Source organism: Pararge aegeria, chromosome 7, assembly GCF_905163445.1.
Source record: "Pararge aegeria chromosome 7, ilParAegt1.1, whole genome shotgun sequence".
Classification (NCBI taxonomy): domain Eukaryota; kingdom Metazoa; phylum Arthropoda; class Insecta; order Lepidoptera; family Nymphalidae; genus Pararge; species Pararge aegeria.
In genome coordinates, this window is record NC_053186.1 from 17,908,736 (window position 1) to 18,052,914 (window position 144,179).

Below are 144,179 nucleotides of genomic sequence, written 5' to 3' on the forward strand. Positions count from 1 at the left end.
CTGTTGTAGTGACTCTACCACGAAGAAGAAGCCGGCAAGAAACTCAGCAGTTGTTTTTTACCAACATTAACAATTGCCGGTAATTCCTTGTTTGCGGTGCGTATTAAAACGAGAAAGCCAAACGTTTCGTAAGTACCCATGGTAGATTCAATACCAATAGATATGTATAATTTAAAAAAAATTAATTCTTTCTAAATACACAATAACACTTATATAAACGAGCACGGATTGTATAACTTCCAAAAGCACAACGAAATAGCGACATTTTATCATTAATTTTAAAATAAAATAATCCATAACGGAAACTACCGTTTAAAGGCAATTAAAAAAAATACATTAAAATTAAAAACAATTATGCTATACTATATAATATATGTGTATAAAATATACAAAAATGCGTATATAATAAGTAATTTATTTTCACAAGTCATTTGAATACTGCATAAGTGTCACATATATATTTATTATCCTACTATAACATTATTATTATAAATGTGTGAGATTGTATGTTTGGATGTGTGTTACTTCCTCACGCTACAACTTGGCTGAAATTTGAAATGGAGATATTTTAAACTATGAAATAACAGATATTTTATTCAGAAAATTTAATATTTCAGACGACGACAGAAGCTGGACCGTAGTTTAATATTTATGAAAAATGCTTGACTGCCATCTCACTTGACTTTATTAAGATGGAAACCATCTGAAATGGGTTGTAAGCCCACCATCTCGCGTAATCGTTTTTTATCATATCAACGTAATTAGTCGCTTGGCGATACTGCTTTACTCATGCCATGTAAGAACATAAGTCATTACTTATTACTTACATTAATTACATTTTTTTTTTTTAAATATTTTTATACATGATATGAGTAATCGAAATTTTGAGTAATTAATAAGTTTCAGTTCCAGTTTAGTTAGTTCCAGTAGAAGAGCTTTTTGTTATTTCTGCCGCTAAGCAGCATTGCAATGCTGTGTTCCGGTCTGAAGGGCGCGGTTGCTGGTGTCATTACTGGCTCATGAGGCTTAACGCCTTCTCCTCAGGTTGATGGACATGGTCCTTGCATGCCTTGCGAAGTATGCTGTTTATAGGCGATTGTTTCTCCTGTGCGCTATCTGTTTAGTAATTCAATAATTACTATGACAAAAACAATTTAATGAATTGTTGCAGTCAAGGGCTAAATTTTAGTGAATTAAAAAAAAATTATAACTCGTCTATAGCAGATCTAGACATTGCTATTCGTCTCTTGATATTGTCAATATCAATTTGATTTAGTTACATCCCTACCGACAGAGTCATGCCGCTAAGCGATATAGCGTTCCGGTACGATCTCGCGTCGAAACCGATCGAACCGGTAGGTATATGGGTTTAATATAACTGTCTGACTTCCTAAACAGTCTAGCTTGTTACCATCTTGGACTGCATCATCACTTACCACCTTTTACCACCAGGTGAGATTACAGTCAAGGGCTAAGTTGTAGTGGAATGAAAAAAAAATCTTATTAATGATATCCTACACGTATTAAAATGTGCAACTTATATTAAAATTTGCTAATATTAAAAATTCATAGTGAAGTGTACGAATAAATTAAATATTTATTTAAACTTTAAAAAGTTATTTTTAGTAAAGGCCTTATAAATAAACATGAAATAATTTCGAGATAGTTTTATCACGCTCTGACTTTAGAAAGGTGGTCTAAGTGTAAAAGTGACAAAACATTTTATATTCTGAAGACATACCAAGTTTATTTGCAAGGCCGAAAAAATTTTAAAAATGAAAGAAGAGAGGGGCAGGCATAATTGTTACCTTTTCCCCTCTCTTGTTAATTTTTGTTCTGTACCGTCATACTTATTATCACTAGCATGTGTGATAACATTCGTTAAATCCCGCCAACCCGCTTTGGAGCACCGTGGTGGGTCAATGCTCTAATTACCTCTTTCGTATAAGAGATATGTTCCCAATACTGGGCCATTGGCAGGAGTGGAGAATGAAAAAAGTATTTTGGCTCTCAAATATAAGAAATCACAGCTCCATAATACAAAAACTACCAATGGACGTTCCTTTTTTAAAAATTATAATTTTCTCCTAACATACAGAAAAATATAAAAAGAAAAAAATAAATGGCAACTTCTTAGAACCAACATTTCCAACGACCCTGTTCCATGTTTAAATTTTTTAATTCTTTCTTTAAATTTGTTCATTCCAGCTTTAAATATGTTTATTATGATAAATACAGATAAAACGTGGTAAATGCTAAGAATAATTATTTGATAAATAGAAGAAATCACAGCTTCAAAGTAGAAATACTTCTAACGACCACATTCCATCTCTTAATAATTTTCTCATTATGCTATAAAAAAACATGCCAAATGCTGTGTTAGAAATAATATTTTTTGTTGTCTCTGGAATAAAATAAATCACAGCTTCATAGTAAAAATAATTCTAACGATCCAATTTCATCTCTAAAAAATAAAAAATAAAACATGCAATTTTTTTTTTTTTAAATAACAATAACAAAATTCAGGTAAAAATGCGAAATGCAGTGTTACAATAATTAACAAATAATATAATATACAGGAAGATTGTTTTTTTTTATTTTTATTAATGACCACACAGGATTCATGCGGGAGAGATTTAACTGAGACAATATACGCCGATGATACGAGTAGATAAATATTAAGTAAGATAATCAAAATATACTTAAAAGCTAGTACCGTTTTTAAAATTGGCGATATTAGAACCTTTATATTATACGACTCGATTACTCCTGTATTAATACAATAAGCATTTATTTTTAAGTCTCACATCGCTTTCTTTTGCGTCGATTAATTTCATCCAATCAGATTATTTAATTTTAAATGATTGATTATTTAACGTAACACGATTGATTATTGAATAGGTTCTTTACCATAGATAAAAACATCCTTATCCGAAATATAATGCTTTCTTCGTCCGCGTTTGTACGGCCACAAATCCTGTGGGAAGTTTGTTTTCCCGGGATAAAATATCTTATAGCCTATATTAGTAGCCAAAAATGTAATTGAACTAGTTAGGGCGGGAAAAGTACAATCCGTAATAAACGCGGACTTAGAAAATAGATTTCCGATAAATTAATGATAAATACAGTACCACGCAAACAATGTGGGACTTAAAAACAATGTTTCTTTCATGGGATACACTTTGTAGGGTTGATATAATGTACTGGCAGAAGGTCTACTCCGACATTTGCAGCAAGGAGTTGATGGTAGCGTCTTTGTTGCCGCGGTTGGCTTCCAGCACCGATTTGATCACCTCTTTGTCGATGCTTGGGAACATTTCCTCCAGCTGAAATAAAAGATTTATATAACATCACCATCCTTTAAGTTACTCTTGTCCGAGCGAAAATGTCGCATGCCCATGCGAACCGAACAGTAGGAAAATGTCTCTTGAACATTCCGGCCGAAAAGAGGGATATTGTTTCTTGACCATGCTAGCCAAACAGGAGGGAATATGTTTCTTGACCATGCTAGCCAAACAGTGCGAAAATGTCTCTTGACCATGCTAGCCGAACAGAGGGAAAATATCTCTTGACCATGCTAGCCGAACAGAAAGGAAAATGTCTCCTGCCCACTTAACATATCTCCTGCCCATGCTAGCTGTGCTGGGGGAAAAGTCACTCTCACCTGTTGCAGCTGTTCCGCCGTGACGGGCTGAACGGGTTGCGGCTGCTGCGGTTGCTGCGGGTGTTGCGGTTGCGGTTGCGGGTAGGCCTGCATCGGCTGCTGCATGGGCGCGGGGTACATCGACATGGTGGTGTAGCCGCCGATGCCCGCGCTGGGCACCACTATCATGGGCGGGTATGCGGTCACCGCGGCCGGACCCACCTAAATGAGTAGCACGAGGACCGCTTAGTTCATCGCCTTATGATCTTGAATGCTTTCCACACTCACAATTTTTTCTAAATTACTACAGTGGACCCCCTATAATTCGCCCCCTGGTTTATCCGTAAATCCCTGTAATCCGGCTATTATTATTAAATATTTTTATATTAACATGAATCCTAATATTTTATCTTATATCTTTAAACAAGCAATTCTTGTATATATATATAATTGTAATCTCGGAATCGGCTCCAACGATTTTCATGAAATTTAGTATACAGGGGGTTTCGGGGGCGATAAATCGATCTAGCCAGGATTCATTTTTAGAAAATGTCATTTTATTCGTGTTTTCCGGTAATAACCGATTTGGTGCAGACGAAGTTGCACGGGTCAGCTAGTATATATATATAATTGTGGATGTTTGTTACGTGACTCGTAACAATCATCCGTTCATACGTTCCATACGTTTTTTGCGTAACTCTATCACGCAAAAACAGCTGAACGGATTTGGATGAAATTTGGCATGCATACAGCCTTCGACACGGACAAGAACATAGACTGGCAGGCAATGTGAAATGGTGATAACAAAAAAAAACACCCGGCTAAGTTTTTTGTGGGCTTCTCTGGTCTCTTCTTAGACCAGGACGCGTTTGGAACCCTCGTAGTTTTAGTTTTAAGTTTATGATTATGGTTATCGCCATCATCTCACTACCAAGTAATTCTCGTGTCACGTAAGCATCAAAAGTGCCACCTATTGCCTACTTGAATAAAGACTTTTGACTTTGACTTTGGCCACCGTTTTTCCCGATTCCTGAAGTAGTTCCCGAGGGAAAATTGATAATTGTGTATGAGCAGGGCAGACAGCTTTGAAATTTTGCATGCATGTCACCTATGCTATGCTTTGGAAAGTGACATGTAGGTACTTTCTATGCCGGGGCGAAGATTATAAATTGTTAACGAGCGAAGCATTAGGCCCAAGTCCATGCAGACGAAGTCGCGGGCAGAAGCTACTATTATAATATTTATTTGACAATCTTCGCTAATTTAGAATCTGTAATTTTGGATTGAAAGCTACTACTTTGTTAAGAATTCCGGATATAGAGTCTTAGGTTGTATTCTATTCTATTCTTCTGTCTGTTTACTGGGGGTCCACTGTATTTCCAATCTTTTTATTACTAAGTGCAATTTTTCTTAAGTGTGGTTTTGTTTGTTTGTACACTTTATTGCACACACATTAAATAACACAGAAAAAAAGAAAACATAAATATCAGAAAAAAAACTTATACTTGAACATTTTACGTGCAAATGGCGTAAACGCAACCTTTGGCGAGATTAAATACGACAGAATTGAAATTTTCGTTTATGTTCTCATTCATTTGTGTGGCGTGTACTCTATATCTTGATTCTGTAGTTTTTTTTCTCCATTAAAAGATTTATTATTATTTTTAATTATTATTATAAAGTATTTTTATTTTTTCTTAATAATTTAAAATGAACGTCATAATATTTTTTTTTAAATTATTAATAAAGTGTATTATTAATAATAATTATTATTATTATTGTGTAGTGCGTAGTGATGGGTCATAGATATCAAATAAATAAATAAATAAATACATACCGAGTAGCTAAGAACGAGGTTGATCATTCCCTCGACGCCGTCTCCTTGTTTGCCGTTCAACGGATACCAGTCTTCGTGAGTCTCTCCCTGCGAACAGAACAGATTTTTTAGTAGTACTTAGTAGAGCTTCTAGATACTACCACGCATTCGCATGCCCTGCGAAGTCTTGCTGTGTGTCGGCGATGGTTTCCCACTTCCTATCAGGTGGGCCAAAGGCTTGGTCTGTCAATAATTACAAAAAAAGAAACCAAATCTTTGTCCGGTGAGGGCTTTGGCCGTGGCTAGTTACCACCCTAACGACAAAGGCGTGCCGCTAAGCGATATAGTGTTCCGGTGCGATGTTGCGTAAATACCGATTAGGGGTATGACTACTCCCTAACAGGTTAAACCGCTACCATCAGTGGCGTGCACTGGGTTTCTTGCCAGGGTATGCATGAAGCAGGAAAATTGCATAAAACGGCAAAAATCCTCATTTTATACCAGTTATATATAAATTTTAGGGTAGGCAGTGCTTTTGTGCATGTATGACGTGCACGCCAATGGCTACCATCTTAGAAGTTACAATGCATCATCACTTTCCAACAAAAAAAGTGTAAGTAAAGTCAGTAATTAAAGCAAAGCACCTAATTTATGTTAGTGCGTACGTAAAAAACCTCGCTAACACATAACTGCATACTGTCTAGCATTGTCCAGTATTGTCATAAATATGTCAAAAAACTGATTGTTTTTTTTACAATGGAATTATTTATCAACTGCTACTGGAATTTGGGTTTTTTGCTACACATTAGTAGCCGACATGGCTCAGCAAGTCGCAAAGCTGAAGTGGAAATGGGCGGGGCACATAGCTCTGAGAACCGATGGACGTTGGGGTTCCAAGGTGCTGGAATGGAACAGGTAAACGCAGCGTTGGTCGGCCCATACAAGGCGGACAGACGACACAATCGAGTCGCTGGGAGCCGCTGGAAACAAGCGTCCTAGGACCGCGGATTTTAGAACTCCCTACAAAAGACCTATGTCCAGCAGTGGACTTCAATAGGTTGAAGTGATATGGTCGCCTAATCTTGTATTTTTTTTAATTCACTGTAAAACTGTTAAATGAAATTAACTTATTATTATTATTATACTTTTTGAACTATCATTTATTGATTTTCTTTATTTTTTTGAATTCTTAACAAAGCTTATAAAAATAAAAAAAAAACACTATTAAAAATTAATAAGAAAAAACATCCATCCTCCGCTTGCGGGGCTTTTGAATGCCCAAGCAACCGGCGGTCACGGCTCCAGAGTGAGGAACCTCCTCACAATACGCGCCGTTTCAAGGACTACTGCCTTCTGTATCCGACCCTTGATCCAACAACCAAGCGAAAGCTTCTTAAGATGTTGGTCGAATTATTATTATTAAATTTGCATACTAGTGTTAGCAGTGGCGTGCACAGAGTTTCTGACCAGGGTATGCATAACGAAGGAAGATGCCAAAAAAGGGAAAAATCCTTCGCATTTATGAGTTATACAAAAATATTAGGGTAGGCAGAGCTTTTGCGCATGTATGAAGTGCACGCCGCTGAGTGTTAGGGAGAAACAGATCTTACATTAAGCACAGCCTGCGGTATGGTTATATGTGTCCATGCTATAAGTTCGTCCATAGTGAAGGAGCATTCGTCGAAAATCTCCAGGTATATTGAATTCACTCCGGGCGGCAGCAAACTATAACAAAAGTAAAGTGAATATATATATATATACATACACATATTATATATTTTTATATATCTTTATATATATATTTCTTGTGTGCGTGTGTATGTCACTGAACTCCTCCTAAACGGCTGGACCGATTTGAATGATTTTTTTAGTATGCGTTTGGGTGGCACCCTGGATGGTTTAGATTCACAAATCAGCCCGACAGATGGCGCTGGGGTCCGCTAGTTACATATATAATTGTAGTTACTTATTTATTTATTTGTCTTTACAAATATTGTTTCTTATATATTATATGTATATATTTAAGTAATAAAATATTTATTTTATGGGTATAAAGTCAAAAGTCAAAGTCAAAAATATCTTTATTCAAGTAGGCCCACAGGTGGCACTTTTGATGCGTACATAAGAATTACACGGTAGTGAGATGATGGCGATAACCACATTCGTCAACTTAAAACTAAAGCTACGAGGGTTCCAAACGCGTCCCGGTCTAAGAAGAAGCCCACAACAAACTTAGCCGGGTGTTTTTTTTTTTTTTTTTTTTGTTATATGTATATATGCACCACCTAACTATTTTCTGTACCTGTTTTTTATCTTCGCCATTGGTTGCCTGGAGGAAATCGCTATGGAGCGATAAGGCCGCCAAATTGTATACGTTGTTTTGTTATACTTTTCTTTTTTTTCTACATACCCTCTGAGATGTTTACTTAACAATTATTCATTGTATCGTCAACAACTTCTGAAGATGCTCCGGTTTCGGTGCGAATAATGGAATAATACAATACAGTTAATTGAACCTACCTGAGCTTCGTTTGTTTACCTGAACGCAATGAGATCAGAAAGTAACACCACTGAAGAATGATTTAAAATCGAGTTTTTTTTTTTCTTTTGAGAGCTTCCGCTGCGTACGCTGCCTCAACGGATAGTTTCGATAAAATCACGTATCGTAGATGTAACGGAGAAAACTGATAAGTTGGGTAGTCAAAAAAGTAAGCCTACAATAATTTAGACTTGTCCTACTGTCCTTAAGTAGACTGTGTCACATATGAAACATACTTAATAAGGAATTTTTCATACTTTGCGGGAAAACATTGCAAGTAAATGTTTCATGGTTTTTTTTTCAGTGATAAGTGAAGTAAAGTAGAAGTTAATTGCATAAATTTCGTTGCGTGACGAAATATGCAGGAAGTTTAACATATTTTCGCATACATAAAACGCTATTTCAACTAAGAAACATTTCATTATATTTTTCCTGAAAATATTTTTCATTATTATTTGTGCCTGAAAGTAAATAGCATTTTTAGGTACTTTATCTTTACCTAACCTAAATGAGAAGCCAAACAACTTGACTTTTGACTTGATAAAGTCATTCGAAGATCGCAAAGTAAAACAGGAATACTTCTAATACCAGTAAAAAACGGTTTCCATAGGATTTGTGTGTGAGTGTGTGTCTGAGTGTGTGTCTATGTGTGTTGTTTGTTTGTGTGATTTTGGAAAAGAGCAAGAAACTCAGCATGGGTTTCTTGTCGGAAAAATCTGTCTACCGAACCGGTAGTCATAACAAACAGACAAACTAGACGTATCAAGCGTGCTTATGACCTACATGAAAATATTAATATTTGTATTAGAATTTTGAAAAAAATTGAATTTGTGTCTGTAACAACTATCAAGCTTATATTGTGATTACTAGTTGCCCGTGAATTTGTCCACGTCTGTTTCGTTTTGACGAAACCGTTTTGTTATGGATTAAAAAGTATACAACGTGTAACCGAATCACGAAATAATGTTGAAGGATTCATACGTATATTTGATTTCATAAGGAATCAACCTGTAAAAATATTAAATCAAAACGAAGCATATTTATTTTTCCATACAAACGAATTGAAAACAAAGTGTTCACTTATGACAACCCTATTGAAGATAAAACACCAACACATGCATAGTACCTGCGCGAAGCATATTTAATAAAGTGACAGGATTTTAATTTGCATGTGATGCTTTAGGGTTGTATCTGATTTTGCTTTCAGTAATAAATATGGCAGTGGTTTACTCAAAAAAGTGATAGGGTTTTAATTTTGCATGTGCTGTATTGGGGCTGTATCTGATTGCTTTCTGTAAAAGATATGGCAGTGGTTTACTCAAAAACTTTTAGGTTTTTGCGCGTACGCCTAATAAAGTGACAGGGTTTTAATTTTGCATGTGCTGTATTTGGGCTGTATCTGATTGCTTTCAGTAAAAATTATGGCAGTGGTTTACTCAAAAACTATTAGGTTTCACAGATAAGTGTCAGAGACAGTACATAATGTACCGTTATTACAGGTTAAAATACAGTGGTCACCACACCTCCTCTTTCCGCGAATGTCGTACGAGGCGACTAAGAGAATATACCGAAGAACGGGCAGCAGTGTCCTCCGTTCTACAACTACCACCTACTGCCCAGCGTGGTGACCGTCAAGTCTTCCCTTCGGAGAGTCCTTTAGTCCAGCAGTGGGCTGTTATTGTCTATGGATAATATCAAAACTCACCAATGTATGACCTTATTCCATCTAGGCGTCTTCCCACCGCTGGGATCCGTGTGGGTCTCGTATATGCAGTGACCCACTCGCAGGCGAACGTAGGGGTCCATGCGGGTCAGACCTGATAAAAGATTACTAGTTATGGTAGGGGCACTGGATTTGGGAGTCAACCCACAATGAGATGGGTTTATGGCCCGGTACGGATTGGTGGGCTTCACACGCCTTTGAGAACATTATGGGGAACTCTCAGGCATGCAGGTTTCTTCACCATGTTTTCCTTTACTACTTAAAACAAACACAACTTAGAAAAGTTAGATGTGCGTGCTGAGAATTGAACTCTGCCCCCCTTAAGTGTAGCTGAAGACCGAAGTCCTTACCACAGACCAATGACCGCTTACTTAATTAATTTATTATTTAACTATACAAAATCAATTGATTAATTAAATGAATCATTCAATCTCAACTTGTCGGATGTAAATAATAAGCAACGGATTCGGAACTTCCATTTCCTATACGGTTAAGAAACAATGTTAAGTGTATATATTATGTAATATTGAAATAATGAATCAATTTTTAAAGAGTTTAAAAATTGCGAGTTATCGTGAAGTCGCTTTTGTCTATACAATATACAGTAAGCAATAATCAAAATAATTTAAGTATACTAAATCATTCATAAAAAGTAAAAAAAAAATCCGCATTTAGAAATTCAGAAGCAGTTGATCAATGAAGTACCTATCCGAATATTTACTTTCTGCTGCATGAAACAACACAATACAATTTTTTTATTTTTTAAATATATTTTACAGATGCTAGAGATTTATGTTCTCGTTCAATATATACGTATCAATTATATGTCCTGAATAATAAGCAGTGGGTGGATATACCGTTCATATATATTTCGTAACGAAGGAAACGGAGAAAAAGGAAATACTGAGCACGCGAATTCGCAGGTAATTACTAATGTTTTGTGTACCTTGTAGCATTTATAAGACTTCATGGGCTTAGAAATGCGATCCATGAGTATACATCAACTGTTATTTTTTGATGACCTCGTTTTTTAAGGTTCCATTTAGTTAAAACTAATCTTCTCCCGCAATCAGAAGGGTTCAGGCCATAGTCCACCACGTTGGCCCAGTGCGGATTGGTGGACTCCACATACCTTCGAGAACATTATGTAGAACTCTCAGGCATGCCGGTTTCCTCACGATGTTTTCCTTTACCGTCGAAGCAAGTGATATTTTTAATTACTTAATACGCACATAACACAGTTAGAGGTGCGTGCTGGAATTCGAACTCGGCCCCGCGAAAGTGAAGTCGAGCTGCTACCCACTGCGCTATCACAGCTTTATACCACCACGCTTGCCAAATGCAAAATAGTGAACTTCAAACGCCTTTGAGAAGATCATGGATACCTCTCTCAGGCATGCAGATTTCCTAACGATATTTTCCTTCACCGTTAAGTTAAAGCATGTGACATTTAATTGCTTTAAACGAACACAATAGCGCGCACGAAAACTTGTGTGTAAATCAAATTCAAATTCAAATTCAAAATTTGTTTATTTATGTAGGCCGATCACAGGCACTTGTGACAGCGCGGCGTTCATACATATAATATCCCTACTAATATTATAAATGTGAATGTAAGTTTGTTTGTTACGCTGAACCGAGCTTCATGAAACTTAATATACATATTCTTGAAGGTATTAGGAATAACATAGTAAACTTTTCATTGAAAAAAAAATTACGTAAGATAAAAAAATGTTTGTGAAAGAATATCAAAATCTCATATATGACTATAGGTGTAGATTATGTAGCAGTATGCTGCCTCCCAAAATTCCGCGGGCGAAGCCGCAGGGCACATCTAGTGTTTACACATGCACTTAATGGTAAGGATATGGTGATAACTTCGTTCGCCAACTTAAACCTAAAGCTACGAGGGTTCCAAACGCGCCCTAGTCTAAGAAGAGTCCACAACAATGTTATTAGCGGTAATTATATATAGCCGGGTACAAAGCCGGGTAATTTTTTTTGTTATCACAATCCCACAGTAAATTTATATTAAGCTATGAAGTTAGAGCAATTGGATACATACCATAATTTTTAACTAGTTTCGCCTGTGCAATCGTCACGCTGAGCCTGGCAGTTAGCGGCGGTCCAGCAGCTGGCATCTAATCAACAAATAATACAGCATTCAGTCAATTTGACGATTTTATAATTCTATATGAAATTTGGTTTGACGCATTGGCGCAGTGGGCAGCGAACCTGCTTTCCGAGTCCAAGGCCGTGGGTTCGATTCTCACAACTGGAAAATGTTTGTGTGATGAACATGAATGTTTTTCAGTGCTTTTGTGTTTATCTGTATATTATAAGTATTTATGTGTATTATTCATCAAAATATTCATCAGTCATCTTAGAACCTAAAACACAAGCTACACTTACTTTGGGGCTAGATGGCGATGTGTGTATTGTCGTAGTATGTTCATTTTATTCTTTTTTATCATTATGAAGGTAATAATTACCGTAGCACCACACAACTGCTGCTGCAAAGCCAGCGCTGCTTGATAGTCTGCATCAAGAGTGTCTGTCGTTCCATCTGCTCTCAGGAATCCAGAAGGCAATGGCCCCAGCAACACCTACGAAAAGTTCAACTTTACCTTGCTTAACTGAACTAAGAACATCAAAAAAAGCATATTACATACTCTGATGCATCATTAACAGCAATTTTTGTTCAGCAGGTAACAACCTGAGCCGAATTACATTGCTGAGCTAAAATATTACTATAAATTAGTGATAATGACAAAACTTGATGCTTTTTAATCTTTTAGTGCCACTTGTTACCTAAATATTATCAAAGCTGTACAAAGTAGTTTAATTTTATAGCAATCTTTTTTTGTTATTTTTTAGACTAAAGAATGTTCAAAAACAAAATAATGAAAAAAATCTTTTTTTTAATTATTGTTTATACCTAAAAATTTAAATTAATTGTTTAAAATATAAAGTACTGGGTAGAGGAGATTAAGAGTAGTAACTATAGTATAGAAAAGAAAAAACTTTATTGCAACAAAACACAAGAGGAAAAACATAAAAAAAACAGTAATAGTACTTAGTGCTAGAGTGCAAAGGCAGCCTTTTCAATAATAGTGATCTTTTAAAGGCAACCTGAGTGTGTGAAGCCAATATAATAGTGAAAACTGGATGGTGAATAAAATAAAAAAAAAAAACTTACATTAACATACATACTATCTGAATGTATTATAAAAATACAGATATAAATGTATATACATTAGAATAGATATATAAAATAAATACTATAAAACTATAGTGTATTAATTCACAGAAACACTTATTATGTTGTGAAGATTTGATTAGCATATTATGTTATGGAGATTAATTCATCTTACAAGCATGAATAAATTTTATAGTAAGGGATACGTCCCTAGTTCTACAGAGACAAGACCAAACACACTGTTCCAATGCAGATAGGAAGGCTTAGGTTAACAGAACTTATCATCATTATATATAAAAACATTTCTAAATTTAAGAAAAAATGTGTGCAATAATTTAAACATTAGAAAAAAAAAAACACCCGGCTAAGTTTGTTGTGGACTTATTAATATTAACTGGTAGCAGTGACAGCCAGATGACCACCCCATACTCGTTTTTGATGGGACTCAGTTAAATTGTTGGCACTAACCTCTAACTTTTCAGAGATATGTGTTTTAAAAATCCCTTCAATGAATGATAAATGAAAACAAGTTGAAGTAACATGCATAGCCAAGAGTTCTCCATAATGTTCTCAAAGGTGTAGAAGTCTACCAATCTGCACTTGGCCAGCTAGCTGGCTAGCTGTACTGTATCTAATGGCATTGAGTGTAATAGGAAAGGTTAAACGACTAACATAGCTCAACCACTTAACCGCAACTAGAAACTACCACCAATGCGACATTACAAAAATATATACAATCAAATTCAAAACGAGAAAAAAATTTATCATAAATACTTATTCATGTTAATCTCTTATGTCGAAAACAAGGAACCGGTTCAAAGACCGAGGCACCTGTCCCATAATGTATTTATCAATAAAGTGAAGATAAGAACATCGCAATATCGTGAATCATACGAATCAGGTGGAAATATTTGTTTTTATTGTGCAAAGTCGAGCTCACCCTGCGACGACGCTCCTCGTTCCTGTCCTTTGGCAATGTCGAGGTCATTGCAGTAATTTGCCTCAATATGTGAAACAGTGTTAAACAGCAAAAACACCACAGCAAAACACTTCGATTCTTAAAAGTAGAAATCGACTATGAACGGTGAATTTTTTTGCACAAATGTCAAAATGACATTGGCAATAACCATCAATGACAAGACATTGACAAATGAAATGACATTAACCTTTTTTTTTTTATTGTCTTCATAGTTTCGGACTGAGATTCAAGTCAAATGTAATGTCCAATGTTGCCATTGCAATAATTGCACTATCATCAAAGTCAAAGTCAAAGTCAAATATATCTTTATTCAAATAGGCACATAGATGGCACTTTTGATGCGTTATTATATACAAAATGTGTACATAGCAGTGAGTAGTGATGGCGATAACTACAATCGTAAACTTAAAACTAAAGCTACGAGGGTTCCAATCGCGCCCTGGTCTAAGAAGAAGCCCACAACAAACTTAGCCGGGTGTTCTTTTTGTTATCACCATCTCACAAAATATTTAAGAAGCAACCTGGTTAGAGCAATTGTTTACACCCAAGCTTTTTTATCGTTTACGTAATCCTTTATACTATAATAGGACTTTTCTATAAGCTTTCGCTTAATACAAACTTTGAACTTCTTTAGTGACATCCCCAAGATATCAACCGGTAATTTATTGTAAAATTGTATACAATTTCCTTTAAATGAATTGCTTATTTTGTGTAGTCTAGTGTACTGCACTGCAAGTTTATTTTTGCTTCTAACGTTCAAATTATTGCAGTCACATTTTCTTTTAAATTTTGATATATTTTTGTGAACATACATTAAATTTTCAAATATGTATTGGCTATAGAGTGTCATTATTTTAACATCTTTAAATTTATCTTTCAATGACTCTCTCGGACCCATTTTATAGATCGCACGAACAGCCTTCTTCTGCAGCACGAAAATAGTGCCAATATCAGCAGCATTACCCCATAGTAAAATTCCATATGACATAATGCTGTGAAAGTAACTAAAATAGACTAGCCTAGCAGTTTCTATGTCTGTCAGGTGGCGTATCTTCTTCGGCTTTACTGCATAGGCAGCAGAACTAAGCCTGTTCGATAAATTATTTACATGAGGGCCCCATTGAAGTTTAGCATCTAACGTTATTCCTAGAAATACTGTTGTATCCACCGGATTCAATTCCTCATTATTAAGTAGTATAGTGGTTTTTACATGTTTAACATTTGGTAATGTGAATTTTATGCACTTAGTTTTATTTTCATTTAAAACCAAATTATTAGCTTCAAACCATTGTACTACTTTAGCGAGATAGTTGTTTACATCGTCTAAAGCTAATTCACGTCTCTTAATTTTGAACATAAGTGATGTATCATCAGCAAACAATACTATCCCGTGATTGTCCTTAACAAGGTGAGGCAGGTCATTAATGTAAATAAGGAATAAAAAAGAAATTAAATTTTTTAACTCGGCATACTTCAATTCATCTACGATTGCTACATTCATACCATACCCTGTGCATCCACCAGCGCCATTGTGGAGGATTTTTGAACTGTTATTTAGCGCAACAACTGGACACTTTTTCAACTTTTCTCCCATATAAGATGACTCTCCTTACCTCTACCCTCCATAATATAGGGACAAGTGTGTGATTAAGCGTGACTTAGACATTTTTCATGACAGTTACATTGAATTTAGACGAAAAGTAATAGATATTTGTTCTACTAAAACCTGACTTACACTTTAGTTAGTTAAGTTTAAGTTAATTTTATTTATTATTTTTAAGACATCATTTTAATCCAATTTAATTCATTTTTGTTTTGTTTCCTAATAATTGATTAAGTTAAATTTTTCATTGTAACTTAGCTTTAAGTATTTATACTTTTAAAGGTTTATATTAACAGACTAATAATTAATTGTAAATAATTTATAAGAATGACTTTTTACGTTTTAATGCATGCTGTGTTAACTTAACGCGTGAGTTATTGGTGTAGTTGCTTCTGCAATTTTTTCTAGTCGGTATCCTGTTCTAAGTATGATTGATTAATTATTTAATTAATCTGAATGTTAAGTAGAATGAACATCCAATAGCTGGGCCCGTGATAATTGATCTTAGCTAAAGGGTAACATAATATTAAATCAAAGTTTCGATATTAACTTATTAAATAAATTATGGTTCTTATAAGAAAATACACCGATGAGTCAATAATTGTTAACGTATTAATCAGCCGAAACTCTCAATAACTACTACAAAATTAGACATAGTCTGTGGGTGTGAACAACTAAATGTACACGAAATGTATTATGTAAATTATTACGAGTCTGTGTGCACTATTTATGTCTCAGATACAGGTGATCTATGTACCTATATATCTTCTCTGTGGTATTTATTATCAATTTTTGCACAGTGAATAATAAATATGTAAAAACTTTACACATAAAACAGTCGGTGATCAATTTATTTTCTATTGACTTTTGATAGAGACACTTACTGTTTCTGTGAAGTGTGTGGAACTGTAGTGTAATAGTAATTGCCATGTTTAAATAAGGTTACCTGCTTTATTGATTGTCATCAGTTTCCAGCTATGGATATCATCAAAACTCCTAAGGTAAGTGGTTTGTACCATAATCTTATCTAGCAAAGCCCATGTGAGCCCAATGGCCTAGCTGGAATAATTCACTCCTCAATTATTATTGTTCTGAATATAAACTTTTATATCTACCCACTTCGTACCGGAAGAATAGTACCTATCATTTATTCGAAGTTAAACTGTTTTAAAGAAGTTTTAAATTACACTGATTTGCTGTGCTATCTACATACTGCCTGTTGCCAGAGACTTCGTCCACGGTTTTTCGGTGTATTAAAAGTCCCGCCAGAACCATTTGTTCCCCCTTATCTGCCTTGAAGAAACACTGTGCTATATTTCGATAAGAACGATCAGATGTAGATATGTAACACAGACATATTTTTCAACTCTCTAACACAGCTAGCATGGGCAGGAGAAAATTTATCTTCTCCCACAGCTTTATCAACTCTCAGAGCATTGGTGCACCAGTAGAAATAATATCAAAATAGTATATGTGTAACAACACTTGTGTGTAGTACACTTCTCCTATTCCATGTTCTTGTGCTGTAGAAGGTGGACACGTTTATCATATCCCCTGTAGGGGATATAATTTTGGTCTCCGGCCTGCATGCCCTGCTGGGAATGTTTTTCTAATATTGGGACTTGTATCCAATATGGGATGCTAGCTATATATCTCTAAATTTAATGAAGGGTGGTGCTGTACTCTGTAACAAATAAATAAAAATGAAGAATTGTGGGTCATAAAAAGTTTTTTTCCGATAATTAAAATGTAATCTACTGTCAATGATAGTGTACAAATCTTTTCTGATAATACTGAACAATATTCAGTTAACGATAATTCTAAAAAATAAATGTAATATCTCATAATTACAAAGAAAATTTCTTAGTTCACTTACCCTGCAATATGTTTTTAAAGTGTATGAAAACAATGGAAAATCTTATCTACAATTTATTATGTTTAACTTATTGAGTGATATTATTAGTATGTATATACGTTTAAGAGTTGTAATTATTTGTAAACAGTCATCAATGGATATGTTATGAAGAGGGATTTGACACCAGAACTATTATATTGTGTACATGACATATTGTTGCACACAGGAGCTTTTGTGTCATGTTGGAATTGCACAATTTGATGGCTATGTTTGGCATAAGAGGATGTGCAATGTGACCCATTTGGCAACCTTGGGTGAACACATTTGGCAACCTAGAATGGATCTATTTTTCCAAATAGGTCACACCATGTTCTTTGTTATTTGTTTCAAAGTTTTTCTCTTTGATTTTGTAACATAAATTGTTATTAGGCGTCATCTGCAGCCTCATCTGTATTGTTTCAGTGTCATAAAAACTGTATTACCATTTTCCTAGGTTTAAAAGTTTGCTACATCAATCTCCAGGATATATCTCTATCTCTACGAAACTGAGTAGAAGTAAGGAAGGGTATTTTTGAAATCCGGCAGGAGTTTCAAAATACGGTCCTCCAACCAGTTGTTGGGTATGCTATTTTTCCGCTTCTAAATGGTAAAACTTGGCATGTTGAGCACCCATCCGGGTGGCTCAGACGGTAATTTGCATTTTAAAGTGCGGTTTTAATTCAAGCAATCTCATTATCACTTGCTTTAATGGTGAAAGTAAACATTGTGTGGAAACCAGCACACCTGAGAGATTTCTACCAAGCCATCCTTGGCTAATGAGTTGGTCTACAGCCTAAATCTCATTGGTAATGAGTTGATGAGAATAATGAGATAATCATAAACATGTTTCTGTTGCACTTTTTCTTTTGCAGTGTGCTGTACACAATAATTCATTCAAACATTTCAAATTAATTTACTAATGGCAATGCAAATAGCATAAATATGCCATCTCTTTCTAAGTATGCGAAAATTGATAAAGCCATTCTTATTATTCAAAGATCGTCCCGTAACTATGTCGGAACGTGGCGACGGACGATTTGTTGGGACATCCGTAGATATCTACGAGCGTATGGGAAAATTATTGCCGCCCCCTTTTCTCGCGCATGCTCTGTCATTTGACCTCTGGTATTGAAAACTGGATTCTGTGCCACCGTTATAACGGCCTTTATGGATTTGTACGACGATATCACATTTTGTACCGAATATATTTGGAGGATAAAACATCGGGAGAGTTGTCAATTTTTGTTTAGTACCTCCCGTGACGTCATAGCGTGAAGACGTTCGCCCGATGCGCGTAATTTATGTACTCGAGAAATGCATTTAAATTAAATATGAGTTGCTTTGGTAATTTTAGTCGTGAATTCGTAATTATATAGGTCTAATAAAATTAAAAAATTATATTTTAACTAAATAATTGAAAAAAAAAACAAAGGTATCAGAAGGATACTGAAAAAATATTTTTAAACTAAAGCAGCGTTAACATCGGTCTGTTTTGCCACGAAAATAGTGGTGCATGATAGCGAAAAAAAAAAACTTAGGCTACACGTATATTTAAAATAAGAACATTTGCGATTTTGAATTTTTAACAACATAAAATGGCATTTAGTCTGACTCCGTCACACATGTTCGGTGAACTTGGTCGGTTGGCCAGTTGGTTCAAAGGCGACTGTATTGCACCTGAAGATTTCAGCGGCCTAGCTGTTACTGAAAAGGTAAGTAGATAGTTTTTAATAAAAACTCGTTTTCTTTAAAGTCTCATTTGTAATTATTATTCAATTAACTCTTTATTTGTACACCACTATAAAGTTAGGGAAATAAAAGAAGAATAGAAATACAAAGACGGAAGTGGAATACAAAAGGCGGCCTTATCGCAAATTAGCGAACCTTAGGATTAGGACAACTTGAGTGAGAGCGAACAGGTGGTGGTGGTATTATAAACCTACATTCAAATAGCTAAATACAAATACATAAACAAAGTTATGTTATCGTAATGCTTTATGCGAAAAATTGTCGTATGAATGTTTACTATACGCGGTTTCTTCTTATTTCTCTTAGAATGGTAATTAAGTTTTAGTAAAAGTATTTATTGAAAATAAATAAAAATAATTAAGATAATTGCAATTACTAATATTTCGAAATAATAATGTTGGTACCGTGTGAGTAAATTTGTCGACCTCGGCGCAGCAATGAGTCCTTTGGTCTTGTATGTAAAATATGTGGGAGGTTTTGGATTCGATCACCGACAAGGATCATTGGCAATGTATAATTTCTGATTTTCTTCTGGTCTAGTCCGCTTCATCCGTGGCTAGCTACCACTCCATCGACAAAGACGTGCTACCAAGCCATTTATGTCTCGTACAAACCGATTAGGGGTTTGTGTTTAATATAACTGCCACAAACGTAACATGCAGGCCAGTTACCATGATATAATAAAAAAAAAAGAGATTCAAACATTATTTTTATGGAATCTATATAATAGATTAGAACGAAAGAGCATGTTTTTGTGACGATGGCTGTAATGCCACCAATAATGTTGTTGGTATAACCCCAGTAATAGATCTCCATAAAAAATACCTCTCCTACCGTGGCGCGAAACTGATCTCTTGGTCTTCCAACCGAGACGTTATAAAGGTCCCCAAAAACCCAAAAGAAAAGGATCTCCCAATATCAACAAGCCTAAATACTCCCCTCTGTCACTGCTCCAGTGTAAACGGACCTTTAGGCAGGTTCCAATATTACTAGATTAAGTCCGTTGCATGAGAGATGATAGCTACTTTTTTTCATAGTATTAAATTGTTTTTTGTATCACATTTATTACTGACATATTTACTACCTCGTTGGTTAAAAAGTCAAATATTTCTTCATTCAAATAGGCACATAGATGGCACTTTTGATGCGTTATTATATACAGTTTAGTTAGTTATATACATTATGTGGTTAGCATGTACGACTACAGATTGAGAGGTTCTAGGTTTGATTCCCGGGTCGGATCAAAAATTGATGAATAGATACAATCTTATTGTCCACCGCAGGATTAAAATATAAAAAAAACCTGTGTGTACTTATGTACACTATATGTATGTGGGATAGACGTTATACTTCTTTGGCGTAACAGGATAAAAATCGTTTCAAAAATTGTATCTATCGCCTTATTCTTCGGTTGTAGAAAAAACTACTCTGACAATAGAAAATGGTATTTAATATATTATAAGATTTATTTGATAATTGTGTTATAACGCATTATCTAGTTATCTCATTGTCGGAAAAGAAAGTTTCACCATTAAAATTTGAGTTTTTTGTTTGTACACAATTATCAATTAAATCACCGGAATGAGCCCGCAGACTTTGACAATTCAAAGTCTAGTGTAAACTTTAGGGTGTCGGTTTTTCGTGACGGTGTGCGCGTTCAAAAAGGTTGGTTGTTTTTTTTGGAAATTATCAGTTTTCTCAGACTTTGGCGAATTACGTATAGAGAGATAGTTTGCATAAAAACCGGGAGTTCTCACAATATTACAAAAAAAAAAAACAAAACCAATCCCTGACTAAGTCGCAGGCAATAACTAGTTTATTATAATACGTTGCTTTAAAAGAAAATAAATCAGAATTTCAAAGTAGGTCTCGATTGGATTTACAAGATGAAAATTTGCTATTCAAATAATCATGAAAATTCGCTGACGAACGAAGTTTTTACGGCGGAATAAAAGTGAGCCCTTTTGCAATCAAAACGGTTTCCTTAGGCTAAGCGATCGTCAATAAAATCCTTTGAGAAATATCTTGAGCTTAATTAGTTTAAAACTGAGCATTTGCGGATTTAAATAATGTATTTTAAACCTGCTGTTTGTAAATTAGAAGAATTTTATTAAATATTATCGGTTTTTAAAGATCCCGCAGGAATTAACAATTATTAATAATAGTTCTACCGGTATAAATATGTTACACGATGCAAGTGGATACCTGTGTGTACAAAATTTTGCATTAATTTTAAAAAGTCAGTAAGTAATAAAACATTTGATAAATGTAAATTCACATTTACCAGATATTGTATTAAATTAACTATAATTTGATTACTAAATAGTTTTCAAGAAACAAATATGTTCAGATGCCAACACACACACACACACACACACACACACACACACACACACACACACACACACACACACACAAGCACGCAAAACACCCCCCCCCACAGTGATTATGTGTACAGGAGGATAAAACGAAAAATCACCACTAGCGAAGCGCGAATAACAGTATGAATTGAAATATTTTGAGTTGAACTGCTGATTTTTGTTTGTATCAGTATAACGAGATCGTCAATCCCGTAAGATATGAAGTAGCGCACACAGTTATTTTATATTTGTTCGAATGAAAAAATTGATCATCCGCGTTTCCAATATCCTACGGATTCAGTTTGTTATCTCAAAGCGTAAAGCTTTACCTAGAGCAAACAGCAGCTGAGCTTCGTCGTTATATTACTGAACACATTTCCTGCTATCTGGAATTAGAAAAAATCCGATACTCCTTTGAGCATTTCTCCTGTAATTTACTTCGGTCTTTAGTTGCGAGTATGTTATTTCTCGTGTAAAAATGAACCTTTTTAACACTTTACCTGTATATCCTCGTAACACCCAAGATTTATTTACCCTTTGGCAAAGTAGTGACGAATTCACATTTGAGTTTGCTTTGCCGTTTTTTTTCTTATTGTATGCTCCCACAGGCGCATGCAGCATAATACTATGCTGGCACCTTTTTTCTACGTTGGGCCACACATAACATACGTGGTAATATTGTAATATGTAAAAAAAAAAAATTTGGGTGGCGCAATGAAAAAAGAAAAATTTTTCTTTCTTTTTCTTTCCAATTAAAGCAGGGAAGTGACAGACCATTGATTTATAATCATCATATCACACCATTACCCACTACTGGGCACCGGTTTCCTCCCACAATGAGAAGTGTTTAAGCCGTAGTCCACCACGCTGGCTCAATGCGGATTGGTGGACTTTAAGAAATCGTGGGCATGCATGTTTGCTCACGATATTATTCTATACAGTCGAAGCAAATGATATTTGAATTGCTTGAAACGCACATTACTTAGAAAAGTTGAGTGCGTCCTGGGATTCGAAATTGGCCACCTGAAAGTGAAGCGGAAGTTCTGACCACTGGGCTATCAATGCTTCCTAACCATTCTGACCATTGATTATAAGCTAAGAATTGGGGCACACATTAAATAAAACATATATAAATATTATCAAAATTAAGCTTAATTTGCTATACTCCGCGAAAAGCAGGAGAATCTGTGTGGTGTAATTTATAATTTCTTCAATCCTTATACCCCACACCAAACAGATCTTCGGCAATATACCCTCTACGCACATTTCGCTCCGAAACCGGAGCATCATCAGGAGATGTTGACATTACAATGAATAATTGTTAACAATTATTTACCTTACAATGAATAATTGTTAACAATTATTTACTTTACAATGAATAATTGTTAACAATTATTTACTTTACAATCAACATCTCCTGATGATGCTCCGGTTTCGGAGCGAAACGTGCGTAGAGGGTATATTGCCGAAGATCTGTTTGGTGTGGGGTATAAGGATTGAAGAAAATATAAATTACACCACACAGATTCTCCTGCTTTTCGCGGAGTATAGCAAATTAAGCTTAATTTTGATAATATATCATGGATTTCCGCAAAGTAACGCCTGCTTCTATCCAATACATATATAAATTATAGTGTTTGTATATTTTTTTAATATACACGATGCATTCCGACTTCACAGTTTCTAAGTCAACCTTATTTTTAAACGACTTACTAAAAAGGAGGTGGTCCTCAATTCGTTTGAATGTTTTTTTTAATGTTATTAGGATTAAGAGTACGTTTTCTTCCCCTTTGTTTTATGATAATTTTGGTTCTAAGTCATCAACAGCTTCATTCTTAGAGCTACTTTTACTAGATGAACTACTGGAAGTGGAGTAACTACTGGGGTTTCAGTAAATTTTCGAAGTAAGTAAAAAATATATCTTTGTTACGGCACCGCAACATGTTGAACATCTTCGATTCTAGATAGCGCGTCTGCAACAGGTTTTTCTTTACCCTTGATGAAATTGATGTTCGTACAAAATTGGCTAATTAAATGCAATTGACGTTCCCGTCGGGGAGTATCGCTGCTGCTTGCTGGTCTGCCCAGTGCAAAGGAGAGGTGCTTGGGATCGGTATAAACTGTATCTTCACAACCGTCTTTAATCTTCGGAAGTGTTGGACAGCTGTGTATATCATTAGTTTCGCTCAGGCTTTTTGAAAAGAATGCCAGTGGTTTCCACAGCGGTTTTCTACCTTCTGTTGTAGGACTGCAACCAAACTTTGTTCCGAAGCTTCAGATGGCTATTACAATTTTCCCCAGGGGACAATAGCTTCTGTAATGCTTTGACGGCATCTTGCAAGACCCTATTTGCTGTAGGCGTCCACTCAATCGATGTTTTGTCGTTCTTTTTCTTACCGTGGAGAAACTTGTTCACATTCAACACATTCACATTTGACATTCGCAATAGTAGTTAAGCATCTCCGAAAATCGACGATAGTATTTGGTTTTGGATACGAAGATATGGCGTTGACTTGTTGCTTCGGTGGTTTGTTGCAATTTTCAGGGACTTCATACCCCAGAAATTTATTATTTCGTGGCCGAACTCGCAGTTTTCGACGTCAAGTCGCTTCAAAATGAAAGTTTTCTACTGAGGACGAAAGGAGAAAACCGGAGCATCCGCAAGAGGTGTTGACTTTACAATGAATAATTTGTTCAGGAGTTTACTCATTGTAAAGTACACACGTCCGGAGGATGCTTCGGTTACAGAGCGAAACGTGCGTAGAGGTTACGTTGCCGAAGATCTGTTTGATGTGGAGTATAAGGATTGAAGAAATTATAAATTACAACATACAGATTCTCCTTCTTTTCGTGTAGTTTAGCAAATTAAGCTTAATTTTCATGATATCTAAACATGTAATTTTAATAACATTTTAAAACAAAATTAGAAAACTATAATCATAAACATCCATTGAAGTGGCAAACTCATTGTTGTATAATCACATTCTAGTTACAATGACCGGGACCGCCGGTTTTACGTTCTCTCCTTTGGTCGGGAATACAGAAACGGAGGATAGGAAATCATTACTTGCACACCAGTGATCTAGAGCATATACAGAAGACAAAACTATTTTTGTTCAAAAACCAGATAAAAACACTAATGTTTCACAAATCACGACATAAATATCCATTCCAAGGTCAAAATTAAATGTTTTATGTATTAGATTGATCTGTCAATATGCTTTATCACTGTCCTCATAAATGAGAGAGATTTCAATCTTTGCTTTTGTCTACGTTAAGTATATATACACCCTTGACCTAAATCTTTTATAATAAAGCACATTATCGTATTAGGTTGCAAATAGTGTCAAGTAGCCTTAATGAGGTTATTTTTCGGTGTCTTTATACAGTGTCAGACGTTAATGGTTCTGGTCCACATACTTAGTACATTAATGGCATGTTTATACTTACTTATTTATTCTATGTTAAAGTAATTAAATATGTAAATGTTGTTATTATATATTAGTTTAATTTATATTTATTTATGAATTATATTATGTACTTTTGATAAATTTTTGTACACTAGTTTCTGTATTAGTATGTCGTTATTCGCAGGTATGTATTTTTTTTAAATTTGTACCGCCTGCATTCTATTCTTCTCTTCTGTTTCCTGATACAAAGGTTGCCTGGCAGAGATCGCTATTAAGCGATAAAGACGCCTCTTGCATTCTACTTCTTTCTTTATGTTTCTGTTTTTATTATATTTTGTATATTTTAATGTTGTAGAAATAAGAAATAAAGAGTTTAATAAATAATAATACTTAATTGTGTTTGTCTTGTTTGCGTGATTTCGGTTTGTTTAAATCTGGGAACTTTAGTTTTGCCACAGCAACACCGGTAGGCTAATGATTCATTTTGAGCTCTACCAGCTTTTAGGTTTGTTGTTTGGGTCCGACGTAAACGAGCCTAGTGGTAGCCTTGGGGTTAGGACTTCGGCTTCACTTCCGGGGGCCGAGTTTATAACCTAGCACGCACCACTAACTTTTTCAAGTTATGTGCATTTAAAGCAATTAAAATATCACTTGCTTCAACTGTGAAGGAAAACATCGTGAACGGAAACTTGCATGCCTGAATATTCTCTATAGTGTTCTCAAAAGCATGTGAAGTCCACCAATCCACACTGGGCCAGTTGTAGTGGATGGGAGACCAGTTGTAGTACACGTCCCGAGTATTTCGCTAGTGCACACTGAGCTTTATTAACGAATTAATTAATAAACGTGGCATAACGTCGTATCAGACATGCAGAAAAAATAATGCCTACTTCAATTCCGACGTTATGCCATGATTATTTATTTGGTATGTAGGTATGTCATTATTATTTTGTACAAAGGGTATGTCAATAAGAAGTATTTTTTTGATATTAAAAAATAAATGCCATTTTCTGAGATAAAATATGTTATTTTCAATATGAAGACGATGGTATGCCCTTAAATAATGGAAAACAAAATGAGCCAAATAGCCACCACGTCAACCCTTACGATAAAATTTTCCATCACCAAATCGCAAAGTGGCTGCTGTTATGCAATAGCTTCACGAATTCCATCTTTGAGGTCTTGAATCGACGCTGGACTGTTGGCGTAGACCTTATCTTTCGCGAGGTCAAAAAGATGACTCTCTCCGGCCCATAAATTATCTCTACGCGAAATTTCACATCAATCCATTGCTCTATTGCGTTATTGACGAACAAACAGACTTTTGCATTTATAATATCCGTATGAATATTTTAATAATTTCAATAACAAATAAATAATAAATATACTACGACAATACACACATCGCCATCTAGCCCCAAAGTAAGCGTAGGTATGGTGTGTTATGGGTACTAAGATGACTGATGAATATTTTAATGAATATAATACATAAATATTTATAATATACGTATAAACACCCAGACACTGAAAAACATTCATGCTAATCACACAAACATTTTCCAGTTGTGGGAATCGAACCCACGGCCTTGGACTCAGAAAGCAGGGTCGCTGCAAACTGCGCCAATCGGCCCTCAATTTCAATGCTTCTTTGAAACTTGTATCGTTCCATTTTGATTAATGGCGTAGTTTATTTTTGTCAAAAAATTACAGCTTCAAAAGTGACACGTACCTAAGTAGCGGGCTATTCAAAATAACATCTCTAGTTGGAAAACCTTTAACAAGAGTCTCATAAATAACGTAAATGAACACGTCTACCCGTGTTTAATGTAGTGAAAACGAGGCGACAAATATTGAAGTTAACCGATTTACTCGCTTCGTTGGCTCTCCAAAACATGTTGATACATAATAATGTCATCATATCGACCAACGACATTAAAAAGTTAAAGACTAATTTAATAGTATAAATTACAGAGATTGAGATTCACTCTCCTTAAAAAATAACTGTATTATAGTAATAAATTCAGTAGCAGATTAATAATGTGACGCCCGACTGGCGCTGTGGGCAGCGACCTTGCTTTCTGAGTCCATGGCCGTGGGTTCGATTCCCTCAACTGGAAACTGTTTGTGTGATGAACATGAATGTTTTTCAGCGTCTGGGTGTTTATCTGTAGATAATAAGTATTTCAATTCAAATTCAAAAATATTTTTTTAGAATCCCGTATTTTATTGTTAACGCGATGAAGAACTCTCTTTAATTGTATATGCCTGCCCTTTTATATCCCTGAGACAGACGTTGATTTGGTTTTGCCCAATAATGGCCGAAGCAGTGGCGTGCACTTTGTACATGCACAAAAGCACTGCCTACCTTTAAATTTATATTATATAACCCGTATAGGAGGAGGACTTTTGGCAATTTTAACAATCTTCCCATTGTATGCATACCATTTTTTACCACCAAATTATTTTATATAACTCTTATTGGAGGGGAATTTTTCCATTTTATGCCATCTACCTGCTTTATGCATACCCTGGTCAACAACCCTATGCACACCACTGATGGTGATAGCTTCGCCAACTTAAACCTAAAGCTACGAGGGTTCCACGCGCCCTTTTCCAAGAAGAGCCCACAACAAATTTAGCCGGTTTTTTTTTTGTTATCACCATCTCACAGTAAATTAAGATTAAGCTAGGAAGTTAGAGCAATCTGTAAATATTCAATATATTATCTTAATATTATTGATGGATGAATTGAGTAGAGATATCGCGCTAGATATTGCTCGCAGAAAATATCCGCATTTTTATGAGTACTCGCCCACTGCAATCAGATGAACGTGAAACCCAGCCGGCTCGCCCATTTCCTTTATTTCACCCCGGGGATCGGGATTATAGACATTTTTATTTTTATGAAAGCCGACCCATTTTTATGACCGTATCAGGACGTTGCAATCTGTTTCCGATAGTTTACATGTTTTGCCATATAGCCAACTAAATCCTATTATGAAAGTTATTCTATGTTTATTGTGATAGCCGGGACAAATAGCTCGGAGGACCGAAGGACGCACAGGTCGACCAAGTGCAGCGTTGGTTAACCCCCAACGAGATGGATGCAAGTGCCACGAAACTTTGGAATTTGGACTGCTGGTCATAGGTCCACCAGAAAATGATTCTCTATCCGACATCCCAACCCTCTCATAGTTGCGGCTTCTTTTTACTCACCCAACCTTAGCGCCACTCTCAACAAGAGGAGGCCTTAACATATCCTTCACGACCCTGACGATCAGATTACTACTGACAATGCTCCCTATGAAAACACACAATTAACCTATGCACAGCGTCTTCGCCGGCGAAGACGAGGTCCCCGACTTCTAACGTCAACCGGACGTGGGCTTGCACCACGTTCTCGGAAGCGTGCGGATTAATCACCGTCCGTAATCCTTTCACTCCAATGGTCGCCTGAACCGAGGTTCGGCCTCACATGAGGCGCCCCCAGGCCGACGATCCCTTCGCTTCTTCGAGCCCTAGGGTTCAAACTCTTCCTGGCAGAGCCCCATTCCGAGGCTCGCCAACAAGCCCGCGTTACGCTGTTGAAGTCATTAGGGTTAATCAGCTACACACAATCCGAAAAAAAAAAAAAAACCAGAGAATGATGAGTTTTGATATGATGATGATGATGCTGATGAATAATTGCCTTTTCGGATTAATTTTAATTAATAGCGATCTTTAGGTGGAATGGAGCTCGCAAACAATATTTGTTCCAACACTCAAAGCTAGAGAAAATCTAAAGGTGTGTAATGAATTTGAAAAGGTGCACCTTTTCAAACTCGTCGACGCGAATGTGCTACGTATCTATAACATACGACTTGAATAGCTTAAACATAAGAGCTGTTGAGCTCGACTCTGATCTGGGATGCGATGAGAGCTTTAGCCTCAAAGCCTTTCTGTACACATAACCTGTCGTTACTATAACGTTCTGTGTTAGGTATAGCGTTTTTTCTCTTCATAGCCCGTTCATTAAAACTAGTATGTACTTTCCTTATGCCGTTTGACAAAAGTTGCTATTTAGTCCTTACGTATTATCATTTTCTAAAATAGATATTACATTTTGGTTTGTGTAATGAATTTTGTGATATTCCTACAGGCTACAGTCACAAAATTAATTAAATAAACATAACAATATCAATTTTTTTGTAGAAAATATTGAGTTGTCAAACAATAAGTTTTTTTTGGCAAAGCAATTTCCTGTAATTAATTGTTGATTTTATCGATTTAGGATTGTCAAAAATGTATGTATGTTGCTCTACCTACTCAAAATCAACGCGCACTATGAAAGAATGCCGCTAATGCGTAAATGATCAAATTACAGATAGCGTTTATGCCATAATATGTGGGACTTCAAAGTAAAGAAAAGAAGATATTTACCTTACAAAAAACTCATTTATTTCAAGTAGGCCTGATATATAAGCACTTTTGAAACGTCATGTCTGTCTGTTTGTAGTGACTCTACCACCGGTTCGGAAGGCAGATTCTACTGAGAAGAAGCCGGCAAGAAACTCAGCAGTTTCTCTTTTCCAACATCAACAATTTACAACAACAATGGACTTCCAAAAGCATGTCACTCACAATAAGGCTATCAAGTGTAGCCTCAATATTTTTTTTGATCAATGAAGAATCCTTAAGGCTCAATTTTTACATTTTTTCTTGCTGTGTAAATGCCTGCTGATCATGTTCAGTGCCGTGAGCAATGGATGTCACATGTGCCAATTTTATAAAGAATATTTTTGACCAGTTAACTGTATTGGTTTTTTAATTGTCGCTTGCATATTAGTCCAAAGTTCGAGGCAGCGATTAAATTGTTTCTTATATACAGCCATTCACTGCTTTCTCTTTGAAGAACCTTTAATTTAGTGTCTATCAGCATATGCGTTATAATTCAAGTATTAATGCGGTATTTATGGTGATTAAGTGAGGCATATAACCCACACTTGATTCGCATCGGTGAAAAACTTTTTTTCTTGTCAGTTATGCAAGTATAAATGTGTTCCTATTGTTTTTAACGTAGGCTCAACATTGTGAATTACATTCAATAATAATACAAACCCTTCTGTATGCATCCGTTATAGTAACTAAGCTGCTTAGAAAAAGATTGCAAGAGAAATATGAATAAAGGTGCAAGAAATAGTTTATATTCAGCACAATGAATTCAATCTAGAAAAGCGTATAAGCTTCGTAGCATTGTTATCAATACGTTTCCAATATAGGTAACAGAAGCATGAACCATTACTGACCTCCTTCCGCAGAGTGCCTCATTTTTAAAAACGATAAAAAAAGGAAATGAAATTAAATCCAAAATATATGAAATTAAATACAAACATAGAAGGATAGAGGTACGCGAAAACTTCTGGACGTCCCAAGTCATTGCAAAGGGAGTTTCAAATATGCCGCAACCCGGTGTTGGAATAAAATTTCTCCTCCCATACGTAATTCATAAAATCAAATATCTGGGCCAAGTCCTAAGACATGAGCGATACCAACTGCTCCAGCTCATAATAATGGGCAAACGACGTGTTGGAGGAAGGAAGAAGTCATGGTTGCGCAACATCTGTGAATGGACCAATATCGTTAGCATGGAAACCTTGTCTCGCTTGACGCAAGACCGCGATAAGTTCGCTGAGCTGACGGCCAATCGGTAGTGGAGAGGCACAGAATGAAGAAGAGGATGAAAATCAATTTTAAAAATTTATCTTGGTAACGTACATGTCAATTGACAATTATTGACGTTACCATATTTTGTAAAATGCTTTGTTGAATTCTCATTTATTCACTAAAATTGTGAATTGATTATTATGGTTTAAATAAAATAGCTTATTATTATGTATACTAATTCCCCGGCTTTTTTGATTACAAAGTCGCACGAAAAAAATCACGTGACATTTCTTCCAGGTCAAAATAGTTGCCATTTACTTCTTCAGAACGAGAGTTAAATTTAAATGAAAAGAAAGTCAACAAGCAATGTCAAAAGCAGTACTTTAATTTTAAATTTAAGCGCTAATCGTCTTGACACGTGTAATAATATGATCTGTGCGTTCGTTTTAATAAACGCATAGTTCGTTCGCCTTAAGCATTTTTTATGAGAATTAGAAGCTATTGTTTCTTTTCCATAATTTCCTTTTATCTATATATTTGACTTATTTTTTATTTTCCGAAAGAAATCCCAGTTCTTGGTAGTGCGTTCTTATAAACGATAATGCGCTTAGCATTTTATCGGATAAGGAACTGCAAATTCGGTTACATAAATAACCAGCTAAAGAAAAAAACACTTCACTTTCGAAATGGTCTTTCCCCTTTATTATCGTACATGACTTTTTCTGTCATTATAAAATCCATCAGGTCAACATCAGCACTACCAACCGCAGGTGTAGAAGCTTTATCCTTTACTCTGCATTTCTCTAAGTCTCTATCCAGCTCTTGCTGGAAAGTCTGTGCACAAATTTCGGTTTCGTTAGTACTGCTGCTAGTGTTGAAGTGTCTGAAGTTTCCAAAAGGTTCAATTCAGCATTAAATTTTTCTTGAGAGACAGTTTCTTTGTACTTTTAACGTTTCAAAAGGTTAACGATTATTTCACATATTTCATTGTTTGTAGGTTTTCAAAACGAGTCATCTGCAGGGCTTTCATAAAAGCTTTAGCTTCACGAGGTAGTGTGGTACGACCGCAATCAACAACCTTAGTTCTTTGATCCTTTTATGCAAGTTCTCGGCTTATTTGAACTCAAAAATGTTTGTTGTTGCTCCAGTTTTCGCAACATGAATCTAAGCTCAGTATCTGCTGTAACGAGTGTAGCATCACCTCTGCATAGCACAAGTACACTGTGTTTCACGACGTCCAAACTATTGGCTATATCCTTTAACGTCTCAATTTCAGTTTAAGTGAATGATATATCTGATTTTATATCAATCAGCAGTTTGTGAATGATATATCTGATTTAATATCAATCAACACCAAACAGATCTTCGGCAATATACCCTCTATCGATGTTGACTTTACAATAAACAATTATTCATTGTAAAGTCAACATCTCCTGAGCATGCTCCGGTTTCGGAGCGAAACGTGCGTAGAGGGTATATTGCCGAAGATCTGTTTGGTGTGGAGTATAAGGATTGAAGAAATTATAAATTACACCACACAGATTCTCCTGCTTTTCGCGGAGTATAGAAAATTAAGCTTACTTTTGATAATATATCATGGATTTCCGCAAAGTAACGCCTGCTTCTATCCAATATTCATGTATCTCTTATTTCTTATGGAGGTCCATTCATCTAGCGTAAGTGTGAACTTACGTAAATTTATTTATGTATTGGTACAAAATTAGAATACATACATAAGGTATGCTTATACTCTTTCAAAATAGAATGCTGCATTTTTTTACGTTTAAGCTGTTCAAGGGTCGTAGTGAGATTTCTCATATCTTGCAAAATTTCTACATTGACTTCTTTGTTCTGTAACTGTTCTTTCGAGATATTTGTTTGTGGTAGGCGTGACTTTGGTCTTGAACTTTCTGATCATCAGCGGGCGTTTTTAATTTACTTCATTTTATTCTTTCAAAAGTTATTATCCTAAATCTTTGTTTTTAATAATAGTTAATCGCAGAGCCATTTTAAACACTCCACGATAGCGTCATTATTCCCGTATTTATCTGAAAAACTTAATCCCATTGTTACTGCAGTCAGCAATCTGCATATAAATATAATAATTTAACTAAAATACGATTTAGGTAGGGTAGGACTTCGACTTCAAATCCCAGCACGTATCTCTAACTTTTCTAAGTTATGTGCGTTTTGAGCGATTTAAAGATTACTTGTTTCAAAGGTAATGGAAAACATCGTGAGGAAACCTACATTCCTAAGAGTTCTCCATAATGTACTCAAAGGTATTTGGAGTCCACCAAAAGAATATCAAAATTTAGAGATTCAAATAAAAATAAATGTTAAATATTACTCAGATTTCAAAGAAACAAAATAGAGTAAATAAAAAATAATTATTAACATTAAAATCAATAAATTAGAATAAATGAAAAATAGAATAAACTAAGAATTTTTGATAGAAAAACCAAATTCTTTGGTTTGATATTTCATTGGGGTAATCCAAAACTTACTGATCTACAGGCTAACATGCTCACCACTACACCAATGAGGCATTTTGGAATACTCAGCATTTGAATGTCTAATTTTAGAAGCTCAAACGTAACCTATGTAAATTGTGGTATTTGTGTGAGAAATGCGGAAACGTCTTCCGGATTAAACTCCTCTTAACTAGGACATCGGATATACAACTGGTGACATTTAACATAAAGGCTACATACAACCTCGTTAACCTTTCATGCGGAATGCTTAGGTATAAACTTTTAATTGGGCTGTAAGTTTGGACTTTAGCCTTACGGAGGGCAGCTGGAGTATGATATCTGGTGCTTTTGTGAACTTAGTTTGTTCTAACTAATGGTGTAGTCCCTTGCGTCAGCTTGGAAATATTGTTTTAATATTTTTTTCAAATGTAGCAAAGTAATTTTATTCAAAAGTAACAAAAAGTAGCAAAGTCTACGTAGTAATTCGAGATACATCGTGATCAGAATTCAAAAATTCAAAATTTCTTTATTCATGTAGGCCTATCACATAGCGTTCATACATAAATGTTTACATAATTGTATGGGGATGGTGATAACTTCGTTCGCCAACTTAAACCTAAAGCTACGAGGGTTCCACACGCGCCCTGGTCTAAGAAGAGACCACAACAAACTTAGCCGGGTAAAAATTTAACCAATTGAAGTCCACTGCTGGACATAGGTCTTTTGTAGGGAGTTTTTAAAATCCACGCTCCTGGGCCGCTTGTTAAGCGGTTTTAGCGCATTGCTGGTTCAAGCGCGACTTCACTTTCGGGGGGCCGAGTTCGAATCCCAGCAAGCACCTATAACTTTCCTAAGTTAAGTGCGTTTTAAGCAATTGAAATATCACTTGCTTCGACGGTGAAGGAAAACATCGTGAGGAAACCTTGAGAGTTCTACATAATGTTCTCAAAAGTGTGTGGAGTCCACCAATTCGCACTGGGCCAGCGTAATGGACTACGGCCTTAACCGCTTCTCAGTGTTGGAGGAACCCGGTGCTCTGTAGTGGGCCGGTAATGAGTTGATGTGATGATGATGATGATGAGGGCCACTTGTTTCCAGTGGGTAATGCAAATTCACGATATAAAATTTTGTACATGTACATTATTCCACTAGTTAAGTCCTCTCATTTCATACTCATATGTAATGTAATGAGAAAAAAAAACGCCATTTGTGGTGGCGGCTATCTTGGATTTGAAGTTTGACAAAGTGGGTATTCAACTATTTAAACCCTTTCATTTGATACCCAAATTAAGGGAGTTGTGAAAGAATATGTAAACCGCCGATTTTCATCGAACATAGCTTAGAACAATCCGATTAATTCAACTTCCAAACTCCGTCCGTGCGGGCGTTATGTCGCCATCGACAGGCACAGTTACACACAACCACACACACATACACGCAAGCATCGCGCACATGGCATAATAAATCCTTTTTGCGTCGGGGGCTAGTATGTAATATATAAAATATTGATTATTCTTCATTTGCAAGCTTGTTCGCGGTAGAACCGACTTAAGTATTAAATGACTATACCTAGTCCGCTCCTACATTACAAACAGCTGAGTCACTACGAACAGCAAATCTCGACGTTACGAAATACCCCAGCACGGCTAGCATGGGCAAAATTCAAATTCAAAATTCATTTATTTCAAGTAGGCCTAATATAACCACTTTTGAAACGTCAAGTCTGTCTGTTTGTAGTGATTCTACCACCGGTTCGGAAGGCAGATTCTACCGAGAAGAAGCCGGCAAGAAACTCAGCAGATGCTCTTTTCCAACATCAACAATTTACATTTTGCATTTTAACATTCATTTTTCTATCTTGTGAGAGCTGAAAGCGTAGCCGGATGCTTCCAAGCAACCTTGTCATTAAAAAATTCATCAATTGTATAGTAACCTCGCTCTAATAAATGTGTTTTAACAAATTCTTTAAACTTGTGCATTGGCAGGTCCAAAATCACCAGACAACGGCAGCAGACAATTATATCCCCGGGGAAAGGATAAAAATGTATCTTCTCCCACAGCTTTATCAAGTCTCTCAGTGACTAGTGAAAATAATATCCAAATACTATAATGCGTAATAATAAACGAGGGTAAACTTCTCCTATTCCATGTTCCCGTGCTTTAGCAGGTGGACACGTTAATTGTTACCTGTTGTTATCTCTCCGGGGAAACGATATGCATGTCTGCATCCCCTGCGGATACCCTCTACGCACGCCACTGCTTCTCCCACACCTTTGTCAACTCTCAGAGCACAAGTCGAAATGATATCCAAATACTATATGTGTTCGAGTGATATCATTTTTATCTCCTGTCTGTACTAGCCCTGCTGAGCCTTTTTAGAGTAAATTTTTATTTGCCAGACCTCATGTGGAGCTTGAAAATTGATGCCATTACGACGACGTTGAGTATAGTGCAAATAATTGGATATCCAACCATCCATTCCATTTTCACCATCCATTCAATTTCATCCGCTCGCAGGGAAATACACTGTCAATTTTGCTGAATGTAATTTGTGTGGATGGGTGAATTCGGCGGCACGGTGCTCTCTAAACATTGAATGCGGGAGAATAATAACACTATGTTGAATGTGGAACGTTTTTGCAGTGCGGAGTGTCCGCTTTTTAAACATATTTAAGTATTGGAGTTTTTGGAGAGTTTTTAATGTTTGTTGATTTTTGAAATGTATAATATATTGTTTTTTAAAGGACTAAGTAATCGATAAAAAAGCCTGGTTGTGAATAACGAGTCAAACAAGGTTTTCTAATAATATTAAATGACTATGTCAGGTGGTGATAGCAAAAAAGAACACCCGGTTAAGTTTGTTGTGGGCTTCTCCTTAGACCAGGTATCCTCGTAGCGTTAGTTTTAAGTTAACGTATATTGTTATCGCCATAATCTCACTATCATGCACAAATATAGACACATACGCATATTTACTCTTTTTGAATATTATTTCTTATCAAGCTTAAAAACAAAGCTTAATAAACAATAAATAACGAGTGTCGATGTCTACGATAAACCTTAAGCAATCGATAAGTAGTGAGGGTGCGGTCAACCCTTAATAAACAATGGTTCCCCGATCCTCTGACTCCTGAATAGTTTATATTGAACCTAAAGGTTTTACGGGAGTGGATTAACTCTAGGCTTCACTACATTGATAAAAGATTGGCTTTAAATATATTAGATATATAGACTTTTGTCGCTGTAAAAACATACTTTAATGATATACAACGTGTAACGGAATTACAAAATACTGTTGAAGCGTACATAAGTATACTTCATAAGGAATCACCCTGTAAAAATATTAAATCAAAAGAAGCACATTTATTTTTCCATACAAACTAATTCAAACATTTCAAGTATTTACTTATAACAACCCTATTGAAGATGAAAGACCGACAAGCGCATAGTCGCGTACCTAATAAAGTGACAGGAGACACGTGATTATAATTTTGCTTTCAGCAAAAACTATGGCAGTGGTATACTCAAAAACTATTAGGTCTATAGATCTAAAGCCTGTGAAGTATTATTTCGTTTTTCATTTACACCTTGTATACGAATATAGTTTTTTTACTTAAGACGAGACGATTAACACAGCGCCGCGGAGGTCGCCAAAATATCTATTGTTTGTTTCCTTTATATCTATATCTTATATATTACTTCATGTTTTTTATCTTAGTTCTTGGTACCTACATAAATAAAAAAAATAAAATAAAAAAAAAACGTGTCAATTGAACTGATATTGAATCCTGAATGGTAACTGGACGTTAATTACCAACAATGTCTAAGTATTAAACTTCCGCGCATAGAAACGTTTTATAGTCTAAAGGATTACGTAAATGATAGATAGCTCGGGTATGAATTATTCAACCTAAATAAACACAGTTCCATTGCTTACCTTACTGCTGAATAGTTTATAATATAAGGTTTTGGCGGAGAGATTACCTTTTGGCTTAGGTACATATTAAATAGGTGCTCCAAACGAAGTATCTTTTTACTGCCCTGGCTTTAGGTGCATAATACTAATTTGCTGTGTCATAAACAATGTTTGTTATTACTTCTTAAATAACCGCTGGACTTCTGTGTATCTTCGTTGAAGTTTCTACGATTTACGAGTTTAGGAGCACTTGGTCAAGAGCTAGTTCGCAGGACGCAGCAGAAAGCAAATCGCGCGCGACGAGTGCGTGAGTGAGTGACGTTAAAAACAGTTTGAACTTGATTTTAATTTTGCTTACGGTTTTAATCTACTTAGACTTAACGTGTTTTATAACCAATTGTACTTTCCAATCACATGCTTATTTTGGTTGGTAGTGAATCAAATCGTTTTATCAAAAATTGATAAAACGATAATAGCGAGTGATCGTCACGTTACGAACATTTTTAACCAAAACCATAACTCGGCCGAAAAAATCAAGCCAATCTATGATTCTGTTGCTGTGTTAAAGAAGGAACAGTTTAAGGAAGTAAGAATACTACATAGATTCCTCCGGAATTACATAAATCTTTCTCTTTGTGGTCAGCTAATAAATATGGAGGCATGCTTATATAAAATGTACTAAGTTACTTTAATACTGCTCCAAAGTTTAGAATGCGAGGCTCCGGCCTCCGTGGAAATGACTTGAGAAATGAAAGAAACTCACCAAAATTATAACAGTTTGCATTTTATTATCTGTTGTAAAAGCTGTATTCGTAAAGCGAGCGGACTTTTTATTACAATTATTGCTGTTGGTCTAAGAGCTCGCGGACATTACTATGAAAGCTTTGTTTAATTGGCTTCACCCATGAAGTAAAAATAATAATTTTATATAATACAGCTATCGATTTAAATTAAAGTTAATAGAGCAAAAGAAGCGTCAGCGTTTGCTTGGGTAATATTGCAGGTACGCGACCCTGTATGACGAAAGAAACCCAGAATGTTTATATATGACAATCTCTAATATTATTAAAGCTAAGCTTACCCTAATTATTTGATTCATCAGTTTTTTATATTCACTAATGAATATCACAATTTGACTACGAAACTAGAAGTAAAAAAAAATTATCCAATAAATATAATATTGATACATACAACATGCTATGTTAATGTGCACACTAGTATTATATCTTTTATCTTTTTTACGAATATTATCTACGTAGAGTATGGCACAAAACCGAAAATGAAATTAATATGTTAAAATTATATAAAAGAAGAATATTTCAGGGATGATTTCCCTCAAGGGCATTTGGCTTATCATATCCTTGGAAAGCTCTTTTTAAAACCTTTTTTTTTCTGTTATACTCAGGTATATGATTTGTGAATTTAAATTTTTCATATTTCTTAACTAAGAATTTATAGGGCTATGACAAACATCATAATTTCGCACCGGCTCTTGGTCTAAAATATAAGCTTTCTTTTAAAATTGTGTACGTCCTTTGTGTTACGCACAAATAAATAAGCGCTCTTGCCGTATAAGTAGGTACGAAATATCGTTTTGAACTTTCTGAACTCCATTTACGTGAAAAATCTCCTAAAAAATACGTAGATAAAGTGATATATTTTCTTTTCATCTTGTTCTTTCATATTGTGAAATACCACCGTTTACTGATCGTACAGTTGGGTAACGTCTATTCAGACATCTGCCATGTTGTTTCTTTTTAACTGACTCTTTTGATTTGACTTTTAATATATTTTAGGTCAACTTTTATATCTTTAAGTATTCTGTACATTTCTGAATGCCAGACTTGTACTTGAACTTGACTTGTCTACAAATATAAATTCGAGTCGCGCAGCTGGCAATGGGCGGGGTACATAGCTCGTATACAGCGACGTGGATAGACGACATCAAGCGAAACGCGAGGAGCCGCAGGAAACAATAAGCCTAGGACAGTGGAACACCCTACAAAATACCTACGTCCAGATCAGTGGCGTGCATAGAGGGTATGCACAAGATTATATAAAATGATAAAAATCTCCAGTACGAGTTATAAACACCTTATGAATAGGCATTGTACCGTACGTACCGTATTAATATAACTAAATTTTATATCATCTGCATACCCCGTGCATACCCTTTATGCACGCCAGTGGTCCAGATGTGGACGTCAATCGGTTGACGTTTGGATCATAACTCTCTAAGATACATTTAAATTGCCTACTACTTGCGCATGGTAATACCCTTTCATCCGTTATTTACACAAAAAGATTACAATCGCCAAGTAACACAAAACTTCCAAATGCAATTTGATTGATGAAAGGGCACATGAAAAGAAAAACACTAAGTTTTGGTCAATTTCAGCCATAAATCTCTTCGGAATTGACTCAAATAATGTCAAAAGTTTTAATGCTAATGTGACGTAACAATTTAGTCGTCGGTTCTTGAAAAAATTGTATCAAAATTTCAAATAAAACTTTCTATGAAATATTCGAAGGAAATATTGAATAACTTTATTGAGTTACGCACTAAATTCAAATGAGCTACTTGTATTGTGTTCCTCGCCTGTCCGTGTCTCAACTTTATACTTCAGTGATCAAAAATTCTAATTATTGAGAGAGGACAACATTTTTCTGTTGAGTTGCTAGATCGACAGGAATGACATCTTTCAAGAAATTTAATACTCGTAGGACATATTTATTTTGTTACGGTGGGGAAATCAAAACAAACACGTGTAGGTTACGCGGCCCAGCACCCTTTGAAAGAGTCCTTGAGGGTCTACGGTTTGCCACAAGTTCTGTAGTCCTGACTTACGCCTGCGCGAGTTCCTTTACTGTATTTTTGTCAAGCTGTGGTACTACTGTATCAAATAAATACAAAATCCCTCCGTGCTCATTAAAGAATATCATGTTCTCAACTTATTTTTTTATTCTAAGAGCGTTTTCATACCATTGGATACGATATCTCTTTGTGGCCATATCGTATTTTCGATATTACGAGTAAATCGGATGGTGTGAAACGCTATTATCATCTACTCGTATCTGTTTTGTTTAGTGTAGTTTAAGAAAGAATGAATAATTAATATTATGAAACGTGCGGGATTGGTGTACAACTATGAGAAAGGCTTCTGCGTGGCCGCTATGACATTAGGTAACGCAGGTGAAACCGCGTAGATATATAAATCAATTGCCGTGAGTTTTACGTGCAATAATAATTGTCAATATTGGTGTCAAAGTGTTCGTGGAGTTTAAAGGAAAAAAAAATATATCTACCTATCCTAAAAAGCCGAAAAATCGATAATAATAATAATAATAATAATAATAATAAACCCTTTATTTTCAATTATAAAACACTCGTACCTATTCGTGTTTACACATAACAATTTTGAGTCGTACATAGTAATTAATAAATTTATTCATTATAATTTCAGTAAGTGTGTGTGTGTCAAAATTTTACAATCATTTACTATCTTTAATTCAATCTTAATTATTTTACTTTGTCATTTATAAAATCGTTGTTACATGTCAATGTTAGGTATTTTACGTCAATTGGAATGCCCATTTTTGGCATAGGCCTCCTCCATAATTTTCCATATATTTCTCTCTCTCGCCAGCCTTGTCCAGGTAGCCCCAACAGCCTTGATAATATTGTCACTCCAGCGACGCCGCGGCCGTCCTCTCGGTCGGCGCTCTTCGCGTGGGTACCAGTGGAGTATCTTTTCTGTCCATCGCCCGTCCGTTGCTCTCGCTATGCTACTTGCTAGTTCTGCCACGTCAATTATTTTCGTCCTTTTCCTTGTGTATTTATTTTTAATTTTATCTTTTATTTTTAGGCCTAGCATGCTCCTTTGCATGGCTCTGGCAAACCTATATTTTATGAATCGCATTCTTAGTAATAGGGCACGTCTGGCATCCATATAATAGAGTCGGTGTAACTACTGAGTCCATAGCCTTTTTCTTCAGTCTGACATCCATGTTTGACTTGAATATATGTTTGAGAGACCAATATGAGGCCCTGGTTTTTTTGATCCTTCTTTCGACTTCATCAACATAATGTTCCTGAAAAGATACACTCTGACCTAAGTACATATACTCATCAACGTATTGTATAGATTTTTCGCGTATAAAAACTATATTGCGTTTAAGTATTCCCCATTTATATTTATGCTTAATCCAGTCCAGTCTAGCTTTCTGAAGATATTTTATAGAAGAGCATTGAAAAGACTGGGAGAGATCGGATCTCCTTGCCTTACTCCTCGCTTCACGTCAAAAACTCTACCTTTTTTTCGAGTTTTACGATGGCCTTACTTTTCGTGTATATTTCTTTGAGGATGTTTATATATTTACTGGCTATATTTTGATCTATTAAGGCAACCCAAAGAGACTCGTATAAAATTGAATCGAACGCCTTACTGTAGTTTACAAACGCTACATAGAGTGTTTTTCCATATTCTACATGTGTCTCAATGACTTGGGTTAAGGTGAAGATATGGTCTAATGTAGAATAGTCGCTTCGAAAACCTGCCTGTTCTGGTGATTGTTCGAATTCAAACTGTTCCTTTAATCTACAAAGGATGACTTTTATAAATAACTTATAGATTGTCTGTAGCAGGCTAATCAGCCGGTAATTATTGATTTCCTGGGGATCGCCCTTTTTATAAAGTAGAGTTATAATTGAAGTTTCCCATTGTTCTTGTATTTTTTCTTGAAGCATAATATTATTGTTGAGTTGAGTTATAATGGGTGTTATATTCTCTATTATTGTTTCGATGGTGTCATTCCATATACCGTCTTCTCCTGGACTTTTTATTGATTTGAGAGAGCTAATGCCGTGTCTTATCTCGCATTCCAGAAAAGTATCTAGATACCGGTATAATAGTATTCCTATTTGTAGACATTGTACGCATTCCACTTTTTAATTCTGATATCCACTCTTTAGTGTTACTTAAACGTTTGTTTCCTCGTTTAACAAATCCCCGTTTGTCTAACTCTTCTTCAAATATTTTTAATTTAAAGTTGTCTTTGTTAACTTTCAAGCGCTTCGATACTGGCATTAAATCAATTCTCGGTGGTACACAGTACACCCGAACACTTTGTCGGTCATCAGAACTCTGGTAAACCAATATATCAAAAAAAACTTCATCATTAAAACCATTACTGGGCACAGACTTCTCAGAATTCGAAGGATTTCTGCCGAGGTTCTCAATTGTTGAGGATTGGTTTTGGAGGAATTGTTGAGGAGGCCAAGTGCGGATTGGTGGACTTCTCACGCCTCCGACAACATTACAGAGAATTCCTACCCCGTATTCACAAACATTACTTAAGGGTCACAGTGCGTTCGAACGCACAGGTTGTAGAAAACAATCATAAACAACGATGTTTGTGTATACGGGAAATAGGCCTGCAGTTTTTGTTCGCCGTGATATGCCCCTTCAAAAGTGTGGCCGATGTTATAACCACTATGATATCATGCTGGCTAACCTCAGTTTGACTAACTGCTATAATTGCGCCTACTACTACTAAGATCCCGAAGCTCGCCTCTTATGACCCTTCATAAGAGGCCATTCTTTTATATTAACAGGCTAGGTGGGTTTACGATACACAGTTCAATTTATTGTGTGTCTATGTAGATAAATAAATAAATATACTACGACAGTAAACATATCGCCATCTAGCCCCAAAGTAAGCGTAGGGTACTAAGATGACTGTTGAATGTTTTTGTGAATAATATACATATAACATATAATATATTTACATATAATATACAAATAAACACTCAGACACTGAAAAACATTCATATTCATCAAACAAACATTTTCCACTTGTGGGAATCGAACCCGCGGACTCAGAAAGCAGGGTCGCTGCCCACTGCGCAAGTCGGCCGTCAAACGTTAAGATATCGTAAAGTTCATTTACAACTTTGAAACGCCTACAAAAGGATGCCGAGCTTGCCCGGGGCAACGTTGCTATGGCGACGTGAATGCCTGAAATTTTCAACAACGTTGTATATTATTAATGAGAAGTCTGACTTTCTCCTTGAGTCATTTCTTGAGAAGCTAACATACACGAGATTATTTATGTACGAAATTATCTATACTTCTCTACCTACTAATGTTATAAAGAGGAAAGATTTTTGTTTGTGCCCAAAAGGCTACGAAAGTATTGCACCGATTTTAATCATTTCCACCAAAAGAAAGCTAAACGATCACGAAGCCACATAGGTTTTAATTTATTTTCAAAAAAATTGGAGATCCTTATTTTAGCAATTAAAGCAATAATCTAACGCAAATTAGCAAAAAATTTAAAAAGTTCGTTACTTGGCGTCGCAATTGACGATACATAAAAATGATGAACAAAAAAAAACAAACACAAAAATTATCAACATATAAATACGGGTGGATAGAAAAATGTATTCGATCAGTAGTATAGGTATCGCAGTTTTAATTCGTATTATAATAAATAGTTTTATCATCAAGGGTATTTATATAGAGTTAAATACTTTTTAATCCATCCCAATTGAATTGAAATTGAATGCCACACTTCTTCTAAATAAACTTTTCCTACGAGATGCTTTAAAAAGAAACAACTAGTCTATCTATCTATCTATATATATATATATTGAACTGACTGATATATCAACGCATAGCCTAACCCCTGGGGTTTAAAACTTGAAATGTTGACAGTAGGTTAATTTTATGACATAAACAGGAACTGCCTGACTGACTTGCAGGTTTCCTGACAATGTTTTCCTTTACCGTTTAAAGCAAGTGATATTTAAGTTGCTTAAATAAGAACGCACATAACTCCGAAAAGTCATTAGTGCGTGCCGGGGCTCGAACACTGTCTCCACGAAAGGAAAGCCGATGCCTTACCCACAAGGTTATCACCGCTTCTTCTTTGAGGAAATTCAATGGCGGTCAAATGAGCCCCTCAGAACCTGGAGTTGTATTGACGCGGTAGGAATGTGAATGAGGGATTTACGAGTTAGATGAGGGTCGGGGGGTCGATAGGTAATATTTCATAATTAAAGCCAGTCCCCGAGTCTACGTGATTTGAAAAGCTGATTTAGCGGATGGCTTTCTTATACTTAAACGTTTTATAGAATACTTTTCATTCACCAGCTACATGTGCGTCATTAGTTTCCCATTGCTGGGAAAATGTCTTATTTCATAAGAGAGCTGGGAAATTGAGTTTGATTTGGACTTTTTTTTTATTCGACTGCCAAGCAAGAGGGGTTATGTTTAAGACGCTATTTGGTTGAGCTATTGTTTAAAAAAATATTAAATTCATTTAAGTATCTTAAGTATCTTAAGTAGGCTTTATTTAAAGCCCTGAACAAAGATAATGTAATCTTATTAAGAGGCAGTTATTTAGAAGCCCCAGACAGTTAATATCTTAGCCCAGAACCCTATACAGCGTGTAACAGAATTACGAAATAATATTGAAGGATGCACAAGTAGGTATCCCTATCCCTATCCCCATCCCTATCCCTATCCTTATCCCTATCCCTATTCCTATCCCCATCCCTATCCCTACTAATATTATAAATGTCAATGTAAGTTTTTTTGTTACGCTTTCACGCAAAAACTACTTAACCGATCCTCATGAAACTTTGTACACATATTTTTTGAAATGTTAGAAGTTATATAAGATGATTTTTATCCCGACATTAAGCTAGGTAGGTTCCTTTGGGAGGGGATAAAAGTGTGTGACGATTTTACACCATAACTCCGACAAATTATAACCGATTTAAATAATTATTTTTGTACTATAGAGGTTATAATATGTGTTGAATTTTGCCAAAACTTTTTGTACATCTGATGAATGTATTTGGAGATAGAGGACCGAACTCCTCAGCGGACAGCAGCAAACACTTTAATACAATACAATACACAATACTTTAATTTTTTTTAGAACTACAACTAAATTGAATGCCACATAAAAACAAAATCAAAAGCAGACGAAGTCGCGGGCAACAACTAGTATTTCATAAGGAATCACCGCAACATATTAAATCAAAAGAAGCATAATTATTTTTCCATACATTTCGTATGTATTCGTTCAATCTCGTCAGTGGGTATAATCGGAGGATTATACCCACTGACGAGGTTATTCGGTTGTACTGTACGTACTTGTAGGCTTGGATTAGATTTGTTTCGTTCAAATCGAGGAGTTGTCATCGCATAACAAACTTTAAACGGTCAAATTAAAATTTGCCTCGTCACTCGTTTTAAAATCGCATATGCTGTACTTCTTATTCATAATACAGCACGAATAACATCCCAAAGTATTGAAAACTTGAATGCTCTGATGAGCATTTCGATTCAGTTCTACAGGTACATTAGTTCGGGTACCTTTCTGCAAGTTATGCCATCCTTTTCACTATGTTCTTTATGGAATAGGATAGCAATATTTTTTAGACATTTATTTTTAGTTCCATTTAGAGTTCTGTTTGTAGCACCGATGCCTTTTCTAGAGTAAGTAACATTTCAACAGAATACTGCCCGTAGGTACTCTGTAGGTGTGCCTTTATTTGATAAGTTTCGAATGAAGATAAATGTTGGCGCGGGTAACAAATTAAGGTAACTTTTCTTAATTTATTAGAGGATTTCATTTCATACTCGTAGGTGTACCCACGGGCGGGCAAATACAAAACGGGCTACCGAGCATCGCTCAGCGCCTTTCATTCTAAAAGAAAATGAAAACAAGAGTTTCCTTTATGTCTTGCTTTTTAGGAAATGAAATCATTTACTGAATAGCTCTTACTTGGAACGAAGTTTGCGATAGGGTCGGCGCGCCTGAGTAAAAATATTTTTCTTTACTCCGCTACAAGTCAGCCTTGACAGTAATCTCACCTGCTAGTGCAATCTAAAATGCTAACGGGGAAACCTATTAGGGGTAGGTGTGGCAGTGATAACCTATATGGTTTACCTTACCGCTAATCGGTTTCTACGCGACGTCGCGTCGTACTAGATCGCTAAATCGCTTAGCGGCACGTCTTTGTCGGTAGGTATGTTAATAGTCACGGCCGAAGCCTCCTACCAGAGCAGACCAGAGGAAATTCAGAACTTATGAATTAGGTGTTTTTTTTTTTTGGCGTGGTGGAAAAGCTTTATTGCAGGACGGAGGTTATATGGGACTCCCCCCTCTAAAGGCGGTATACCCGAACTAAAAACCACCACGGCATGTCCCTCTTGTTGGCTTTTTTAGACGCCCGGGGAACCCGTTGTATACCTCCCGAACGATAAATTAGGTGCTAGGGAAACCTATAGGTCAAAGCCCAAATCCCGCAGCCCCCTAAAATAAGATCCCGGTGTCTCCCATAAGATCCCGGAGCGTCCCATTAGCAAATACTAGTATTTAAAGTATTTGCTGAGGTCGGCTTCCGAGATTGTTTTAGTGGGTAAAATTCACACTTAACCCGATTCCCAAATCCCAACTTATAAAAGTACCTATAATTAATTCCAATTTCAAGACACGTATATTTCTCTTTCAATAGAAACTGAAATTTACTTTCAACCGAAAAATTAATGTTAATTTACAATAATAGTTAGGATATCTTTGTCTATCTATCTGCTTTTCCATTATGAGCTAGGGGACAATAAAACCGTGATTGCTAAACTCATATCTCTTCAGTAGTAAAGCGTACTATTTAAAAATTCCAAGCGCATACAGCTCTGCAGTAAAGTGAAATATTCTTCAGCGAGGAAAGTCACTTACTACTCTGAAGGCTAGGATTGTGATTAACTACGTGACCAACTAAGCCTTAAATAATAAATCAAAATAAAAGTTTCCTGTAAAGCGTAATCCTAATTTTATGCACAATATTCTTTGTTCTATTTTTTTTCAAAACCACTAAATGTAACAAAATATCCTCAATTCTGTGTTAATTTAAATTATAAATTTATTTATTTATTTAATGAAAAATATACATTTTTAAATAAACATACATCTATTATAATAATATTAAAATCTTTTATTTGGAAAAAAAAAAAACAACACAGCAATTATGGCGTAACAACCAATGGGGCTTAGCCGTACACCAGTATTTATTGTTCAGCGATTGTAATTATGAGTAGGTAAGTAATTTTTAAAGCTGCATACAAAGTAGGGTCATTTCGCCTGTTTGCGTCCACTTAGTGGAGTTGTTAGGTTTGAACGTGAAAAAAAAATGTCCGTGCGGTAGTTTTTAATCAAATATGGTTGTAATGTAGTCCCTATATAGTCTTGTCAAGTTTAATGCACAGTTTTGGACAACGCATCTGATGTTTTATTCTACACAGGTACAAATAGCTGAAACAGGCGATTTTCCCATTTTGCGTCCACAAAATCCAGATTGCGTTCGCCTGTGGACCAATTGGCGTCCACCTGTTTAGAAATAATTAGGAAGGGAAATTGGAAATAAAAAGGGAAGCTTGTGATTTTAATCAAAACATTTATTTAATACCTAATTGCTGATATCATAAAAGTTAACATAAATTGCACTTCAGGATATTTTTTTTTCTCCTCCAACTAACTCCATTAATAGATTCATACGATTCTATTTTACCATTTCGGTACAAAGCCTTCAAAATTGGCCAAGTGCGAATCGGACTCGCGCGTTCCGTGTTTTATTTTATTTTTTAATATTTATTGTTATAGCGGCAATAGAAATATATCATCCATGAAAATTTCAACTGTCTTACTATCACGATTAATGAGCTACAGCCTGGTGACAGACGAACAGCGAAGTCTTAGTACTGGGTTCCTGTTTTTACCCTTTGGGTAAGGAACCCTAAAAATGGAACAAAATTAAAATATTGGCAAATACATAAAATAATTTTCGTATAATAATTGTATAGTTTTAGGTTAGGTAGGTTATAAAGAGTATATTTAAATAAAATTATATAAATTTTACTCTATTATTTTCGTGTGATAAAAAGATGGACGCAAAATGTTATAGGGTTCGGTTATGTAGGAAAACTGTGCGTCCAAGTCTGATTTTTGACATTCATCATCTTTTTTTATATTTCTAATAATATGGACGCAAATCGGCCATTATATTATGCATGTTAATGTTGTTAAAATTGATAGGAAGTTTATATTGTTTTTCCCATATTATCGTATTTAATTAAACATCTTACTGAGAAATAGTTAGAGTAATCTGCGTCCACAGCGGACGCAAAGTGGTTTTTTTATAAATTTTATGTACCAGCTCGCGTCCACCTTATATAAAAGTCAGCACTTGTTGGTTGCACACGCAAGATTAGTTTATTTTTCATTAAATTTGGGTTGCACGCACAGATCTTTTGTTTGTGTGTGAGTACCTGTTATAGGTCCGAACATCAATAGAAGCGCTCTTGTTTAGATTGGTGTGTCGGTATTGTTATTTTTCACTGTTGTAAAACAGTGTACAGTCGTTTGGACGCGAATTGGGCGTCGGACGCGAAAAGGCGAAAAGACCCTATAGTGGGCGAGTAAGTATGAAGGCAAAATATAGTACCATTCATAAAACCAGCTCAAAAGATGAAGTGCGATTTGCGCACTTCATCTTTTGAGTAAACTTTACACAGGACGTCCCGGCTATATATTATTTAATTTATTACTATTTGTTGCCCACGTTATTCGTTCGCGTTTAGAAAGGTCTCTTAGAAATCCCGTGGAAATTGTTTTTCCTGGGATTAAAAGTAGCCTGTTACTCTCCGTCCTTTCAACTAACTTTATACCAAAAATCAAGTCGATTTGTTTCTCAGTTGGGGCGTGAAGGTGGGACAAACAAATAAACACACAAATAAAACGTTTAAATTAAAAGCAAAATTAAAATAAAACAACATATTCGCATTGACGAGTGGCACACACTAAATTTTATTTAAAACCATTGAACAAACAAACATTTTCGGTACACACCGACAATGCACGACAGAGGCCATATCGTAACATACTCGTATATAGTAACATATTGTGTAGATATTAGACCTTTAACAGAAATATCACTTCACTGGCTTTAGAGGTACATTATCTCTCCGCTCTGAGACTTATCTGTGAAACCGATACGCTATTATTTTTTTAGTAGGTAAACTCTAAAACACTGCCATAGTTTTTATTGAAAGAAATCACATACAGCCCAAGGTCACATGCATAATTAAAATCAAGTGTCTCCTGTCACTTTATTAAGAAGGCGTCGCGTAGCGTAGGTACTATGCACGTGTCGTATTTTTTTCATAAAAGAGTTCACTTCAATCATTTGCTGAACTCGTTTATTGTTTTTCTTATACTAATATATAAAGCTGATGAGTTTGTTTCTTTACTTGAACGCGATGAGCTCAGGAACTAAAGAATCGATTTGAAAAATTATTTCAGTGTTAGATAGCCCATTTATCGCAGAAGGCTTAAGGCCATATATCATAACGGTAAGACCAATAGGAGCATAGAACTAATGAAGAATATTTCAAAATCGGGGTTTTTTTTGCTTTTGAAAGCTTCCGCTGCATGCAGTGCGTAAACAATTAGTTTTGATATAATCATGGATGGTAAAGTTGTCTATCTTTTAAGGTTGGCTTTTACGCGGACCAAGTCTCGAGGGACCGCTAGTAATAAACAAAATTGGAATAACTTTAATATCGTGAACAAGTACGCTTCAAGTTGAGGATTCTATTCGACTTGCGAACTTTCCTTAGTTATTATAACAATAGTTTTGCTATTATATAAGTATTGAAACTCATTAGTACAGAATATACATCTTTAAAGCGAGATATATTAGGTAGATTTAGCTCTGACGTTACAGTGAATCGTCTTGAGCACAAATCAATATGTTTAAATCTCATGCAGAGTACACAATGAAATTTATTAGAGATTTCAAGACAAGGTCAAGAATAGTGGTAGATAAATAATCCTACTATCCTACTATATATCCATATCTATATTTAATATTATAAATGTGAAAGTGTGGATACTCAATTACACAAAAGCGGCTGAACAGGTTTCGATGAAATTTGGTTTGCATTTCACCTATGCTATGGAAAAGTACATGTACTTTCTATACAGTGGCGTGCATAGGGTTTTCGGTCAGGGTATGCATAAAAAAAATAGGTACTGAACATGCTATTTTGATGTTACCGTATAATTTTATTTGTGAGTAGGTACCTAACCTAACATTGTTTGTGATGACAATAAACAAACATAGGTATTATTATAAATAAATAATGAAACAAAACATTGATCACTGCTATTCGCCTGTTTCTGTAAGTCAGTCAGAGCTCTTTTTACGTGCCGCTCCTTGTAGGTGCATTCCTTCCTTTACGAATAATCTCAATTAAACGTAAGTTAAGAATTAGCTCTAAACTTACCTACATTTTCCAAGCACACTGAACCATCAGATCACACGCCGAATATAAGAACTTTCTTACACTAAGAATATTCCTCACAATCATTTACAAAAAGTACACTGTCACAAAGGTTAATGTTAACAATAATAATTGTAACTATTTACAAACAACCGTACAGCAAACGAAAAAAACAGTAATTAATTCTTATTCGGTGAATATAAGTTGTTATGACAGAAGGTAAAAGGTAAACAATAATGGCGCTGAGCGATCGCCAGCGATAATGAGAATATCATAGTCAAAATATGTCCGTAATATTTTCTTAGTACACAAATGCTATTAAAAGTTTTCATTTGAAGAATATTACTTCATCAGTTACCAATGCCACCTGGTATACGTTAATAATTTATTTAACATAATTCGGCAACTTTTAATTTGGTTATTTTAATATACTTTTTTAACAAATTAGGTACTTATAAATTTCTAAAGACCTTGAATGTAATAAAATTCATTGATAAATTTTTTAACTACAAAAAAGAATTATTGCCGTTTAAAACAATAACAAACAAAGCAAATTACTTGTGCTTATAAAAAAACAAAGCATACATTTGGATTTCAAATTTCCGTAAGCAGTGCTTTTAAGATTTGCACACAAGCGAAACCCCTATACTGGAAACCTGGAAAACTCGCACACATAGAAAGAGCCAAATATTGGCCAATATCACTACACACCAGAAATTCGTTGTGTGCTGGTGCACACAAGTAACGACAGATGCATTCAATCGCCGTGCTTCTATGGAGACCGCGGCGGCGCGGCGCATTAATTCGAGCGACGAATAAACGATTTGCCCGGCAATGGATACTTAATCGTGAAAACCCCAGCTAATTTTATGAGATTTAAATTATATTTAAAGTGTTACTTTTTATTTAGGGATACTGTTTAGAACTCAAAATTAAAATATAGTCGAAATATTATGCAGTTTGTCTATTTTAGTTCTAAACCATGACACGGGACTTGTCCATTGATTTACATAGAAGTGCGGCCGGTTTTAACTAGATGGCGCTTTTATAGTTTTCTATTAATTGTTTAATTTTTTTTCAATCTTTAAATTTTAAGTCGTCCTTATGGTCTGAGAGGCCCTGAGGTCAGGGTATGCACTGCTTATTTGCATCTATGAGATGCACGCCACTGTTTCTATACCGATCCCTCAAATAGTTTCCGTGGTAAGATTAAAAATTGTCAACGAGCGAAGATTTAGACTCAATTCTGAAGTCCACGCAGACAAAGTCGCTGGCTAGTGTAAAATAAAAGATAGTGATAGGTATATCGTGTAAGTAAAAGACCTTAAAAAACCTATAAGCTCACTTTCGTATTTCTAGGCATAAAAAGTATCCCGTGTTATTCCTCAACCAAAAAGCCCTAATAAATAACTTCTTTAAAATCAGTTGCGTCTTATTAGCATAAGGGTTTACCATAACCTCGCTAACTTCACTCACAGTAAGTCACCTCAATCCGATATTCTATTGTTGCATGATCGAAGGGCAATGCAACATACGAGACTAGCCGGTGGCCACAGGGCTATGTTTAAGTCCACGAAGTGCGTGAGGTCCTAACCTATGAGGAAATGCAGAGGCAATTCGTGCGAAGCTGCCAGTATCATCCAGCTATTTTGAATGCAAAATTTCTATATTTTGTCAAATAATAATTTATCTATTTACTTTTTCTTATTTGCAGGAGGCTTCTTCTTATCAAATTTGCTCACTTCCTCAACAACCTTTTGTAGCGGTAATATCTGCTGGTCAGCAAGAGCTAGTAATTGTGTCCGCCGAGCATTCAAAGCATCCATACAACGATTAACGCATATCTCCAAAGCATCAGCAGCTTTAACTAAAGCGGCACACGACTTTGCCGCTTCTGCTGCTGCATACCTACCACCTTCCATAAACAGTTTTAGCTGCGACATAAACTTAAAATTCGAAATCCTTGCCGTCTGAATTTCGTGCACTATATTATTTTTGTACCTCTCCATAGAAACATCTAAAGACTTCTGAAAATGGTCTCTATGATTCACTAAACGTGGTGCGTAACTGATCATTTTTAATCTCTTTATTTCCGGGTCCGGAGCTCGAGACAAAAGATCGTCCATATCAGTTTGTATACTCTTAACCCATTTACAGAATGGATACAATTCCGGTGCGTCCAATGCTAAAAATGATGACGCCTCTAGAGGAAGACCATCTATACGTTCATACATTGCATCTAAGTGGGAATTAAGTCTTTGCTCGTGGAATCGAAGCTCAGCCAAGCGAGCCTCACGAGCAGCTGTCATTCGTTCTGCTCTTATTCTATGTGACATTTGTTTTAACGAATAACGCATGTTTAGTTGCAGCCTTCTTTCATCGACCCATTTGCGTGCTTGATGGTTCAATTCCTCTGCCACCGCAGGTAGATTGTACATGAATGAGTCGAGGAAACCGTTCTTCCAATTATTTAGAGCCACTTCTTGAAGCTCAGTTTGTAAAATAGCTCGGGGCATTGGTGCTCGTAGTGTAAACGCTGATTTAGGATTGGGCGATCCATTACCAGCAGCACTTGCTAAGCTTCCAGATGGCTCAACAATAGTTTTGGGGTGATTTTCTAAAAATACATCACACTCTGCTAGCAATACGTTAGCCATTATTAAGGGTAAATTCATATACTCTTCAAGCTTAGCAATTTCATCATCGCTATGATTCTGGTTCATAACTGCAATTCTTTGCAGTAAATTAATTGCGATCTCATAGTTATTCTGCAGTTTGTCTTCGTTAGGCGCATAACGTAACAACTCCAGTGGAATATTAAATTGTATTTCGTTTGCAAGTTCCATTGAATCATGAATGATCTGAATATCTTCAACAGCAGCCACAGTCAATTTTTGTACCAAAGCTGAACGCAATATGTGATCATCCCATATATGACTCGCATCGAACAATAGCGTATGGGTGTCAAGTAAACACTTTCCCAGTGAAGATAAACTTTCTTGCATGTGTTGCAAATCGTTGAGAGTCATTTCTTCTAAATCTTTATATATCGAACCTTTTACCTGTACATTGCTATCTGATATACGCTTAAGAGCGCGTTTGATCATATTTTCCAGTTCTAAAGAAATCTCATATGAATGCTTCCTGTCAACTTTAAGATTACGAAAGCCAATGTCTTTATGTAAGTCGCCCAATTGGCATGAAAATCCTGCAAATATTTTAAGCATCGCATTACGGTACGCTTGTACTAACTGAGAAACGCAAACCTTAAATTCTTCTATGTCAACTGAAACCCCCTGTGAAAAATCTTCCGATTCATTAATACTTTTTCTTTCATCAATATCGGATCTCTTCGAAATGGATTGTTTCTCCTGCACCCATGGTAAAGCGCTGCGTCCTCTGTCAAGTTGAGATTGTTTGAGACACAACTGATTTAATGCTGAGCGTGCATGAACTATATTTTCATCAAGTTGCACTCTTAACTGAGCTTCCAGTTCAATATAAGCCCGTGAATTGCTTAGTAACTGTTGGTTTATTTCATAGATCCTATCATCAAACTCGTGTAGCAAATCCTTGGGAGTTTTATGACCAACAGCAATAAGCCGTTGAAATTGAGATTTAAAAACGCCTCTTATGCCATCGGCACGATGTCTCTCCAATCCCAGAGCTTCCTGTTTGAAATTTGTTAAATCTTGTATTCTGGAGGTAAATAACTTAGTAATTTCCTTAAGCGCTTCGCTTCTACCTAATACAGAAAGCGTTCCTTCATCAGGTTGCGAGTTTTGTATGACAGAATTTATATCATTTTGATTTTCTTTAATGAGAGAAAGAAGTGTTTCAGCAATAGTTCTAACTTTCGCATCAACATCTTTATTAACTCTTGCTGCGTCATGCAGTAGGTGTTCTAATATATTTTCGTGGTTTTGTTCACGTTCTTTCAAATATTTTGTAAGGGTAGGACTGCAATGTCGAGGTACCCAGTGATCGGGAAGTGCTGATACTGCCGCTAAGTCATCGGAACACCCCTCTACTGCTATCAGCTGTTCCTTAGGTGCATCCTTACAATAACATGGCATTTTAGCTCTATTATTTCGATTCATTACTAAGATGGTGGGATAAATTATTTCATTAGTTTTGTTTTCTTTTAAGTAAATTTACTAAAGTTATATAAATACGTCAGATATCTAAAATTAACATGTCAAAAATGAAAAGAAAGAAAATAACGTGTGTCTTTTAAAACTTTTTCAACTGAGGTGTCAAAACTAAAAAGTTATAATATGGGCTTCTCCAATTAGGTCGAATCGCCCGTTTTTCTGTAGATTGTAATTATTTAAAGATATAATAAGATCATTCTATGTATAATTAAGTGCATTCTTTATAACTCCATAGCACTAAGAAGGGGACAGAATATATTATGTGAATGCTTTTTTTATTTGTTACAGTTGGAAAATGTCCAGATGCTGGATAAGTACAATCTCCGGAACCCGTCCAAAGGCACGCTGTACTTCGCCACAACACATCTCATATTTGTTGACCATGAAATGAGAAAGGAAACCTGGGTGAGTATTCAAATACCAAGTAAAGAAATAATATATAGAATAGCCAAAAAGCGAATCGATCAATCAATTTTATTTTTGCCAGAATATGGTACATGCTATGTTTACATAGGTGTTAGTTATATCTTATAGTGTCGCATATCCTGCCAAGATTGGCGGGCGAAACTTTGTATTTATTATCATCTTCTACGTGATCAAATCAGAAATGAGATCTTGACGAGTCGCGAACCTGAAGTGGCCATGGTCGGGGCACATAGCTCGGAGTACCGATGGACGTTGATCACAAGGTGCTGGATTGGTGACCCTGTACCGGTAAACGCAGTGTTGGTCGGCTCCCAACTAGGTGGGCTGAAGATATTAAACGTTCGAAGGAGTTTAAAATGAAAACTTTTTAAGAAAATTAAAAAAATGCTAAAACATTTAATTGTAAATTCAACATCTCCTAAGGATGCTCCGGTGTCGGAGCGAAACCTGCGTAGAGAGTACATTGTCAAAGATTCTTTGTACTGTTTCATCCAATAATAAGAGATCAGAATTAAGAACATACAGAATGAGGGATTCAGCCATTTTTGCATGCAGTGAATTGTCATTTTCTTTTTTTTTTTTTTTTTTAAACGAGTGTATTGTGTCTAAAACAGTGAAATCGCCCCGCGCACATCTCACTTCACACCCGCGAAATGATGCTCACAAACTTTTCCCATTATACCATTTTATAGTAAACGTTAAGAACAACACTAAAATAATTACTGTCTTCTGCTAAATGGAATGAATTGACTAACCGGCTGTTCGAGTAACACTACTAAAGTGAAGTGGTTTTTGATGCTTCAATATAAGTCGTGTACACGGTTTCTGTATGATCTTAATTCTGTGGATAACAATGATTATATAATTTTTTTAATCCTAAGACTAGTAATTTAGCATCATTTTTCGTTTCAGATCCTCCTCATGCACATATCCTCGGTGGAACGTCTGCCGATCACGACTACAGGCTCGCCCCTACTCGTCCGCACGAAGACATTCCAGTCGGTGTTCTTCGTGATACCGAGGGAGAGAGACTGCCATGAGATGCATCAAACCTTACTTAGGCTGAGCCAACCCGGTATCTTATTTTATGCTTAAGTTTAAACAATTTGTTAAAACACATTTAATAAATCGTGGTTACTCAACCATTGGCGATGGATCTCTTAACGACAAGGTTGCTTTTAAGCAGGTCGCTCCGCTCTCATCTCTACAAAGATAGAAAATTCTGAAAATTGTGAACTATAAATAGATTTCCTATCTATGAAATATTAATTTCATAAATTTAAAATGCATATAAAAAATTTCGGGACCGACAGGATTTGAACCTGCGACTCTCTGGCAATCGCGGCCTCGAGCGCTTTGACCACTAAGTTACGGCTCTCCAACTGCCGATGCCGAAATTAGTATACGCATTTATATCAGTCTTATAGCGACTGTAGCGCCATCTAGTAGAAAACATTGTAGTTTCGATCTACTTTTCAAAGGTCCATATTACAATGATACACTTTGAAACAAGGGGTTTGGAAAAGAGTATTCTGCTGAGTTTCGTATAGTAATAATAAGTATCTTCTCGCGAAAAGCTACGACCAACATCTCAAGAAGCTTTCGCTTGGTTGTTGGATCAAGGGTCGGATACAGAAGGCAGTAGTCCTTGAAACGGCGCGTATTGTGAGGAGGTTTCTCACTCTGGAGCCCTGACCACCGGTTGCTTGGGCATTCAAAAGCCCTGCAAGCGGAGGGTGGAAGTTTTTTTTTTATAAATTTTTAATAGTGCTTTTTAATTTATTCTTAAGCATTGTTAATAATTTAAAAAAAAAAAGAAAAATAATAAATAATAGAAATATAAAAAAAGTATGGGTTAGGGCGGCGGTCCTCCACGCTGGCCTACCAGGCATGCTGATTTCTTTACAATGTTTTTCTTCACCGCTGAAGCAAGTGATATTTTATTAGCTAAAAACGCACGTACTTTAGTAAATTAAGAGGTGCGATTCAAACTCGCCCCCGCGAAAGTGAAGTCGAATTCATCCCCAATGGGCTATCATCGCTCACTAAAACATAGTTACATTTATTGGTTCCTATTACAGTTCATCTGGACGAGCTATACTGCTTCCACTACAAGTCCACGCCCGATGACCTGCCGAAGTCGGCTGGTTGGAACTTCTTTGACATCCAAACGGAATACCAGAGAATGAACGTGCCCAATGACCAATGGGTCCTCTGTACCGCAAATAGGAGTTATGAGGTAATTTCTTTTTATACAACTTGTACATAAAAACCGAAATATTATTTCACATGCTTTAGAAATACATTATTTCCTGTCTCGAAACGCAAATAGTGTCTGAGTAAATCACTGCCTTAATTTTTACTTTAACAAATGAGATGCAGTCCTTATATCACATGCAAAATTAAAATCAAGTCACTTTATACGCGTCACGTAGCGTAGGTACTATGCGCGGTATATTTAGTGTGTATTGTGAACAAGCTGTTAGTGTTCCCTTAAATAAATAAATACAATAATTTGTGATAGGTGTAAACGTTTATTATAGAAAAAAAAACATAAAATAAAGTACATACACCATAATCAACGAAGAGTTACGAACTACTAACACAATTCTAATACAATGTACTGCTCACGTCGTATATCCTATAGTACCGTTGCTCGCAAGCGTACTGGGTGCCGGGTAAGGAGTTAGTCGGCCCGGCGGCGCAAAATAATACCTACGCCTTACAAATTAAAAAGAAAAAAAAATATTATTATTATTTATTTAACCCTTTATTTGTTATGAACTATGAGGTTAGGAAAATAAACGAACAATAGAAATACAAAGACAGAAGTAAAATATAAAAAGGCGGCCTTATCGCTTAGTAGCGATCTATGCCAGGCACCTTTGGATTAGGACAACGGACAACGATCATACATGAATACTAAAGAACATATAAATACATAATGGAGAGTGTTCCGAAGAGTTGTTTGCGACCGCACCTCACGCCGTAGAAATAAATTCCACCCTCATCATCTGGATGCCGGGTATTCTTCTACTGTTCGAAATACCAGATCATTTCTACCGCGCACTTGCAAATTAGGGAACGATCTCCCATCTGATGTGTTTCCTCAAAAATACAATCTAGGTTTATTCATGGGGCGGATAAACAAATTCTTTAAAAGCCGGCAACGCATCGGTGGCTCCTCTGGTGCTGCAGATGTTTCATTAGGTGACCCACTTGCTCGTTTGCTCGCTATTAATATATAAAAAAAAAAAAATAACATAAACAAGGTACTAAAAGTCGTCATTAATGAGCAAAATAAAATTACTTCCAGCTCTGCGATACGTATCCCAGCGAGGTGTACGTGCCGGCGCGGGCCTCCACCGCCGTACTCCTCGGCAGCGCAAGTTTCAGGTCGCGCGGACGCTTGCCCGTGCTCGCGTACTTGCACCACAACAAGGCGGCCATTGCACGCTGTAGCCAGCCGCTCAGCGGGTTCTCGGCGAGGTAAACAGGACATCAGCACGGCTAGCGTGGCCAGGAGACAATTATATCCTCGGGGAAAGGATATAAATGTATCTTCTCCCACAGCTTTATCAACTCTCAGAGAATTGGCACACAAGTACAAATGTTATCCAAATTAATATATGTGTAATAATGAACGGGGGTAAAAGTCAAAAGTCAAAGTCAAAAATATCTTTATTCAAGTAGGCCCCACAGGTGGCACTTTTGATGCGTACATAAGAATTACACGGTAGTGAGATGATGGCGATAACCACATTCGTAAACTTAAAACTTAAGCTACGGGGGTTTCAAACGCGTCCTGGTCTAAGAAGAAGCCCACAACAAACTTAGCAGTTTTTTTTCTGTTATCACCATCTCACAATGTCATTTAAAATTATTAGAAGAGCAACCTGGTTAGAGCAATAATTCACACCCAAGCCTTTTTATCGATTACGTAGTCCTTAATACTATAATAGGACTTTTCTATAAGCTTACGTTTAATACAAACTTTGAACTTTTTAAGAGACATCTCCAAGATGTCAATTGGTAGTTTATTGTAGAATTGTATGCAATTTCCATTAAACGAATTATGAATTTTATGTAACCTAGTATATTGCACTGTATGTTTATTCTTACTTCTAATGTTTAAAGCTCCTAAATTTAACCTTCTCCTATTCCATATTCCCGTACTTTAGCAGGTTAATTATAACCGTTGTCAGGGGGTATAATCGGGGGATATAATTTTTGTCTCCTGCCCGTGCTAGCCCTGCTGAGGAGGTTTCCGATCACCGTTGGCGTGCATAGGCGGTATGCACAGGGTATGCAGATGATATAAAATGAAGAAAACCTTGCGTAGGAGTTACAAATACATAAGGTTAGGCTTTTTATAAGGCCTCTATACTCTTACAATGCATATCCTTAAGTTTTTTATAACTCGCACTGGAGATTTTCTTCATTTTATATCATCTGCATACCTTCCTACATCACCTACGCAACATCGTACTGAAACGCTTAATCGCTTTGAGGTACGACTTTACCACGGTAGGGTAGTAACTATCCCCGGCCGAAGCCCACCAGACCAGACCAGAGAATGCTAACGCTAATTTAAATTTTAATAATTTTCCAAATCGAGTATTGTATTTTTTTTTCGGTTCTCTTGTGGATTTAGTATTCTTCCTTAAAAGATTTTTTTTTTTAAATTTGAATACATGTTCGAATATAATTCACATATGTCTATAAATTGTATATATATATATGTATATATATGTATTTTATATATATGTATGTACTTTACATTATCATATATATATCTGTATTTTCACCACTACATCACATCAACCCATTACCGGCCCACGGGTCGCCTCCCACAATGAGAAGGCGCCAAGGCCGTAGTCCACCACGCTGTCCCAGTGCGGATTGGTGGACTCCACACACCTTCGAGAATGTTATGTGAAACCCTCGGGTAGCAGGTTTTCTAGCGATGTTTTCCTTCACCGTTGAAGCAAGTGATATTTTAATTACTTAAAACGTACATAACTTAGAGTTGCGTGCTGGAATTCGGACTCGGGCGCCGAAAGTGAGGCTGAGCCTAATGCGCTATCACCGCTACATTTTTTTTTTTACGTTTTACTTCCAAAAATTTTTGGCCACACCTTCACTCGTTTTTCTTGCACGCCCTGAAGGTTGGCTGGTAGAAAATGCTTTAGTATTTAGTCCGCCTTTTAATTAACTTTTGGTTGTCAAATAAAGTGAATAAATAAAAAAAAGAAATAAATATTATTTTACTACCTTTCAAACCAGTTTTATATATGCCGTATTTAAAAAAAAAACGTGTGTGTATTCATGTACACGCGTTAGAAGTTATACTTACTAAATAAAAATCTTTGCAACAATTTTATCCTTCGCCTTTCTACGGTTGTAGCAAAAACGACACAAGCAATAGAAAAATGGTATTTAATACATTGAAAGTTTTAATATATTATCTAGTTAAATAAAGTTTATTTCAATATTACAAAAAATATTTCTACATAATTAAAGAAATGATATACATAGTTAAATTTAAAATACTAATTAACTCATTATCGGGAAACCCAGTTTCACTCAACATTAAAATTTGAGATTTTTGTACAATTTAATCAATTAAATCACCGGACTTGACATTTAAATGTGTACCCTGTCAAACCTTATAGCAAACTTCAGGGTGTCGGTTTATTGTGACGGTGTGTGTGCGCGAATCCTAAAAATATACTCTCATAATTTTTCCCCAACGCGTCAAAAGTAGTTGAACTTCAAAAACTGTTTATTTTTCAGATGTATGGAGGACGAACAAATGTTGGACCTTATTCGACGAGCGAATCCCAATTGCGGCTACATGTACGTTGTGGATACAAGACCAAAGGTACATAATAATATATTAGCAATTATTGTCGTGTGGTGACGGCAGATCAGAATTCAGGTGTCACCAACCTTTTCGAGCGGAGAAAGGGCAGCAGCGTCCTTTGTGCTACTATTACCATTCTACTGGGTTGTAGTATGGGTTATAAATACTTAAGGGTAGGTTTTATATCACTCTTACAATACCTATCCTTAAGTTTTTTTATAACTCGTAATCAGAATTTTCTTCATTTTATATCATTGTGCATACCCTCTATGCACGCCACTGGCTGCGATCTCCAACCAGCCAGTCAAATCCCCCGTTGGGCCAGCTATAATTTAAAAAAAAACATTCGGTTAAGTTTGCTGTGAGCTTCTTCTTGGACCAGGACGCGTTTGGAACCCTCGTAGCTTTAGTATTAAGTTTACGAATATGGTTATCGCCATCATTTCATTACCGTGTAATTCTCAGGTACGCACCCGCACTTTTGATGCGTACCATGTAATGTACGCATCAAAAGTGCCACCTTTATACTTGAATAAAGATATTTTTGACTTTGACTTTATCATCACTATCAATCAATAAAATAACTGTTCACTAGTGGACTAGAGTCCTCTTGCCTTTAGTCCACAGGTGAACAGTTATAGGCTATTGATGATGATGATATATTTGTTATAATTGCCTCCCAAGTGTCTCACTGTCTCCGTTCGCAAAGGTGCCTATTAGTGATAAGGTCGCCTCTTGCTTGTAAATTGGGTTTATTTTTTCAAGTCATTTTTGTACCTTTTAATGCAGTAGGTTTTTTGACGGCCGATTGGCGCAGCGGGTAGCGACCCTGTTGTCTGAGTCCAAGGCCGTCGGTTCGATTCCCGCAGCTCGAAAATGTTTGTGTGATGAACATGAATGGTTTCAGTGTCTGGGTGTTTGTGTGTTTATTATAAGTATTTATATATATAACTCATAAAAATATTCATCAGTCATCTTAGTACGCATAACACAAGCTGTGCTTACTTTTTTATTGTTGTAGTATATTATTTATTATTAGCTATTTAAATAAACAAATAAAATGTTTTCCAGATAAACGCAATGGTGAATCGGGCAGCCGGTAAGGGCTACGAAAATGAAGCATTCTACGAGAACATAAAGTTTCAGTTCATGGGCATTGGGAATATACACGTGATGCGCAAGAGTCTGCAGAAACTCGTCGAAAGTAAGCCTGAAATTACCGAATCATATTTTTTTTTATTTATTTATTATTTATGTACCATATATTTATCAAGTGTTTTTTCATTGGTTTGCATAAGCCAAAGTGTACGGGTCCACCCTTTTATCTTATAATAATGTATAAGCTGAAGAGTTTGTTTGTTTACTTGAACGCGATGATATCAGGAACTCTACCTTAAAATCTTAATATGTGTTGCTATGTAACTTATGTATTGTGAGCAAGAATTTAAAGGCCTTTTTTATTGCTATTTTATTTATTTATGTATATATATTATTCATCTATAATCTTAGTATCCATAACACTAGTTACGCTTACTTTGGGGCTAGATGGCGTTGTGTGTATTCTCGTAGTAAAAAAAAACTATTTCAAAATCAAGTGGATTGGTTAAACTGTCAGGACAAACAAATAAAAAAACAACATTAATTTCGCTTCTATAAAATTAGTAAGGATTCCTTTGCAGGTTATCCCTTGACGGCTATCTAACCTGGTGGTAAGTGATTATGCAGTCTAAGATCGCAGCGGGCTAACCTTTTAAGTTTATAGCAGCTGTAATAGTAGATTGTTCAATTGTTGGGGCAATGTTTTACGTTACGGGCGCCGGGAGAAACCTCAAGCAAACGAGGATTTTTAGAGTAACTCCCGAGTGTAGTTTGTTGCATCTAGAATCCTGAGTTTAGCAACGGTTGTAGGGGCACCCAAAAGCCTGGCTACACTCTGGACCTCTGGACCCTTTCTTTTCACACCACCTATGAAATCTAGTTTTGGAGGCAATGAGAATTTTTTTTTTGTTTTCAGCATGCGAACAAAATTCGCCAACTATGTCATCATTTTTGAGCGGTTTGGAATCATCAGGGTGGCTTAAACATATAAAGTAAGTCAATTAACTTTATTAAAGAACTAGCTGCGCCCCGTGGTGCTTCCCACAGTCGTTCTGTTGTTTTTTTAGAGCTAGAAGGAGTACAGTAGATACTTGTTAGAAATGTACGAATGTTCCCTTGAAAATGAAAATATAAAATTTTCCACGTCGTTTTAACTAAAACTATGCTAAAAATCATCTATTTTGTATCTCTAAACTTGATATTAAATTAAATTGAAAAATACGATAATAAGTTATTACCAACCAAAGAATTAAGAACCTACAGAAACCGTGTACACGACTAATATTGAAGCATCAAAAACCACTCCACTTTAGTAGTGTTTCTCGAACAGGCGGGTAGTCCCTTGATTCATTTAGCAGTTGCCAGTATAGTATATATTTTACCTCTAATGTACTAAACGTTTAACATAAAACTGGGAAAATGGGAAAAGTTTATGAGCTAGCAACATTCCGCTCGTGTGACGTTAGACGTGTTCACTGTTTTTGGACACAATGCACTGCATGCAATAATGGCTGAATGAGGATTCTGTACGTTCTTAGTACTGAAAGCCTACCCACCAAGCAAAAACCAATTTTAATTTCAACTTGCAAGCAACTAAAAGTTGTAATCAACAGGTCAAAATACTTTCAAACCAACGCGAAAGTGAAACGAGCGAGCGCTGCTTAGTTATTTCTATCTCTCTCTTTCGACATTAAGGCGCCGTACATATTGAGATACGCTGAATCAGTATCGATGCGTTAAGATCGCGTAGCGTTGTAATCACATTGTACGCGATACACTGCGTACAGTACGCAACGTGCGTATGTAAAAAAACTCTTAATTTAGGAGCATCGTCATTATCATCACAACCCATTAACGGCCCAATAAAAGACACGGGTCTCCTCCCACAATGAGAAGCGTTTAATGCCTTAGTCCACCACGCTGGCCTAGTGCGAACTGGTGGACTTCACACACCTTTGAGAACATTATGGAGAACTCTCTGGTTGCCTCACGACGTTTTCCGTCACCGTTGAACAAAGTGAAATTTTAATAAAAACGCAATATTATCTGTGGCGTCTTAGTAACTTTTTTAGAACGTGGAACGTTTGCCGCTAGGTCGATTCTGGACACGTCGTGGTGGATCGCGACCGCAATAGAGAGCGGCGTTAGCGTGTGCGTTCACTGCAGCGACGGCTGGGACCGCACCGCGCAGGTTTGCTCGCTGGCCGCCGTGTGCCTTGAGCCGCACTACAGGACCATCAACGGCTACCAGGTATGCTAGTAATACTATCTATACTCTCTGTTACCTGCATACCTGATAATAGCCTAGTAGCAGGTATGCTAGTAACAGGCATGCAAGTTTTAGGTACGCTTGTGTCAGGTATGCTAGTAGCAGGTATGCAGGTAACAGATATGCTAGTAACAGGTATGCAAGTTTTAGACACGCTTGTGTCAGGTATGCGGGTTTTAGGTAAGCTTGCAACAGGTATGTTATAGTTGTATAAGGGTTGCTTGTATCGGGTATGTGTGATTTAGGTATGCTTGTAACATTTGTGCTGGTAATAGGTATGCTTGTATCAGATATGCGGGTTTTTGGTATACTCGTAACATTTGTGCATGTAATAAGTACGCTTGTATCGGGTTTTCGAGTTTAAGGTATGCAACATTTATGCTTGTAACAGGTATATTATGGTTGTATCAGGTATGCGAGTTTAAGGTATGTTTGTAACATTTGTGTTTGTAACAGGTATGTTATGGTTGTATCAGGTGTTCGAGTATCAGGTAAGCAAGCTTCTGGTATGCGTGTATCAGGTATGCGAGTTGTAGGTATGCTTGTAACATTGAATGTTGTTGTTGTACAAATTTTGTGCTTGTAACAGGTATGCTTGTTACAGTTACGTTATGGTTGCATCAGGTATACTACTTTTACTGCGGACTGAATTCTGAGTGCGATTCACAAAATTGATATTGCATGTGTTTTAAAAGTTGAGGATTTTTTTTTTAATAAAACATTTCGTTTGTTCCAGGCACTCATAGAGAAGGACTGGCTGTCGTTCGGCCACAAGTTCACGGCGCGCTGCGGGCACGTGGCGTGCGACAGTCGCGAGCGCTCGCCCGTCTTCACACAGCTGCTAGACTGCACGTGGCAGCTGCTGAGACAGGCGCCTGAGGTCAGTAGAAATATTTCATCATCATACAACCCCTGCCAAGGGCACGGGTTGGAAATGAGAAGGATTTAGGCCGTAGTCCACCACGCTGACCGTATGCGGATTGGTGGACTTACACGCCTCTGAGAACATTGTTGAGAACTTCCAGGCATGCAGTTTTCCTCACGATGTGATGGTAGAGTTACTACAAACAGACAGATTTGACGTTTCTAAAGTGCTTATATGAATTTAAAATTTTGATGTTTTTCATCAAAAAATTCAAAATTCATTTATTTCAAGTAGGCTTACTTTATAAGCACTCTTGAAACGTCAAGTATCCCTGTTTGTAGTGACTCTACCACCGGTTCGGAAAGCATCTCACAATGTCATTTTAAATTATTAGAAGAGCAACCTGGTTAGGGCAATGATTTACACCCAAGCTTTATTATCGATTACGTAGTCCTTTATACTATATATATAGGACATTAAGGCAGTTTTAACTAAAACTAGTAGTAGTAGACAGTGACAGAGCGCGTCCGGGGGAGTACTAGCACCATGCTTATTTCTGCCGCTAAGCAGCATTGTTGCAATGCTGTGTTCCGGTCTGAAGGGCGCGGTTGCCGGTGGAATTACAGGCTCATGAGGCTTAACACCTACACCTTTGCAGGATATGTTCTTTGCATGCCCTGCGAAGTTTAGCTTTGTTTATAGGCGAGCTATCTGCTTGGTCAATCAATTATAAACTGTAACATTACAATAAAGGGCATAATTGACCCGCTAACACTAGATGGCGTTAGTTGTTGTTGCGTGAAATGTAACAATTTTAACAATTTTTTTTTGTGATTATTATGTCGTTATTAAAAATAGAACACATTCGTACATAATTTCGTCGTTACGAACATTTTAAAAATACCTTAGCATAGAGATGTTTGAAATTGAAAAGTTTGTTAAGTTATTGTGTAAGTTGCATATCCCTTATTTGGGATAAGTCTCGTCTAAAATCGAAGAGAGATTTTTACAGAGCAAAGAAGAAAAATAAAATTTTTTTGCCATTTGTAATTTTCTGTATCGGTATATCTTCACTAATAGCTTATTAGCTACCGACCAATAAATACGGTATCAGACAGACGAAAAGGCAAACGATTCGAACCCTCAACACCGTTGTAAATTAGACACGCGATGTTTACCTGCAGTACTGAGCGCTGTGGCTTTAAGTTGGTGGACCCAGGTTCGATTCCCTGCAGAGGCATATTTCTTAGGCCCTTCTATATTTCTTGCGGTGTTTCGTCTTGGGAGCTTCGGCCCTGAAGACGAAATAGCGTAATAGCGCAATAGCGTTCCGGTACGATGTCGCGTAAAAACCAATTAGGAATATGGGTGAACTCAATTGCCATAACCCCTAACAGGCTAGCCCGCTACCATCTTAGACATAATCACTTATCACCTGGTGAGATTGCAGTCAAGGTTTAACTTGTAGTGAAATAAAAGACAATTAATGGCCTGATCTAAAAGTGATAAAACTTTCTATCCGCAGGCATTCCAGTTCAACGAGAGGTTTCTGCTGACGCTACACGACCACGCGCATGCGTGCCAGTACGGCACCTTCATTGGCAACTGTGAGAAAGACAGGCGGGACCTTAGGTAACATTTCAGCATCATCCTGGTCGTGATAACGACAAGGCTGAAAATAGAAAATTTATTATATATATAGATATACGTTTTCATTGTAAATTGTAAAATTATGTTGAAAAGGAGCAATTTGCAGATTTTCTTGCCGGCTCTTCTCGGTGGAATTTGCCATCCGAACCGGTGGTAGAGTCACTACACATAGATTGAATTGACGTTTCTAAAGTGCTTATAAACTGGGCCTACTTGAAATAAATGAATTATGTTTGTTTTTTTTTTTTTAATAATCATCGGTTGTGTGTGTGTGTGTCATGTTCTAATATAAATAAATAAATAAGTATATTACGCGTTAGGTCGCGTAGGTACTATGCGCGTCTCGGTCTTTTATCTCCAATAGGTTTGTCATAAATAAACATTTAGAATTTTTTGAATTAGTTTGTATGGAAAAATAAATATGCTTTTGATCTAATATTTTTACAGGGTGATTCCTTTTGAAGTGTACTTATGCACAGTATTTCGTAATTCCGTTACACGTTGTATATCACTAAAGATTAAATTAAAAATTTAAAAATACTCTGACCCAAATGTTCCTTTTCCCTCAATCCCTTTAAATATAGTGTTCATTATTCTACTAGTCAAGCCCTTTTATTTGTAACATGTGTTTCAAATGAAAGTAGTGCACAAAAAAAAATGAAACACGCCATTTTGTGGTGGCAGCCATCTTGGGCCGATTTTCATCAAGCACAGCTAAGAACACTTCCCACTGATGCACAATTAAAAAAAAAAAAAATCCGTTTATGCGTTCGGGAGCTAAGATGCCATCGACAGACTCACACACAAAAACACAAACACATGAAACTTATAACACCCCATCGTTTTCGCATCTTGGGTTAATAACGATCATGTTCACAGGTTGTCAGAGCGGACGTTCTCGCTATGGGGCTACATGGCCAGTCACCTCAACGAGTACAAAAACCCACTCTACAACCCGAAGGCGCACCCTGACGTACTAAAACCCGATCTCAGTCCTCAGAGCATCAGGTATGTTAAAACCCATTTTAGATTTTTTTTTTATCCGAATTCTTTATTGAGAAACACTGATAAGTGCAGCCAAATTCCGTCTTATAGCATGTGATCATCATCATCATATCAACCCATTACCGACCAACTACAGGGCACGAGTCTCCTCCCACATTGAGGGAGGGTTAAGGCCGTAGTCCACCACGCTGGTCCAGTGCGGATTGGTGGGACGCCTTTGAGAACGTTATGGAGAACTCTCAGGCGTGCATAGAGGGTATGCACAGGGTATGCAGATGACAAAAAAATAAGATAATCTGCAGTAAAAGTTTAAAAAAATCCTAAGGATAGGCATTGTTAGAGTCTACCCTTAAGTATTTTTAACTCGTACTGGAGATTTTCTTCATTTTATATCATCTGCATACCCTGTGCATACCCTCTATGCTCGCCACTGCTCTCAGGCATGCAGGTTTCCTCACGATGTTTTCCTTCACCATTGAAGCAAGTGCTGTTTTAATAACTTAAAACGCACATAACTTATAAAAGTTATAGGTGAGTGCTGGGATTGGAATTCGGCCCCACGAAAGTGGAGTCGAAGTCCTACCCACTTGGCTATCATGAATTCCACCACAATATGTAAATAAATCTTAAAATCTTCATGAATCATTTAAAAAATAATAATAAAAATCATTAAATGTTATTTATAAATGTTGATATTAAATTACGGTAGTAGTAAACAACGTCCTTCGGACCGCAAAACAGCATCGCAACAATGCTGCTTAGCGGCAGAAATAAGCATGGTAGTAGTGCTTCCCAGAGCTCTGATACAAAAAGGTCTACTACTACTAATATTAGTATGAATTACGAATACTGCCGATTGGCGCAGTGGGCAGCGACCCTGCTTTCTAGGTCGTGGGTTCGATTCCCACAACTGGAAAATGTTTGTGTGATGAACATCAATGTTTTTCAGTGTCTGGGTGTTTATATGTATTTTTTAAGTATTTATGTATTTTATTCATAAAAATATTCATCAGTCATCTTAGTACCCATAACACTAGCTACGATTACATTGGGGCTAGATGGCGATGTGTGTATTGTCGTAGAAAAAAAAATATATATATATATTCGATAGACCAGGGTCCATTTGGAACGTTTAGGTTTTATTTAACGAAAGTTGTTATCACCATCACATCGCAATAATGTAAACATATTAGTATGAAAGCTTCATAAGTGCCTGTGATAGGCCTACATGAATAGAATAGATAATTGTCAACAGGTTTTGGCGCGGAATGTACTGCCGGCATGAGAGCGGTGTACACCCGAGGGAGTCCCTCGCCGACATCCTGCCGGCCGCCGTGGAACATTCTGGAGCTTTGACCCACCATATCGACTACTTGGCTAAGGTCAGTGCGATGTTGATACCCCTGAAAAAAATATTGATTTATAGATATGTCGGTAAAATTCTCTTAAACACGTACATTCCTATTTGTAAATAAATAAATAAATAAATATACTACGACAATATACACAATTGTAATTTGTTTGTAATTTTCACTTTACCAGCGGTTCCTGTCAGTGGAAAAATATAGTATTTGATACGTTTATTTCGACACCTGATATTTTATATCGATATATCGATGTATTTTACATTGGCGTAGTTTTCAGTGACCCTGTCTTCTGAGTCCGAGGCCGTGGGTTCGATTCCCACAACTGGAAAAATGTTTTGTAATGAACATGAATGGTTAATCAGTGTCTGGGTGTTTATCTGTATATTATAAGTATTTATGTATATTATTGATTAAAATATTCATCAATCATCTTAGTACCGCTACTTTGGGATTGAGTATACGCTTGTATAATACGCTTGTATAATATGGGTCCGAGAGAGTCATTGAGAGATAAATTTAAAGATTTTAAAATAATGACAGTGTATAGTCAGTAAATATTTGAAAATTTAATGTACGTTCATAAAAACATTTCTAAATTTAAGAAAAAAATGTGACTGCAATAATTTAAACATTAGAAGTAAGAATAAACTTACAGTGCAATATACTAGGTTACATAAAATTCATAATTCGTTTAAAGGAAATTGCATGCAATTCTACAATAAACTACCTTATAATAATTGACATCTTGGAGATGTCTCTTAAAAAGTTCAAAGTTTGTATTAAACGTAAGCTTATAGAAAAGTCCTGTTATAGTATAAAGGACTACGTAAACGATAAAAAAGCTTGGGTGTAAATTATTGCTCTAACCAGGTTGCTCTTCTAATAATTTAAAATGACATTGTGAGATGGCGATAACAAAAAAAAAAAAACACCCGGCTAAGTTTGTTGTGGGCTTCTTCTTAGACCGGGACGCGTTTGGAACCCTCGTAGCTTTAGTTTTAAGTTTACGAATGTGGTTATCGCCATCATCTCACTACCGTGTAATTCTTATGTACGCATCAAAAGTGCCACCTGTGGGCCTACTTGAATAAAGATATTTTTGACTTTGACTTTGACTTTGATTCCTAAGGTAATTTTGCACTTACCAATGCATAAGTTTAAACAATATGTTAAAACACATTTATTTCAGCGAGGTTACTATACAATTGATGCATTTCTTAATGATAACTTTGCTTGGAAGCTTCCGGCTCCGCTTTCATATCTCAAAAGATAGAAAAGTGAATGTTAAATGTAAATAGCTGATGTTGGAAAAGAGCAACTGCTGAGTTTCTTGCCGGCTTCTTCTCGGTAGAATCTGCCTTCCGAACCGGTGGTGGAGTCACTACAAACGGACAGAATAGACGTCTCAAAAGTGCTCATATTAAGCCTACCTGAAATAAATGTATTTTGAATTTTGAATTTTTTATGACTAGAAGGCGATGTGTGTACTTATATTTATATTGAAACAACAAATATTGCCCAAAAACATCGTTTTCTTTTCTGCGAGTGTTACTTCAACATTTAAAACAATATCAGAGTAATAAAAGGTACATGGTTCTTTTGTTTTCAGAGGATATCAACTTTCAAGAGTTTATTATCCGGCCGCAAGGCGGAGAAAAGCAGGGAGTCCGCAGTAGTCAATTACCAGAACGGAAGCGATGACACCGTGGAGATAGACACCAAAGTGGAGGCACTACAAATAGATAATAAGTAAGTTTATATTTATTATTTTACTACCAGTTGGTCCTTGACTACAATCTCACCTGCTGATAAGTGATGATGTAGTCTAAGATTATAACATGCTAACCTGTTAGGGTTATGGCAGTTAAATTAAATGTCAATATACTACGACAATACACCTGTCGCCGCCATCTAGCCCAAAAGTAAGCGTAGTTTGTGTTATGGGTACTAAGATAGCTGATGAATATATTTATGAAAATAATACACATAAATACTAATAATAATAGACGGCCGAGTGGCGCAGTGGGCAGCGACCCTGCTTGCTGAGTCCAAGGTAGTGGGTCCGATTCCCACAACTGTAAAATGTTTGTATGATGAACATGAATGTTTTTCATTGTCTGGGTGTTTATCTGTATATTATAAATATTTATGTGTATTATATTCATAAAAAATCATTTATCAGCTATCTTAGTACCCATAACACAAGCTACGCTTACTTTTGGGCTAGATGGCGATGTGTGTATTGTCGTAGTATATTTATTTATTTATTTTATTATACAGATAAACACCCAGACACTGAGAAATATTCATCTTTATCACACAAACATTTTTCCAGTTGTGGTAATCGAAACAACGGCCTTGGACGCAGAAAGCAGGGTCGCTGCCCACTGCGCCCATCGGCTGTCCCCCGTGTGTTAAAAGATGCCTCTTGTCGGTTTCTACGCGACATCGCACCGGAACACTAAATCCCTTAGCGGCACGTCTGGGTGGTAACTAGCCACGGCCAAATTATCCCACCCGACGAAAATCTCTCAAACGTGTGGGAAGACCACCAATCCGCACTTGGCCAGCATGGTGGACTCCGGCCAAAACCCTTCTCATACTGAGCGGATACCAGTACCCAGTGGGCCGGCAATGAGTAGGTTATGACGATGATTTATCTCTTGCAGATTGCTGTACGAGTCTGGCGGCAACGTCACTGAGCTGGAGTGCGCCAATCACGATCACCCGCTCAAGGATGTGGGCTCCGCGCATGCCAGAACTGGCAAGATACCGCTCATTACAGAGGTACCAGTTGGCATTGTAACTTCAACAAAAATCCCAATTTCTGGCATACTGTCTACGATTCCGACGTTCTGGCGTAACGTTTACCGTTTACGCAACGCACGCATCGGTATCGGTTTTTGCAACATTTCTCATAGAATAGCGCGGTAGCTAATGGTCGTATGAAAGATATAGTCACCTGCTCTTCGCTATTCGCTTCGAAAATTGCATGTAATCGCAAAAATCCTCCTATACGAGCTATATATACATTTTAGGGTAGGCAGCGCTTTTGTACATGTATGAAGTGCACGCCACTGGTAGCGCTATGTATAGTATATTAAATACCATATCTAATATTTTTCTTTGTTTATTTAATAGTTATTATTTGTACGTAATAATAATTATTTGGTTTACATTGCGAGCTCAGTGTGTGTAGTGAGCGGTTTATTTTACTAATTAAACAAAAAATTAAATAAACAAATATACTACGACAATACAGACATCGCCATCTAGCCCCAAAGTAAGCGCAGCTTGTGTTATAGGTACTAAGATGACTGATAAATATTTTTATGAATAATATACATAAATACTTATAGTATATAGATAAACACCCAGACACTGAAAAACATTAATGTTCATCACACAAATATGGTCCAGTTGTGGGAAACGAACCCACGGCCTTCGACTCAGAAAGCAGGGTCGCTGCCCACTGCGCCAATCGGCCGTTATAAGCATTTACAATTATAAAAATCACATTTATTGTTTTCACGTTTCTTGCCGGCTTCTTCTCGGTAGAATCTGCCTTCCGAACCGTTGAGTTACTACAAACAGATATACTTGAAAATTCAAAAAATTCGAAATTCATTTATTTCAAGTAGGCCTAATACAAGCACTTTTGAAACGTCAAGTCTGTCCGTGTGTAGTGACTCTACCATCATAAATCTCTACATCAAAAATTTACATTTTACATTTTAACATTCATTTTTCTATCTTGTGAGAGATGAAAGCGGAGGCGGATGCTTCCAAGCAACCTTGTCATTACTTGACGTTTCAAAAGTGCTTATATCTAGGCCTACTTGAAATAAATTAATTATGATTTTTTTTTTTTTGAATTTCTGCTCTTTTTTAATAGAATTGTCGTTTCCTTTCAGAAGGCAGACGCGGCGATTCCGGCGACTCTAGCCCAGCTGGAGGCTGAGATCAATACGGTTGCGTTGGACTGGAAGAGCATTAAAAATGTCACTGAGTGCAGTTGCTCCACACCACTAGACCACTTCAGTAGAAAGGTATAGACTTTAGCCCACAGAATTAAGAACGTACAGAAACCGCGTACAATAATACAATAATGGCTGAATGATCGTAATTGTGGATAAATATTACAAATAAAAGTTAAATGTACATCAAAAGTTGCAAATCCACTAAATGCTTTCATATCCTGTTTACGAAGTCCCCTCTCGGAAAACAAGCGCCTATTATACGTATATGTACGAAATGCAACGAGTTATTCAAAAAGATAATTGGCATCGATATCTTCCAGGACTCATCCACAGCTTTTAGGAAAAAATACTCACCGAACACTTATCGGTGGACAAAAACATGGACTGATATCGGAAACGTGTAATATGCATGTTGTCAGTGCTCTTAATAAATAAATACTAGTGAAATATAATAGTTTTGTGTATGTACTGACATGTGTTGTTATTTTAAAAGAAGAGTTGTTAATTTAAAATGAATTTAGAAGAAGGCCCTTCTGCGTTTTTAAATAAATAAATAAATAAGATGTTGGTTTTAACTCCGCAGCACCACTGTTGGGGCTGCGGTCGTTGTGTGTGTACGCGGTGCGTGTGCGTGCGCGCACCGTTGCCCGCACTCGCCGCGCCGCGCGCCGTGCCGCTGTGCGCCGCCTGCGCACCCGCCACGCCCACCTCCCCTCCCCCGAGTGAGTGCAGCCCTCATCATCTATTTATTCATTCATTCATTCATTCAATACACAAATAAATATACTACGACAATACACACATCGCCATCTAGCCCCAAAGTAAGCGTAGCTTGTGTTATGGGTACTAAGATGACTGATGAATATTTTTATAAATAATAAACATAAATACTCAGAATATACATATAAACACCCGGAAACTGAAAAACATTCATGGTCATCACACAAACATATTCCAGTAGTGGGAATCGAACCCACTGCCTTGGACTCAGAAAGCAGGGTCACTGCAAACTGCGCCAATCGGCCGTCAAATTCAATTCAATGGACAATCAACAGTTTATATACATATTTCACTAGTGAAAATAACCGGTACTTAACGTGCTCTCCGAGCCACGGGGGTTGTCCCCGCCAATTTCCCAACTCAGAGCTGGTACTGAAAATCCATACACAAAAAGCTTCGAACCAAAAAATGTTACAAGATATTTTCTTAATTATTTGCTTTTATTTCCTACATGCATTTATCCTATTTCCTTTTCTTTCCTACATTATGCCTATTACATTATTTCTTTCCTACATTATGTCCTATATCTGTATCCACCTTGGATACAGATATAGGACACTGTATATTGTTTGAAAGAAAGAACAAAGAATCTTTACAAAGAATTATAAAAGACATAACTTCGCATATATATATATATTATTAGATTGTTGTTTTACTATGAAACTAGGTAAATAGCTAAAATAGTTGGAAAATCCAAAAGTGCACGCCTCGTAATCTCATTCATTACAATAAAATTGAGATTATTTGTAAATAATAAATAAACTACATCTTCTAACGTGACGTTTGAAGTTGTAGTTTTTATCGTGACCACAAGATACGGGATCCGCACATACAGACACACGGACGTCCAAGACAGAACTTTTTTTAAAACAATTTTTTAATTAGCTTAAATAATAAAAAGAGATTTAAAAATATCATGAGTGTTACAAATAGTGTTTTTCCTCAACATTTGTCTATTTATATTCACTTATAAAAGCAATAAAGAATAAAATAAGTGACATTTTAAGTTGGAGAATCACTCGGTGTGCGTAAACTGACAGTAATACCACCTTAAATCTTCGCTTATGGGGCGTGCAAAAGTAAATCTTTTAAAGACGAATTAACGATGTATTTTGTTTTCTTACAGATTTGGTAACGCCCGCCACTTAAGCTATTTTTTTTTACCGCAACCTGCGGTGGGGCAACGACAAATGTTGACCTTCAGAAGCCCCGGGTTCTATTCCGACCGGAGCCGAAATTTCTGAATTGCCTTAAACCTACCGAAATGTCTGCTGTTCTGCTAGTATGGTGGGCGGGTAATAATCGCATCAAACATATTTCGCGTTGCTAAGAAACCAATTTGGGTAAAGGCAATGTCATTAACTAAAAGGTAAGATTATAGTGGTATTAGTCTTATATTGGCTAAATAATTTAGTGCGTATGAGAAATATGTTTATTTTTGTAAATAGGTAACTTAACTATAAAGAATGAGTTTTTGGGTAAGGTCAAATACCAATTCTGTTGTACACAAATCTCATATATAAACTAAATTGACAGGTCTAATATTTTTTTTGTCTTCTTAGGGTTCCGTATCCAACTCTATTACTAAGACTCCGCTGTCCGTTCGTTTGTCTGTGTGTCAGTTACCAGGCTGTATCTCATAAACCGTGGTAGTTGTACATAAAAATGAAAAAATTAAAATTAAAATTATTTTGAAATTGAACAGAATAAAGTAAATATAAAAGGGGGCTCCTATACAACAGACATGATTTTGTGTCGTTTTTATACGTAACGGTACGGAGCCCTCCGTGCTAGAGACTCGCACTTTACTAATCTGTATAACTATACTAACCGCGTATATGATAACTTTAAATGAATTAGACATGTCAACTTAGTTACAAAAGAATCATCAATGTTAATTTTAAATTGTTTAGAGATCCGTCTTGAATTTTTCAAGGAACTATACCTGAGAAGGATTTTGAAAAAAAAAAAAAATCGGTTTTTTACTCTGTAAGTAAAATATTATAATTACTTTACTAGATGGAAACAGGTATTTACTATGACCTTTCAGGGGGCGGGAGGGGTTGTAATTTTGGGAGGCTTCGGCCGTGGCTTGACGTACCGCTAAGTGATTTAGCGTTCCGGTACTTTGCGCGTAGAATACGGTTAGGTGTATGGATTAACATAACTGCCATACTCCCTAACAGGTTAGCCCGCTACCATCGTAGCATCATCACTTACCACGAGGCGAGATCGCAATCAAGGGCTAACTTGTGCAATAAAAAAAATTACAGTCATTCATGATATCATCTTTTCCTAGAACCATGCTTAAGAGATAAAACAGAAAGTTTTCATTACAAACTACGCGGTGACAACCATCGGCTATGTTTACACTTAAAGTGAAATGGCTTCCACTATGGCAAAAGAAAAACGTATAAGGATTCCAATGGTAGGTCAGTGTAGTCTTAGATCGGTAACCGATGTCACTATGTATAACATCTCTTGTTTCATGACGTCACTTGTTTGACTTTTATACGCTTCACTACAATTCTAGCCTCTGATAAGATACTTCTAAAAGCTTTTACCCTTTCTTCTTCTTCTTGTCTGAGGCTAGGGACCTTTTTACTCGCCAATCAAAGAAACATTTTCAATTATGACTTCCTGGAATTCTTTGTTGTTTCGTATGTATTAGGTATGTAGCCTACGTTACGTTGTCACGCGCGATTATGAACTTAAAGCTCCAAATAATAGAGTTCTTTCGTTGTTACATTAATTGAGTATAAGTGATATTTTTTTTATGTGATTTCCTATTACCCCTTCTTTTCGAAAGGACCTTCTGAAGTTAACTTTTTATCTGAATCAAATAATACATTTTATCTTTTATGTAAATATACCATAAATCTTGAATTTGTATAAAGAACAATTGTTTATTTATTGGATTGTTTTTGGTGTTCCGTACCGAAAAACTATGCTAAACCCTATTTAGTAAGCATTTTTTGTCTGTCTGTCTATCTATATGTCTTAGAACAGTCATGAAAATCAATAATAGAATGATCCATGGCAGTAATCTCGAGAGTAAGATATTGCATTCCAAATAGCATTTTGAAGTTGTTAGTTTTGCTTTACTTGACTTTATCTACACTCATATCTTAAAAACCGCGTAATAAATTCCAAACTATCGTTATAGATATATATTTGTTATAGATATACATAGATAAAATATAGAAAACCAGGTTAATGAAAAAAATATACATCTTAAGATGGAATAAAGTAAAATTGTAATTTTTTTAACATACAAAAATTCATTCTGAGCTCCATAAGTATTTGATACTTAAACTGTGTTTTGTTTTTTTAATTCTTTAATAAAGAAACTTAAAAACTAGTTTAGACGTGCAAAGGCGGTCTTAACGCTAAAGCGATCTCTCCTGGAAAACATTTGTCTACGATTAGGCCCTAAATTAAAATAATCCATAATATACTGCATGGTGATAAATTTAGAATACTACACAATATAATTTTGTAATTTTTATTAGTGGTTTTACCTACACTTGGTGGAATTATCAAATTTATAAATTTAAAATCAATATAATTTTTTTTACGGAACTGAGAGGATTTGTACCTGCGTTAAGGGCGGTTATGAAATATAATTATGCATTCATCAATATTATTTCGTTATTATTGGGAATATAATTTTTGTCTCCTGTGCTAACCTTAGAAGAAACCAAAAATTAAAAAAAAAAGATCGTCGTGTTTGCGCTATTTGTTATCTATGGCAAAGCGCGCTTAATATAAACGTCAAAACACTTAATTTGAATACAATTAAAGTATTAATGAGTATTAAGATATGAGTTTAGATGAATTAGTGTTAAACTGCATTAATTAAGCACGTATTAGGTAAATTTCATATTCATTTTGATGTATAAAAACTAAAAAAAAAAAAATATGTACAAATAGTAATAATTTAAATAAATGTATAAACAATATATTCTGATTCATTTCATTAATTCTAATCCTCGAATACTGATGATATCGATGAAACCTTGCAATACAAAAACATGGGCAGGAGACATTTTTCTCCCCGGTAAATCATATATGTAAATAAATAAATACATATAGTACGACAGTACACACATCGCCATCTAGCCCCAAAGTAAGCGTAGCTTGTGCTATGGTACTGAAGATGACTGATGAATATTTTTATGAATAATGTACAGATAAACACCCAGTCACTGAAAAACATTCACGTCAGAAAGCAGGGTCGCTGCCCACTGCGCCAGTCGGCCGCCATAGATAAGATTTTATCTTCTCCCACAGCTTTATCAACTCTCCGAGCATTGGTGCACGTGTATGTAATAACACATTGACGGCCGATTGGCGCAGTAAGCGCAAGTACCTGCTTTCTGAGTTCAAGTTCAACATGAATGTTTTTCAGTGTTTATCTATATATTATAAGTATTTATGTATATTATTCATTAAAAATATTCATCAGCTATCTTAGTACTCATAACACAAGCTACGCTTACTTTGGGGCTAGATTGCGATGTGTGTATTGTCGTAGTATATTTATTATTATTATTTAACATCCAAATTGAAGCAGTGATAGCCCAGGAGGTAGAACTCCGACTTCACTTCCGGGAGGCCGAGTTCGAATCACAGCACGCACTTCTAACTTTTCTAAGTTATGTGCGTTTTAATCAATTCAAATATCATTTGCTTCATTCAACGGTGAAAGAAAACATCGTGAGGAAACCTGCGTGCCTGAAAGTTTTCCATAATGTTCTCAGAGGTGCGTGTCCACCAATCCGCACTGGCCCAGCGCGGAGGACTACGGCCTTAACCGTTTCTCAATGTGGGAGGAGACCCGTGCTCTGTAAAGGGTTGATATGATGATGAATAAACGGTGGTAAACTTCTCTTATCCACTATTCAGGGGATAAAATGTTGGTCTCCTGCACAGCTGACATACAACTAGCTAGTAGGTATAGCGGTGTGTCAGTGGTGGATCAATGACAAAAAACGTGTAAAGTTTAAAGACGCCACATTTATTTGTAAGATCATAAATGCCTCAAAACGACCTCAATATCGGTTCGATCCTTTTAGTTTAATGCCCAATTATGATCATTGTTTTGAGTTGAATTTGATTATCCAGTAACTGCCATGCAAATAGTCCATCTACAAAGGCCATTTCTTAAATAATTGGCTTACAAGATAAATCAATTAAACCTATTTTAATGACCAATAAAAGTTACAACAATTTATATAACGATAAAAAAAATAACAATCACAGAAGGTTGTTATTTTTAATTTACTCTAAACCACGCACTTAAAATCTACAATACTGCGTTTTTTAAATGTTATATCGGAATCATTTATAACTAGCGTACTGTATTTAGCAACATTCGTTTAGTATTGACCAGATCGAATTATTTATTCCAATATTTTTTCATTTGAGTAGGTTACCGCGACACTGATAGATAACGCCACCGTGCCGCGCTGCCTGCACTTATTGTAGGGCCTTTCTTAAGCACCGAATTATTTATTATTTTATGGACTATTGATACTTATTGAAAACTGGTTGGTTGTAGGACAAAAAAAACTGATTAATTAAATCATTTAATTCAAATAAAATGATAATGCAACTATTGGGATTGCTAGCAGTGCTTCACATTGCTAAAGGTGATAATAAAATAAAAGAGGAAAGTAAGAAAATGATGGGACTAAATACTTTACATAATACTGATATAACGGTCGATAAAGACACAATTATTACTAGAAATATGAACAGTTTGAAGGTGACTAAACGGAGGAAAAGTTGTAAGTTTTAATTTCATTACTACTGCCCGAGGAGCTAGGCTCATATCATGTCGTTACCGGCCCACTACATGGCACGGGTGAGTCCCACAGTGAGAAGGATTTAGGCCCTAGTCCACCACGCTGGCCTACTCGGGATTGGTGTAGGGGACCCCACCGGTAGTGGGCCGCTAATGGGTTCCCGATGATAATGATGAAAGATATAATAGACAGCTATTTAATGCTTATGTTAGTATTAACATACTTAATAGGTCTCAGCATCAGAAAATAGAATAGTGCAAAGAAGAAGAGCACAACAAAATAAAAAAACAAATTCCGTGCAGAAACGTGATTTTTAGTTTCTTAAAGTCTATTTTCTCAATTGAAACACTTAATATATGGTTATAATTGAATGAAATTTAGGAATATTATCGATTTTGTTAAATGAATATTAAATTGGAACATATCAATGTCGGATAATAGTCGTCTGTCGTATCGTTCGGTGGTAGACACTAGAAACAGACGGACTTGACGTTTCAAAATTGATTGTGTACATAAGCCTACTTGAAATAAATGAAGTTTGAATTTGACAACGCTCAAAAAAGTTATCAATCTCAAGAAGGTTCTACTTCAAAAATTTGTTACTTATATTACGAGAAGACGTTGCGTCGATGCTCCAGAGTCCAGATCGTCATAACCAACTGTGTTATATACGTGCTCCAAAATCTAATAACCTTCGTCCACTAGAATACAGATTGTTCATGGTCCCTTCTTGAGCACTGTTGCACGAAGCATGGCACCTATACAACGTACATACTCGTCATTCAATGCGCTTTTGGACAGCAATGTTCAATGGGTTATGGGATCTATTCCATGACGGGTGGACAGCATTGTTCCGTGAATTGTTGAGATACTCTGAGAATATTGAATGACCTTTGTTTCAACATTCGCAGAGTACCTCTATACTATATTAATATCATGTCGTGTAGGTGTAATGCTTACCCAGCGGCGTGCACGTTCACAAAAGCACTGCATACCCAAATTATTGTATATAACATATTGTGCATGCCACCGTGCTTACCACCTAATATAATCTCTTATCATAATTCATTTCTGTTAAAGTTACCCATAATGTAATTCCATCTAGTTAGTGTTAGGTCCTGCCGTACTAAAAAGAAGTAAAATAATTAAATAAATATTGCTAGCATACAAAGAGGAGAAGCCAGACTGGTCGTATAGCTCATTCCCTGAAGAAGTACAAAGTCACGTCGCCGACTTCAAACGGAATATGTCTGAGTGCCTCAAGGAGGTTCAGACCAGCGACAAGAGACCAGTGAAGCGCTTGTCGCCTAACAAAGAATCGCCAGTCCACGGCGAATGTCTTATCGCGTGCGTTTTGAAACGGAATGGTGTTATCGAACGTGGGAAAGTGAATAAAGGTAACATTATTTTGTATGAATGTTTAACTTGCAAGAATATTTTTCAGTTTATGGGTGTTTATCTGTATATTTATGTACATTATTCATTAAAATATTCATCATCTTATTATTACCCATAACATAAATAAATATTTCAAATGACAATGTGAATGTAATAACAAAATGTAGAAACTACTAAGACTGTAGTGGACTTCCTTTTAGACCAGGGCGCGTTTGGAAACCTCGTTGCTTTAGTTTTAAGTTAACAAATGTAGTTATAGTTATAGAATGTATTTGTATGTAATCAACGCATCAAAAGTGCCATCTATGCTAGGCACGTGTTTTGAATCAACAAATATTTGACTTTGACAAGCTACCCGCTTACTTTGGTACTGTCGTAGTATATTTATTTTATTTTTATTATTTTGGTACTAAAATGTGATAACAAACACTAGTTAATATATAATATACTAGCTGACCCCAGCGCCATCTGTCGGGCGGATTTATGAATCTAAACCATCCAGGGTGCGACCCAAATGTATACCGAAAAATTCATGCAAATCGGTCCAGCCGTCTAGAAGGAGTTCAGTGACATACACACGCACACAAAAAATATATATATTAAGATTATAAAAACTAAAGTATCTTTAAGAGATCACTTCCAGCCATCCTAAGATGATTTTACTCAGATAGGCAGCGAACATTAAAAAGTTAAGTATCTCTTTTTCTCTTAAAAGCTTTACTTTATTTAAACCAAACAACCTACCTTTGTTCTAAAAAGGTTACCTGACCCTATGTCAAAAAAGTTTGTCTGAGATAAAAGCTTATGTAGGTACTTTATATAAGGTGTAGCTGATACACATAGAAAAGTTAAATATTTCTCCAAGAAGCTTTCGTTACGTTAGTTTTAAAAACGTTTGTTTGGTAGTAGGTAAGGCTCCATACTAAAATATTTAAACACCTTTAACACCACGTGCCTAGTGTGAGATTTTCTACCTGTTCGATCGCGTGAGAGTTAACTACAATTTGTATGGAATCTAAAGAGTCCCATCTGGCGCTTATTATATATTAATAATTGACGGCCCACCTAATGGTAAGTGGAAAACCAGCGCCTATAAACAGAGCATCATTTCACAGGGCATGCACGGAGCACTTCCTGCAACATGCCGCCCTGTTCCCATCAATTTGAGGCGTAGGCGTTAAGCCTCATGTGCCTATAATTACACCGAAACCAAGCCCTTCATTGCTACAATAAAAAAAATATATACTGCGACACTGATACTTCTACTACTAAAAAATACTAAAATAAATAAATAAATATACTACGACAATACACACACCGCCATCTAGCCCCAAAGTAAGCGTAACTTGTGTTATGGGTACTAAGACGACTCATGAATATTTTTATGAATAAATACTTAGAATAAACATATAAACACCCAGACACTGACAAACATTCATGCTCATCTCACAAACATTTGCTGCGCTGCGCCAATCGGCCGTCAAAGTTGCTGCCATAGCAAATATTGTAACCATATTTAATAATTTATTGTACCTATCTGCCTTCCGATAATGATTGTTATCAATTACGAAAACCAGATATGTACGGACTACGGATCCATCGAATTTGGTTTGGTTAACATTATTTTGTTCAATTAATCGCAGGAAATTTACTAACTTTAGTTAGAAAATTCTATGCAAAAGACGAGAAGTTGATCAAAAAATTGGAGAAGCATTTAGACCGCTGCATAGAAAAAAGCGTACGAAGCAAAGACGACTGCATGGTTGCCGCACGACTTAACGAATGTACCAATGGTCTCATGGCTACAAGCAAACATCAACTTACTGTTAATTATTAAAGTGAATAAAACCGGGATCAATAAAATTACTTCAATTTTTGTCGATGAAAATAAAAGCAAATAATTATATATTTTAACTTTAAGCCCGCTATCCCACTTGTCCACCACTGTCCGCCAACCCGCGTTGGAGAAGCGTGTCAACCATAGAGTACATTAAATATGTGTCAAGTGTCAAACAAGTGTCAATGCCCTTATTTTTGCTCTTTTACGTTTATCTCTCATTTTTGTACAATAAAGTACAATTTTTCGATTTCGATTTCGAAAAGATAAAATACAAACCAATCAATCAATGCTTCAAGTTAAAACAATTGGAATTTCAGTTAGTGCATGTTTGAAGAAAGTTAAGTAATAAGTTTAAAAAAAAAATAACACCGTTTAAATTTAAGACTAGGACTTAAAGTAAACAACTATGAAGAACAAAATAAGCGTTAAAATCACAAGAGGAATAAAATAAAAACTTGGAACAAAAAATTAACACACTAGAGCATTTAAATAAATTAAATACAAGTAATACCTACAGAGACCTTACTTTACCTGATGAAAAAAATATATGATACGCCATTGACTTTTATCTAGTTTTCCTGATGTTTACACGACAAATTGCTGTAAAAATAGGAAATATCGCTACTTTTGAAAATGAAATAGATACGACAATAATTATTTATTTTTCTATTACGGACGTAGATTTTAAAGAGATTCAGCATTTCAGCCGCCCGAAAATTTAACGTTGCCAAAGATACAGCAATATGGTCCGAATCAGTGTGTGTTTACCGAACAGTTACTACATTTCAAACATTTAATTACTAGCGAAAAATTTTACTTACATCGTAAGAATAGAGTATAGTTTTGCGTACGGTCATCATTACGCCACTCTAGCCAGACCCGCCGCCTTCCCCCAGCTCGACGTGTTCCCTGAGTACGCCATTCCAATCGCGCGACAGTTATGCGTGGACGCCGATATTGAGATGCCGATACCCAACAAATCTTGATATCAGTTTTATAACTTTAGTGCAGGCTTTTTATGTGCTTTTATTATTATTAATAATAATATTTATTTATTTGCCAAATTGTGGGTACATAACAAGTACACATTTCATTAAACAGACCCTTCACAATCGACTGTCACAGACAGTGTGCAAACGTTTATAAAAATAAAAAATAAAATATAAATTACATTACAATTTAAAGAATAAAAATACAATAATAAGAATTAAGTTATAATGTCATTTTAAATTAATTAGGCAAATGTTGTTATACAGTTACAAAAGTTAACTAAGTAGGTATATTGCTGCCACTAAGGTATTCTTTTACACTACAATAGTTTTTTTTGTTGAGAGTATCAAAAATTGCTCGCTTGAATTGTACCGTATACGACACAAATTGTTCATGATTTTCTAAAGAGCACTGTTTTACTCATTGCCCATGACTGTCTATTGTTAATTGTATTTATTATTTTGTGTAACTTGGTTTAAGATGGAACGTCAACGTTGGAAGGAACATTTAAAGCATAAATTAGAAATTGATAAAGGGCACCCAAAAAAGCAAAAGATCGAGATTTTAAAAGAAGTTGTGTACAAAGATTGAATCAAAATACGATCAGTTAAAAATAAAATATTGCCTGAACACTCATCTCCTCCAACAACTTCCCACCATTTTAAAGCAGCTATAAACAACCTCCCACCTTTCGAAAGCCACAATCGTACTTGTCTGAAACAAAAAATGTCTTCAGCTCAACAAGATTCATGCACGTCTTCAAATAATAACTTACAGTACATTTCGTGAAAAAGTAAAAAGGGACGAGTTTACTTTAATTTCATCAGAATTTGTAACTAATTCAAATAACAGCGTTATTCAAAATACAAGCCATATATCTTATAATTTTCTTGTGACTGTCGATTCCGAAGAAAATTTAGAGAATCCTGAAACTAATACTGAAAAAATTTAAAAAGAATCCGACATAACTTCATTTGATTTTTTAGATGGCATCGAAAATTCATTGAATGATATCTCACCTACTTATGAAATATGCTTACCTGTTATCGATCAGAAGAAAGCAGCGCTGAAGTATTTCCTGAAATAAAAGAGTTTTTAACTGCCACCGAACCAGAATATCTTAGCACCGCGAAAAGTCGTACCGAAAATAACGAGGGCTTACCTGTCACAGATTCAAAATGTCGTAGGACCGCTGATAATCCCTCAAAAAATGGAATTGCAATAGATACTAAATTTAACAGCTCATTATTGTAGAAAGGATTCCAACAAGATTTATTTACCAGATAGTTTCAAAAATATGTTAAACTTATATCGCATAAAAACTGTAACGAAGAAGGCGTGAAGAGTATGTCATTCAAAGTTTTCTCAAATTGGTTAAAAGAGAATTTCCCAAGAAGGATAAATGTATGGTGTGTAGGACACAGACTTATGATGTAAAAAATAGTGATGAGATGTCTAAATATGATAATCACATACGTGGCAAAGAAGAACCCTATACAAGATTCCAATGTCACCAAAAACTTATGCTGTGGATCCCAGTGTAATGCGCAAGCTTTGATATGCAAAAAGTCCTTAAAACACCACATGGTGAAACATGGCATTATACTACTCCAGAAAAATTAGCTGTGTACAATCTTACAATTTATGAAAGTAATACTCAGACAGGATATTGTAACATATGGACAGAAGTTGATGCCCATCGTGGCGCTAATGAGATTTCAACATGCTTGTACAATTACCTTCAAGAGGTGGACGCACGTGGAAACGTCAAGACAGTACTGTTATACTGTGATTCTTGCTACGGGCAGAACGAAAATAAAACTATGTTGAGTATGTTGAGATTTTTTTGTCTATTGCTGTCTACTTGGAGACTATTCAAATAAATTTTCTCATTCCTGGTCACACATTCATGCCTGTTGTAAGCATGCATGCTACCTGTGGGCACCTTCTCAATGGCGAACTATAGTAGAATTGGCACGTAAAAAACCAACACCATATCGAGTGCGTATGTTGGAGTGCCAAGACTTTTTGGGATTTGACGAAGTTTTATGCAAAACTTTAAAAAAAAAATCAAAAATTCCAAATTTTTAAGTTAAGCATTGCGACATTTAAAAAGTCCATACCCGATACTATGTTTATAAAAAATTCTATGCTCTCAGATGTTGAAACTACTACAGTGCCCTTGTGTAGTTTGTACAATAGTGAACCAAAACTTAACTTTTATTCAATTTAATTCCCAAAAATACAACGACCTCAAAAAGTTAGTAGACAAACAAATTATTCCTAAATGTTATTCTCATAAATATTTGCAATTAAAACGCGACAAAAAAATTAAGGATACTTTGGAGGAAACTGATGCAGAAGAGGTATAGCAGACTGATTTTTGACTAATGAAGATGGGGAAGTATAGCAGACTGATTGATGAAACTAATGAAGAATAGGAAGTAAAGCAAACTGATTGCTGAAACAAATGAAGAAGAGGAAAACTTTTTTGTTTCATTCATTACATTATTGAAATCATAGTAAAAAGATTTAATAAAAGATACAGCATTTCCGGTCATAAAAATGACCTTAATTCCGGAGCAGTACGGCTTCACTAAAGGTCGTAGTACAACGGATGCAGGCGCAAGACTTATAAAGCATATTTACGATGCCTGGGAACGTTCGCAGAATGCCATTGGTGTTTTCTGTGATCTGTCCAAAGCATTCGATTGCGTTGAACACAAAACGTTGTTATTAAAACTAAGCCACTACGGCATCAATTTGCCTCTTATCTAAGTGATAGAATTCAAAGGGTATGCGTAAAAGACACAAAGTCTAAGGGATCATCTACCTTAATGCGTGTCCCACGAGGCTCAATTTTGGTTCCCTCATTGTTTCTGGTGTATATAAATGATCTACCACACCATGTCAGGGGCACTTGTGACATTGTACTGTTTGCAGATGATACATCTCTCATTTTTAAGACTGATAGAAACAAAGATAATTTTGACGACGTAAACCGTGCTTTGTCATATGTGTCAGACTGGTTTACTGTTAATAACTTACTTTTAAATGCTAAAAAAACTGTGTGTCTGTCAAAAAAAACCTATAGAGTACTTCTCGTGTACCTAGAATCATGAAATTAGGCAGATAGGTAGGTCTTATAGCACAAGTAAAGGAAAAAACCTAAAAACAGTTAATTTGTGGTTACGCCACAAAAAAAAAGAATAAAATGTGGTTCAATTTTCGAAGTCAGATAATAATACAAAGTGGGGCATCATATGAAAGGGCTTTACCTGCACATTCTAAAACAGATTTTTGTTTATTTTTATGCATACTAGTTTTTGATTTATCGTCGAAAAAAATGTCGGAGTGTTGCCCTGATATGGGATACGTTGGTACTTAGCAGCGGGTCACTTACCATACTGGGCACGTCCCTAAAAATGGGTGCAGCTAAATCTGCTCCAACACTTAAGCGCCGTAAATACTGTGATAATAGTAAGGACTTCGTTTTTGCGGCATATATCTATTGTGTCTAATTATTATGATGTCATGTATTATTTTAATGATTAGTTCAAATTAAAAAAATATCATTATCACGCCAGATTATTTGTAATGACGGTTTTTTTAGCTTTTCTGGACATGAAAAAAGAGAGCAATGGATAAAATTCGTTCAAAACTACAGAAGTGAAGAGACATGGTTACCATCAGAACATACGAGTATTTGCTCTGAACACTTTCGTGAAGTAATATGGATAAATATGGACGAAGGTACCTTAAGAAATCTGCTTTACCTGTTGAAAAACTTTCAGAGGACACAAAGATTCAGAGGATACGCAATATATGCCGTCTACTTCATTATTAGATGTACATGTTTCGGATTCAGAATCTATATTTGACACACCCAGAAAAATTAAACTAAAAAAAGATCTAAGAAAAATATAGCTGCTAAAAAAAAAAAATTCGAAACAAATATCAAATTAAAAAGACAATGCAGATATTTAAAAATTTAAAAATCTCAAATTAACAGACATAGTAAAAAAACTAAAATCAAATTTTCCTGTAGAAAGTGTTATTAATGACGAAAACAAACTTTTTAAAGAAGCTGCAATCGTAGAGCAATATTAACACATTGAAAAAGTATAGGCAGCCAAAAAAAAATTGCATATTCCCTATGTGTTCGAAAGTTTGCACTCACACTGCATTACTATTCACCGGCTGTCTATAAATATGTAAGGAAGTTACAATTATGCTTTACCACATCCTCGAACATTGACTAGTTGGTACAGCTCTATCAATGCGGAGGCAGGCTTTACGGAAGAAGCATTTAAAGCGCTAAAGCTAAAATCTGCAAGTGCTACCCTAGAAAAGCCCGTAGTATGCTCGCTTGTATTTGACGAAATGGCCATTCAACAGCAAAAGCTTTTCAAAAATAAAAAGGTTGGTTTAGTTAATATTGGTACAGGGCCACAAAATGAAAAAGCAACGCAGGTATGGTACTATCGCTCACTGAAAACTGGAAAATACCTGTACCTATACTAATAGCTGTAAAGCAAATTTTACTACTGCTGAGTCATTAGGCTGTCAATTTAATAATATATCTGACATGAAAACTCATTTTTATAGATCCTTGTCACGTTATCTAGTTTGATAACGTGACAGAGTAAGAAATGCTTTTGAAAACAAGAAAATATTTTTTGATGAGAATAATAAAATGGCAATTGCTTCTTAATTTAAACCGATTGCAACAAAATGAAGGAAAGAAAAGATTTGCAAACAGACTATCACCCAGACATGTATATTTTCGTAACCAGGTTATGAAAGTTAAGCTACCCAGTTACTCAGCATGAGTGTCACAAAAACTCTCGAACTTTGCTGTGAAGAATTAAAATCATCAACATTTTTGGATAGTGCTGGTACTATTCCATTCATTACTTTAATGAACCATTTTTTTGACATCTTCAGCGTCGGAGTCGTCAGCTGAAAGCACGCGTCGTCACACGTCGTCGGAGATATGCAGGCAATCTTTCTCCGAGGAGATGATTGAAGCGAAATGTTTATTGTTCGAGTCAGTGCCGCAGAGGAAGGTGAAAAGAAAAGGAGAGGATACAAACAGCAGGAATATAGAGGATATTATTAGGCTATTGAAAGGAACTGAGCCTGATGATATTCCTATTTTTGTGGCGCCAGATCTCCAAAAATTGCCGCCCGTGTCGTTTGACCATGTAGACGTAAGGCGGTTGTTGAAAGATATATTAATTATGCAAAAAGAAATAAAGTCCTTGAATGAAAAATGCTTAGAAATTAAAGATGAATGTTTAACAAAAAGTGATTTTAAATATGAAATTGAAAAGATCACTCAGTGATCAGACAGTGCAGAAACGAGTTTGCGATCGACTGTCTTCGTCGTACGCTAGCGTAGCGGCGGTGGCGGCAGATAAATCTGTCTCTGTCACACCCTCGTAGCGAGCGAAGACTCGGGAGCACGTGGAGGCCACCGTTTTAAACTGCAAATGTCCTACAACTGGGCCAGTGCCGACGTCACGCGGGGTCACAGCTGGTGGCCTGACCGAAATTTCTATGCGAAATGATAAAGGCGGGGAATGGATTCCGTTGTACATATACAATGTTTCAAAAGAAACGACGGAGAAGGATGTAGCGGATTATGTGTTAGATAAAACAAAGATAAAAATATCGCCAGAGAAAGTATTTAATGCGAAGTCTTTCGAATCGAATGCGAATCTTTTAAGTTTTGTGTACCTAGAAGTACTTTGACATTATTTACGAATAATGAACTGTGGCCTGAGTTTATATATTTTAGGAGGTTCATCTGGTTCAGAAAATATGTAAATAAGACTGTTGATAATCGAGATGATAAGCAAAGTGTGAATGGATCAGGAACAAAAGTGAGGTAAAAGGCACAAGTTAAAGTTGGACAGTGTGCGGGGTCTGTGTAATGTATCGGACGTGGTGGCGCTGCAGGAAACCTGGCTCCTGCTGCATGACCTGGCATATCTGAGTACCGTACACGGTGAGTTTGCGGCTACGGGTGTTTCGGCTGTGGATACGAGTGCTGGCATTTTGCGCGGTCGCCCTTATGGCTGCACTATTGTGGCGCAAGAGTGTATTCTCGTCAGTGTCCGTAGTGAAGTGTAGCAATAAAGTGCAGGGTAGGCGAGCAGCAGATGCTTATCTTCTCCGTATATCCGATTGCCCTGACAATCTTAATGAATTCACGGATTAGCTCAGTGAAATGAATGCGGTTATCGAAGACGTTTTGGGGGGGTTCCACAAAGAGCAATTATAAAAGTAATTTACAAGAAACCAGTGCGACATCCAACACATCTATATAAAGAAAGTGCGTTGCTCACTGTCAGGCAGTTATATATCCTTAACATAACCTCATGTGCGGTAATTTATTAATCAGGTTAGGAATGCCAGCGCCATATCGTGAAATGAATGACGCATTTAATCGAGAATTGGAACGGGAACGTGAATATGATCACCAGGAATTAGATTTAGTAGTTCAAACGTATGTACCCCTGTTGAATTACCAACAAAAGGAAGTTTATGATACTTCAATGAAGGCAATCGATGATGAAAATGGTGGTATAAATTTCCTAGATGCCCCTGGAGGAACTGGCAAGACATTCCTCATGTGTTTAGTTTTAGCAACTGTTCGGGCGAGATCCAACATAGCGGTTGCAGTTGCTTCTTCTGGAATAGCAGCCACATTGTTAGGAGGATGACGTACGGCTCATTCAGCATTAAAATTACCGTTAAATCTTCAAACTATTGAAGAACCAACGTGTTATATTGCAAAACACTCAGCAATGGCCAAAGTTTTAGCGGCATCGAAAATCATCATCTGGGATGAATATTTTGATCAAGATTTGTCACGGAGACTACTACATAAATTCACAGATTGCCATGCTTTCCAAAACCAAAATAGAAGGTATTTCCATTAGGCATAAAATGCTATTTACTATGGTAGATGGACAGGTATGCAATGCTGCCACTCATACTACATCGATTTGTGCGGTGCTACTTCTTCTGAATTTAATGACCTTACAAAGACGAAGGAGTGCAATAAAGAGCTTTGGATTATCCTTGCTTCATGCTCGCATAAGATTTTTTGAAAGTATTTTACATGTGGCATATAGGCTGCCTGTTAAAAATGGAATGTTCGGCCCACTGCAGCAGACAAAGATTTGGTGGAAAGTAACTAGACAGAGATTTAGGAAAGATTCAAAGGAAAACTTGGACTTTTAGTGGACATCCCCACAGCCAACTTTGGAAATACAAATGATGGCAACAAGCAGGCGAAACTTCAATGAATATGACATATCTGCGGTCATAACAAGAAATAGATCAAGATCTAATCTACAGGCTTAAAGTTATTTTAGATACATTATGGTTAGGTATATTCTGGTATGGAGATAAATATAGAAGCATTTCAAAAGAAACAGCTGAACTATATGTGTCACTGTACAGCTTCTACCCTATGTCTCCCACTTTACACAAGATACTACGAGACTGAGTCGAAGTCATTAAGAAGCAATCTTTATATCAATTATCAGAAGCTGCGGAGGCGCGGAATAAACATATACGTTCAATCAGACAAAATTATTCAAGGAAGATTTCATGTGTGGCCTTTAATGCCGATGTCCTAAATAGGCTTCTCTTGACTTCAGGCCCTGTGATTACAGGTATGCGGAGCTTCTCAAAAAAGCCAAAAAAAATCATTCTCTTTGGATGTTTTGCATTTACTATCTGAAATCTGTGGGGTCACACAAATGTGTTTTTTTTTAATTTAGAAGATAGTGATGAAGAATAAATAATTCATATAAATATTTTATTCTACTCTATTTTATCCCGATCATAATAACCCGTTTCTGTGTAACCCTGTACTGTATTCTGTATGATATACTCAAGGATTGATCGTTAAGAGCACTTAGATACAAATTTGTAGTAATGGCAACAAATGCCTGGCAATTGCCAGAAGCACAAAATATTTTTGACCAGGTTTTGGGGTCAAATACCACACTGTGCAGCGGTAGTGCTCAAGCTGAACGACCTGTTTCCAAAAAGAAGACAAGTGACGACGATAATTTGGTGCAGGTATTAGAGGAAAGTATTGTAATGAGAGAAGAGCGTGAAAGACACCAAGAGCCTGATTCAGATAGACTATTTATGCATTCACTTCTAAATGATTTTGAAAACATCCCGAGACATCGTAAGCTTTCTACAAAAATGGAGAGAAATAATATTTTAGTTCAACTTGATTCAAAAAGTATTTTAAATCAACACTTAACTGTAACTAGCCCTCTTTCTCTCACGATGGACATGAAAGAAAAAATATTGAGTTATATTTGCGACAAAGATTCAGAACATAAAATAGATTTTGATAAATTTGTGGTGACTTAGCGGGTGTCTGTAATACACTTGGTGCCAAAATTTATATAATATAAATAATAATCCCAAATTTATTCCTATAATTTTACACAACGTTGGTAATTATGATGCTCACTTCATTGTACATGCATCAAATTTTTCAGAGGGGGAAGAAAAAGTTCTACAAAAGAACAACGCGTGGAGTGTTCACGTGCATTTTTGGACCTCTGCAATGAAGACAAGGATGGTGTATTGAGTCGAATTGTTACTGGAGACGAAACTTGGGTTCATCAGTATATTATCACGGTTCTAACAGCTATTTTACGGATTGACAAGGGAGGGAGTAGAGCTGTTAAACCCTAACGATTATCAACGGCTTCAAAAGTCGGGTTTCATGAAAGAAAATTAGAAAAATCTTCCAATAATTATGGATGATGAAGAGGCAGCAGTAGAACCAACAGTGTAGTTGAGTGTGAGTTTTTAAAGTGCATGAAGATGTAGCTGTCTCAGGTTCCCTAACCGACGGCGAAATTTTAGCTGCGACAGATACGAATGAAAAAAGCAACGATGAAGATGAGGACGTTACATTAAACTTTTGGCGGAGATTTCAGTTATAGAAGCAATAACCTCATTCGATACCTTACAAAGCTTCTGTCTACAAAATTAGGGCTATGGAGAAGCAGCAAAGTAGAAATAAATTCCATCCTCATCGTCTGGATGCCTGGTATTCTACTTTTCGCAATACCAGATCCTTTATACCGCGCACTTGCAAAATATGGAAAAATCTGCCATCTGTGTTTCGTCCAAAATACAATCTAGGGTTATTCAAAAAGCGAATAAACAAACTCCTTAAAAGCCGGCAACGAATTAGTGACTCCTCTGGTGCTGCAGATGTTTATGGACACCAGTGATCACTTATAACATCAGGTGATCAACTTGCTCGATTTCCCCCTATTAATAAATTAAAAAAAAGGAAAAATAATCATTTCAGTCACTTAATGTCTTAAAAACAAGTTATTGAGCAGTCTGAGCGGAAGCAATGTGTTTTGAAGCAAACCAATATAACAGAGTTCTTTCGAAAGATTAATTAATTTACATTATGGAATTATGGATATATTCACATAATGTAGTTTTTTTAAAAGACCTTCGAGTTTCGAATTAAAGAGAGTAGACTTGACTTTATGTCAAAACTGAAAACTGAACTTTTATAGCATTATTAGAGATCAAGATAAAGTCTATAAATAGAGTCTATCGTAGGTTTATTTTTTTATTTTCCATAGTCTCGTTCTTGTTATTAATGAAAAAGGATATGACAAAAAAATAAATAAAGTAGACCTACTCAAAGTGAAGTTACTTATTAAGACTAGTGTTTCTCAGTCAATTAGTTATTCTGTCAAATGAGTCAGCTTTAGACTTTGCGTTTCTCAGGTGGTCAATAGCTGTACAATACCACGGCTCGCACATTCAGCATCAATTTTCCTCATAGCAGAGAGCCTTTCTGTGACGTGGCGACCGAAGAACCAGTACTGTGATTTCTGAGAACTTGTATTCAATAATGGGGTCATTGTGGTAATGAGATTGTCTAGAACTTTTTTACAATTACTTGTGTGACCCAATTTTTTTATAGATTTTCTTCTTGGTCGGTTTGTTCTTTCACCTCTCTGCCTTATGTTCAGTTCTGTGTCGAATTCCGGTTTAGATTCTTCCTTAACTTCAATTTTGGATGCTAAATCTTTGTAGTCTTGCATTGGGTAGTCCTGAAAATTTACATAACAATAAAGACTCATTTATACATACAACGCAAGTACTGACTGGAGACAGGCCCAGAAACAGGAGAAGTATGTACTTTTGTTTTTATTATTGTACTGTTTCTGCTAGAAGTGATAGAAATGCCAATAGAGTGATTGTTTACGTTTGTCGATTTACGATACGATTATGTTTGATTGTTTATTTTTCTTTTATAATGTAGACAACGATTAAAATATATAAATTAGAATTGTGTATGACTTTTATTTAAAATATTGCCTATTCATGTAAGTTACGCAAACACATATACATGACCTAACCATATGGATAAATACAATGTTAAACTACTATTTTGTAAAAATAATCATAGATAGCTAATAGGAACAAAGTTTAGAAGAAAGTTCTAGTACAGAACAGATAAAGTGCAATAAAGATAATTTAATATAATTACATCATAATTAACGCTGTCTTCCTTTGTTGCCTCTCTCAAAAACTGCAATGGTTTCCACAAAGGCCAACATGGCACAAAGATGTCAGAGGAAGATTGTGCCATCTCCTTAGATTTATCAACTCGTCGAAGGTTGTGGTTAAAGGTACTTCGAATATTCACCCAACGATCTCTCACAGAGCGTGCTTTAACAAGAAATAAAGGTTTTAAAATACAAACCACTGCCATTGTTTTTTTATTCAACTTACAAGAAGAAGCAATAAAACCGTCTTATGTCTATCCTCCTAATGCAGCCCAGGACTTAACCAGTCAATGTCTCTCATGGGATTTGTAACCAAGCATTACATTTGCACAGTGGAATATAACTATATTCCAGTTCAACAAACTTTTTGGCCAAGCCTGCATTGAAGCAGAGCAACAAAATATTACAATTAACGGTTTTCATAAATGACAGCCAAGAGATCTCAACAATTTCAAAGATTACAATTTTAATGCATATTTTGAAGTAAAGGTCAAATCAAATAAAATCAAAAATACTTTATTGCACACAAGAATAAATAAAAGAGAACAAAGGTACAAGTCAATTAAATTTGTGTAACAAAGACAGCCTTATCACTTATAGTGATTACTTTTTCAAAATTGTCAGAGTATCTCAACAATTCACTTAATAATGCTTTCCACCAGTCATGGAATAGATCCCATTGAGCATTACAGTCCAAGAGCTCATTGAACATCGACAATGAACACAGTATAGGTGCCATGTTCAGTAAGTGTTTCAGGAAGGACGACAAATAATTAATTTAATTTAATTTCATACATCCATCTCCACCTTAGGACAATATATTACTCCAGAACATTTCTCCTATGTATGGTAGTGGTAGTGAAGAATCATATCAAGTTATATGTAATGTGAAACTGTAAGGACACATGCAGGATGCAAAATAATACTGTATGCATTGTAGGCAACTTAGTTGGCCCAACCTTGAGATCAACACTAGGGACTTGTGATTTACAGTCCAACATACTAACCACTAGAGGCTGTTATTTCTTTTTTTATTGAACTGCAAGTTAGTCCTTGACTGTAATCTCACCTGGTGGTAAGTGATGATGCAGTCGAAGATGATAGCGGGCTACCGTTTAGGGATAATGGTAATCATACTCCTAATCAGTTTCTAGTCAACATCACACTGGAACAATAAATAACTTAGCAGCAAGTCTTTGTTGGTAGGGTGGTAGAAATAAAACCTAGAGAAACTTTCCCCTGCAGGGAATTGAACTTGGGACCTTGTACTTAAATTCACAGCACTCACTGTTGCGGCAGGGATGTTGCCATGATTTTAGATGCTGTTACAAAAAAATGTATCCTAACATTTGTTAACACTTATGTCACAAATAGTTAAGACATGGTAGCAAATGTTCTCATGAATCATGAACATTATCAGTGAGAGCATTGAAATCACGTAAGAAATCATTAGAAGAAGAAACACTTTATTGCACGCAAAACATAAAGTATTACAGATAACATAATATAACATGAATAAGACATTTATTAAAAAATTTAGGAATGAAAAGCAGCTTACATTATTCGCTTTATGTAGGGGGTAATAATTGGAAACCTCAGCTATGTCACATCTACAGAGTTGGATAAGATAAGATTCTGCTCTTGTAAAGATCTGTGAGTCTGAGTAGGTTAGGCAATAAGTGTTAAGTCCATGCCGAATCACATCGTCGCATAGGTTTTAAAAAAATGTAGTAGTCATTTAAAAATCATTTCAAATTCTCCTGTTGGCTGTTGGGAGAGTCCTTTAGTCTTACTTTATGCTGTTGACTGTTTATGACTGTTTCGACAGTACGACTGTTTTATGCTTTTGAAATATCAATAAAATAAAATTTACCTGTAAAATCGCAGCCAAGATTTGATGCGAATTCCGCGTAGGCTTTATATTTCTTTTGGATATGGTGATTTGTATTGCCGATTGGTTTCCATATAAATTCCCTTTTCCGTACGAAATCAACCAATTCAAATTCCAGTTTACGCGTCCAATAGCATGGTTTTCGAGGCATTCTAATTTCTTATCAGACTCGTCACTTACAGGAGAAACAGATTATTTTTTCAACGAACAATTACAAATCAAAGCACAAGCACAATCACCAGACAATATTTACCAAAAATTATTTACATTTATTTAATAGACAACAGTCAATACCATAGAGGTCAGTGACCATAGACCTAAATTTTTTTGCACTGCCTGCAATGCAGGGCCCTGTTTGCAATTCCACTGCCACCTGGATAGTTAATTAAGATGATACTATAAAATAGTAAATTGTGCTACAAGGACATAAAAAAATCTATTTAACCAAGATCGTTATCACTCGAGCCGAAGGTAGGGCTAATGTATAAGTCGAGTATAGAATGGCCTCTATGAACGAGATACACACTCTGCTTTTAACTTCGATAGCGAGAAAATTTGTTCGACGGCTCGATTCGAGGGTCAGATTAAAAGTTAATATAAATAAAAGAAATTCTTTATAATAAAAACAAAATAATACGAATAGCTATTAGTTAATTATTTATTAATTAACTCTGTTCATAATAGCTATTAGGAACAGAGTTCTTCATTTTTAGACATATATTTTTTTTTCTCTCTCTTATTTTCGGCTAACACAGTTTGGAGGATTGTTCTTCTTTTAAATTTTTTGTTCATTGGGTTTTTATCGTATTGGCTGCGATTGAAATAACCGCTGCAGTTCATTGGTTACTTACTGCACCGCCGCGCCTCAAGCGGTAGAAAGGACTCACTAATCGGATCAATATCTGTATAAGGTCGATACGGGATACCAGCTCCCGTGAAAACATATATTTTTTGGTTACATCCCTCGCGCCCTTTTATACTTGTGGTGGTGATAAGTGATACTGACTCAACTGGACTTACGATTAAAAACCAGTCATAGCCAGTACAGTGCGATCGAGGTTGAATCCCTGCATTCACGACATTGAACATAATTTTGGTTCTTCGAACCGAATTATTAACCTCCAGGTTGTGTTACCTACTTCACATTTTTCTTCTTTACGTAAATTTTCATTTTCAACGCTTTCATTGCCGGTAATTTTTGTTACGCAAAATGGCCGACGCCGTGGCCTTTGATGTTTACGAGAGAGAAATTATTATGTCCGAACTACGAAGGACATTGGATTTAGTCTCCGATCATGAACAGTTTCGAGCAATATTATCAGATTCGAAATTTCCTGACAGTGCGGGTAGTTCATTTCAACTGCGTGGTAACAATGCTTAGCTATCGCTAGCCGCGGCCAGCCGCGCCGGCCTGCATCGCAACAAGGCAATCGTGACGCGCGGTTCATTCACTGCTAACGTCAACGCTACGCGCGGCGTACGGTTATAGTACGCCATGTTGCGTTGTGTATTTGTTGTGGGCATTCACATTTCTTATCTAAATGTACAACGTTTTTGATTGGTGTGGAGTATAAAGATTAAAGAAATTATAAATTACACCATACAGATTCTCCTGCTTTTCGCGGAATAGCAAATTAAGCTTTATTGTCATAGCAAAATCGAACATCTTACCTTTAACATTCACTATTATGTGTGATATACTACATATTAGGGCACTTTTTTAGCACATAACCTTATGTGCTAAAAAAGTGCCCTAATAACCTTAACCTTATGTGCTAAAAAAGTGCCCTAATATGTACCTACTTTACACAAAAGTAACAGTGATTAAACTTAGCTTTTAAAAGAGTATTTTCCAAAGTACGCTAGCTGCATTTTAAAGCGTAACGCAAAGTCCGAACCTCCATTTCGGAAACGGAAGTTATAAACCATCCGACGGTTCTCGATAAGGGCTAATGTCACACTCAGTTGGTAATGCGCGGCTATTACGGGTATGAAAATATTTTCTGTACGACATGCAAGCGTTTTTCACGACCTCCGTAGAGCAGTGGTGAGTGCTGTAGGATTATAAGCGGTGGTGCCACGTTCGATCCCCGTCAAGACCTATTAGGTAATGCTACCACCCTTGGCTTGTTTCTTTTACACAGTTAGGGTCCGAACGTATCAACCTATAACAAATTTTGTAAAGTGCTAATCTTGAAAATCTCGTAGGTATTTGGAAAAATATTGCCCGTTTATTGAGAAAGGTAAAACAAAGGTGCGTAATAATTATAAACATTATCACACCTCGATTTAGTTTTTTCGAGCAGTTTAATTTTTATTTGTGTACCTTCTTAATGTATACTTTACATTGACAGTTTATTTTATTTTTGCTAGTTAAGCTTAAAGCAAAACATTTCCAATCAATAGATGGCGCCTAATGGATTGCAAAGTCGACGTGGTACATTCTATTTAACATAGATGGCGTTATCTGCTATTTTAGTGCAATTCAGTGTCCCATTTAAATGCTAACAAAACTTCGCAAGATAAAAACATAAGTTTGCGAAATTACAAACAAGAGCAAACGCTGAGTTTACTGTCGGTTTTTTTTCGCTAGAATCTCTTCGGAACCTGTGCTAGAAGAGTCACAGAGAGAACAGACGGAAAGACTTGTTATTTAAAAAACATTTTATGAGGTCTAATTAGTTAGTTTTTATCACAGTTAGTTAGTTATTTTGGACTGCAATCCTAACTGGTGGTAAGTGTAAGATGCTAGCGTAAGCGTGGTGGACTACGGCCTAAACGCTACTTATTGTGGGAGAAGACCCTGTAGTGGGTCGGTTATTGGTTGATAGGATTCTGATGTTGATTATAACTGCCAAATTATGTTTTTAAACGGCGGAGAGTAACATAAGTCAAAGTCAAAAATATCTTTATTCAAGTAGGCCCATAAGTGGCACTTTTGATGCGTACATAAGAATTACACGGTAGTGAGATGATGGCGATAACCACATTCCTTAACTTAAAACTAAAGCTACGAGGGTTCCAAACGCGTCCTGGTCTAAGAAGAAGCCCACAACAAACTTAGCCGGGTGTTTTTCTTTTTGTTATCACCATCTCACAATGTCATTTAAAATTATTAGAAGAGCAACCTGGTTAGAGCAATAATTCACACCCAAGTTTTTTATCGATTACGTAGTCCTTTATACTATAATAGGACTTCTCTATAAGCTTACGTTTAATACAAACTTTGAACTTTTTAAGAGACATCTCCAAGATGTCAATGGGTAGTTTATTGTAGAATTGTATGCAATGTCCTTTAAACGAATTATTATTTATTTTCCTTTAATACTTATTTTCCTTTAAGCTACTTTTCATTCCAAGAAAGCAAACTAATCCCACGGGATTAGTAAAAAACCGTAATTACTAGACAACAGCTGGCTAGCTGTTATTGATTATGATGTTTGTTCTTAAGGTGGCATTTATACGTTACACGATTATACGTATGTAATTGATTCGAAGGTTACCTACTTCCCTACTTACATTCTGCTAGTAGGTATAAATGTTAGGTTCGCGCGATTCAGCAGGAAGCGGAAGCCATAAAGAGTGAGTCAGCGCCCGATAGCGGCCTGTAATGTGACATTCGAGTTTCGGGAGTGATCGTTGCTTTATGTAGAACTACAGCCTTAGTACAATATTTGCTTATCAATTGAATCAAACTCTATATCGTCCAATTAAAATGTACCTAATGTAACTCGTTTTAGGGTCGCAAATACTGTACTTCTAATTTTTGTTTAACAAACGTTCAGTCTAAAGTCTAAGCTAATAAAAGGATTGGAAGTGAGCAAGTTTTTTACTAAGGCTACTGTAAAAAGGCCCAGCTGAAAATTTTTAGGCAAATTTGAGCTTTGAGACAATATACATAAGATACAATTTAATCTGCTGTTCAAGTATTTCGTTACTCGTAAACGACTCGTTTACGAGAGTGCAAATCTTATACAACATTATTAGCAAAAATAATTCAAAATTCAAAAAATTCTAAATTCAAAATTCATTTATTTCAAGTAGGCCTAATACAAGCACTTTTGAAACGTCAAGTCTGTCCGTGTGTAGTGACTCTACCACCGGTTCGGAAGGCAGATTCTACCGGGAAGAAGCCGGCAAGAAACTCAGCAGTTGCTCTTTTCCAACATCAACAATTTATATTTTACATTTTAACATTCATTTTCCTATCCTGTGAGAGATGAAAGCGGAGCCGGATGCTTCCAAGCAACCTTGTCATTAATAATAATAATAACCTAATATATCTGAATCCATAATATGTTTTAATACAATTAAATTATTTTATTTGCATAAAACATGAAAACATTATGTACGTATACATGTTTAGGCACGTTGGCCAAAAAGTTTAAAGTGTTATTCCGACAGTAAAATAAACACCACAAACTTACAACATTGACGATAATGTGTAGTTTCTTTTAATAGGCCTATTCGAATAAAGTATTATTTGTACCCCCAGTACATTCGAGAGATCACATATGTGTGTGGATTTACGAGTTTGTGTAATGCCATCAGTGTCGCATTACCGCTATCTCGCGAGCGAGCTATCGAGCTATATACCTTCCTCTTCCTGGAAACATTGCCATATTTGAGAAGTAGGTGGGTAAATAAATACATGCGCGACTACTGCATTGTATAACTAATGGCCAGGCGAAACCGCAGCGACCTACGTCTAGCAGCGTTCAAGATTGCATCCAGCGAACGACCAATCCAAAAAGGTGCGTTCGACAAAGTCTTGTATGCAGGACGTAATCTGGAACGCCGCAGTTGATCGCAGTTGTACACAGCACTGTTACTTTTGAATCTACTTCAATATACATAGATAGTTTGTGTTGTGAGAATATTATTATCACCAGTGTACCCTCTCAAGTTACATGTAAGTCTTTTTGAATAAATAACTACGTCGCTCCCACTGAATTAAGAACATACAGAACTTCAGCCATTATTGCATGCAGTGCATTGTGTCCAAAAACAGGGAACACTCCCCACGCAGGTCTAACTTCACACTCGCGGAATGTTGCTAGCTCACAGGTTTGCCCATTTTCCCATTTTATGGTAAATGTTAAGAACATTACAGGTAAAATAATTTCTTTCAACTGGTAAACGGTATGAAATGACTGTAACCTGTTTGAGAAACGCTACTAAAGTGAAGGATTTTGAAACTTCAATATTAGTGGTGTACACGATTTCTTTAGGTTCTTAATTCTGTCGCACTACGTCGCACGCAGGGCGCAATCTTTAGCGCCGCTAAGGAGAAAGGAGGTTTGACACAACGCTTTTCGATGCTTCAATATTAGTGGTGTCTACGTCTTATTCTTCTTCGTCGCACGCAGGGTGCAATTTTTAACGCCGGTTTGACACAACAAATTTTTTTTTATTTACTTAGATAAAAAACTTTTAGGTTGTATTCTGAGAATACAAGTGTAGCTCAAGTTACAACATTGATGAAAATGTGTAGTAAAGAATTACTTTGTGCCCTACACATTCGCACGAGAGATCCCATCTGTGGCTGGATTTACGAGGTTGTGTAATGACATCAGTGTCGCATTACCGCTATCTCGCGAGCTATATGCCTTCCTTTTCCTGGCGACATTTCCATGCTGGTGAAGTAGGTGGCACGGCTTTTTAATAATTCAGTAATTGTTAAAAAATCTATAAGCGGTGATAGAGTGGCAGTTAGTTAGCATGACAGAAAACCCGCTACCTTACAAATTTTCACGACGCGCCCTTCTAATCCGTAGTCGATCTTTATGCTTACCACTACACAAATGGGGTACTTACGGATCTGGTATTCTTCGTCTGTTTCTGTACCTGCATCTTTCTATTTTCATTCTTCTTTTTATTACATAACATATACTACTATACATGTTATAGAGTTTAAAATAGCGAAAACCAAAAAAAATATAGTTACAAGGTTATTTTTAAAAGTATTTATGAGTCAAGTTTCCGTTTTTCATTGTCTTGTTTTTTAGTATGGTGTACAGTTATCACAAGAGAAACGGACAGTATCTCTAGAGTTTTATAAATTTAAAATGTGTATTTAAGTTTTCGGAACCGACAGGATTTGAACCAGCGACTCTTTGGCAATCGCAGCCTGAGCGCTTTGACCACTAAGCCACGGCTCTCCAATTACTGCCGATGCCGAAATTAGTAAATGCATTTATAACAGTCTTATAGCGACTGTAGCGCTATCTAGTACATCTAGGAAACATTATAGTTTCGATCTACTTTTCAATTGTAATATGGACATTACAATGATACACTTTGAAACAAGAGCCTTTTTTTATAAACGCCTTTTTTTTTTTAAATTTTATAATTTTTATAATGTTTTACCTACACTTGGAGAAAATAGCAATTTTATATTTTGCATTATTATTTTAAGTCGCAACGTTCGAATTATTTAATGACTGGGGAGTAAGTAGTTCATCAAGTAATTCGAACGATGCGAAAATGCTTTGTGTACCAATAAGGCTATCACCGTTAAAATCACATGTTAGTGAGAAAAACTGGGAAGGACTATCTTAGGCAGGGGGGTGCACAATGGTAATTCCCTAACTCCAATACTGGAGTTGGTGTTGAAATTGGCATTTTACCTCAGGTAATAAATAAAAATCAAGCGACGATAGTCCAGTTGTTAGGACTTCGGCTTCAAATTTGTGCGTGCTTTTTTTTAAGTAGTTAAAACATCACTCGCTTCAACGGTGAAGGTGGAAAGTGGGCGAAAGTGGGCACCCTGCATGCCTGAGAGTTCTCCATAATGTTCTCAAAGGCGTGTGAAGTCCACCAATGTGTGTGGGCCAGCGAGGTTGACAACGGCCTCGTTTATAAGCCCTTCTCATTGAGGGAGGAGACCTGTGCCCTGTAATGGGTCGATATGATGATGATGATTATAAATTTAAAAAATATGGACTAACCCCGGGAATCAAATCTGGAACCTCGTGATATGGGAGGCTTCAGGCTAACCACTCTTCTGATAAAGGTCTAAATCTTCTGGTTAGTAGTTGTAGGGGCTTGTTAAAAGTTACTGCCAGACCTCTAACGGGTTAGCCCGCTATCATCTTAGGCTGCAGCATTGCTTACCAGTTAACACCAGGTCTGGTTGTTATATGTGAGGTCCCGTGCTCACTTATAAAGTAGAAAAAAAAAAGAAAAACTAGCCAATAGTTTAGTAGACTAATTAGGTTATCCGCTATTTTTATGAGTCACGTCATAAAATAAAAGAAATATGACTCGATCTAGGAACCGAACCTATATAACCTAATGATCTGTAGTGAATGTAGCTGAACCACAAAACTAAAGGTGATATTTTATAACGATCTCGCGTCATGTAAAGAAAATAAATATATATTTCTATCTTGGCGGTCAAATCAGCACTGTCCCAGAACGTCGCCGGTCCAAGGCGACCCTACTTGGGCTTTCAAATACTATTTGATGGCAACCAATATCCATAAACAAACGTGTTAAGGAAATAAGGAAGGTATTGGGTTTGCTTTGTGTTCGGTTTTAGGGGCGAATATATTATGTTCAGTAGCTTATAAACGAGGTCACAATAGGGGCGAATAGAGGTGATCACACATACATGCCGAATGTAATGTTTTACTTGTTTTTTATTTCAAGTAAGCATTTGACTGCAATCTCACCTGCACGGCTAGCATGGAAAGGAGACAATTATCTCTCCGGGAGAAGGATAAAAATGTATCTTCTCCCACACCTTTATTAACTCTCTAAAGCACTGGTGCACAAGTGGAAATAATATCCATATAATGTACGTGTAATAATAAATGGGGTAAACTTCTCCTATTCGTTGTCTGGGGATATAACGCTTCAGCTCCAAAAGTAAATTAAAATGTTATTAGTGAGTAGGTAATCTAAGATATTAATTATATGTTTGAATTTGAATTTTTGGTTATTGTTAATTTTTTTTTTTTTTTTTTTTTATTCTTTATTTATTCGGGACTTTTCTTACCAAAAAGAATGTCAGCCCCATCGTTCCCTTTACACAAATTGATACTTCCTTTCTCTTATCTTAACTTAAAATCTAATAGCATTCTGGCTACCTCTGAATAAGGTGCCGCCAGGATATTTTGCCAAATCCCCACATCATGAAGATTTATTTTAAATTTACATATTAATTGGTCCCTTCCCCCGAAAACACTCCCCCAACAAATGCAAGACATCTCCGTCTATATTACAAATTTCACACTTAGGTGAACTGACCCTTTTCATAAGATATCCAAATTTGTTTAGAGGAACATGTCCAGCACGCAGTCAGTTATTGTCAGTTATTGTTATTATTACTGATATTATTGTTTTTTTTTTTATTCTTAATGTTATATAGCTTATTTCTATGTTTCAATTTAATTTAATTTGTTGTTATTACTCGTTCATACATTCTTTTAATAGCTCCGGGCAGACGAATTGGGCAACTGTAATGTCTTCACGGGGTGCGTTGCTAAATAAATAAATAATCGGGGGATATAATTTTTGTCACCTACCTGTGCTAGCCCTGCAGGAGATAAGAGATGATTGCAGAGGGTCATGCGACATGTCTTTGACGGTGTGGTTGTAACTAGACTAGAAACATTTCTGAACCTGGGACTTCCCAAAGTGCCAGGAAGGTGAACAGAAGACTTACAAATCAAATGAAGTTTTATTTAAACCCATATCCCTAATTGGTTTTTATTTATTATTTTATTTATTATATAGTGTCTTCATGTATGTCCAGGGGTGTAAGCATATAGGCTGATGTTGAAATTTCCTCCCAGATTTGAGTTTGTCCTCAGCCTAAGTGACAAGGATTACGCGACAAATTTCGTCACTCAAAAAGTTACGAAAACTTCTATCTTCGAAGAATTTTTCTTAAAAGCTTTAATCTTTTTATATTCAATTCCTTTATCTTCTTATTTTGTCGAGTGTCAATTTAATCTGGAAGAAAGTTCGAAGCCTTAAGTGCCTAAATGTTAAACGAGCAACCCATATATAAATATAAAAAATGTAAAAGAGTATGTTTGTTTATTTGTTTCTTTGGTACCTATGTTCCGCTTAACCACTGCACTAATCTCAACGATAGCTTGTGGTGCATCTCAAACGCATTTATTAATTAATTTAAGGGTAGGTAAATAATAAACAGACATTTTATTTCTAATGTGTCTGTCTCTGTCAATCTGTTTTCTCTTAAATTAACATTCACTCTTTTTCACGCCTATTTGTTCAATCATACCTAGTACCTCATTCCCTCATTCTCTTTCACGCAACACATTTTTCTAACCCAGTCTCCAGTGGCCCACAGCGCCAATCGGCCGTTTTATGGGGTACATAATAAAAAATTAAAGATTTTAAACTAAGACTTTCGTGGTTATTCAACAGTTCGTGAAATACCGACAAAAAGAACACGAAAGCGGGTAGTCAGATTCTGACCGTGACTTCCAACTTGACATCGCATACCTACGCAGTCCCGTCGTGACCACGATCCATGCAACTCGGTCGAAATATCGACAAATCCAAAAATATTATCGTGGTATGTACCCGTTGAACTATACTTAAGAAATAATAAAAAATGTTTTTTCGTCGGCAATGTCCAATGTCTGGGGCACCAATTGGATGAAGAGCAAGACCTTGGAAATTGATCAAAACCACTGTTGCCCGCATTTTTCAACCGCATTTTTTATTGTTTTTAAAAATTGGGATAGCCTATGTTACTCTCCGTCCTTTCAACTAACTCTATGGCAAAAATCAAGTCAATCGGTTGCTTACTTAGGGCGTAAAATAAGGACAAGCAGAGAAACAAACAAACAAAGTTTCGCATTTATTAACCCTTGGGAATTCGATGTTTTATCAAGACCAAAAGTAGTAGTTCAATTACGTCTATTCCAAGAATCAAGTCGATTGGTTGTGCTTAGTCAGGGCTTGAAGTAGTAAGAGTAAATATACCAACTAAAACTAACACGTTTATTACATTAGTATGGATATTTTAAATAAATTTTGTTTCTTAAAATATATTATAAAGTAAGGAGAAACACTTAAACAATTTCGTATCATGATATAAGAATGGATCACCATATCAACTTATTACCGGCCCTCTACAGGGCATGGGTCTTCTCCCCCAATGAGAAGAGGTTAAGGCCGTAGTCCGGCTCGTTCGCCCAGTGCAGATTGGTGAACTTAGACACGCAGATTACCTCAAGATATTTTCCTTAACTGTTGACGCAAGTGATATTTTAATTGCTAAAAACGCACATAACTTAGAAAAGTTAGAGCTGGATTCCAACCCGCCCCCTCGAATGTACAGTCACAATCCTACACTATCACCGTTTAAAAATAAATATTTAAAGTAAATTTCCTTACTTAAAGTACATTGCACGGTATGTTTACTTAGCACACACACAACGTGTAACAGAATAGCGAAATAATAATAAAGGATACATAAGTATATTTTATAAGGAATCACCCTGTAAAAATATGGAATCAAAAGAAGCATATTTATTTTTCCATACAAACGAATTCAAAACATTCGAATTGTTTACTTATGGCAACCCTATTGAAGATAAAAGACCGATACGCGCATAGTACCTACACTACGCGACGCTTACCTAATAAAGTGGGATTTACATGATTTTAATATTGTGTGTGATGAGATTTTTTCAGTAAAAACTATGCCAGTGGTTTACTCAAAACCTGTTAGGTTTTCGGTCTCACAAATAAGTCTCAGAGACAGAACATAATGTAACTCCAAAGCCTCTGAAGTATCATATTGGATAGAAGCAGGCGTTACTTTGCGGAAATCCATGATATATTATCAAATTAAGCTTAATTTGCTATACCCCGCGAAAAGCATTGTTACTTAACAATTATTCATTGTAAAGTCAACATCTCCTGAGGATGCTCCGGTTTCGGAGCGAAACGTGCGTAGAGGGTATATTGCCGAAGATCTGTTTGGTGTGGAGTATAAATAAGGATTGAAGAAATTATAAATTACACCACACATATTGTCCTGCTTTTCGCGGAGTATAGCAAATTAAGCTTAATAATTTTGATTGATAATATATCTTAAGTATCATTTTGGTTTTTATTTACACGTTGTAGATTCGATTTATTTGTCGTGATCGGCGAATAACGGTTAGCGAATCGCAAGCGTATTAGTTTAAGCAGCTTATTTAGTTTCCGTATGACTTGCATCGCAATAAACCAACGTGGATTTTCAGCCGGACGATATTACTCGTAATACTATTTAAGCGTGGTTAATCAATGATTTGTTTTGTTGCCAATTAATTATTTGCCGACTACCTTTTGACCGCGACATGGATTTATTACGTTAATATACGTTACGGGATTATCTATGTCTATACTTATAATAAAAATGTAACTGGAAGATTTCTGTACATGTAATATATATTGAAATTTTTTACCGGGGATGCTTTATAATTGATACTGAGTCCAAAACAGATTTTATTTAATTATTGTCTGTCTGTCAGTCTGTCCGGGCATCACGTGGAAAGTACTGAACAGATTTAAATGAAATTTGGTATAGTGGTAGCTGATATTCCGGGTCAACATAAAGGATACTTTTTATACCGATAAACAATAAGTTTTCTCCGGGAATTTTACTTCATAGCTCCGTTAAATTTGAACAGATTTTAATAATTCTTTTTTTATTTCAAAGTGTATACTACCAAGCATGTGTTGTCTTATTTTAATTAGGATCTGATAAATATTTTCGGAGATAAAGGACATAACTCTTCACAAATAACAGCAAGTCGCAAAGGAATATGGGACAACGATCGAATGCATGCGTACCATCCTACTAATATTATAAATGCGAAAGTTTGTGAGGATGGATTAGGAGGATGTATGGATGGATGTATCAACTAAAATAATGACAACTCACTAACTCAATATACCACGTAAAATAATAGTAGGTACATAGCTAGCCACGATGATTATAATGTTAGCATCAGATATATTCTAGCTTTTCGCATAACTCATACGCGGAAGGAGTCGCGAGGGTCCGCTAGTTAGTAAATAAAAGTCTTCGAATATGCGTTTGACGACCTCCCTGGGGCCTGGCGAATTGAGGCTTGTGGTCTCACACGTGGGAGGGACCAGGTGCGATCCCGGCGGGGCACTTTGGAAATTTATAATTTCTGGTCTCTTGGGAAAATTCGCCCGTGGCTAGCTAGCACCCTATCGACAAAGACAAGCAATTCAGAATTCTGTTATGATGCTGTGTAGACACTATACGAGTGTGGGTTTACCAAATATAGTCAAACTTCTCACAGATTCACCTGCTAGACTGTAACATCATTTACTTTGGTAAGGAACCCTTCGTTTTCAAGTCCAACTCGCACCTAGCCGGCTTTTATAAGTAGATTATTAGATATCAAAACTTTTAAAGATTTGAGCTTACCCCACGATAAATGCCGTGAAGCTAAATGAGTTTATAACTTTTAGTAAAACGAAATACCATTAAAATTAAAGTACCCACCATTAAGTGTTATCCTCGATTAAAGCTTTTTCCAAACAGAGGCGGTAGCGGGGGCGGTTTCGGTTTGCCCAAACGGGAACTTTCGCAGAGGTGGTGGCGAACTATGTCTAGCAGTTTACCTCCGTCGGGTGTTATGACGATGACGGGAACGATGATGACGATCATCATTACACGTCTTTATGTTGATAAAACTTTCAAGCATCGTTTGTAGCTACTCTCCTGCACACCTGTGTTTTAAGCTCTCCGTTTACCTACTACAGGCTTACCCTGTAGAGTCATACTGAGGTCCAACGAAGTCAAGGACGAGCGTGCGTTGGGTGCAGGTCTAGGAAAGCATCTTTACTGATAAGCATCCTTGTAGTAATATATACTATAATAAACTATAGCCTCTATGATCTATATACCGTCTACAAAGCTACGACATTCTACTTTTGAATTTTGTCTGTTATGTTCTGATTGGAGGTTTTAGCCATAGCTAAATACCACCCTACCGACAAAGACATACCGACAAGCGATTTAGAAACGATGTCGCGTACCGATAACCGTTATGGCTTTTATATAAGTGCCATAATAGGTTAGCCTGTTACCATTCTAAACTGCATCATCATTTCGGTACCAGCAGCTGAGATGGAAAACTTGAGACATGCTTAAAGTCAAATTAAAAGACAAAATAAATTTAGAAAAACTAAGGAATGTAACTAAAATTAAAGACGTTACATACTGCATAAGAAAACTAAAATGAACAAAGAAAAATGGGCTAAGGATATAACCAAATGGTGTCCCAGACAAAATAAAAGAAAGAAAGGGAGGCAGCGTGTTAGATGGGAGGATGATATTAGAAAGATGGCTGGTGTTACCTGGAAGAGGAAGACCTATAACAGGAAAGTGTGTCAAGCTCTAGGGGAAGCCTTTGTGGAAACGCAAGACAATCCTAAAACCGGTGTCAATTAGACTATTTAATATTTAAGTTTATTATTAAGTAATATTAGATTAGGATAAAGTTCATATTTTATTTTTTGTAAGATTGTTCAATTTAAAGTTCAAAGGCGAGATTGCAGTCAAGGGCTTGAAAGGGAACAAAAAAAAATCTCCTGCTATATTTCACCGCGACATCGACCTCTACCGCCTCTGTTTGGGGTGACGCTTTAATACGTGAACTAACAGTCTTTTTAACAGAAACAAGGGTTAAAGTCCTTTGCTTAATTGGCATTCAATTTACGTTGCGTAGGTAATTTTCGTGGGCATTATTGGGTGCTTACGTTGACCCTACATTAAAAATAATCATGCGAGATAGGGTTTTAATTGAAACATTATTCTATTAAATAGGCAGTGGAATTGCTTTACCTGCCTATTTACTTTTCTTTTATTTTTTGGCGAAATTATCTGCTCATTATTTACTCTTAACCCAAATAGGGGCAGACGACATTAAACAGTCGCAGAACGCTGAGAGGGCCTCTACGTGATCTCATTAAATGAGGAGGTTAATAGAGGAACCAAAGTAACTGACCTTGCTCAACACAGTGAGTTTGAAGTGGGTGAGACACACTTTATTTGTATGATTTATGTACACTCTTTATCTGTTGTAATAAAAAGAAAATAAAAGAAAGTTGGCTATTCAAATAGTATGATACAAAAGGAGCCTTATCGCGAGTAGCGATCTCTGCCAAGGGTACCTTACGATTCGGAAAACTAAAAGATAAATAAAAAGATGGGGTGTACCTACACTATTAAAACATACATACGATTAACTACACACTAATACATAAACCAAACTACACATGACAACTGAAAAATTAAACATATAAAAACCTCCAACTTTCAATTAAGTGTTCATTGTTCTACTAGTAAGTTGTGAAAAAAAATTGTAATCCGTCATCTCATATCGATTTTCATTAAATATTAGCTATATTTAATAAAACACTAGTAATTCATGGGAAATTCGATGCCACAGACACACATACACACACACACACAGAAACGTCAAGCGTAAAGCACCCTGTCGTTTTTGCGTAGGGGCTTAAAAATGCAATTCTAAATATACATTAAAACCTAAACATAAAAATAAATTATTTGAAACATTAAATCGTTCGAGTGTTTTCTACCTACAACATTATTGTTTTCCAGCATTGGAACTAGATGGCGCTCTATCGATTTCGTACAAGTCGTTACTTTCAATCTTTTATTTTTAATTAATTATTTAATAGTAACTTAATTCTAATCCGAAGTAGTTTGACGTGATTGTTAAGTAATTTCTCAGTTTCTGTAATTGCAATAGTCCAAAATTTAAGATTGTCTGTGCGTGGCATTTGGTATATGGAGCTCCCTGAGCGTATCTCAAGCTCAATTGCTGTCGCATCTCTTCATTTAAACATTGAGTTCTAACAAAGGTTAAATCTTACCATCATCTTACCGTTTTTCTTAGTAATAATTGACATACTAAGCAGATGGCCCGCCTAATGGAAAGTGGGAAACCGACGTCTATAAACAGAGTAAGACTTCGCAGGGCATGCAGGGACCGTCCAGGAGGTATAAACGGAGGCGCAGTGGGTAGCGACTCCAAGGCCGTGGGTTCGATTCCCACAACTGGACAATATTTGTGTGATAAACATGAATGTTTTCAGTGTCTGAGTGTTTATCTATATATTATAAGTATTTATGTATATGATTCATAAAAAATATTCATTAGTTATCTTAGTACCTATAACACAAGCTACGCTTACTTTAGGATTAGATGGCGATGTGTGTATTGTCGAAGTATATTTATTAATTATTTATAAACGGGTTCCCCGGGTATCTAACAAAGCCAACAAGAGGGACATGCCGTGGTGGTTTTTAGTTTGGGTACACCCCCAGAGGGGAAACCCACATAACGCCCCATAGCCGCTAAACGCCCTACGAGTTCAGTGTAATGATGGTTTCAGAATGCTGTTGGCCTTACCACGTTATTGTAGTGTATCAGAAATGCGAAGGCACAAACTGATGACTTTTTTGCCATCAGAAGAAAACGAATTGCATCCTTGTTTTTAACAAGTGAGTAAGCAGTAACGGCATTCTGAAAGCATTAATATTTAGATACGACTCTCCGATTTACAAGCTTTAAATTAAACTCCACGCAGGGCTGCCTGGACGCAGAAATTCTAATTTGTATCTTTTTTGTATATTGAAGTTTTTTTGATTTAGTTCACTTTTTAATTAGTCTGTTATGTAATATGTAGATGGTTCATAGTTACCAAATAAAAATTCATTATTATAACCTCCGTCCTGCCCAAGGGTCGGTGGTAGCAATAAGGCTTTTCCACCAGGCCAAAAAAAAAGAAGGGCATGCACGTCCTACAAATTGTAGTCCGTCAACCTGAAGCAATTACACGGTCTGATACAGGCTCACACGCCTGTAATTACACCGTGCAATTACACCGGCCACTAAGCCCTTCAGACCATAACACAGCAATGCTGTTTAGCGGCAGAAATAAACATGGCGGTAGTAGTTAACCGGATGATCTCTGTGACGAAAAGCTACTAAACCGTGGTTCTTAAATGTTGAAATTTTTATCGTAAAGTAAACACTGTTCACAGACTAAGAAGACTCTGTTCAGGAACCTCAGCTTGACTTCTTACTCGTAATTGAACGTGCAAAAACGATCGAACTTTTTATAATAAACGAAATTCTATTGTATCTCTTGTTACAAATAATCATTGTTCACTTACTAAGAAGACTGTTCAGGAACCTCAGCTTGACTTCTTAATTGAACGTGCAAAAACGATCGAACTTTATATAATAAACGAAATTCTACTGAATCTCCTGTTAAAAACGTTCGTTCCGTACCCGCACCGACCTGTAGTTGTGGAAAGTTTAATTGTTTAAGTGTTTAACCGGTATAATTGTTATGAAGCAGGAGCCTTTTAGATAAAGCCAATACATAAAGCTTTTTTGATATAGCTTTTAGGGGGAAGTATACACTGTGAAGTGTTGCTCTGTTTATGGGCTCTGATTTTCCACTTATCATCATGTGTCAATTATTATGACTAAAAATAATGAAACAAAAAGCCCACTGCGAAAATATACACGCTGATTTAATCATTTATTTATTTATACTTTTTATTTGTATGCCACTACACTCAGTGGCGTGCATATAGGGTATGCACAGGGTATGCAGATGATATAAAATGAACAAAACCTCCAGTACGAGTTATAAAAAAACTTAAGGATAGGCATTCTAAGATTTATAAAAAGCCTACCCTCAAGTATTTATAACTCGTACTGGAGATTTTCTTCATTTTATATCATCTGTATACCCTGTGCATACTCTCTATGCACGCCACTGACTACACTATGGATATAGAAAATAAAGGATGAATAGAGAGAAACACTAAGATTGGAGTAGAATACAAAAGGGGGCCTTATCGTTTAGTAGCGGCGTCTGCCAGGCAACCTAAGGATTCGGACATCAGCGAGAACAAACCGGTGGTGTAAAATTATTATCCATCAAATAACTACATACGAAAAAATAACCAAAATTTTACACATACGAATAATACATTAAAATTCCCTGCAATCAGCTAACCTCGCGGCGACATCGCGAACACCTTCAAGAGTAGTTCATCGGTAGCAGTAGCACGGAGAATGCTTTTGACCGTTCGTAGTTCTATTCCCTTAATAGCCTCTTACGACACCCGCGGGAATATAACAGTTGGTGACAACTGTACTATGATCTGCCGTCACCTAACGGCGCAAGGTGGTTAGGCTTTCGGATCCCAAAGAATTTATAGTTTGTTGCATTGATAACAGAGTTCACATTTCTAACTGACGGATTCGTGTTTTGGTCTGGTGGGAGGCTTTGGCCGTGGCTAGTTACCACCCTACCGACAAAGACGTGCCGCTAAGTGATTTAGTATTCCGTAGAAACCAATTAGGGGTATGACTACCATACTCCCTAACAGGTTAACCCCCTACCATCTTAGATTGCACATCACTTACCACCAGGTGAGATTGCAGTCAAGGGTTAACTTGTATTGGAATAAAAAAAAACGTTAACACGGAGACAAAGCGGCTGCCGCGTGGAAGCCTGACAAAAGCTTTTACGTTGATGAACGTAGTATAATGCCGACAAACAAGGCAATGCGTGTCTAAGTAACGCCTAAGCTTAGGAGATTCTTAGGCTTACATCAACCGTTCACCGAAAACGAATGTGAAACGCTTTTTTTCTATAGAAATGCGCCTAAAGTAATGATTAGGCGGCCGATTGGCGCAGTGGGCTGCGACCCTGCTTTCTGAATCCAAGAACGTGGGTTCGATTCCCAACACTGGAAAATGTTTGTGTGATGAACATGAATGTTTTTCAGTGTCTGGGTATTTATCTGTATTTTATAATTATTTATGTATATTATTCATTAAATCTTCATCAGTCATTTTAGTACCCATAACACAAGCTACGTTTACCTTGGAGCTAGATGGCGGTGTGTGTATTGTCGTAGTATATTAACATATTTTATTGACTGTTCAAAGCATTGCACTTCTGGTATTTTATTGCGTCTAAAATATCTCATATCTCTGCAAGAGGTCTTTTAGACGCAACGATGTCTCGAAGAAAGCTGCCTTTACAAAACAAGATCTTTTTGATAATATATGCAGCTCAGGTACTTTATATATTCCTTCTGCTGTTCCCATATATCTATTATTATATCTGAATTGAATTAACACTTCCCATCAGATGTGCCTGTGGTCAAGCGTTAATCTCCTAAACATAAATAGGCTTAATTCTACACACTCGGTAAACCCCCGTAATCCAATACCATGAATAAACGGATTTGAACCCAAACAAAAATGGCGGACCTCGGGAAAATGGCCGCAGTGTCTATATTATTTTATTTACAGCGAACCTGTTTAGTTCGTTTTACGAATTTTTATTACTATTGCCGCTCATTTTTAGGGTACCGTGCTTTAAAGTGATAGATCTGCCAATTGGTTTGATGAATAACTGACTTTGAAAAACTGTCCGAACATCATAAAGTATATATGTCGGCGCGAAGGTGTTCTACACCTCATTTACCGGCGTCAAAATAATTAAGATTTATTAATTAACTTCTTTTAAACTGTTTCAATCACAAACTAAGCTTTTACTGACAATCATGTGTTAAAATTCACAACGTAATTTTGTAAACACAATTAGTCTGTGTCAACAAGTTTTTACAACAGATGATTGTACAAGCATGCTTTGGTGGCCGATATCTCGCAGCTGATTATTACTCAAGACGTCGGACCGTTCGGACGTCTGAAAGTATTCGTAATAAAAACAGAAAACAACAAGTTGTGGTTTTAATCGTGATGGACGGAAATATTGAAGTTAGTGACGTCAGTATCGCTGACGTCACTCTTTCTAAAAACAATTCCGAGGCTCTTGAGCCGTCATATACTATATTCATCATCTGTCTGCGCCTTTTCCCATCATCTGGGGTCGGCTCTCCTTGTCCGTTTCCTCCATTCAAGACGGTTTTGAGCAGTTTCCGCGTTAATATCATTTAGCTTCAGGTCATTTTGGACCGTCGTTAACCAGGTGGCGGGGGGTCTTCTTTTCATTATCAAAATTAAGCTTAATTTGCTATACTCCGCGAAAAGCAGGAGAATCTGTGTGGTGTAATTTATAATTTCTTCAATCCTTATACCCCACACCAAACAGATCTTCGGCAATATACCCTCTACGCACGTTTCGCTCCGAAACCGGAGCATCATCAGGAGATGTTGACTTTACAATGAATAATTGTTAAGTGGTCTTCTTTTCTTCTATATATGGATATAGTATAGTCATATACTATATCCAAAAAAAATATCTTATTGTTGCTGAATTTGGAGGTTTTTTTGGAAATAGGAAATCGGAGAGATAAAAAAAGGTTTCACGAGCTCTTATGAGATGACTAACGACGACGTTAGGCGCCATCTAAAGTATGTGGGACTCGCACCCACTAAAAACTCTGTGTGTCCCTAGACAGACAGACAGCACGGGATTCACTTGCGTATTCACCGCACTTTGGCCAAGGTTTTTGGCCAATCCATTATTGACCCCATAATGGATGGCGGGTCCCATCTTCAATGGCCTGATCGCTGCCAAATCTAAAGTAACGACCTTAACGATTCGGCAAAACATTAACTGAGTTAAGAGTTTAGGAGACTCATAAACTGACATTTGACAGATGAAAATAATATTCATTTGATATTTTTTTAGTAACCTTGTATATCCGAAAATACAAACAGAAAATACCACCGTGTGTCACTCACTTTTCTTTGGCAAGAACTAAAGACAACTGAGTTTATATGAGTTCCCTAGGATAAATAAGGCCCATTTCGCTTCGACGGTATATAGTTTGAAAATGAATGCGAAAACGACCCCTCGATTTTGCTAGCGAGCGAATCTTGTACTAAGGATATTGTTATTGGGACAGAGTTCGATGACAAAATATTAATATGTTTTCGAACCCTCAGGAAGTGGGATAATTTTCCCTCTTGTCCTTATTATTTCGAGCACACTTATTATTAAATAAGCTCTGTACCTTAGTTTTCCTCGTTTCACTGTATTGTTTTGCTTATTTGCAATAACAAGAAGAGTTCTTCCGTAGTTATATGATATTATTAAAGAAAATAAAAATAGAGTATTTGATTTGTCGAATCGATGTGACTTGCTTACTTATCTGTTTTTTACGAAAGAAGTCAGACTAGCAGTTATTATTTTGCGTGAGATGAAATATAACTTCACTTCAACTCTATGCATTACACTCTATTCTAATCCATTTGACTCTACTTCAATTCGGTTTAGAAAACTTAATCTGTTGCGTTAATTCTTAAACGTATCACCTCGCTAAACCAAACAGATTTCTCGTATATTGTAGTTTTACGATACTTTTCTTCAAATCACTGTATTTCACTTCACGCCACTAAACTCTAATCCATTTAACTCTAAATACTTTAATTCTTTTAAAAACCCCATCTTTTCACTTGCACCGACCATTATTTTGTTAAACTAATAACTTTAATTAAATATCTCCAATATAATCAACTTCACCCCAGTCCAGTGTACTCAATTCTACATTAATCTAGGCCATTATAGCTCGATAGCTTTACTAAACAAGTATGAACCATCAATCAGTTCACTGTTGGACCAAAGGCCTCTGCACAAAATCACCACGCTGGGCAGACGGGTTGGTGATCGCAGGAGATGGTACTTAGAAGAACAGAGAAGCTGATGCCCCTTCTCCGTTATGTTCCCTTAGTCTTCTCATTCGATACCCGCGGGATGAGGTGGTGTGGTGACAACCGGTTTCTGATCTGCCGTCACCACACGTCACTAAACTTGAGGTATAAGCCATCGTGACGCAATTCCAAACAAATTCTCTAAATATTTATATTCCTCAGAGACGGTAGCCTTCGTTGGATCAAACTCCCCTCTCTTGTTAGAGAAAAGCCTTGTGCCCAATAATGGATCATTAATAAGACTTACAATATTGTCGATTTGTGAACGTTACTATGTTATTCATGGACTTTATGATAAGAGTAACTAACGAGATTAATGTTACTATATATATGTTACTAAAAAGCCTCGTGGGTAAAGAACTTCAAAAAGACTTCCTTTCCTCTCTTTCCTCTCTTGGAGACCGAGTACGAGCCCAGGCACGTTTTACAATATATATATTCTAAGGATCAGCAGAGGATTTAAAATTCAAAATAAAAAGAATCACAATCAGCCTAACTTTAATTTGCAAATTTCAATTTTAACAAAAAAAATAAACAACCAAAATAAAAACAGATCCATACTACATAAAAATAAGCACACAATAACACGCAAATTATCACAAAAAAATAACAAGAGAGATAGAGAGAGAGATAGAGATGTGAGAGTACAATCAAGGGACTAGTAGGTACCACAGTTTATAAGAGATATGATCCTTACCTTGTGCTAAAAATAAGACAATAATTGGTCCAAATCGGGACAAAGTAATGCGTAGTCAATCTTGCTTACCTATCCAGGTTGTGATCTTGAAAATATGCGCAGGTAATACTGGTTCTGATAAAATAAAATAAAAGATCCCAGTCTAGAACTAATCTCTTATCTTGCTGACATCCTTTTTACATTTATAATGGGAATTTCCTCACGTGAAACTAATTCTACAAATTTCCGTGAACCCGGTCGTCTTTCACAGACCATTACTTATTCAGGCATTGTGCGATTGTATTAGCATGTACTCCGTGTCTTGGATGTTGATTCATCCCCTTTAATATTACCGCCTCCCGCCTCCTTGATCTGGTATTTGTAAAATCTACGTAACATAAAAAACAGACCAATATACTTAGAACTTTATAGAAGGAGAATAACTGAATTGATCGGAAAAGGGTTGAACCTTAACTTAACTTTTTTAGTTATTTGGGGTTTTTAGAGTTATTTTAGCATGTACTCTGTTTCTTGGATGTTGGTTCACCCCCTTTAATATAACCGTTTTTCCCTCCCTTTATGTAGCTACTTAAGAATACCTACGTATCATCAAAATAGACACTTACCTAATCAGAAAATTGTGTAGGTATGTGGCCTGTTAGATAAAATCTGAGGCATTATTTGTATTTTCTCGAATTAGGTTATAGAAATTATATAGAAACAGTGTTGCAGTTACCACACTTAAATACAAAGCATTTATGGGTCCGACTTTATATACGCATGTGGTATGTGCTTAGAAACCAGGGTTGTAATTTCTTGAAATAATTGAATTTAGAATCCTTTGTATTTTTAACAGTTATTATCTTGTATCAACGACGACATGACGGCGCTTCCAATTGTAATTTGAAAACAGATTACCAACTTGCAATTTTTATTAACGTGTGTAACGTGATAGTCAGCCATTTTCGTGAATCTCTCAGTGTTGCCACATCCTGGAAATTTAAAAACAGAACACTGTGTGCGTGTACACACGTAAGAAGTGAAACTTCTTTATTGCCTTATTTTACGTAAAATGATCTACGAAATTGGTTAAATAAAGTTAAATAAGATAAAGTTTAACAAAATGCTTTTATTATCATAGCCATACTACTAAGATTATTACAACATTTCATTAATTGTAATAGAATTTTACATTGTTATCGTTATTATAGATTTTTGTTATTAATGGCTTATGCTAACTGAAATATGAAATGTATTGTTTACATTCCAAAAAAAATTAGTAACCAAGTAAAAACTCTAGTGCCGGATATAGTTGTTGACGGTGGAGGACTGTTTAAAAAATAAGAAAAAGATGGCGCGTAACGGAAAAATGTGGCGCGTAACCGAAAAATGTGACGGTAATTTTCATAAGTCGTAAGTTTCACTTCAAAAATTCTTTTATGTCGTTTGATTTATCGCTGCCTATGTTGAAATCGATTAAAAAAAATATCCCGTCTTACTTTCGTTTTCAGTCTTTTCCGGCCATCGAAAGAAATTTACATTTAACTATAAAAATATGCGACCATACGATCAGCTGAACCGAACAAGGAGCGCATAACTCTTTATCCTTACGTGACGATTTCTTCCACCGCAACTGTTAAGGAATTACGTTCAAGTAATACCCTCAGTTTTGTGAAGTGAAACAATAATTTTGATCTGTAAACTAAAAGTAGAAAAAGACCGTCTGCACTTTCATTAAAAGTTTTAGTGCTTAATTTGTTATTTTAATTTATCGCTCGAAAGCAGCCCGTAAAATACCTTACCTAAGAAAGCTGCATACCTAGAAAAATATCTTTATTACGTAGTTCCGTCTACGTACTTTGAAGTAAATGAATATTTTTAAAATGTTAATCAGCGGACCAGTTTTTTATTTTTGCTTTTTGTTCTTACTAACACCTGTAATTAATTATCAATGTACTGATCGGTGATAGCGCATTGGGTAGGAGCTTTCGGATGGCCCAGTTCGAATCCCATCACGCAACTCTTAGTTTTCTGAGTTATGCGTTTTAAGTTATTAAAATATCACTTGCTTAAACCGTGAAGGAAAATATCGTGAGGAAACCTGCATGTTTGAGAGTTCTAATGTTCTCAAAGGTGAGTTGCGTCCACCAATCCGCACTGGGCCAGCTTGGCGGACTACGGTCTTAACCTCTTCTCATTGTGGGAGGAGACCCGTGCTCTGTAGTTGGTCGGTAATGGGTTGATATGATGATTGACTAATCTATATTAATAATGAGGGATGCATGAGGCATGATGACAGTAACAAAGAAACGATAAAATATTGTACTTATCTTATGATTAATTTTATGGAATACTCATTACAATGGTTTCTCATTACGGAATAGATTCTCTAGAACAAAGAAGAAATCAGAGTGATATGTTACTGCTGCAAGCTATTCTGGCAGGCAAACTAAATTGTCCCAGCTTACTGTCAGCCTACTCATTGAATGCCTCCTCGATTCGAACACGTCACCGGCGCAAGTCAAATACAAATTATGCTCAGAATTCTATAATATTGCGTCTGGCAAGAAACTATAATAAATTTTATTCAAAACTTGATATATTTCATTTATCGAAAACACAATTGAAGAATGAAATAACTAAACTGCATCGCGAGAGATAATAAATGATGTGAAATCATTCATTTTTGCACACTTACGAACACACGCACACACTTACGCACACTCACACCCACTCACACTCATTCATGCTGTTGTGAATATATTTTGTACTTGTACCTATGGCTTTATATATGTAATCTAGATTTGGCCTTATTTTACTAATAAGATAAACCCTTAACAAAAATTGTTTGTAACGCTGTTGGATTACTAATAAATAAATAAATAAATGATTCATGTATTATGAAAATGGTATTTTTATTCATATTTGAAGTGAGATTGGTATTTACTTTCAATAAATAAAACTGCAAAATCTAGCCATCCGCCATAACAGGTTTTCACCTGTTATGGCGGATGGGTAATTTTGCAGTTAACGACGACGACGAATTAAAAAATATGACGACGAATTAAAAAATATGACGTCACGTCTATATAAACAAATCTCTGCGTATACCTTTATAGTATTAAGTGATTTTAAACTATCAGTTGCAAAGTTTTTTGTTACTTATATCAAAATAATAATAATAAATAAATATACAACGCCAATACATACATCACCATCTAGCCACACAGTAAGCGTTAGCTTGTGTTATGGGTACTAAGATGAGTGATGAATATTTTTATGAATAATGTACATAAATGCTTAGAATATACATATTAAAAATTAATTAAAATCAATAATCTTTATCTATGGAACAAGACTTACTGAAGCTCTAATTTGCTTCTGACGTCACGAGTGGCCATGACATCTGGCGGGAGCTTTTGCGGTTTTTTTTACATAATATTTGCTTTGGTATATCCAATAAATAAGATATATTTGTGATATAGAAATACTTCTGAACACCATAGAGCAGTTCTTCAAAATTAGTCACCATGCCTTTTCTGTCTATTAGCTTCTAACGTAGGTATAAACCACAAAACTGATCTGGAGGAAAATTGGCAATTGCTTGTGGCTTGCCTTCTGTAATAGCTTTCTTTGCGTGAGCTACTGCAGGCAAATTTTAATTTAACGAAAATCAGAAATTCCTTTCGTATAAAGCCGGAATTGTAAGTTTCCCAAGTCGGTAGCTGGTTTTATCATCATAATCACTTCAACCGATTAACTTCCACTGCTGCACATAGGTCTTTTGTAGGGAGTTTAAATTTACACGATCCTCAGCCGCTTTTTCAAAATTCAAATCCAAAACTCCTTTATTCATGTAGGCCTATCACAGGCACTTATGAAGCGTTCATACATAAAATATGTTTACATAATTGTAAGGGGATGGCGATAACTTCATTCGCCAACTTAAACCTAAAGCTACGAGGGTTCCAAACGCGCCCTGGTCTAATAAGAGTCCACAACAAACTTAGCCGGGTTTTTTTTTTGTTATTACCATCTCACAGAAAATGTATATTTCGCTATGAAGTTAGAGCAATTCACGACCAAGCTTTTTTATCGTTTAAGTAATACTTAACGTTTTAATAGGATTTTTCTGTAAGCTTTCGTTTTATATAAACTTTGAACTTATTGAAAGACATCTCAAAGATTTCTTGAATGAAATAGCAATTTTATGATTCTAATATTCATTTGTCAGTTTTCTTTTTAACTTACTAGTGGTTTAGTGTATTAATGTCCAAATATGTGTTTTTAATTGATAACGTTACAATGAAATCTATAACTTAACGAAATACTGTGAAGTTCATGTCCGTGTGGGATGGTACTAAGAAATGCTTGCTGCAGTTTCACGCTGAACAGCCATGCTGATTCTTTGCGCAAAAAATGAGCCAGCCCAGATGAGACAGTAAAACGCGGTGCTACGTCTAGCAAGATTTATTTTGCACTTAGACTCAGTGGCCCCAGGGTCTCTACGTCAAAAGGAATAAATATGTAACTCTATTGGACAGGCTTACTTACGCCTTTTGCTGTTTTAAGATATCTTATCTCCGGCTCCAGGCTTGATGATGTCTCCCTGATATAAGATGAGGCCAATGTGTCAACGCATGTTGTCCCACAAAAGTCGTCAGTCCTCGTCCCCGAAACCAGCGTCAATCCTGAGACCTGATATCTCTTTCACGAATGTTTTTCAGTGTATGGGTGTTTATCTATATATTACAAGTATTTATGTATATTATTCTTAAAATTATTCATCAGTTACCTAAGTACCCATAACACAAGCTACGCTTACTTTGGGACTAGATGGTGATGTGTGTATTTTCGTAGTATATTTATTATTTCCATCATTTATCCTTTTCATTTTTTTTTTCAGACACTGCTAGTCACGAATCTATGAAATGTATAGAGATGTATTTACTTCAATATGCATTTACCTCACTGGATGTATGTAAACACTTATTTTTATTTATTTTTTATTTATTTTATTAACTCATTACACATAATATACATCACAAGTCTTAATTTAAAGGTATAAGCATAAACTCAAAAGAATTTTTCCGTACACCTAGCCGTTGAGAAATTTTTGCTTTGCGCAACAAATTAATTGTGCGCTAGCTGCTCCAATGCGGTGTGGTGGGTTTTAACTATAGTATTAACGTGTTAGTGTCAAATAAGTGCTCTGCAAGGTAGGTACCGTCTTCCTAACTCTTAATACTGAGAATTTGTGACAGAAAAATATTATGCCCAACCCGTTACCCGGGAATCGAATCTAGACCGTGATCCGTAGTTTAGCATGCCAACTGCATGCTACTTGACTAGCAAGGCCAAAGATCATCGTTATTTTCGTTCCACTGCTGGGCACAGGGTTTCTTGAGAGAATGGGGTTTTAAAGCATAGCCCACCACGCTATTGCAATGCGGATAGGTAGGTTTTAACGGTAATTTTGTCTGGTGGGAGGTTTTGGCCGTGGCTACTTACCACCCTACCGACAAAGATGTGCCGCTAAGCGATTTAGCGTTCCAATATGCTCTCGCGCTGAAACTGGTGACCCAACAGGTGAGCTTGCTTCTATTTTGGATTGCATCATCACTTACCACCAGGTGAGATTGCAGTCAAGCGCTAACTTGTAGTGCAATAAAAAAAACTTGTTAGTGTAAATAATCGCTTAAAGTGCTCTGCGAGGTACACCACACCATCTTCCTCATACCATCTGCCTAATACCTACAGATATTTTTTTGCCAGAACAACACCTAGCAAGTCTAACTTGACCCGGGAATCGAACCCAGAACCTCGTAATCCGTAGTTCAGCATGCTAGCCACTTCACCAATGAGACAGTAATGTTGTGTACGTACCTACTTCAACTCAATATACTTAGTAATCAACTGGAGACGATAATTGACCAAGTAATAACGAGTAGCTTTGGGCAATCTGGGGTCAAAGGGCGTGAAAATATCCAATTTCCGTGCATTGGTTACGGAATTCGGTCTTCTTATTTAAGTCATGTTGTTACATTATTACGTTATGTATCTAATTACGTTAACCATGCTGTGTATTTTCTTTAGGGCTACTGCACGACTCATGATGCGAAGCATCAGAGAGTGCTTTACGATCTAAAAATTTTTTTCGCCTCATTTCGGCGGCTATTTTTATTATTATAGCCTTGTTAGTTCACGGAATCAAAATATTTTGCATACTATTGTCGAGATAATTTAATGGAGACTAATTCCATACTTTTAAAAAATTGTTTTACTGCAATAGAATTGGAAAAAAACACCAAAATAGGTCAAAAAATTTTCCTGTCCGTCATGTGTGAAACCCGAAAACACTCTTGAAACTTGCGAAAAAATCCATTATTTGAGTTAAATTTAAAAAAGAAAAAAATTCTATTCGACGATTGTAGGTCACTGAATGCGAATGATTAATTAATTCAGTGTAGTTTAATTGCAATTAATAAAAAACGAAAACTGCAAGACTGTATATCTATATATATACATGTAAAATTAACATGGATGGTGATATATCTATATCTATAGATATTATGTACATTTTATTCCACCAGGGGCGCCGGTGCATCACTTTCCTAGTAGAGCTGTTTTAAATTTTTTTTTATCGTGATTATAACATCATCATCATAAAATCAACCGATAGTTCCACGGTTCTGAGCCGCTTGGATCCAGCGGCTACCTGCGACGCGCTTAATGTCGTCTGTCCACCTCGTTGGGGGCCGACCAACGCTGCGCTTACCAGTTCGGGGCTGCCATTCCAGCACCTTGGGACCCCAACGTCCCAACGTCCCGGGGTGTAAGTGGCCGTGGCTAGTAACTGCAGCTTCCCAAATTGCGAACCTCACCTGCACGTGGTGCACCCTGCCGACTAACCGACGAGTTTTTCAATGTCTGGGTGTTTATCTGTATATTATAAGTATTTATGTGTAGTATATTCATAAAAAAAAATATTCAACAGCTATCTTAGTACCCATAACACAAGCTACGCTTACTTTGGGGCTAGATGGCGATTTGTGTATTGTCGTAGTATATTTATTTATTATTATTATACTATCCTTAAACTTTTTATACTTATAATTGATCGACCAGCCAGATGACCTACCTGATGATAATTTGAAAACCATCGTCTATAAGCAGAGCAACACTTCGCAGGCTAGCATGGGCAGGAGACAACTATATCTCCGTGGAAAGGATAAAAAATTATCTTCTCCCACAACTTTATCAACTCTCAGAGCACTGGCAAACGAGTGGTTAAATTATCCAAAAAAAATATGTGTATTAATAAAAGGCGGTAAAATTCTCCTATTCCATGTCCCCGTGCTTTAGCAGGACACGTTATATCCCCTGTCAGGGGTAGTGGCGTGCACGGAGGGTATGCACAGGGTATGCAGATGATATACAATGAAAAAAATCTCCAGTAACAGTTAAAAAACTTAAGGATTTTTTATTTATTTTTATTTAATGAAAAATATACATTTTTATGTTAACATAATAATATCTGTTACGGCGTAACAAAATCCCAATCGGGTTTATCCGTACACCGGTATTCATAGTTCAGCGCTTGGAATTATAAGTAGGTAAAGTATTTTAAAGCTACATACAAAATATGACGGGTAGTTCTAAAAATAAATAAAAAATAATGATCGCGTTCCACTTATCGCACTTTATCGTTTGAGTAAACTTTATAGGCATTGTAAGAGTTAAATAAAGCCTACCCTCAACTCATACTAGAGATTTTCTACATCTTATATCATCTGCATACCCTGTGCATACCCTCTATGCACGCCACTGGTCGGGGGATATAATTTTTATCTCCTGTGCTAGCCCTGCTAGCTAGGAACACGCCCTGCAAAGTATGGCGCTTTGTTCATGAACCTGAGGCGTAGGTGTTAAGTCCCATGTACCTGTAACTATACCGGCAACCACGCGCTTCAGACCGGAACACAGCATTGCAGCAATGCTGACTGGCTGCAGAAATAAGCATGTACTTCCTAGCATGCATGTACAGAAATAAGCAAGTACTTCCTCGGACAACCTCTGTCACAAAATGCGCAATTACTACTAAAACCTAATAATGTACTGTTGGGCACAATGCCCGTCTCTCACAAGAAAGGTTTGTAGAGCACAGAATCATCAGGCTTCTCCGATATGGGTCGGAGTTCCGAATATATCCATACCCTTCAGTGAATACAAAGCATGGCTGGCTCATGGCTAACATTTCTTGGCCTGGCACGCGAATAGAATCCAGGACGTCAGGTTCTGTAGTGAAACATGACTGACGAGGCAGACTAAATAGCCTTCATAATATGATACAAGTTTATAAAGTTGAAAAAAACACAAATAAAGATTTATAGGTAGAATCGTCATCGTCGTCATCATGCCAACCCGTGGACATAAGTGTTTTGTAGGGAATTCCTATACCACGGTATACTGATGTCCAGCGGTTCCCTGCAATTCCTTCAATGTCATTTGTCCACCTAACGGTAAAATAAAATAACTATAGACGTATTATATTACCATAAACGTGTTAAATAATAAGATTAAAAAAATATATTGAATATAATATGCAACAAATTAGTTACGCTTCAACTTTTCTTTTAAAAATGATATATTTGAATTCATAACGCACGGGTAAAACACCTGATTTAATTATTCTCTACTAGTCTACAGACTACAATACTCTTTGTATGATAAAATACCTTTATGTTTATTAAGGTTTTCTGTTCTAAATATACGGAAGAGTTAATTAATTATATTAAACAACTTGAGATTTAAAGTGAAAACATTCATAATATGCTCGAGTTATTTTATACAACAGATATTGTCAGTCATTAGCACGTTAAGCTGCCAGTCACGATTATATTATCTTACATGTTATCAAAAGTCCGCCAACTTGTTTAAGGAGCAGCGTGGTGGGTCTATGTTCTTATTTCCTTTCTCCGATGAGACCCAGCTTTAGGACATTAATAGGCTTAAGATATTTAAAGGATAATGCCAAAAATTTTAAATCAATGCGGAAACAATAAAACACCTTTTTTATTATCTACAAGTCCCTAGAATAACGAATTTTTTACCCACATTATAATAAAGCAGAAAAAACATGCTTAGTAATAATTAAGGTACGAAAATGTTAGATTAATTCATAAATAAACGATATGCGCTGTGCGACCGCATTCAGTCGCTAGCTTTCAGCAGCTGAAAGAGGTCGTGTACGTTCCGACCTCCGTTGTGACAGAAAAGGTTTGTTACGTGTAAATTGTGCTCGCAAAACTTAGTCGCGAATTGTGTACGTAAAAAACCTAGTGGTTATAAAAATACGGGAATATTAAAAAGTGATAATAAAAAAGTGCAGTGAATTTTTCAGTGCAAAAATTTTCTGTGTTCCTACGTGTTTGCAAAGTGAAGTGGAGTGGGAATACTTAAGTTTGAGGTGAGTGTAGGTAATATTTTCTCATGCAGGGACAAGGTAGAGTAGTTTTGAGAGTTTTATGAAAGGCGAATGTTTATTATTTTACCTTTTTCACTTTAATTATCTATTATTATTGTTATATTTACGAGTGGGAATAAAATATGATAACAGTACATTAAGGAATATGATACTAATAAGTAGCAATAGTTTATCAAACTAAAATAAGTACGGGCGGAGATAACTAAGTATAATTTAATTTGTATTTAATCCCCAATTCATTTTCTGTGCCATTTTAATTTATTATGAATACTTAAGAAATAGTTATTGAATTGGCTTTTCTTGTGACTAAAAATCTCTATGGGATATCATCCTGACCGCTCCATTGTATGTGGTATATAACATTGTAATTGTGACGTTATTACTTAAAGAATGTACAAACATAAAAACACACCAAACGGTATCTTCATTAATTTTATAAACGCGAAAGTGTTTGTGAATTTGTCTTTCCATCACGCAGTAACGAAGCAACAGATTAACGTGTTTTTCTGTACAATAAATAGTTTATGAGACTTCAGAGTGGAATAAAGTTAAGAACACTGTGCAAGTGAAATTACCAAAGACTTCTGGATACATATAAAATACAATCTTACCATATTATCCAAATATCAAATCTATGTTATGTATATAATATTATAAATGTAAAGTAAATGTGTATATAATGTTATAAATTTGTTAGAATTTGGTATCCATGTCGCTATGGAAAAAGACATGTACTTTCCATACCGATCTCTCAAATAGTTGCCGTGGTAGGATTAAAAATTGTTAACGAGCGACGCTTTAGACCCAATTCTGAAGTCCACGCAGACGGTGCCGCGATCAGAAGCTAGATGCAAAACCATCAATATTTCTAAGTAAAACCACAGTAAATATCGTGTACATTTACTGTTGTAAAACCTTTATTTTAAACACTAGCTTTTGTCCGAGCTTAATACGAGTTTTTTTTTAATCCGTAAAGCTCTTTATTTTCCTGGGATAAAAAAACCCCATGTTACAATGTTCTCTCCGTCCTTTCAACTAACTTCATGCGAAAAACTAAGTTCATTAGTTACTAAGTTAGAGCGTAAAGGAAGGACGCAAACTAACTTAAAATTTAGGATTATAGAAATATAGGATTATCATGCGATTTTTGTATTAAATGAGACGAGAGCAGCTGTTTATTATAACCTCCAAAAGAGTATGATACTTGGATTTGCGCGGTTGTTACACACGCTTTTCATAATATGATATATATATTTGCGCAATTCTATTATTATATTAAGAGGAATTAGCCCAGTGGGTAGCACTTTACTTTCGGGGGGCCGAGTTCGAATCCCAGCTAACACTAACTTTTATAAGTAAAGAGCGTTATAAGCAATTAAAATATCACGGCAAATATCGTGAGGAAACTGCACGCCTCAGAGTTCTATACATGTTTTCGAAGGTGTGTGTGGAGTCCACCAATCTGTACTGGGCCACAGTGGCGTGCATAGAGGGTAATTTGTGCATACGCACAGGGTATGCAGACGATATAAAATGAAGAAAATCCCCAGTACGAGTTATAAATACTTAAGGGTAGGCTTTTTATAACTCTGACAATGTCTATCCTTATGTTTTTAATAACTGCTACTGGAGATTTTCTTCATTTTATATCATCTGCATACCCTGTGCATACCCTCTATGCACGCCACTGCTGGGCCAGCATTGTAGACTACGGCCTAAACCCTTCTCATTGTGGGAGGAGACTCGGGCCTTGTATTGGGCTGGTATTGGGTTTATATGATGATGATGATGGTGATTATTTACTTAATATTATTGTCGAATTACTGAATCGATTTCTTTGACACTAGGCCTCTTATTGGGTCATAGACACAAGATACTTTTGACATAACTACAAATATTATTAATAATATAAAGTGTATGTTAGTTTGTTAATAAATACCTCCCGGGCGCTACGGGTGATTTAAGTGGGAGGTTTAAAAGGCAAGTTGGGAATTTATAATTTCTGAATTTTCTCTGGTCTGGTTTGTTGGCCGTAGTCACCACCCTACCGACAAAGATGTGCCGCTAAGCGATTTAATGTTCCGGCACGATGTCGCGTAGAAACCGATTAGGGGTATGTTACCATACTCCCTAACAGGTTAGCCCGCTGCCATTTTAGACTGCGTCATCGCTTACTTCAAGGTGAGATTGCAATCAAGGGCTTATTTGCAGTGGAAAAAAACATTAATAACGCAGACAAAAATAACGTTCGCCTGAACCTCTACACTGTGTTGGAACGATGAAGTAAAAGATAGCTTGTATCCTGGAAAATCCTTTTACTCCGGAAAAGCGACTAGGAATCATGCATTTAGTTTTACAGAAATAAACTGTGCTACCTACACCTAAAATTTCGCATGCAAATATCATGCATCTTGGAGACAAAAAATATACTTTTAAGGCACAAATATAAAATCTGTAGCCGCAGGATTTTTAAAACGTAAAGATATTTAATAGAAGAATATAGCTAAAACCAATAAAATCGAAGGTGACTTCTTTGTTTGGTCCTCTGGTGTTAAAAACTTAACGAAAAAACTAGGCATTATGATACTATGACCTTTGCATCTGTGTGGTTTTAAAAAGTTGGCATGTTTACGAATTACGGATAGAGCATTTCCCGCGTCCCACTTTTCTATTGAAATAGGTTTGAAGTGGAAATTTAATAATAAAAATGGAATGTTTTATGGATAGTACTGAATGATATTTTGATAATTTACTTCAATAAATTCAAAGGTTTTTAAAAAATATGAGAGATTATGGAAAAAGTCCTTTAAAATAGATTTCGAAAACGTTACAAGCTTTATATTTAACTCCACATAGGGCTGCCCATAGGCAGAAATTTAATTCTGTAACTTTTTGTATATTTAATATTAATATCGCATGTCAGTTATTTTGATTTAGTTTAGTTTTTAATTAATTATTATTCTATCATATAATAGTGTAGATGAGTCATAGTTACCAAATATATTTTTTATTATTAATATTATTTTTACGTAGATATTATATTTATTATAGATGCACAAAGACAAGGCGGGATATTTTTTTTATTTTACGGGATATCAGAAATTCTACTCAGACGAAATTTTTGATATCTATATATGTATATATATATATATATATATATGTATCTACTAATAGTTTGAAATCAGAAAATATTTGATTTTCTAAGCCTAGATTTTCGAAGTAAGAACCGGAACAACCGGTACGGTGTCATAATTTTTAATGCGGCGTTTCACCTGTCATGGCGGATCGCTAGATTTTGCAGTTTAGAAAAATGATGTCGGTGGTTTCATTTCTAGAGATATCACAAGAATTATGATATCCTTAGATAAATCATTGGTTACTATTTATTAGTGTTTACATACACTAAGAGGAAATATAAATTAAAAAAAATGAATGAATGATTACGGAACCGATAGAATTTGAACCTGTGATTTTTGGACAATCGCGCACTGAGCGCTTCCACTGAGCTACGGCTCTGCAACCGTCGATACCGAAATTAGCTTATGTCTTTTTTATGCATTTTAAAAACTTACAAAAAGAATACAGTATGTCAAGTCGCGTGCATAGAGGGTATGCACAGGGTATGCAGATGATTAAAAGTAAAGAATATTTGTAGTAGAGTTAGTTATAAAGTCTAAGGTAAGGCTTTTTATAACTATTACAATGCCTATCTTTAAGTTTTTTTATATATAAACTCGTACTGGAGATTTTATTCAATTTATTTCATCTGCCCGCTTAGTGCATCACCTACTATATCGATACCTATGTATCGATTACTGATTCTAGTGTTTGTTTAATATTGTTCACGAACGTTCTCGTTCCCTATATAATAATAACTAGCGGAACCGCGCGACTTCGTCCGCGAATGAATCGACTTAAAAAAATAATCGTATGTCCAATATAAATGATTCCGAGATTCCAATATAAATGAATCCTAGCTAGATCGATTTATCGCCCCCCAAACCACCTTTATATTAATTTCATGAAAATCGTTGGAGCCGATTCCGAGATTCCAATCTTAATATATATAAATCTCCTGTCACGATGTTTGTCCGCGATGGACTCCTAAACTACTTAACCGATTTTAAATTAAATTGGCACACCGTGAGCAGTATGGTCCAACTTAAGAGATAGGATAGCATAGATCTTTAATTATAGTCGCAATTTTATTTTATTGCAAATTATTTGTCTATAATTAATTTACAGTTACATGTTTTATATATATACTACTATACTCATTTAAGGCTTAGCGATACTGAATACTTTAAAAACAAAATCAAACGCAGACGAAGTCGCGGGTACGAGCTAGTTTTATATATATATATATACAAGAATTGCTCGTTTAAAGATATAAGATAATCATTTATTTTCGAAAAACAATGTTAACCAGTAACCTAAGCTTAACTATTAGATAAGCTAGAGGCCTTGATAACTAAACCGAGTTTAAACTCGTGTGATAATTAACTATATATTTTATTCTCATTTTAAACTGATGATGCCTGAAACAGAATATTAAAACCTTCACACCAAACTAATCTTCAGCTAATGAAACAAAAGCTTTTTGAGTGGTTATAAAAAACACCACGAAGGCCTTCCCTAATTACTTAAAGTTGTTTTATTAGTTCTGGGCTACGTAGTTCGTTGTGTAAAGGTGATAGTGAGGTTTACTCTACGTATTCCATAGCAATGTTAACTACGGATTATACGATTGACGGCCGAGTGGCGTAGTGGGTAGCGACCCTGCTTTCTGAGTCCAAGGTCGTAGTCGCGTCGTTCGATTTCCACAACTGGAAAGTGTTTGTGTGATGAACATGAATGTTTTTCAGTGTCTGGGTGTTTATCTGTATATTATAAATATTTTATTCATAAAAAAAAATATTCATCAGCTATCTTAGTACCCATAACACAAGCTAAACTTACTTTGGGGCTAGATGGCGATGTGTGTTGTCGTAGTATATTTATTTATTTATATGGTATCGGTACAGGTTTCTCCACGGGGGACAAAATGTTATAATGTAAAGTAATTTTATAAAGTGTGTAAATAATTAAACTTTGGATAAATATAATTGGATTTAATCCCAGATATTTTATTAAATTGATGAGCATTTTAACAAATGTGTTGATAATTCCTATTCAATAAATAAATAGTTTCGAAGATATAATTAAAATTATATTTAATTCACGACATTGTACCGTTGGGTATTTTGATATGAATACGGCTGTATTTTTGATACACTTCAGTCCTGTATGGACTCGAACGATGCAAAGATACCTCCCGGTGTCACAGTCTTTAACACTAGTAATAGCTGATGGACCGAAGCAGAATGCCCACCTGATGATAAGTGGAACACCATCGCCCATAAACCAGGCCACACTAAGCAGGGCATGCAAAGAACTCGTCTCGCAGCACGCCAGCCATTAACCTGAGGCGTAGGTGTTAAGCCACCATTTATTTACGCCGGCAACCACGCCCTTTAAGCCAGAACACAGCATTGCAACAATGCTGCTTAGCGGCAGAAATAAGCATGGCTGTAGTACTTTCCGGACGAGCTCTGTCACAAAAAGATCTATCCTGAGATATAGATACGTACACAATAATTGTATTGCAAGTAGATACATTAGCAGGCGAAGTAAATTGATAGAATTAGAACTTCCCGCGGCTAACCACACGAACTTGTGTCCCGTTACACCGAACTTCGACTGTCACAATCTAATTATTACGAAATTTGGTGTTAATAGTATTAAACTGATCTCTTGCCAGCTCGTTGCTGGTACTGCCTCATTGGTCTAGTGGTTAGCAAGCATCATTCGCGATTACGGTACGAGGTACGGTTCCTGGGTCGGGACCAGATATTTGAGTAGGTTTATCAACAACAAAAATCTTGGTACCAGCTCACAGTTATTGGTGGTGTCCATCCGCGTGCTTCGGAAAGCACGTGATAATCCAAGTAAAAGTCAATTGTTCCTTTATTTATATAGGCACATAGATGGTACTTTGCGATGCGTAGGTATTACAAAAAAATATACACCTAGTATTATTACTATTATTAAACTCTTTATTTGTACACTACAACATTAAAATATGCAAAATATAATAAAAACAGAAACAAAAAGAATGAAGAAGGATACAAGAGGCGGCTTTATCGCTTAATAGCGATCTCTGCCAGGCAACCTTTGAATCAGGAAAAAAAGACGTGGAGAACAGACTGCTGGTGGTACAAATTTTTAAATACATACATGCGAATAAACTAGTGTACACAAATAGATCAAAGTACATAATATAATTCATAAATAAATATAAAAATAAACTAATATACATAATAACTACACTTACATATTCAAATACTTTAAATTAAATTTAAATAAGAAAGTATATACATGCTATTAATAGTCGTCGACAATATAATGGGCCTTAACTGCTTTTTTATAAATCGCCACCTAGAAGTGAGATGATGGCGTAACATTCGTAAACTTAAAACTAAAGCTACATGGGTTATAAGCGTACTACAGAGCGGATTGGTGGACTTCAAACACCTTTGTGAACATAACGGAGAACTCTCAGGTATGCAGGTTTCCACAGGATGTTGTCCTTCACCATTTAAGCAAGTGATATTTTAATTGTTTTAAACGCACATAACTTAGAAAAGTTGGAGGTGCGTGCTGGATTCGAACTCACCCCCCTTCCTTCAACTAAAATTAAGTTGAATTCCTACCCACTGGGCTAACGCCGCTTCACCAGGCAAGTCGACAAAAACTTATAAATAAACAACATTTTAAATACTATAAACTCCATTTTTAGAAACCTCCTTTCAGAACGTTTTCTGTGTCAATTTGCTGAATTGAAGAACACAAAAGTTGTTATTTTCCACGGCTTCAGAAATGTCACATCGAACCTATAAAAGCAATTTAATCAAACTTTGCTACACTTCCTGAATGGACAGGAAACAAGGGGGAACTTTCTAAACCAATAAGCTATTATATAGCTCAATGGTTCAGAGGTGTAGAGTACTCTGAAAAAAGTTCGCAGGCACAAATCGCAACCGCTGGAGTACTTATAAAGAATTTTCAGAATTTTACCATCCGTGTTATTTTTTGAACAATAATTGAATAGTGTAGATTGAAAGTGTAGATGTGGCCTAAGACAAGACTCGCTTGCCTAGAAGATGCCTATTCACTCTTGTTACATAAAATGTAAGCTTATAGAAAAATCCTATTATAATATTTGGGATAACTGCATTATCAGCATTCCAGTCGACCCGTTGCCGGCCCACTACAGCGTCACCTTTCAGAGTGATGCGGATTTGGGCCATGTTCCACCAAGCTGGCCAAGTGCGGACTTCACACTCACAGAGACATTTAGAGACCATTATGGAGTACTCACAGATATGCCTGTGTTCTAGTATGGTGAAGGAAAGCATCATAAGGAATCCTCATGATGCTTTCCTTCACCATAATATCACACGCTTACCAAGGCTCGTACCTAACATGTGGCCTTTACTTTAACACAACTTTATTTCTTATTTCCTCATTTTGTCATGTATTTTTATTATATTTTGGGTTAAATTTTTTTGGTTAATATTTTCGCGTGTTACATACACGCGCGTACTCAATATTTTATTATATTTGTGAGAATTTTGGTTTAAATCATTTTGGTTTAACTCATTTATTTTTATAATATTTGTGAGAATTTAGGGTTAAATTATTTTGTTTAATATTTTCGCATGTATGTACGTGCGCTATATTAATGTATTAATGTTTATTTATGAATATCACTAATGGTATTTTCTGCAGTTTGATTGCGTGTCGGAGATCGCTTTTTAGCTATAAAACCGCCATTGTACCACTTTTATTTCCATGTGTCGTTTTAAGTTATTATTGTATGAGTTTCTTGGTGTACAATCATAAATAAAAAAAAATACTACGACAATGCACACATCGCCATCTAGCCCCAAAGTTTGACGGCCGATTGGCGCAGTTTGCAGCGATCCTGCTTTCTCAGTCCAAGGCCGTGGGTTCGATTCCCACAACTGGAAAATGTTCGTGTGATGAGCATGAATATTTTTCAGTGTCTGGGTGTTTATATGTATATTCTAAGTATTTATGTATATTATTTATAAAAATATTCAACAGTCATCTTAGTACCCATAACACAAGCTACGCTTACTTTGGGGCTAGATGGCGACGTGTGTATTGTCGTAATATATTTAAAAAAAATTTAATTTAAAAAGTAAGCGTAGCTTGTGTTATGGGTACCTACTAAGATCACTGTTGAATATTTTATGAATAATATACATAGCTACTTATAATATACATCCAGACATGAAAATCATTCATGTTCATCACACAAACATTTTCCGGTTGTGGGAATTGTACCCACGGCCTTGGACTCAGAAAGCAGGGTCGCTGCAATTGCGCCACTCGGCCGTCAAGTAATAATAGAAAATTTCTTCTATTCTTCTTTCTTATGTTAACGATTGCAAACATTTTAATACGGAACCCTAAAAAGAGATGCTTCATTGATGGCCCCTATGTGAGATAGGCAAAAAAAGAGTTCAATTAAACAAGTGCTGCGGGCTTTAATCATTCCTTTCGGAACCCGAAACCTAATTCTTTCTGTCTCAAGAAGGAGGATACTCCAAGGGTTTTCTATCCAACGTTACGATACGTTAACACCAAATATCATCTCACTACCGTGTACACATTTATCATGTAATGTAGGCATCAAATGTGCCATCTATGGACCTACATGAATAATGATATTTTTGACTCTGACTTTGACTTTCTACAAGTTAGTCTATGACTGCAATATTACCTGGTAAGTTATGATGCAGTAGTGGCATCGGCGTACGCAATTTTGCTATATCAAGTATCTACAGCCAAGTCCGATTCCGCTACGCGACATTTTCCCCGCGCCACCCACCTTTAGCACTTGTACAAATAGTCCAAAGTCTGTATTAATGTTATTTTGCAATAAGATTGCAATATCAAGTTAAATATAAAGTTAATATTTCGTGGTTTTAGTTTTTTTTTTTTTTACGGTAATATATTTTTTATTAATACATAACTATAACCTTAAATAAACTATTTAAAAACTAAATAAAATCTAAAACGTCCTCGAAACCACCGCAGCGAGGCACAGTTCCTAAGATGCTGGCAGCGTTGCCCCTTTGGATGGCCAAACTAATTCGTTGGCCAAGGTTGGCCGCTCTAGACTCGATAACCCTTTTCGATAATTCTTTTAAAAGGGCTCTTGCCTCCGGACCCCACGGTCCCAAAGTCTCTACTCCAAAAGGCACAAAAATGAAGCTGCTATCCAGGTTTTCATATTTACGCCATTATTAATTTATTTTATTTTATTTTTTTATTCTAGTTATTGCATATATCCCTTGTAGAAAACGACACTGACCTGAAGTGCTTGTCACAGCAGTAAAACGTACGTGAAGCGGTGTTAGCCCAGTGGGTAGAATTTCAACTTCACTCTCGGGGGTGGGGCGAGTTCGAATCCCTGCACGCAACTCTTACTTTTCTTCCAAGCCATGTGCGTTTTCAATTAAAATATCACTTGCTTCAACGGTGAAGGAAAACATCGTAAGGAGACCATATCTGAGAGTTCTACATAATGTTCTCAAAAATGTGTGAAGTCCACCATTCCGCACTCGGCCAGCGTGGTGGCCTTAACTCCTTCTCATTGTGGGAGGACACTCGTTCCCTGTAGTGGGCCGGTTAAGGGACTTAAAACCACAGCGCTCACCGCCTCGTCTTCGAAACCACGTCAAGGAAAACAACGTGAGGTTCTGCATTATATTCTCAAAGGCATGTGGTGTCCACCAATCCACGCTGGGCCAGCGTGGTGGAGTATGATTTAAACCCTGTCTATTGTGGGAGGAGACCGGTGTCCTGTAGTGGGCCGGTAAAGGGTTGAAATGATAGACTTACTACAAACAGACAGACTTAACTTTACTGACGTCTATAGGGACCTATAAATGAATTTTGAATTTGATATTCTGTTTAAACTTGTAAATACAAGTTAAATTACAACAAAATTGGTTAATCTTTGAAACAAACTCGGCTGTAGCTTTAATTTTGTTGTATTACATCAAAGATAAATAAAGTCAATGTTGAGTAATTTCTTGGTAACTTTTGGCAGATATCAAACGTCCATTTAAACGTAATATTATTGCTGTTTAATACAATTCTTGACTATCTCCCTAGCGCAACGGTTGGTGCTTTGAATTTAAGAGGGAGGACCCGGGTTTGATTCAGGGCAGAGGGATTTTGGGAATTAAGTATTTCTAATTTTTGGTATAGTCTCGCTTTGGCCAGGGCTAGTTTCCACCCTACCGACAAAGACGTGCCGCTAAGAGATGTAGTGATATATTCGAAGAGGACCAGTTAGTATTCGATGGCCAATCGGCGCGGGGGGCAGCGACCCTGCTATCTGAGTCACAGGCCGTGGGTTCGATTCCCACAACTGGAAAACGTTTGTGTGATTAGCTTTAATGATTTTCAGTGTCAGGGTGTTTATCTGTTTTTTATAAGTATATTATTCATTAAAATATTCATCAGTTGTCTGAGTACCCAAAACACAAACAGGGGCTAGATCGCGATGTGTGTGTTGTCGTAGTATATTTATTTATTTATTAACCAGGAAAATAATTATTTAATTTGCTTCTATTCAGTAATCAGATTTAAAAACATATATTACCCACGATACACGTGTGGACGATAAGTTATCTACCTCACTGGCGCATTGGTGAGAGATGTGGATCGATTCCCGATCCCGGCTGGAGCAAACAGAATAGTAGGCTAACTAAGGCCGATCGGCGAGTTAATTACCTACTCCCACTAATACTACTTTCCTAAGTTATGTGCGTTTTAAGCAATTAAATTATCAAATATCAATAGCTTCAACGGTGAAAACAACGTGAGGTTACCCGCATGCCTTAGAGTTCTGCATTATATTCTCAAAGGGCTGTGGAGTCCACCAATCCACACTGGGCCAGCGTGGTGGACTACGACCTAAACCCTTTTCACTGTGGGAGCAGACCCGTACCCTGTAGTGGATCGGTAATGGGTTGATATGATAGAATAACTACAAACAGACAGCGTTTACGCCTAGGGCTGTCACTTTTATTTTTAATTAAATATTATTTGCGTATTATGTATGAAAAAAAAAAATATTTGCTATCTGCTTGGTCTGTCAATTATTGCTATAAAGTAAAATGTAAAATTGTTGATGTTGGAAAAGAGCAACTGCTGAGTTTCTTGCCGGCTTCTTCTCGGTAGAATCTGCCTTCCGGTGGTAGAGTCACTACACAGACTGACTTGACGTTTCAAAAGTTCTTATATTATGCCTACTTGAAATAAATTAATTTTGAATTTTGAATTTGAATTGAAAAAAAGCGGGCGACGAAAAACTCGCAATGAGCGGCGGCCCTAACGAACCATAATCTTTACTTATACTTAAAAGGTTATTTCAGTTGTAGGTACCTAAAGTCAGAAGTCGCGTGCCGACACGAAAGTATTGTGATTAGCATGCAATGGTTCGTATGCAGTTACAATAATTATTTTAAGATATTTAACCGTTTCTACTGATAACGGGTAATACGATTTCAAAAATATTACCCTATTATGGATAGAAAGGCAGGGAGTTTTCAATCTTCTGGTTAATAGACTAGAGGCTACCTAGCTGCTTCAACGAGGGTTGGTGGCCTTTAACGCTTTCTTATTATAGGCGTTGCCCACTCCGCTTACGGTTTTTAAAATCCCATTGGAACCGCACGTTTTTGCCTTGATAAATGACCATGTCACTTTCCTTTAAACCATTCCACACTAGTCCAGAAACCGGAGAAACAATTGAAGACCGTAATTCCGGCAAAAATAAGAGGGTTTTAAAACATATACCCCACAAACAGCTGCTTTGCGAGTTGGGGGTTTTTAACGATTAAGTCACCGTTATCAACATTAACACATTACGGCCCCACTATGGGGCATGGGTCTCCGCACCGAGTGGAACAATAAATTGTTAAGGTTTGTTTAGGGTTTTTCGGTTAAGAAATGTATCAACATAACACCCCATTACTGACCCACTACAGGACACGAGTCTCCGCCCACAATGAGAAGGGCTTAGGCCGTACCATGTTGCCAAGTGCGGATGGGTAGACTTCACGCGCCGTTAAGAACATTGTGGAGTACTCTCAGGCATGTAGGTTTCGTCACGATGTTTTCCTTCGCCGTTTAATAGTGCACAGCTAGTGATATTTAAATTGCTTGAAACAAAAACGCACATAATTCCGAAAAGTCAGTCGTGCGAGCCGATTTAACGGTGCAAATATATTTAGTTTTTATAATTTTATATTAGTGTTTTAACCTACACTTGGAGGAATTATCAATTCTTCAGAAATGAGGATGATAATTCCTCCAAGTGTAGTTTAAAAATTGTAAAAACTATAAAAAAAAGCAAAGTGTCATCTCTTGTTTCAAACGTGTCTCATTGTATAATGGACCTTTGAAAAAGTAAATCGAAACTGCAACGTTTCCTACTAGATGACGTTATAGTCGCTATAAGACTGAAGTGAAAGGCATATACTAATTTAGGCCTCGACGGTAGGAGAGCCGTAGCTAAATTGGAGAAAGCGCTCAGGCCGCGATTACCAGAGAGTCCAGTCCAACCATACCAAATCCTGTCGGTTCCAAAATTTTTTATATGCATTTAAAATTCATAAAAATATATTTAGTTTCAAAAGAACCGCCTCCCTTTTTGAACTCAGATGGATATAAAGGCTCGAAGGCGATGAATTTCCAGTAATTGCAGTTTTCGTTGGTATAGAAATTCATTTTATCCGTTAATCGACGTTTCACGTGACCGTTGTGTTTTCATGTAGGCAGCACATGTGGAAAGTTTGTCGGAAACCTACCTCTTTTCCATTAGGAAATAGTATATTGTGCAACTAGTGCGACAAGTTGTCGATTGCCCACGAAAGCGAAGTTGAACGCACGAGAGAAGCGAGTGCGGTCATTCGCTTGAGTGGGTAATCGATGTCGCAATTGTAGCACATACTATTTTGTATTACTCATGCGGGGAAAGTAGTACGCTCGCTGTTGCGGTTGAAAAAGAATCGTTTGCCCATTAAACAATAATTTGAAAACAATAATTTGAAAAATTTTAAAATGGGCAAACGGTTCTTTTTCAACCACAAGAGCGAGCGTCAAGATACTACTTTACCCGCATGAGTGATACAAAATTATATTACGAGTGTTGCTATTATACCGAGGTAACCATTTAATCGGCTACACTTTCGGGGCGCCGAGTTTAAATCCCAGAACGGACCTCTAGCATTTTTAATTTGCGTGCGTTTTAATCAATTAAAAACCTGTTTCAACGGTGAAGAAAAACATCGTGAGGAAACCTGCATGTCTGTGAGTTCTCCATAATGTTCAAAATTGGCGTAGGTAGTCCACTAATCCGCACTAGGCCAGCCTGGTGGACGGCCTAAACTCTTCTCATTGTAGGAGAACCGTGTCCTGTAGTGAACTGGTAATCGGTTGATGCTGATGATTTACAGTTTTAAAGGGGAATTCCTTAATAGAGAATACATACATAACAAACTAGAATCCTCAATGAACCTTTATTGCAGTGCTTTGTGTACAAAAAGTGTTGCTAGTTCACAATCTTTCCCTTTTGCCCCATTTTATATGGTAAGCGATTCTGTATTCTGAGAGTACAGCTGGTTGTGACGGGACTCGTCGAGGGCAGTACTAACCGATACTTATGCGCTAAGCAGCAGCTAAGCCCTGCGAAGTGTTGTGTTGTTGCACACACACACTATCAACCTCTGCACAACGTGTTCGTGGGCGAAGACGAGGTCCCCGACTTCTGACGTCATCCGGACGTGGGCTCGCACCACGTTCTCGTAAGCGTTCCGACTATTCACCGTCCGTAACCCTTTCACTTCAATCATCGCCTGAGCCTAGTTTCGGCCTCACATGAGGCGACTTCAGGCCGACGATCCCTTCACTTCTTCGAGCCCTAGGGTTCAAACTCTTCCTGGTAGAGCCTGAGGCACGCCAACAAGCCCGCGTTACGCTGTTAAAATCATTAGGTTTAATCAACTACAATACGAAATCAAAAAGAACCTAAAATTTTTTTGTGCTAGACAATAATCGATCCTAGGACCTCGTGTCGCAAAGGCAGTTGTTACAAATAAGGAAATAAAAAGGAAAGTCTTGGATATTCCTTAACAAGGTCCTGCTAATTGAAAAGCGAGAATGGCAGTCGAGATAAGGCAGTTTATAAAGACTGATTGCCGGCGGAATTTGGTTTATGAAGGCATTTACATAAAACTCCGCTCCACTCCGCTCCATCATCAGCCGTCGACGTATTAAAAACTGATTGCTGATAAGTAACCTTTGAACTTAACAGCTTAACTAAGACGGCCGACTGGCGCAGTGGGCAGCGATCCTGCTTTCTGAGTCCAAGGCCGTGGGTTCGTTTCCCACAACTGGAAAATGTTTTGTGTGTTTGTGTGATGAACATGAATATTTTTCAGTGTCTGTGTGTTTATCTGTATATTTTAAGTATTTATGTATATATTATTCATAAAAATATTCATCAGTCATCTTAGTACCCATAACATAAGCTATGCTTACTTTGGGGCTAGATGGCGATGTGTGTATTGTCGTAGTGTATTTATTTATTTATTATTTATTTATCTATTTATTTATCAGCCTTTTTGACTTTCTCGTTAAAATCACTATAACTAGTGGTCGCCTAGTAGTCGGAATTAAACCATAATTCATTTAAATTATAAGTTTGAAGATTATTAACAAATATTAAAATAAATAAAGATTTCGCCAAGCCTACATTGTTAATTTGTGATATGTCACTACTAAAAAAGAGTAGGTATATATGCCAATACATGGTAGTGTGTGTAATGTTTTTTTTATTACTTTTATGTATTTTTATGCATAATTAAAAAAAAAAAACTTTCAAAAAGTGTAGTTAATTTCATACTCTTCCGTCCGCACAATTTAGTACGTACTGCAGATTTTCTTCATTAGATATCATCTGCATACTCTCTGCATACCCTCTATGTTCGCCACTGGGTCTAAACCCTTCTCATTCGTTAGGAGACCCGAGCCCTGTGGTGGCCTGGTAATTTATGATAATGATCTTCTTCTTCTCCTTTTTAGAACACCCGGCTAAGTTTGTTGTGGGCTTCTTCTTAGACCAGGGCGCGATTGGAACCCTCGTAGCTTTAGTTTTAAGTTTACGATTGTAGTTATCGCCACTCTACTCACTGCTATGTACACATTTTGTATATAATACGCAGCAAAAGTGCCATCTATGTGCCTATTTGAATAAAGAAATATTTGACTTTGACTTTGACTTCGTCGTAACCTGGTGGCTGAGGTCCGTGACCATCTATGCCAGCTTTACTTATTAACGCTCGCCAGGCGTATATGACAATGATGAATTTCTCTTTATTTCGATGCCGATCAATTCAAATGATTTCGCCGTGAAACACTAACAAGCGTTTAGCATTGTTTGTTATCACAAAAACATAGGAAAACATACTTTTACAGGCACAATTGCGTAAACGTTATCTACTTCAAAGCGAAATGTAATACAAAAACGGTAAATAGGCGACCTTGTGTACCATTATTTTCCAACCATTTTTTCTGAGAAACAGGTGGAAATAGGGTTGCTTTGAATGGAGCTTGTGCTACGTGATCAAAAACGGAATGAGGAAATCCGAACCAGATATAACCAGATAGAACCAGAGGGTTATAGTATAAAGGACTACGTAATCGATAAAAAAGCTAGGGTGTGAATCTTCTGATAATTTTAAATGACAATGTGAGATGGTCATGACAAAAAAAAAAAACACCCGGCTTGGTTTGTTGTGAGCTTCTTCTTAGACCAGGACCCGTTTGGGACCCTCGTAGCTTTAGTTTTAAGTTTACGAATATGATCATCTCACTATCGTGTAATTCTCATCTAATATACGCATCAAAAGTGCCACCTATGGGCCTACTTGAATAAAGATATTTTTGACTTCTATAGACGAAGAAAAAAAATCGGTTATTACCGGAAAACACGAATAAAATGACATTTTCTAAAAATGAATCCTAGCTAGATCGATTTATCGCCTGTATACAAAATTTCATGAAAATCGTTGGAGCCGATTCCGAGATTCAAATTATATATACGAGTATATATACAAGAATTGCTCGTTTAAAGATATAAGATATAAACTATCCTATCTCTTAAGTTGGAATAAAATACACATTTCAAAGATTTGGTAGTTTCGGAGTTCATCTCGGACAAACATCGTGACACTAGAATTATATATAACAGATTGGGCAATTGCATGTTAGGTAGCTAGGCAAACATAAAAATTGAACAATTAGGTTACTATTTATGGAGTTTAACGAGTTGCTAAGCTTAGCTCTTTGGGTGGAGTGTTGATCTGCTGCTACTGTGTTTGATGTAACCACTACAAAATGCTGGGATAGGGCCCCCATATACAGCTTTATTAGAACCATACTAGGGCGATGAGCTTGATGTTGTATCAAACTGGTTACGACTTCAAGAAAGCACCAGATTGCAAACTGAATATCCCTACAAAAGATCCCCAGCCCAGCATTTTACGTCCGTAACTGCCAGAGTTACAGATGACCCACGTGGAAAACTATTGCCTATAACCGAAGCAACACTTGCTAGGATAACGTTCTACAAAGGGATATATGTCAACCCAAGGGGTAGATGTTAAGCCTAATGTGCCCGTAATCACACCCTCAACCACACCAGACCCTTCATTCCGGGACGAGCTCTGTCACAACAAGTTTCCAAGCAAACGTCCATTGGTTGAGCCGATAACAACCGCAGCGTTTATTCCCGGCCCGTCTTAAAACACTCTAATATAAGAGAATCA

General features: G+C 36.4%; 3 protein-coding genes across 5 annotated transcripts; 1 reads left to right on the forward strand and 2 right to left on the reverse strand.

Annotated features, from left to right (window-relative positions):
• Positions 1–604: 604 nt before the first annotated feature.
• Positions 605–14,022, reverse strand: LOC120624979 (toll-interacting protein-like). The gene is made up of 8 exons (XM_039891843.1): positions 13,861–14,022; positions 12,214–12,327; positions 11,787–11,862; positions 9,704–9,815; positions 7,070–7,184; positions 5,481–5,567; positions 3,665–3,865; positions 605–3,326 (listed from the first exon to the last, which is right to left on the reverse strand). Exons 1-8 carry the CDS (start codon positions 13,906–13,908, stop codon positions 3,216–3,218), a joined length of 864 nt encoding a protein of 287 aa, XP_039747777.1. The 5' UTR covers positions 13,909–14,022; the 3' UTR covers positions 605–3,215.
• A 2,215-nt stretch (positions 14,023–16,237) lies between these two features.
• Positions 16,238–82,872, forward strand: LOC120624953 (myotubularin-related protein 6). Of its 3 annotated transcripts, XM_039891795.1 has the most exons (20): positions 18,978–19,108; positions 54,746–54,862; positions 55,796–55,958; positions 56,965–57,122; positions 58,200–58,372; positions 60,680–60,767; positions 61,821–61,953; positions 62,764–62,839; positions 63,942–64,098; positions 64,853–64,996; positions 66,507–66,613; positions 67,511–67,639; positions 68,892–69,018; positions 70,613–70,752; positions 71,673–71,790; positions 72,918–73,052; positions 73,567–73,714; positions 79,418–79,555; positions 80,737–80,970; positions 82,615–82,872. In XM_039891795.1, the coding sequence occupies exons 1-20, from the start codon at positions 18,992–18,994 to the stop codon at positions 82,806–82,808; spliced, it is 2,796 nt and encodes a 931-aa protein (XP_039747729.1). In that variant the 5' UTR covers positions 18,978–18,991; the 3' UTR covers positions 82,809–82,872. The 3 variants fall into 3 exon arrangements, with proteins under 3 accessions (XP_039747728.1, XP_039747729.1, XP_039747727.1); XM_039891794.1 differs by lacking the exons at positions 18,978–19,108; positions 79,418–79,555; positions 80,737–80,970; positions 82,615–82,872 and adding exons at positions 16,238–16,503; positions 74,890–77,725 and having other exon boundaries at positions 73,567–73,705; XM_039891793.1 differs by lacking the exons at positions 79,418–79,555; positions 80,737–80,970; positions 82,615–82,872 and adding an exon at positions 74,890–77,725 and having other exon boundaries at positions 18,984–19,108; positions 73,567–73,705.
• A 10,547-nt stretch (positions 82,873–93,419) lies between these two features.
• On the reverse strand, positions 93,420–96,514 carry LOC120625143. The gene is made up of 3 exons (XM_039892105.1): positions 96,267–96,514; positions 94,375–94,556; positions 93,420–93,934 (listed from the first exon to the last, which is right to left on the reverse strand). Exons 1-3 carry the CDS (start codon positions 96,433–96,435, stop codon positions 93,602–93,604), a joined length of 684 nt encoding a protein of 227 aa, XP_039748039.1. The 5' UTR covers positions 96,436–96,514; the 3' UTR covers positions 93,420–93,601.
• Between the last annotated feature and the right edge of the window lie 47,665 nt (positions 96,515–144,179).

What these genes read in the sequence shown, in the direction of transcription:
- LOC120624953 (XM_039891795.1), top strand. Translation starts at nt 18,992, where the DNA reads ATGGCATTTAGTCTGACTCCGTCACACATGTTCGGTGAACTTGGTCGG. An exon ending in TCTGCAGAAACTCGTCGAAA is followed by an intron (nt 61,954 to 62,763) that starts GTAAGCCTGAAA and finishes TTTTGTTTTCAG; the next exon opens with CATGCGAACAAAATTCGCCA. An exon ending in AAAGACAGGCGGGACCTTAG is followed by an intron (nt 66,614 to 67,510) that starts GTAACATTTCAG and finishes TCATGTTCACAG; the next exon opens with GTTGTCAGAGCGGACGTTCT.
- LOC120624979 (XM_039891843.1), bottom strand. Translation starts at nt 13,908, where the DNA reads ATGACCTCGACATTGCCAAAGGACAGGAACGAGGAGCGTCGTCGCAGG. An exon ending in ACGAGGAGCGTCGTCGCAGG is followed by an intron (nt 12,328 to 13,860) that starts GTGAGCTCGACT and finishes AACTTTTCGTAG; the next exon opens with GTGTTGCTGGGGCCATTGCC. An exon ending in GAAACTAGTTAAAAATTATG is followed by an intron (nt 9,816 to 11,786) that starts GTATGTATCCAA and finishes ATCTTTTATCAG; the next exon opens with GTCTGACCCGCATGGACCCC.
- LOC120625143 (XM_039892105.1), bottom strand. Translation starts at nt 96,435, where the DNA reads ATGCCTCGAAAACCATGCTATTGGACGCGTAAACTGGAATTTGAATTG. An exon ending in TCTTGGCTGCGATTTTACAG is followed by an intron (nt 94,557 to 96,266) that starts GTAAATTTTATT and finishes TTCTTGTTAAAG; the next exon opens with CACGCTCTGTGAGAGATCGT. An exon ending in AAGACAGCGTTAATTATGAT is followed by an intron (nt 93,935 to 94,374) that starts GTAATTATATTA and finishes GTAAATTTTCAG; the next exon opens with GACTACCCAATGCAAGACTA.